The following is a 144,179-nucleotide window of genomic DNA, read 5'->3' on the forward strand; positions in this document are numbered from 1 at the left end:
ACTGATCATAGAATGCGTCTGTCCACAGACTCCATGGACCGTCTGACTTTTCTCAAAAATGAATCAGTCCTGGATTACCAGCAGTTCCAAAGCCCTTGATGCCGATGTCGCAGATTAAGTGTTTTTGGGATGCGGAATCTCTGCAGGACTTCTAGGCTGCCTAGTGTTGTGGGTGTTGATTTTATCTGGAAGAATGTTTTTGGTGTAGGTTTCATGGGCACAATCAACACCCAAAGACCAATTTTTCCACACTTGTTTGACAGGTGCATATCTTTGCAATTTTTGACAGCGAGGCCAATTCTTGCTTTCATCAAGAGCACCTCTATAGGGTTACAGTGTGAAGGTGCCACTGACCCCCAAAGAACATTTTTTTTGCACCCGTTACAGAAGTAGAAATCCAAAGTCTGTGGTAGAGACACCATAATTTATCCCAAAAAAATCTTGAATCTTGTTCCCAGTGCCCTACACTGTGGCCTCATCATACACACCGGCTCTCAAAGCTATTGCTTACAAAATAAAGAAAGCTTGCAGGGAAAGTGTCATTTCTTGATCATACATCACGGGACACAGGAGCTTCATTACATAGTGGGTTATATAGGCACCTCTGGTGATTGGACACTGGTTGACCCTAATTAAGGAGAATTCCTCCCCTATATAACCCCTCCCATCCGGGAGGCACCTCAGTTTTTTTCGCCAGTGTCTGGTCGATGGTCACGTAAAACTTAGCTCTATGCGGGTCCCGGCGAGGGCCGAAGGGCTACAACAAACCGGATCCATACCTCGGGCCGATATTTGACTCCCAAGATGGTATGGTACCCGGGCCTCGTCTGCCGAAGACACGAGGTTTTGCCTGTAAGTCCTCTCCATTGGAAGACTGGACTCTGGGACAACCAGACTTGGGGTACTGTTGACTCAGGGCGCCCGTAAGTTTCTGGCAGAGTTTTTTACAAGGCCCAGGTAGGAGGATCTTTTCGTAAGAACCCCAGATACGCCTGAAGGTTGGCTAACAATACCCGCCGTGATGGGTGAAGGCTGGAATTGGTCTGAACACAGCAATTCCTGCGGCGGGGAACAGGTATGGGAAGTCATCCTATATATTTAATATATGAATGGATTTCTTCATTGTGAGTAGTTGTATGTCTTACCTGGTTTCCACCACTAGATGGAGTAAGAGCAGCCTGATGCATACTTACATGCCTTTCAATACAAACACGCTCAGTGAAATGCCTGGTTCTCCAGCTACTCACGTCTCCTTGCAGTCCCTGCCACAATAAAGGTAAAAGAGGGGTCCCACGCAGATCAGGGGGTCCCAGGTCACTCCTTTTGGGTTCTCCTCCCCCCCCCGGATCCCGCGGTCCTCGTGCATGCGCGCGGGCGCGTGCACGCGCGCCGGGCGCGCTCCCGGCCTAATGGGGAAAGGGGGGGGTGTGGTTGCCAGCTGTGCACAATCAGGTGCTCTATGCTGTAATGCAGGCGCCAAAACGGCCGATTTAAAAGCCCAGAGCGTCAGGGGACTGTAAGGTGAGACACAGGAGCTGTGGGCTGTAAGCATCCGTGGGATTGGATCCAGGCAAACCCTAAGACACCTACTCGGCATCATATTGTGCAGTTAAGCTAATATTGATTTATTGTGAGACTTTAAGCACAAACAAGTGATTGCATTTTACATTAGTAACTCTGCTTTGTAGCTCAGTACTATGTCTCCTCGTAAGAGGGTTTCAGGGGCAGGTAACAAAAGCACTGGCAAATCACCGCCTAGGTCCAGGGGTTCCAAAAGTGCATGCAGATTACCATCCCCCTCTGCAAGAGTGGAGCCTGCATCTCAAGACGAGTCAGTGCCCCTTTCAGGCTTTGCAGCCTCTCCTAATGTCGCAGCCCCGGTCTATGTCACTGAGGACTCCCTGAGGGCTACATTGGAGAGTTTTGAAGGGAGGATAATGAATTTTATTTCTGCTTCCCTAAAAGATAGCAGAAAAAGGGGTAGATCCCCTCCCTCTGCTGAAATCCCTCTCTCAGACAGTTGCTCTGAAAATGAGGAGAGATCCCTATCTTTAGAAAGGGATCATGAGCAGTCGGATCAGTCAGAGGATGAGGAGCTAGTCCCCTCCTCCCAGGCACTCAGAAAGCAGGTGCAGTATTATACTGAATTGGTGCGTACCACATTCAGAATGCCGCCTGCTGAAGTCGCTACATCCTCTGTCTCTTCCCTGGGAGTCAGGAAAGCCCCACAGACTGCTTGTTCCTTCCCAATTCATCCTTTAATGGCTGACTTGATGTATGAGGACTGGGGACATCCCGATAAACTGTTTACTCCTCCCAAGAGGTTTTCTATGAATTATCCCGTGGAGGAAAGTTTCACCAAGAAATGGGGGGCCCCATCTGTTGATGCGGCTATCTCTTGTGTGAATAAAAACCTAACTTGTCCTTTGGATAATGCGCAGGTATTTAAGGATCCAGCTGACAAAAGGCTGGAAACCTTGTTAAAAGCCTCCTTTTCCATGGCCGGCGCTGTGGTGCAACCTACAGTCGCAGCCGTGGGGTTGTGTCAGTTCCTTAAGGAACAGGTCAAACAAATGTTTGAACTCCTCCCCAGCGAGGAAGTAGAGAAATATGCAGAGATGCCTCACATCTTATGTTTCATAATTGATGCGATTTTGGATTCTGTCCAACAAGCATCCCGTTTGTCCCTCATGTTGGTACACATGCGTAGGGCTCTATGGCTAAAAAATGAGATGTCATGCAAGAAGCATTTGGCTGGGTTCCCATTTAAAGGGGAACGTTTGTTTGGAGAAGAATTAGATAAATTCGTCCAAAATATCTCAGGAGGTAAATCTACACTCCTTCCAGTCAAGAAGAGTAAGCGTCCCTCATTCAGGCGTACTCTTTCTCCCGAAGCGTCAAGCTCTAAACAGTGGCGACGGCCTTCCCAGCCCTCCGCTGCTAGAAAGCCTCAGGGCCGAGCCCAGGGACAGAAGAAGACTTGGGGGCGGAAGCCTGCCAAGCAAACCTCCAAGACCTCCTTGTGAAGGGGCGCCCCCGCTCGGCCGAGTGGGGGGAAGGCTCCTGCGGTTTGCAGGCGCCTGGCGGGAGGAGATTCAGGACAAATGGGTGATCTCTTCGGTATCTCTGGGCTACAGGCTAGAATTTCAGAAGATTCCACCCTCTCGTTTTCTAAGGTCAAGGATCCCCAAAGATCCGATAGAGCGGAAATCGCTACTCCTGGCCTTAGATCAGTTACTATCCCAAGGAGTGATAGTAGAGGTGAGCCCGAAAGATCAGGGTTCAGGTTTTTATTAGAATCTCTTCACCGTCCCAAAACCAAACGGAAGTGTCAGACCTATCTTGGATCTGAGAGACTTGAACCAGTTTCTACACATCCAGACCTTCCGGATGCAGTCTATACGCACTGTGGTTTCCTCCCTGCAGGGAGGAGAATTCATGGCATCAATAGATATCAGAGATGCATATCTCCATGTGCCAATATTTCCCGCGCACCAGAAGTTCCTAAGGTTCGCGGTAGAGCAGCGCCATTTTCAATTTGTGGCCCTGCCATTCGGCCTAGCCACGGCCCCCCGAGTCTTCACGAAGATTCTAGACCCTCTCTTAGCAACTTTAAGAGTTCAGGGCATAGCCGTCATGGCCTACCTAGACGACTTGCTTCTCGTAGAGAGAACTATAACGAGCCTAAGTCGCAGCGTCACCAAAACGCTTGAACATCTGGGCCGCCTAGGTTGGATTATAAACCTAGAAAAGTCGTCTCTGCAACCGACCACCAGGTTGGATTACCTGGGTCTCATTATCGACACCGCTCAGGGCAGGGTGTTCCTTCCAGGGCCAAAGGCCTTGGCCATTGGAGATCTGGTGCGCCTAGTTCTGGGCAGAAGATCTCCCTCTATTCGCCTATGTATGAGACTATTGGGAAAGATGGTCGCCTCATTCGAGGCCGTCCCATTTGCCCAGTTCCACTCAAGGCCCCTGCAAAAATGCATCCTTGCGATTTGGAACAGGAAGCCCCAATTTCTGGATCTTCCTATGCGTTTATCCCCCCGGGCACGCAAGAGTCTTGCTTGGTGGTTACAAACCAGAAATTTGCTAAAAGGCAAAACCTTTCTTCCCCTCTCATGGAAGATTGTCACAACGGATGCCAGCCTGACAGGCTGGGGAGCCGTATTAGAGGGAACATGCTTGCAGGGAAAATGGTCTGCGACCGAAAGTCTGTTGCCCATAAATATCCTAGAGATTCGGGCAGTTTACATGGCACTCAGAGAGTGGTCTCACAGACTGCGAGGCTTCCCGGTTCGGATTCAGTCCGACAATGCCACCGCGGTGGCTTATATCAATCACCAGGGCGGTACCAGAAGTCTGGTGGCCCAAAACGAGGTGAATTGCATACTTGTCTGGGCAGAAGAGCATGTTCCGTGCCTCTCTGCAGTCTTCATCCCAGGAGTGGAGAATTGGCAGGCGGATTATCTCAGCCGCCAGCAGTTGTGCCCAGGAGAATGGGCTCTGCACCCCGATGTGTTTCGAGACATATGTTACAAATGGGGCACTCCAGACGTGGATCTTTTTGCGTCCAGATTCAACAGGAAACTGGACAACTTTGTGTCAAGGACAAGAGATGCACTTGCTCAGGGGTCAGACGCTCTGACGGTTCCCTGGAATCAGTACAATCTGATCTATGCCTTCCCCCCGAACCCGCTACTGTCACGGTTCCTGGGAAGGGTCAAGAGGGAGGCGAAGTCGGTCCTTCTAGTGGCCCCGGCTTGGCCCAGGCGACCATGGTTCGCAGAAATCATGAAGTTGGCAGTGGGCAGGCCATGGACCCTCCCTCTCCGGCCAGATCTGCTCTCGCAGGGCCCAATTTACCATCCTGCTTTACGCAGTCTGAATTTGACGGTCTGGCTGCTGAGACCCACATTTTGAGAGGCCGTGGTCTTTCGGGCCAGTCCTTTCCACTCTGGTCAATGCCAGAAAGCCGGCCTCCAGGCGTATCTATTACAAGATCTGGCGGGCATATGTTTCCTGGTGTGAACCCAGGAGATGGCATCCCAGAAGGTATGTCATTAACAGAATCTTGGCCTTTCTCCAATCAGGCCTTGAATTGAATTTGGCCATAAGCACCATCAAGGTGCAGATTTCGGCCCTGTCGGTCTTTTTTCAAAGACCGCTTGCATCACATTCCCTGGTACGGGCCTTTATCCAGGGGGCTATGCGGATGAGACCGCCAGTCAGACCTCCGGTATGCCCATGGGATCTGAATTTGGTTCTCTCGGCCTTAGTAGCCCAACCATTTGAACCTTTGCATCTTGCTTCGTTAGTCCTCTTGACAAAGAAGCTAGTCTTCCTAGTAGCCATATCTACGGCTAGAAGGGTATCTGAATTGGCAGCTCTTTCTTGTAAAGAGCCCTATTTAATTATCCATAAGGACCGGGTGGTTATGCGTCCCAATAGGTCCTTCCTACCTAAGGTGGTTTCAGGTTTTCATCTGAATCAAGATATAATCCTACCATCCTTTTTTCCAAATCCTCAGTCCATAGAGGAAGAGTCCTTACACACTTTAGATGTGGTTAGAGCAATCAGTCTTTATCTTCAAGCAACTGCTCAGATAAGAAAAACTGACTGTCTATTTATTCTGCCAGAAGGCCCTAGAAGGGGTCAGGCAGCGTCAAAGTCCACTCTCTCGAGATGGATCAGACAGGTTATTTCTCAGGCCTATAGCTTAAAGGGGAAGATTCCTCCTTTTCAGGTGAGAGCGCACTCTACTAGGGCTGTAAGTGCTTCTTGGGCAGTGCATCACCAGGCCTCCCTGGCTCAGATCTGTAAGGCTGCGACTTGGTCTTCAATCCACACATTCACCAGATTCTATCAGGTGGATGTCAGAGGGCAGGAGGATATCGCCTTTGGGCGCAGTGTACTGCAGGCTGCAGTTTAGGTCCTCAGGTCCCTGGCGGTCTAGATTCATGATCTGTGTCTCCCTCCCCTCAACCTGAGCATTGCTATGGGACATCCCACTATGTAATGAAGCTCCTGTGTCCCGTGATGTATGATCAAGAAAATGGGATTTTTATATACAGCTTACCTGTAAAATCCTTTTCTTGAGAGTACATCACGGGACACAGGGCTCCCGCCCCTCTTGGGTTTTACGTGGTTTTTATTGCTTTGCTACAAAACTGAGGTGCCTCCCGGATGGGAGGGGTTATATAGGGGAGGAATTCTCCTTAATTAGGGTCAACCAGTGTCCAATCACCAGAGGTGCCTATATAACCCACTATGTAATGAAGCTCCTGTGTCCCGTGATGTACTCTCAAGAAAAGGATTTTACAGGTAAGCTGTATATAAAAATCCCATTTTTTTGGGCTTTATAAGTGCAATTATTGCTGCAGCACCTTCTATACACAGTACAGATGTGCCACTTTACAGATGGACTAAGGGGACCCCCAGGCTCTATATTGAAAGGAATTTTTCATTTTTATGCTTTCATTTTAAGCATCAATAAATCACTGCTCATTTAAAAATAAAAAATTTTTACAAACTTTTTTTTTCATTGATACATATCCCCCAGAACAGTACCCAGACCCCCATAACCATTGTATGCCCAATTACTTGCATATAAGCCTTCAAAATGGGCACTTTTGATTTTTCATGTTCAGGTCCCATAGACTTCAGTGGGGTTTCTTATTTGGATCCGAGCGTTCCCGATGTCCGAAAGTTCTGGGGGTTGTTCCTTATACAAGCTGCTCGGGCTGGTCAGCTGACCATTTCACACGGACCATTCACATAAGTAGGAGTCCAGGCATGTCTGTGGCCTCAGAACCGCACACAAGGTAATTGAGTTTGACTCAGTACAACATTTCTCTGGGTTCGTTTTAGTTTTACATCACTGATCCTATTAATTAATACATTTATTTCACATGGGCTCATCTCCATACCCTTCCAGAGCAGTGTGTGGATTGTTAAGCAGACACCAGATTCACATGGTGGTGATCTGGTCTTCACCTGGCTGCTGTCTCTGGATGGGATTCCTCACCTCAGCCCCGGGGGGGAGATCATCATCCCTGTCCTCCGTCTTCCATTGGACACAGGTTGGTGGTCATCACCATTGGGCCGTATTGTAAGTTACACACCTTTTATTTTGAGAGATTGTTCTCCGCTTAAAGGATATCCCATATTTATAGATATTCATTTCAGAGCACTCCTGATGATTGGCGTGAGCCATGAAACGTGCGTCGGGTACACATCGATCTGATGCCCAGACAAGCTTGGCTCACCATGAGCAATCGATCGATCATGTTCATTGGATTTTCATGAATGGATGAGTGTTTTTATGTAACTGTAATGATAATTATGTTGTATTTTGTATAATAACTATATATTCATACAAGTGTATCATAGTACATTGTGTCCTGTATCACAGACTGACACTCTTTACAACGTGATTTGTAATTAATAAATCATTTTATGAATGATTTGAATAAGAAATCCATTCAGTGACCGGCCTCACACAACGTCCCCTTCCTTCCTCTTCTGTTGTTTCATACAAATCAGGGATGGAGGCGTCCCACTGCTACAATCAGGTTGTGTCCGTCACATTACTATACTCCTCCTAGTGTAATTACTGCCCCTCCTCATAGGGTAAGGGGAGACTCTGCCAGGGACCCTGATGTAAGGGGCACCTGGATGTGAGGGGGTTACTAAAACAGGGACTCTATTAGGGGGGCCCTGATGTAAGGGGGAGCCCTGAGGTAAGGAGGGACTCTGATCTCGGGACTCTGAGGTAAGGGGGGACTCTGATGGGGGTCTCTGATGGGGGCCCTGATATAAGGGGGAACTCTGATGGGGACCTGGATGTAGGGGGGGTTACTGAAGAAGGGACCCTATGAGGGGGACCCCAATATGGGGGACATTGATGAGGACTCTGATATAAGGAGAACATTGGGACCCTGATCAGGGGGGCTCTGATGTGCGGGTTTATTCATTCATGAATTTTTTCCGGCTGGTAATTTTTATACACAATTTGGACAGTTTGGAGGGTGTGCCCTAGGACAACCACATATTCCCGGCATCCTGTGACATCCTGTTGTGGATCTGGGACAGAAAGTGAAAGGAAATCTCCTTTGACCAGGGGCAGACTGACCATTCGGACACTCGGGCACTGCCCGAGGGCCCCATGCCACTAAGGGGCCCCATCAGGGTTGCCAGCCTCAATAAAACCAGGGACAGTATGTAAAAATCTGTGTTTTTAAAAAAATCCCAAGATTATAGCTGCCCCACCTCTCCAGTACCTTTTCAGTGTTTGTATTCTGTGTGTGTATACTCTGTGGCCCCATAATCTTCTATTGCCCGGGGGCCCCATAATCTTCTCCTATTGCCCGGGGGCCCCATGAGTTGTCAGTATGCCCCGGCCTGTTACCCCTCAGTATTCCATCATGATAACCACCCCAAACACACCTCCAAGACCACCACTGCCTTGCTAAAGAAGCTGAGGGTAAAGGTGATGGACTGGCCAAGCATGTCTCCAGACCTAAACCCTATTGATCATCTGTGGGACATCCTCAAATGGAAGGTGGAGGAGCGCAAGGTCTCCAACATCCACCAGCTCCATGATGTCATCATGGGGGAGGGGAAGAGGACTCCAGTGCCAACCTGTGAAGCTCTGGTGACCTCCATGCCCAAGAGGGTGAAGACAGAGCTGGTAAATAATGGCGGCCACACAAAATATTGACACTTTGGGCCCAATTTGGACATTTTCACTTAAGGGGTGTACTGACTTTTGTTGCCAGCAGTTTAGACATTAATGGCTGTGTGTTGAGTTATTTTGAGGGGACAGGAAATTTACACTGTTATACAAGCTGTACACTCACTACTTTACATTGTAGACAAGTGTCATTTCTTCAGTGTTGTCACATGAAAAGAGAGGAGAAAAGATTTACACAAATGTCACCGAGGGGTGTACTTACTTTTGTGAGGTACTGTATCTTGACAGATGATTAGATGATTGTTCAACCTGCACAATAGTGGGAGATGCCCCCCCCATCCCCCTCACCCCCCCGTGGATTGATGTATTCTTCTTGTGATGATATCTGATCACCTTCATTCCATTCTGTCCCTTGTGCTGTTATTTCCTGTTCTTTGTATAATCAGCATGGAAACATCTCACATTTATGTCAAAGAACATTCTGAACTCCGAGCAGATAGAAAAGACACAACGAACACCGATCTGTATTCATCAGATATAAATTTTATTATGTAATAAAAGAAATGTTAGTAAAGCGTTATAAGCCAGCGCATCATTTCCGGAAAGTCGGTCCCTGAAGAGCTTTGCAGATCAATGAAGAGCCAATCAGAGGATGGTATCGTCCTGGAGAGGGCGGAGTCACGGATCAAACTCCTGGTAGAAAAGGAAGAAGAAGGTTACCTACAGCGGACCTTCACCCAATAGGAGAAGTTATTTGCACCTGGCTCCTCCCCTTTCCTCCTACACAAATATATTTAACCCCTTTCCCTCTCACACCTATATATATTATTATTACAATTATTTCTTTTTCGCAATCCATACACAATGAAACACAACAAAACAAAACACACTTTTTTTTTTGAGCAGCGTTATTATAAAAATAAATATTGTTACTGAACAATAAATGTGTGAATTTTATTCTGTAATTTGTCCCGTTTAAATTGACACTAAAATTAGGATTCTGGTACAAAGTATCGCAAGTTATTTATAAATTAAATAAAATGTTTCTTTTTTATTTAATGTGCGTTTTTAGCCCAGGTTCACATTGATGCGGTGCGGGAAATGCAGCGACCCCTCCCCCCCCCGTGCTTTTCCTGCACCGCATCGCAATGTCCAAATAAAAGTTAACAACACCCCAAAAGCAGGTGACAAGCACAGTGCGTTTGTATGAAACGAATCACATGGGTATAAACGCCCACCGCGCCATCCGACTCCGGTGTGGCTAAAGAAAAAAGGGTGACTGCGCCTTTCTGATGCGGATGCGGTGCAATTTGAGCCATCACTGAATAGAATCGCATTTGATTTACACAGGAGTGTGGTGCGATTCACATGCGGTGCCCAGTGTGAACCTAGGCTTAAATGCAAAATGTGTAAACAAAAAAACCCCCAAAAAGTTTGAAAATGAACATTTAATAAAAAATAAAATAAAATAAATAAATCAGCAGGAAAATAATAGTTGAAAAGAGTAAAAATAAAAATAAAAAACTTGCTTTAACCAACATCCTTTGCAGATCTAAGTTCTTCCCTTTGATCTGCAGAGGAATGAGCAGAAAAATACAAAAGTAACAATATGTAACATTGTATGTTTGTATAATGGAGTCTGGAATTGTGTTGTTTATAAAGAGAGAGTCGGATGCTTTTTTATCAGCTAGATCTGCTGACACCTTCTCTGAGTATACAGTAATGCGGCTTTGATTAAACACATCCAACAATTGCTGTATACTGAGGGGGTCCCAGCAGCAGGAAAAAGAGACTGGACATGCTACATATGTCCTGTGTACAATAATGACATTTTCTGGGGCATGTGTAGCACGTCCAAAGTCTGTAACTAGTTTTAAAATATTTTTTCCTGACGTGTTTCTGACTTTCTGTGTCTAGCAGAGAATAGCTTGGTGCTCCTGGTGCCTTCCATGCGAGCGCAGATGTGCCCCGGGGGCTTCAGGACTAGTGATGGACGAACTTCCGACGGGACGTCTCGCGAATGCTAAACGCGAACGCGGCCGATAGTTCGCGAACCGTAACGTTCGCGGCGGGCCCCATTGACTTCAATGGGAGGCGAACTTTACAAACCTACAGGTCAAATTTGCAGCCACAAAATAATTACTAGCTGTGCAAACATAGTCCCACCACATGGCCAATGACATAACACATGTATGAGGTGAATTTGGGATCGACAACTACAAGCATTCTTTTTTTATATGGGAAATTGTTGTGACAATTCAGGACTGTGGAGCGCATGAAGGCAATGGAGGAGAGGGAAGGTCAGGGTAGGCAAAGAAGAGGGTGCAGGAGATGATCACCAGCAGCGTGACATACAGCAATGACACATGCACCGTGATAGAGTGATCTGACAACAGCACCGTGACATAAATCACTGACACCAGCACCGTGATAGAGAGCACTGACACCAGCACCGTGATAGAGAGCACTGACATCAGCAGCGTGACATAAAGCACTGACACCTGCACCGTGATATACAGCACTGACACCAGCACCGTGATAGAGAGCACTGACACCTGCACCGTAAGCAGCCCCAGGAGTAAGTCAGCATAGCACAGGGATGGTGGGAGCCCCTCATAATGAGCATAGCACAGGGATGGTGGGAGCCCCTCATAATATGCACAGCAGAGGTACAGCCCCAGGAGTAAGTCAGCATAGCACAGGGATGGTGGGAGCCCCTCATAATGAGCATAGCACAAGGATGGTGGGAGCCCCTCATAATATGCACAGCAGAGGTACAGCCCCAGGAGGAAGTCAGCATATCACAGGGATGGTGGGAGCCCCTCATAATGAGCATAGCACAGGGATGGTGGGAGCCCCTCATAATATGCACAGCAGAGGTACAGCCCTAGGAGGAAGTCAGCATAGCACAGGGATGGTGGGAGCCCCTCATAATAAGCAGCCCCAGGAGGAAGTCAAGTATGTGCAAGTATTTTATATGTGTATTACACAACTACATGGGCGTCCGCAGCAGGGGGCAAGGGTGGTCAAGTGCCCCCCCTGGAATCCCCAAGGTGTCTGCCGTAGCCATCGCCTTGCTGCATTTTTTTTCCATTTTTTTTTCCATTTTTTTTGTCCGCTGGTGGCTGCATCTTACGCCCTCTCCGACTCCTATGGATCATAGTACTGGATGGCTCTGTGTACTGCGGCCACTCTGTAACACAGTCCCGCCCCCACAGACCAGCTCGTGTGATAGTAAAGAGAATCAACGTTCCCCCTATCACACGAGCCGGTCTGGGGGGGCGGGGCCATGTTACAGAGCGGCCACAGTACACAAAGCCATCCAGCACTATGATCAAGAGAAGGAGATGCTGCAGGTACAGCCCACCCTATGTGCAACAGTGCCTGGATAGGAGGATGGGGGGGGGGCCCTGCCAATTCTCCTATCCAACTTATTTTACTGTCCCCAGTTCACCTTGTGCTCCCTGCCCCCCCCCAGTGCTCTCCTCCACCACACTCTCCTGCCCCCCCATTGCTCTCCTCCACCACCACACTCTCCTCCCCCACCAGTGCTCTCCTCCACCATCACACTCTCCTCCCCCACCAGTGCTCTCCTCCAACACCACACTCTCCTGCCCCCCCCCCAGTGCTCTCCTCCACCACCACACTCTCCTGCCCCCCCCCCCCCCCCAGTGCTCTCCTCCACCACCACACTCTCCTGCCCCCCGTGCTCTCCTCCAACACCACACTCTCCTGCCCCCCCAGTGCTCTCCTCCACCACCACACTCTCCTGCCCCCCCAGTGCTCTCCTCCACCACCACACTCTCCTGCCCCCCCCCAGTGCTCTCCTCCAACACCACACTCTCCTGCCCCCCAGTGCTCTCCTCCACCACAACACTCTCCTGCCCCCCAGTGCTTTCTCCACCACCACACTCTCCTGCCCCCCCCAGTGCTCTCCTCCACCACAACACTCTCCAGCCCCCCCCCAGTGCTCTCCTCCACCACCACACTCTCCTGCCCCCCCCCCCAGTGCTCTCCTCCACCACCATACTCTCCTGTCCCCCTCTCTCCTCCACCACACTCTCCTGCCCCCTCACAGTTTTCTCCTCCCCTGTTCTTGCTGCCCCCCAACTCTCCTGCTCTCCCCATCCTTCTCTAGCCACCATTCCAGTGCTCCCCCCTGTCCCTCCAGTGCTCTCCCCCTCAGTGCTCTCCCCCCTGTTCCCCCCGCCCAGTGCTCTCCACTCCCCCCGTTCCCCCCCACCACAGTGCTCTCCGCTCCCCCCAGTCCTCTCCCATCCATGCTCTCCCCCCTGTTCTCCCCCCGTGCTCTCCCCCTGTTCTTCCCCCCCCCCAGTGCTCTCCACCCCCTCCAGTGCTCTCCCCCCTGTTCTTTCTCCCTCCCTCTTCTTTCCACTCCCCCCAGTGCTTCCCCCCCAGTGCTCTTCAGCTCTCCCTATCACTCTCCAGCCCCCACCCCAGTGCTCTCCAGCCCCCCATTCTCCCCACCCCTGTTCTTTCTGCCCCCCTGGTACTCTCCAGCCCCCCCAGTGCTCTCCACCCCTGTTCTTTTTGGCTCCCCCCAGCACTCTCCACTCCCCACCCCTGTACTCTCCACTCCCCCTGCATTCTGCCCCCACCCATGTGCTCTCCAACCCTACCAGTGCTCTTCAACCCCCATAGTGCTCTCCAGTCCCCAGTGCTTTCCACCCTTGTTCTTTCTGGCCCCCACTGGTGCTCTCTACTCCCCTCTGCTCTTTGTACCCCCCCAGTACTCTCCAGCCCCCGTGCTCTCTACCCCTGTTTTTCTGCTCCCCCAGTGCTCTTCACCGCACCACACTCTCCTGCCCCCCCGTGCTCTCCTCCACCACCACCACCACACTCTCCTGCCCCCCTGCTCTGCAGCTCTCCCCATCCTTCTCTAGCCACAATCCCAGTGCTCTCCCCCGTTCCCCCCCAGTGCTCTCCCCCCTGTTCCCCCCCCTGTTCCCCCCCAGTGCTCTCCCCCCTGTTCCCCCCCAGTGCTCTCCACTCCCCGCAGTGCTCTCCCCCCACAGTGCTCTCCACTCCCCCCAGTCCTCTCCCCTCCATGCTCTCCCACCGTTCTCCTCCCCAGTGCTCTCCCCCCAGTGCTCTCCCTCCAGTTCTTTCCCTCCCAGTGCTCTCCACTCCCTCCAGTTCTCTCCCCCCCAGTGCTCTCCCCCCTGTCCCCCCCCCCAGTGCTCTCCCCCCTGTTTTTTCCCCGCTGTTCTTTCTCTCCCCCTGTACTCTCCACTCCCTCCAGTGCTCTCCCCCCCTGTTCTCCCCCCAGTGCTCCCCCGTGCTCTCCCCCCTGTTCTTTCCCCCCCAGTGCTCTTCAGCTCTCCCCATCACTCTCCAGCCCCCACCCCAGTGCTCTCCAGCCCCCCATTCTCCCCACCCCTGTCCTTTCTGCCCCCTGGTGCTCTCCAGCCCCCCCGAGTGCTCTCTACCCTCTGTGCTCTCCAACCCTACCAGTGCTCTCCACCCCCCATGGTGCTCTCCAGTCCCCCGTGCTTTCCACCCCTGTTCTTTCTGGCCCCCACTGGTGCTCTCCACTCCCCCTGCTCTTTGTACCCCCCAGTACTCTCACGCCCCCGTGCTCTCCACCCCTATTTTTCTGCCCCCCCAGTGCTCTTCACCGCCCCACACTCTTAGCCCCCCCAGTGCTCTCAGCCTACCGTGCTCTCTACCCCTGTTCTTATTGGCCCCCCGTGCTCTCAAGTTCCCCCCCAGCGCTCTCTGCTCCCCACCCCTGTGATCTCCACTCCCCCTCGCTTTTTGCCCCCACCCATGTGTTCTCCAACCCCGCCAGTACTCTCTACTCTCTAGTACGCTCCCCCTTCTCTCCAACTCCCACCCAGTGCTCTCCACTTCCCCAGGACCAGAGGACAGGCTGGCTGGGGTCGGAAAATGAGGATGGCTGAAGGTGCAGGTGGCCAGGGACCACTCCATCTCACAGCAGACAGATCCTCTGGAAGGAGCACCGTCCCCATCCAAAACAAGAACAGACCCTGCCTGCTGCTGCCCATCATGGATATCCTGCTGGCATGCAAGGTACCGTACCAAGCATCAACAACACACCTTCTCACAGACAGGGACTGCAGACTGGGACATGGGGCAAAGGAGGGGCTGCATTTGATGGACACAGTGAGGCTGCATTTGGTGGGCACAGTGAGGCTGCATTTGGTGGGCACAGTGAGGCTGCATTTGGTGGGCATAGTGAGGCTGCATTGGTGGGCACAGTGAGGCTGCATTTTATGGGCACTGGTGAGGCTGCATTGAGCTCTTGCATCAAGTCTGCAGTCTCTGACCATCTCCTGTAGCATATCTGCAGTCTCTGAGGGAGTCTGGAGAGGAGTCAAGAGTGGGAGCACTGGCAGGATGGGGGTCATGGGAAAAGTCAGACTTGTGTGGACTGTGGACAGGAGACTATAGGATAAAACCAGAGCCACCAAGCTGGAGCCGACTGACTGAGCCCTGCACAGTGCACCTGAGAGGAGGTCAGTGAAAGCACCGCCAGGCCAGTCGGGGGTCACTGATGTAAGGGGGGAGTGAATATGATAATGTAAGGGGCACTGATATAAAGGGTTTCCTCCTTATATTAGTAACCCATCCCCCTTACCTTAGAGTATTCTTTCTGCAGAAGGTGGTCCCCCCCCCACGTTCTGAGTTCCTGGGGTCCCCCTTGATGATTGATCACTTACCACTATTAACTGGTAAAATGTATGGTTTTCCCTTTCATGAACAAGAAAATAATGCCGTTATGCTGTTGGGCTGGTATAATAATGCTGGGAGGCTGGTATGAAATTTTTTCCAGGGCTGGTTTTTGAAAGCATGGGCGTCCGCAAGGTTACTCGGGTGGCTGCGTATCATGCCCATATAGCCTAGAGAATGTACTTCTTTTTACATTGCAATACATCTGTTTTTGCCATATTTTTATCTTGATGAAAACAGCCAATACAGTGACAGTATGAGATCAATATATGGCCGCAACAGATGTATTGCAATGTAAAAAAATGTACATTCTCTAGGCTATATGGGCCTGAAACACAGCCGCCAGAGTAACTTCCAATACAAAGTGAAGATGAATTATCTGTTATATAACACATATGTATTACCAGTGGAAAGATTTTCATGAGATTGTCGAAAAGGGGTGGAGCATGAGTGGCCTTAAAATTATGCCCCCCCTTGTAAAAAGTTCTGAGGACGCCCATGCACAACTATATACTGCACACCAAATAGTACACATATACCAGTCCTTAAGGACCTTTGTGGAACTAGTAGGTTGTGATTAGCAGACTGTACCTCACTCAACCCTATATACTGTAGTACACTATACCTTACCAGTCCTTATAAGGACCTTTGTGGAACTAGTAGGTTGTGATTAGCAGACTGTACCTCACTCAACCCTATATACTGTAGTACACTATACCTTACCAGTCCTTATAAGGACCTTTGTGGAACTAGTAGGTTGTGATTAGCAGACTGTACCTCAGTCCCTATACTCATAAAGGACTACTGCAGCAGAAGGGCAGAAGTCAGCAGTAGTGCACCTCAACCCTACGTATTGTGGACCTATACCAGTCCTTAAGGATTAGCAGACTGTACCTCACTCAACCCTATATACTGTAGTACACTATACCTTACCAGTCCTTATAAGGACCTTTGTGGAACTAGTAGGTTGTGATTAGCAGACTGTACCTCACTCAACCCTATATACTGTAGTATACTATACCTTACCAGTCCTTAGAAGGACCTTTGTGGAACTAGTAGGTTGTGATTAGCAGACTGTACCTCAGTCCCTATACTGATAAAGGTCTGCTGCAGAATAGGGCAGCAGTCAGCAGTAGTGCACCTCAACCCTATATATTGTGGACCTATACCAGTCCTTAAGGATTAGCAGACTATACCTCACTCAACCTTATATACTGTAGTACACTATACCTTACCAGTCCTTATAAGGACCTTTGTGGAACTAGTAGGTTGTGATTAGCAGACTGTACCTCAGTCCCTATACTCATAAAGGACTACTGCAGCAGAAGGGCAGAAGTCAGCAGTAGTGCACCTCAACGCTACGTATTGTGGACCTATACCAGTCCTTAAGGATTAGCAGACTGTACCTCACTCAACCCTATATACTCTAGTACGCTATACCTTACCAGTCCTTAGAAGGACCTTTGTGGAACTAGTGGGTTGTGATTAGCAGACTGTACCTCAGTCCATATACTGATAAAGGACTGCTGCAGAATAGGGCAGCAGTCAGCAGTAGTGCACCTCAACCCTATATATTGTGGACCTATACCAGTCCTTAAGGATTAGCAGACTGTACCTCAGTCCCTATACTGATAAAGGACTACTGCAGTATAGGGCAGCAGTCAGCAGTAGTGCACCTCAACCCTATATATTGTGGACCTATACCAGTCCTTAAGGATTAGCAGACTGTACCTCACTCAACCCTATATACTCTAGTACGCTATACCTTACCAGTCCTTAGAAGGACCTTTGTGGAACTAGTAGGTTGTGATTAGCAGACTGTATCTCAGTCCCTATACTCATAAAGGACCACTGCAGCAGAAGGGCAGCAGTCAAGTATTATATTCTTTCTATATTTGGAAGAAAGAATATTATACGTGTACAACCCTATTACCATACCAGTCCTGAAAAGGACTTTTGTGGACCTAATAGTAACAGCTACTGATTAAACTGACTGTCCCTCACTGCCACACACTGCTTCCTGTCTGTCCCTATTTAAACTGACAAAACACAGGCTGCTGCAACAATAACTTGAATAGCACTCAAAACTATATCCTGTACTACTACACCATACCAGTCCTGAAAAGGACTTTTGTGGACCTAATAGTAACAGCTAATGATTAAACTGACTGTCCCTCTCTGCAACACACAGCGTCCTATCTGTCCCTCTCTCAGCACTGACAAAAGACAATCTGCTGCAACAATGACTTGAATAGCAGTGCCTCAAACCTATATCCTGAACTACACCTATACCATACCAGTCCTTAAAAGAACTTTTATGGACCTAATAGCTAGCGATTTGGGTCACTGCAGTCTCTCCCTGCTCCACACAGCAACCTCTCCCTATAGTGACAGTAGAAAGAATGTAAAATGGCCGCCGTATCGGGTCTATTTATAAGTTAGGGGGAATGTCCAAGTGTCCATGTGCTGTAATGTCTCAATTGGCTGTCCTGTACCCCATGATGGATGTGTCATCATAGGTCAAAGTTCTTTTACACAGTAAACACGCAAGTCCACCAGGCGAACAGCGGCAATAGTCCGCCGATCGGGCGGACCGCGAACAGCCGAAATTCGCCGCAAACTGACCGCGGGGCGAACAGTTCGGCCATCCCTATTCAGGACCCGGTAGTGAAATGCGGCACATCTAGGCACACAGACATCGCAGGTATGGAGGCCCCGGGTCTCAGGTTGCTGTGCATCTACAGATGTTGCAGGTCTCTGACGGGTAGACATGTGCAGTTAATTTAGTTCCGAATTGAAATTCAGATACATTTTTAATTTTTTGGAAATTTGGATGTATCCGAATATCCAAATTACAATAGTATCGAAATGTAAACTAATCCGAAATAACGAAACAAAATTTCAGATGAAATTAGAATTCCAATAGCTCTCTAATCAAATCTGAATAGTTTTGAAATTGAATTTGAATAGTTTTCTAGTCAAATTCAAATTTGAAATCCTTTTTTCAAATTAAATTTGAATTTCCGAAGAGAATAGAATAGAATAGAAAATAAAGGAATAGAATAGAAAATTAAAGAAAAGTTTAAATAGAAAATAAAGGAATAGAATAGAAAATTAAAGAAAAGATTAAATAGAAAATAACGGAATAGAATAGAAAATAAAGTAATATAATATAATAAGAGTATACTATAACAGAACAGAATACAAAACAAAAGAATAGATAATAAAGGGATAGAATAGAAATAATAGAGTAGAGTAAAATAGAATAGAAAATAAAGGAATATAATAAAATAAAATAGAACGAATATAACCATCTTCTGAAATTCGGATTTTACATAAAATACATTTAAATGTGGATAGAATAAAAAAAATACAAAAATAAAATAGAAAATAATAGAATAGAAAAAAATAATAGAATGGAATTGAAAAAAGAATAGATTAGAATAAAATAGAAGGAATAGAATACATTCAAATTAGAAGAGAATGGAAAAAATAGAATAGAAAATAAAATAATAGAACAGAAAAAAATAGAATAGCATGAACAATAAAAAGGAATAGAATAGAGAGACTGTTAGAAAAGTTTTAAATGTTTATTGTGTGACTATATTGTGACAATATTCCTGAGACTGATTTTTAAAATGACTTCTGAACAGGTTGTTGTATTCACTTGCTGTATTGTTTTGTCTTAACTAACTCCATAGTAAGTTGTAGGATGACTAGGTTTAACTATATATGATAGCATAAGATTGTAAAGGAAACTGAATAGCCAAAATAAAGTACTAGTCTGTACCAGACACGCTATCTATGTTTCCTCAGCCAATAGAAGCATAGAGGTGGTATACTTGTAGGGTATAAGGAGGAGGGGGGAGGGACATTCTTTTGGGAGACACTTACTGCAGCTTTTGTCCTGTAAGCATGTCTCCCTTTTGTGGGCCACATCAGAAATAAATTGTCTTCTTCTCAATACATCTGGAGTTTTGACTGATCACACGAGAAGATTCCTAACATTTTTGGTCCTTCGCAAGCCGGAAACAACATGTTGGTTTTCAGATCAGACGGCCCCGAAAAAAACTTCGGTGAGTATTGGACTTTGAAGCTCACTGAACGATTAAAGTCCCCCCATTCAATGTTATTTGGTGAAAAGGGGGCGGGGCCTAAGATCTGAATTCCACTGTCTGTTTCTGAACTTAGTGTGATCCAGTCCAGGTGTTTGAGAGGTAAGATAATTTAAATTATTCTTAATTCTTTCTAAGAGTCTTTTCTTCTCTTTCTCTTTGATTCTGGTTTAATGTGTTGTAATTGCCGACATTGGTATTGATCGTATAATATCTAGATGATCCAGTGCTCGTAGACAGAGACACTTGGGGACGTTGTCTAAGGTAAAAAATTATGTCGCCCGCTGTCCGGACAAATAAGAAAAAGATTTGAGGTATACCGAACGTCAGAGGTTGATTGCCTGACTCTGTCGGAGGTTGAATGCCTGACTATTTAAGCGCTGTTTAGTTAAGTGATCTAAAAAGATGCAAAGGCTAACTTTCTTCTGTGTGTGTTTACTTTATCTTTGCTCATGTTTAACCTTTTTTCATTCTCTCTATAGTGTGGGGAGTGCTGATATTTTTACTCTTGTATTCCTATTGTTACCGTGGATCAGGTACAACAGTCTTTGTTCGTTTACATGTTTTGTGCTGCGTATTCCTAATGTGCCCTTAGAAGGAGATAAGAAATCATTCTTCATGTGCTCATGTTCTGTGTGTTTGTAAAAAAAAAAAAAAAGGTAGCACTGAACTCACTCTCCCCCTCCCCCTCCCCTCATGTAAACAGTGAGCTCTGTGCTTCAAATTCCTGCCTGAACGTATCTGTAAAAGTTAACCCTTGACCAGCTATGACAATACAGAAGGGTTATATTGTAAATATTGAAACTTAGCATAAAAGAAAAAAGGTTACACTGATAACACCAGGCTGCTTTATTATTTTAGCATGCCACGGTGTTACAGGAAGCACGCGGCAGAAATTGTTGATGGTTTGGAGGTAGATGGGAGACATGAAGGTGGATTGCACTGTGGAGTGAATAGAATGTTGTAGAATTATTATCAGGTGGCTTGATGAATGTGAGGAAAGAAAAGGCTGAGAATGTTTTCATTACTATGATGGTCAAGAAGCTGTTTCTCAGAAACAAGAAAATGCAGATTGCCTGACAGAGGTAGCAGAAGAGAGGGAGATGATGATAGGCGACTAGTAGGGCAGAATTAACCCTTTGAGCACACAGAGGTTAATTTGTGCATCTGTGGAAATATTAGGACTTTTGGTGGGAAAGAAAGTCTGAATAATAGTCTTAAAGTAAATATTTATATTGGATGAGTTATTTTTAGAATTGACAGACTTTCACCTGTGAAGTGTTAATGATACAATGCTGTTTATATTTGGGTACATTTATAAAGTTAAAAGTTCTGAATCAGAATACTAAATATTAATTAAAAAGAAAGAAAGTTCTATTTTGGGACCCCGTGGGTTTCACTTGGGACCAGAGAATAAGGGGAACAATACAAAAGGGGGTTCTTAAAGTTTTCTTAAATTTTGCTAAAATATTGGGGTCTGAGGAAATATATTCAGAGGTGTGTGTGTGTAATATATGTATTTGAATAAATGAAAGAATATTGTTTTTAACAACTCCAAGGTAAGGAAGGCGTTTGGTGGTTTGATCTGTGATCCTGTGCTCATTCATGTTAGATAAAAAGTATCCATTTTTTCCAGCCTTAATTTGAGTGCAGGTATGACACCCCCCATCCCCCTCCTTCTACACAACTGAAGAATGAGGCGCGTTCCTTTCTATGGGGTGGGTGTCTACTGATTACATGAATGAGTACAAAATGTAACCTTTAGAGGTATTTTAGAGCATTAAATGAAGGTATGAAATAATGTAGACTACACAGTCCTTAGAAACAAAGACAAATGATGTCCTTCCTGGGTATGACCCATTTTTGTAGAGCCTGGATTCCTGGGCATCCCATGCTGACTGCCCCATTGGTACAGGCAATACATGGGAGCCCAATGGCCCCCCCCAGGATTCCATAAAATGGAGTGAGGAAACAGAGGGCTTTTACTGACATAAAACAAGTCCTTTCTAGTTCATCAGTGCTAGCCTTACCAACCAATGACAAACCTTTCCAACAAACAGTAGACTCAAGGGAAGGTCACATGACATCAGTACTTACACAGTCACATGGCGGGCACCAGAGGCCGATTGCTTCGTACTCTACAAAATTAGACAGTGCAACTAGAGCACTTCCACCCTGTGTACAAGCACTGGTAGCTGCAGCGGTGTAGTGGTTAGCACTCTCACCTAGCAGTAAAAAGGGTCGCTGGTTCGAATCCCAACCACGACGCTACCTGCCTGGAGTTTGCTTGTTCTCCCTGTGCCTGCGTGGGTTTCCTCCAGGTGCTCTGGTTTCCTCCCGCACTCCGGGGACATGCAGGTGGGTTGATTGGCTTCCGCCCCGGGTTGGCCCTGGTATATGAATGGGGACCTTGGATTGTTGGATCCTTGAGGGTAGAGACCAATGTGAGTGTGCAATGTACAGGGGTAGGGGCTAGACACTCACTCAGGCTGAACTGGATGGACTGGTGTCTTTATTCAACCTTACTAACTATGAAAGGTACCACATGCAGTGTCTGTTATCCTCTTACAACAAAAGATATCACATTTGAGCCCAGCACGACACCTTTCCTGTATGACAATACTCTTGACACAACCTCACATAACAATACAGAGGTGTACTACATTAAACCCATCCACACTACTACCACTTCCTACTGATGGTCATAAAACATGACTGCTCTGCTGCCATCACTGAAAAGGTACTGCCACAAAGTGATCTGAAAGATGTACCGTTATCTAACCCTGACATGACACTTTTTGTTGATGGTTCTAGTAAGAAAAATCCAGATGGCACAAATGCAGCTGGATATGTAGTAGTGACACAGGATGAGATTTTGGAAGCGGGGCCACTACCAAAACACAAGTTGCAGAACTTGTAGCACTGACAAGAGCATGCATACTGTCAGAAGGAAAATCCGTAACCATATACACTGACAATCAATATGCCTTTTCAACAGTACATGTTTTTGCACAACAATGGAAAAACAGGGGGATGGTCACCTCCAGTGGTAAACCAATTTCACACACGGCCTTCATTCTAGAGTTCCTAGATGCAATACAGTTACCAAAAGATTTTATAATCGGCAAATGTCAAGCACACACAATATATACAGACCCCATCATAAAGGGAAATAAAAGGGCAGATGAAGCTGCCAAAATAGAGGCACAAGAAACACAAATAATGACAGAACGAGAAATCCATAGAGATAGATCATACAGTCCTTACTGATATGCAGCAGTATTGACACATGGAGTAACACATGTGTCATACAGGGGGGGTGACTGAGATGTTTATTTAAGGTATGTACAGTCTATGGCTTCACTAACTACTAAAAAAAACTTTTTTGCTGTCAATGCATTATATGTTCAAGACACAATGGCTCAGGGAGGCATAAGACCACAGAAAGGGAAGTTCCCCATACAGCAATATCCATTCCAACACATTTGCATGGATTTTATTGAATTACACGAATGTGAAAGGAAGAAATATTGTTTGGTAACCAGGCACCCTGACCAAATGGGTGGAGATATTCCCGACAGGAAGTGCAGATGCACAGACAGTGATAATGGACCTCATCTTGTAATTAAAAATATACATCTGACAGAAGTGATGAGAATTACAGGGAAATACCATTGTGCCTATCATCCCCAATCAGCTGGATTGGTGGAAAGACATAATGGCATTCTAAAAAGCAAACTGAGAAAAGCTATGGAAGAAATAGGTAAAAATAATTGGATGTATTGCCTACTAGCAGCTGTGACCAGTATGTATATCACACCCACAAAAGAAGATTTAAGCCCATTTGGAATGATAAGGCCAAATAAGATACCCTTACAATCAAATGAAACACCTAGTGAGCAGTCTGAGCACACGCCAGCAGAATACATGTCTAGTCTGAGCACACGCCAGCAGAATACATGTCTAGTCTGAGCACACGCCAGCAGAATACATGTCTAGTCTGAGCACACGCCAGCAGAATACATGTCTAGTCTGAGCACACGCCAGCAGAATACATGTCTAGTCTGAGCACACGCCAGCCAGGGGCGTAACTAGAAATCACAAGGCCCCATAACAAAATGTTGTATGGCCCCCCCCCCCAAAAAAAAAAAATTAACTAATGCCATTGAACAACAGATTACCACACCCATGTGGCACAGTACCCAGGCAACAGCTTATATTCATTTCGAACAACAAAGTATGCAGTATACTGTATGCAGCCCCTGAAGGACACACATTGCTGACCTCCATCAGTACAGTGCAGACCCCCCAGCATTACAGACACCCCTCAGTACAGACACGCCCCTACCTCAGTGCAGACCCCCCAGCAGTAAAGACACCCCTCTTAGTACAGACACCCCCCTACCTCAGTGCAGACCCCCCAGCAGTAAAGACACCCCTCTTAGTACAGACACCCCCCTACCTCAGTGCAGACCCCCCCCCCAGTGCAGACACCCCCCTCAGTGCAGGACCCCCCAGCAGTACAGACCCTTCTCAGTAGTACAGACCCCCCAGCAGTGCAGACACCCCCCTTAGTACAGATACCATGTGTGCCTAGAGGCGATTCAGTTCGCATTGTGCGCTATACAAGTATTTCATTCATTCATACCCCCCAAGTGCAGACCCCCATCAGTGCAGACACCCCACTTAGTACAGACACCCCCCCATTACAGACCCCCCCTCAGTGCAGGACCACCCAAGCAGTACAAATACCTCCCAGTGCAGACTCCCCCCTCAGTGCAGGACCCCCCTCAGTAGTGCAGACTCCCCCCTCAGTAGTACAGAGTCCCCCCTCAGTGCAGACACCCACCCTCAGTGCAGACTCCCCCCTCAGTAGTGCAGACTCCCCCTCAGTGAAGACCCCCCTCAGTAGTGCAGACACCCCTCCATTACAGACCCCCACTCAGTGCAGAACCCCCCAGCAGTGCAGACACCCCCTTATTACAGACACCCCCCAGCATTGCAGACACCACCTCAGTGCAGACACCCCCTCAGTGCAGACACCTCCCCCCCCTGAGTAGTGCAGACCCCCCCTGAGTAGTGCAGACGCCACCCTCAGTGCAGACACCCCTCAGTAGTGCAGACACCCCCCCATTACAGACCCCCCTCTGTGCAGGACCCCCCTCAGCGCAGGCACCCCCCAGCAGTGCAGGCTCCCCACTCAGTAGTGCAGACTCCCCACTCAGTAGTGCAGACTCTCCCCTCAGCGCAGACCGACCCCCCCCCCGTAGTGCAGACCCCCCTCAGTAGTGCAGACTCCCCAAGTAGTGCAGACCCCCCAAGTAGTGCAGGACCCCCCCTTAGTAATGCAGGCTCCCCCCACAGCGCAGACCCTCCCCCTCAGTAGTGCAGACCACCCCACAGTAATGTAGACTCCCCCCAACGTAATGCAGACCCCCCTCAGTAGTGTAGACCCCCTCAGTAGTGCAGACCCCCCTAGTAGTGCAGGACCCCCCCTCAGTAGTGCAGAACCCCCCCTCAGTAGTGCAGACCCCCCTCAGTAGTGTAGACCCCCCTCAGTGCAGGACCCCCCCCTCAGTAGTGCAGACCCCACTCAGTAGTGTAGACCCTCCTCAGTGCAGCAGACCCCCCCCTCAGTAGTGCAGCAGACCCCCCTCAGTGCAGCAGACCCCCCTCAGTAGTGCAGACCCCCCCTCAGTGCAGCAGACCCCCCTCAGTAGTGTAGACCCCCTCAGTGCAGCAGACCCCCCCTCAGTAGTGCAGCAGACCCCCCCTCAGTAGTGCAGACTCCCCCTCAGTAGTGCAGACTCCCCCTCAGTAGTGCAGACCCCCCCTCAGTAGTGTAGACCCCCCTCAGTAGTGTAGACCCCCCTCAGTAGTGCAGACCCCACTCAGTAGTGTAGACCCTCCTCAGTGCAGCAGACCCCCCCTCAGTAGTGCAGACCCCCTAGTAGTGCAAACCCCCCATCAGTAGTGCAGACCCCCCTCAGTGCAGCAGACCCCCCCTCAGTGCAGCAGACCCCCCCCTCAGTGCAGCAGACCCCCCCTAAGTAGTGTAGACCCCACTCAGTAGTGTAGACCCTCCTCAGTGCAGCAGACCCCCCTCAGTGCAGCAGACCCCCCTCAGTGCAGCAGACCCCCCTCAGTGCAGCAGACCCCCCTCAGTGCAGCAGACCCCCCCTCAGTGCAGCAGACTCCCCCTCAGTAGTGCAGACCCCCCTAGTAGTGCAGGACCCCCCTCAGTAATGCAGGCTCCCCCCACAGTAGTGCAGACTCCCCCCCTCAGCGCAGACCCCCCCCACAGTAATGTAGACCCGCCCCACAGTAATGTAGACCCCCCTCAGTGCAGACTCCCCTCAGTAGTGCAGACCCCCTCAGTGCAGGACCCCCCCCTCAGTAGTGAAGACCCCCCTCAGTACAGGACCCCCCCCTCAGTGCAGCAGACCCCCCTCAGTAGTGCAGACCCCCCTCAGTAGTGCAGACCCCCCTAGTAGTGCAGACCCCCTCAATGCAGCAGACCCCCCTCAGTAGTGCAGACTCCCCCTCAGTAGTGCAGACTCCCCCCTCAGTGCAGAAGACCCCCCCCTACATACATGAGAACAGCACTGATGCACAGTGCCGTGTGTGTCCCTCGAGCGTAGGCTCCTCCTCCTCTGTGGATGTAAACAGAGAGGAGGGGGAGGCGGCTGTGGTCCGTGCTGCTGTGTCCCTGTCTCGGCACGAGGTACTACAGAGAGCAGTGTTAGTGATGCGGGGGCGGCTGCCGCTACCCCAGCGTGTCACCCCTCTGGCGGGTGTCACCCGGAGCGGCCAGCACCCGTCTACTAACACCACTCACCAGGCCCCAACTCGGCTGCGGGCCCCATAGCGCCCGCGTGGGTCGCTATGGCGGTAGTTCCGCCACTGACGCCAGCAGAATACATGTCTAGGTTATTAATACAAAGACGTACTAATGATTTTGGTTCTGGTCTAGAAGGTCCAATTCAAGAAGATGAAAAGGTGCATGTGGGAGATTGGGGTCTCAATGAACAGCACTTCACATTTGGTGGGAATGTCCAGAGATAAAGCTACATTGGCAAGAGATTTTAGCCTACATTGAAATAATAACCGGAGAAAAAATACCATGCAGCCCGCTGAAATGTTTGTTCTATGGAGTAGAGGAAATAAGTAGTCATTTACAAACGAAAAATAATAAGGAAAAAGAAAAAGGAAAATGAACTCACTGGTAGTTTATTTGCTTAATGCGGCAAAAGCCTTGATAGCGGTAAATTGGACACAAGTTAATAAACCCAATATTAGAGAATGGGTGCAGAGAATTGAACATATTAATAATATGGAATATTTAGTCAAAATGGAGAACAACCAAATGAACAAATATTGGGCAGTATGGAAAAAATGGAGATCATTCAAAAGGACAGAAACTTACATCCAAGTATTAGTAGAATAAATAGAGGAGGAAGGGCCAACAAACATAGGGGGAGGTGGGGACGGGGGGGGTTAGGGTATATTTCGGGAAAACGGCGAGGAGGGAAGATAGGAAATAGAAGGATGGTAAGCAAGTGGGGTAATAGGCCACGGATCGTACTGTAAAGAATATTTGTTTCCTTCATATGTTTTCTTTTTATTGTATTTGTGGCCTGTTGGTTTCGTTTTATAATATTTTCCTTTTGATACTCTCCCTGCTTGTAATTTTTAAATGTAAAAATCAATAAAATTTAAATAATAAAAAAAAAAAATGGAAAACATCATTTTGAGGCTTCTGTTTTTCAAGAGAGGAGCTGCGGAGAAGGCAGCCGCCTAAGTGATGCATTTCAGAATTGCTGGGCTGTCAGCTTCAACATCTCATTGGCAGCTTCTGCATCATATGGTGGATGATTATCTAGGGGCAAAAACAGAGATGGAGAGCTTTCCAGTCGACGATCCACTGGGTTACTGGGTCATGAGAATAGACCACTGGCCAGAACATGCCCAGAATGCTACTGAACTGCTGGGCTGCCCTGCATCTAGCATGCTTTCTGAATGGGCATTCAGTGCTGCCGGAGGTTTTGTTACTTATCATAGAACGCGTCTGTCCACAGACTCCATGGACCGTCTGACTTTTCTCAAAAATGAATCAGTCCTGGATTACCAGCAGCTCCAAAGCCCCTGATGCCGATGTCGCAGATTAAGTGTTTTTGGGATGCGGAATCTCTGCAGGACTTCTAGGCTGCCTAGTGTTGTGGGTGTTGATTTTATCTGGAAGAATGTTTTTGGTGTAGGTTTCATGGGCACAATCAACACCCAAAGACCAATTTTTCCACACTTGTTTGACAGGTGCATATCTTTGCAATTTTTGACAGCGAGGCCAATTCTTGCTTTCATCAAGAACACCTCTATAGGGTTACAGTGTGAAGGTGCCACTGACCCCCAAAGAACATTTTTTTTGTACCCGTTACAGAAGTAGAAATCCAAAGTCTGTGGTAGAGACACCATAATTTATCCAAAAAATCTTGAATCTTGTTCCCAGTGCCCTACACTGTGGCCTCATCATACACACTGGCTCTCAAAGCTATTGCTTACAAAATAAAGAAAGCTTGCAGGGAAAGTGTCATTTTTTTGGGCTTTATAAATGCAATTATTGCTGCAGCACCTTCTATACACAGTACAGATGCACCACTTTACAGATGGACTAAGGGGACCCCCAGGCTCTATATTGAAAGGAATTTTTCATTTTTATGCTTTCATTTTAAGCATCAATAAATCACTGCTCATTTAAAAATAAAAAATTTTTGCAAACTTTTTTTTTCATTGATACATATCCCCCAGAACAGTACCCAGACCCCCATAACCATTGTATGCCCAATTACTTGCATATAAGCCTTCAAAATGGGCACTTTTGATTTTTCATGTTCGGGTCCCATAGACTTCAGTGGGGTTTCTTATTTGGATCCGAGCGTTCCCGATGTTCGAAAGTTCTGGGGGTTGTACCTTATACAAGCTGCTCGGGCTGGTCAGCTGACCATTTCACACGGACCATTCACATAAGTAGGAGTCCAGGCATGTCTGTGGCCTCAGAACCGCACACAAGGTAATTGAGTTTGACTCACTACAACATTTCTCTGGGTTCGTTTTAGTTTTACATCACTCATCCTATTAATTAATACATTTATTTCACATGGGCTCATCTCCATACCCTTCCAGAGCAGTGTGTGGATTGTTAAGCAGACACCAGATTCACATGGTGGTGATCTGGTCTTCACCTGGCTGCTGTCTCTGGATGGGATTCCTCACCTCAGCCCCGGGGGGGAGATCATCATCCCTGTCCCCCGTCTTCCATTGGACACAGGTTGGTGGTCATCACCATTGGGCTGTATTGTAAGTTACACACCTTTTATTTTGAGAGATTGTTCTCCGCTTAAAGGATATCCCATATTTATAGATATTCATTTCAGAGCACTCCTGATGATTGGCGTGAGCCATGAAACGTGCGTCGGGTACACATCGATCTGATGCCCAGACAAGCTCGGCTCACCATGAGCAATCGATCGATCATGTTCATTGGATTTTCATGAATGGATGAGTGTTTTTATGTAACTGTAATGATAATTATGTTGTATTTTGTATAATAACTATATATTCATACAAGTGTATCATAGTACATTGTGTCCTGTATCACAGACTGACACTCTTTACAACGTGATTTGTAATTAATAAATCATTTTATGAATGATTTGAATAAGAAATCCATTCAGTGACCGGCCTCACACAACGTCCCATTCCTTCCTCTTCTGTTGTTTCATACATGTCAGGGATGGAGGCGTCCCACTGCTACAATCAGGTTGTGTCCGTCACATAACTATACTCCTCCTAGTGTAATTACCGCCCCTCCTCATAGGGTAAGGGGAGACTCTGCCAGGGACCCTGATGTAAGGGGCACCTGGATGTGAGGGGGTTACTAAAACAGGGACTCTATTAGGGGGCCTTGATGTAAGGGGGAGCCCTGAGGTAAGGAGGGACTCTGATATGGGTACTCTGAGGTAAGGGGGACTCTGATGGGGGTCTCTGATGGGGGCCCTGATGTAAGGGGGAGCCCTGAGGTAAGGAGGGACTCTGATATGGGTACTCAGAGGTAAGGGGGGACTCTGATGGGGGTCTCTGATGGGGGCCCTGGTGTAAGGAGGAACTCTGATAGGGACCTGGATGTAGGGGGGGTTACTGAAGAAGGGACCCTATGAGGGGGACCCCCATATGGGGGACATTGATGAGGACTCTGATATAAGGAGAACGTTGGGACCCTGATCAGGGGGGCTCTGATGTGGACAATTTGGACATTTACACTTAGGGGTGTACTGACTTTTGTTGCCAGCGATTTAGACATTAACCACCTCACGCCCGCCCTATAGCCGAATGATGGCCGTAGAGCAGGCGCTTTCGTCCGGGTGGCCATCCCTGGATGTCCTAATGTTTACTTCCGTAATGCGCGCCGCCCGGGGGGCGCATCGTGGAAGTTCTGTGTTCGCCGTGTCCCCAGATCGCTGTAAACGGCCAATCAGAGTGGCCGTTTACAGCACGATCGGCGTGTCCAATGGGAGATGATCTCATATGTAAACATATGAGATCATCTCTCAGCGCCGCTCTCCCTCCTCACACAGACAGAGTGTGAGAGGGGAGAGATGAACGGCTGCAGCGGCAGCCGTTCTGCTTTGCTTTGATTAAAAAAAAAAAAGTTAAAAAAAAAGTGCCATCCTGCCCCAGTGCCATCCTGCCCCAGTGTTATCCGCCCCAGTGCCATCCACCCCAGTGCTACCTGCCCCCAGTGCCACCTGCCCCCAGTGCCATCCACCCCAGTGCTACCTGCCCCCAGTGCCACCTGTAGTCAGTGCCATTTGTCCCCAGTGCCATCTGTCATCAGTGCCACGTATAAGTGCCATCTGTCATCAGTGCCACATAGTGCCATCTGTCATCAGTGCCACGTATTAGTGCCATCTGTCATCAGTGCCACGTATCAGTGCCACCTGTCAGTGTCACGTGCCATCTGTTGTCAGTGTCACGTGTCATCAATTCCACTTATCAGTGCCATCTGTCATCAGTGTCACGTGTCATCGGTGCCATGTATTAGTGCCATCTGTCATCGGTGGCACGTATTAGTGCCACGTATCAGTGCCATCTGTCATCAGTGCCACGTATTAGTGCCACGTGTCATCAGTGCCACGTATAAGTGCCACGTGTCATCAGTGCCACATATTAGTGCCATCTGTCATCAGTGCCACATATTAGTGCCATCTGTCATCAGTGCCACGTGTCATCAATGCCACGTATAAGTGTCATCATTGCCACGTATCAGTGCCATCTGTCATCAGTGTCACGTGTCATTGTCCTGGTGCTTCAAAAGTGTAATAAATAGTCAACAAGTTAGATGTGTAATTTATGTTCCTAGAACACGTGATGGCGCTCCCTGCATGTTGGGCCTCTCTATGTGGCCAGGCTGGGAAAAAGTCCCACACATGTGGTATTGTAATACTCAGGAGGACTAGCAGAATTTTTTTGGGGGTGTCATTTGTGGTATACACATGCCATGTGAGAGAAATAACCTATCACAATGACAATTTTGTGGAGAAAAAAAAATGAAAAATCTTAATTTTGCAAAGAATTGTGGGAAAAAAATGACAACATCAAAAAGCTCACTATACCTCTTACTAAATACCTTGGAATGTCCACTTTCCAAAAAGGGGTCATTTGGGGGGTATTTGTACTTTCCTGACTTGTTCGGGTCACAAGAAGCGAGATAGGCCACCAGTACATCAGATGTGATCAATTTTGTGCGATTCGCACCACAGCTTGTAGACTCTCTAACTTTCACAAAGACCAAATAATATCCACTAATTTGGGTTATTTTTACCAAAGATATGTAGCAGTATAAATTGTGGCCAAAATTTATGAAGAAAAATTAATAATTTGCATAATTCTGTCACAGAAACAAAGAAATGTGCGTTTTTTTTTCAAAATTTTCGGTCTTTTTTCATTTATAGCGCAAAAAATAAAAACCCCAGAGGTGATCAAATACCACCAAAAGAAAGCTCTATTTGTGGGAAAAAAAGGACAAAAAAATCATATGGGTACAGTGTTGCATGACTGAGTAATTGTCATTCAAAGTGTGAGAGCACCGAAAGCTGAAAATTGGTCTGGGCAGGAAGGGTGTTTAAGTGCCCAGTAAGCAAGTGGTTAATGGCTGTGTGTTGAGTTATTTTGAGGGGACAGGAAATTTACACTGTTATACAAGCTGTACACTCACTACTTTACATTGTAGACAAGTGTCATTTCTTCAGTGTTGTCACATGAAAAGAGAGAAGAAAAGATTTACACACATGTGACTGAGGGGTGTACTTACTTTTGTGAGGTACTGTATCTTGACAGATGATTAGATGATTGTTCAACCTGCACAATTCTGTGTTGTGACAATTCAGGACTGTGGAGTGCATGAAGGCAATGGAGGAGAGGGAAGGTCAGGGTAGGCAAAGAAGAGGGTGCAGGAGATGATCACCAGCAGCGTGACATACAGCAATGACACATGCACCGTGATAGAGGCATCTGACAACAGCACCGTGATAGAGAGCACTGACATCAGCAGCGTGACATAAAGCACTGACACCAGCACCGTGATAGAGTCATCTGACACCAGCACCATGATAGAGAGCACTGACATCAGCAGCGTGACATAAAGCACTGACACCAGCACCGTGATATACAGCACTGACACCAGCACCGTGATATACAGCACTGACACCTGCACCGTAAGCAGCCCCAGGAGTAAGTCAGCATAGCACAGGGATGGTGGGAGCCCCTCCTAATGAGCATAGCACAGGGATGGTGGGAGCCCCTCATAATATGCACAGCAGAGGTACAGCCCCAGGAGGAAGTCAGCATAGCACAGGGAGGGGTGGGAGCCCCTCATAATAAGCAGCCCCAGGAGGAAGTCAAGTATGTGGAAGTATTTTATACGTGTATTACACAACTATATACTGCACATCAAATAGTACACCTATACCAGTCCTTAAGGAGCTTTGTGGAACTAGTAGGTTGTGATTAGCAGACTGTACCTCACTCAACCCTATATACTGTAGTACACTATACCTTACCAGTCCTTATAAGGACCTTTGTGGAACTAGTAAGTTGTGATTAGCAGACTGTACCTCAGTCCCTATGCTCATAAAGGACTACTGCAGCAGAAGGGCAGAAGTCAGCAATAGTGCACCTCAACCCTATATATTGTGGACCTATACCAGTCCTTAAGGATTAGCAGACTGTACCTCACTCAACCCTATATACTGTAGTACACTATACCTTACCAGTCCTTATAAGGACCTTTGTGGAACTAGTAAGTTGTGATTAGCAGACTGTACCTCAGTCACTATACTCATAAAGGACTACTGCAGCAGAAGGGCAGAAGTCAGCAGTAGTGCACCTCAACCCTATATATTGTGGACCTATACCAGTCCTTAAGGATTAGCAGATTGTACCTCACTCAACCCTATATACTCTAGTACGCTATACCTTACCAGTCCTTAGAAGGACCTTTGTGGAACTAGTAGGTTGTGATTAGCAGACTGTACCTCAGTCCCTATACTGATAAAGGACTGCTGCAGAATAGGGCAGCAGTCAGCAATAGTGCACCTCAACCCTATATATTGTGGACCTATACCAGTCCTTAAGGATTAGCAGACTGTTCCTCACTCAACCCTATATACTCTAGTACACTATACCTTACCAGTCCTTATATGGACCATTATGGAACTAGTAGGTTGTGATTAGAAGACTGTACCTCAGTCCCTATACTGATAAAGGACTGCTGCAGAATAGGGCAGCAGTCAGCAGTAGTGCATCTCAACCCTATATATTGTGGACCTATACCAGTCCTTAAGGATTAGCAGACTGTACCTCACTCAACCCTATATATTCTAGTACGCTATACCTTACCAGTCCTTAGAAGGACCTTTGTGGAACTAGTAGGTTGTGATTAGCAGACTGTACCTCACTCAACCCTATATACTCTAGTACGCTATACCTTACCAGTCCTTATAAGGACCTTTGTGGAACTAGTAGGTTGTGATTAGCAGACTGTACCTCAGTCCCTATACTGATAAAGGACTGCTGCAGAATAGGGCAGCAGTCAGCAGTAGTGTACCTCAGCCCTATATATTGTGGACCTATACCAGTCCTTAAGGATTAGCAGACTGTACCTCACTCAACCCTATATACTCTAGTACGCTATACCTTACCAGTCCTTAGAAGGACCTTTGTGGAACTAGTAGGTTGTGATTAGCAGACTGTACCTCACTCAACCCTATATACTCTAGTACGCTATACCTTACCAGTCCTTATAAGGACCTTTGTGGAACTAGTAGGTTGTGATTAGCAGACTGTACCTCAGTCCCTATACTGATAAAGGACTGCTGCAGAATAGGGCAGCAGTCAGCAGTAGTGCACCTCAGCCCTATATATTGTGGACCTATACCAGTCCTTAAGGATTAGCAGATTGTACCTCACTCAACCCTATATACTGTAGTACGCTATACCTTACCAGTCCTTAGACGTACCTTTGTGGAACTCGTAGGTTGTGATTAGCAGACTGTACCTCAGTCCCTTTACTCATAAAGGACTACTGCAGCAGAAGGGCAGCAGTCAAGTATAATATTCTTTCTATATTTGGAAGAAAGAATATTATACGTGTACAACCCTATTACCATACCAGTCCTGAAAAGAACCTTTGTGGACCTAATAGTAACAGCTACTGATTAAACTGACTGTCCCTAAATGCCACACACAGCTTCCTATCTGTCCCTGTTTAAACTGACAAAACACAGGCTGCTGCAACAATAACTTGAATAGCACTCAAAACTATATCCTGTACTACTACACCATACCAGTCCTGAAAAGGACTTTTGTGGACCTAATAGTAACAGCTAATGATTAAACTGACTGTCCCTCTCTGCAACACACAGCGTCCTATCTGTCCCTCTCTCAGCACTGACAAAAGACAATCTGCTGCAACAATGACTTGAATAGCAGTGCCTCAAACCTATATCCTGAACTACACCTATACCATACCAGTCCTTAAAATAACTTTTGTTGACCTAATAGCTAGCGATTTGGGTCACTGCAGTCTCTCCCTGCTCCACACAGCAACCTCTCCCTATAGTGACAGTAGAAAGAATGTAAAATGGCCGCTGGATCGGGTCTATTTATAAGTTAGGGGGAATGTTCAAGCGTCCATGTGCTGTAATGTCTCAATTGGCTGTCCTGTACCCCATGATGGATGTGTCATCATAGGTCAAAGTTTTTTTACACAGTAAACACGCAAGTCCACCAGGCGAACAGCGGCAATAGTCCGCCGATCGGGCGGACCGCGAACAGCCGAAATTCACCGCAAACCGCCCGCCGGGCGAACAATTCGGCCATCCCTATGCAGGACCCGGTAGTGAAATGCGGCACATCTAGGCACACAGACATCGCAGGTATGGAGGCCCCGGGTCTCAGGTTGCTGTGCATCTACAGATGTTGCAGGTCTCTGACGGGTAGACACGTGCAGTTCATTTAGTTCCGAATTGAAATTCAGATACATTTTTAGTTTTTTGGAAATTTGGATGTATCCGAATTTCCAAATTACAATAGTATCGAAATGTAAACTAATCCGAAATAACGAAACAAAATTTCAGATGAAATTAGAATTCCAATAGCTCTCTAATCAAATCTGAATAGTTTTGAAATTGAATTTGAATAGTTTTCTAGTCAAATTCAAATTTGAATCCTTTTTTCAAATTAAATTTGAATTTCCAAAGAGAATAGAATAGAATAGAAAATAAAGGAATAGAATAGAAAATTAAAGAAATGATTAAATAGAAAAAAAAGGAATAGAATAGAAAATTAAAGAAAAGATTAAATAGAAAATAAAGGAATAGAATAGAAAATAAAGTAATATAATATAATAAGAGTATACTATAACAGAACAGAATACAAAACAAAAGAATAGATAATAAAGGGATAGAATAGAAATAACAGAGTAGAGTAAAATAGAATAGAAAATAAAGGAATATAATAAAATAAAAATAGAACGAATATAACCATCTTCTGAAATTCGGATTTCACATAAAATACATTTAAATGTGGATAGAATAAAAAAAATACAAAAATAAAATAGAAAATAATAGAATAGAAAAAAATAATAGAATGGAATTGAAAAAAGAATAGATTAGAATAAAATAGAAGGAATAGAATACATTCAAATTAGAAGAGAATGGAAAAAATAGAATAGAAAATAAAATAATAGAATAGAAAAAAAATAGAATAGCATGAACAATAAAAAGGAATAGAATAGAGAGACTGTTAGAAAAGTTTTAAATGTTTAGAAAAACAATATTCCTGAGACTGATTTTTAAAATGACTTCTGAGCAGGTTGTTGTATTAACTTGCTGTATTGTTTTGTCTTAACTAACTCCATAGTAAGTTGTAGGATGACTAGGTTTAACTATATATGATAGCATAAGATTGTAAAGGAAACTGAATAGCCAAAATAAAGTACTAGTCTGTACCAGACACGCTATGTATGTTTCCTCAGCCAATAGAAGCATAGAGGTGGTATACTTGTAGGGTATAAGGAGGGGGAAGGACATTCTTTTGGGAGACACTTACTGCAGCTTTAGTCCTGTAAGCATGTCTCCCTTTTGTGGGCCACATCAGAAATAAATTGTCTTCTTCTCAATACATCTGGAGTTTTGACTGATCACACGAGAAGATTCCTAACATTTTTGGTCCTTCGCAGCCGGAAACAACATGTTGGTTTTCAGATCAGACGGCCCCGAAAAAAACTTCGGTGAGTATTGGACTTTGGAGCTCACTGAACGATTAAAGTCCCCCCATTCAATGTCATTGGTGAAACAGGGGCGGGGCCTAAGATCTGAATTCCACTGTCTGTTTCTGAACTTAGTGTGATCCAGTCCAGGTGTTTGAGAGGTAAGATCATTTAAATTATTCTTAATTCTCTCTAAGAGTCTTTTCTTCTCTTTCTCTTTGCTTCTGGTTTAATGTGTTGTAATTGCCGACATTGGTATTGATCGTATAATATCTAGATGATCCAGTGCTCGTAGACAGAGACACTTGGGGACGTTGTCTAAGGTAAAAAATTATGTCGCCCACTGTCCGGACAAATAAGAAAAAGATTTGAGGTATACCGAACGTCAGAGGTTGATTGCCTGACGCTGTCGGAGGTTGAATGCCCGACTATTTAAGCGCTGTTTAGTTAAGTGATCTAAAAAGATCGCAAGGATAACTTTCTTCTGTGTGTGTTTACTTTATCTTTGCTCATGTTTAACCTTTTTTCATTCTCTCTATAGTGTGGGGAGTGCTGATATTTTTACTCTTGTATTCCTATTGTTACCGTGGATCGGGTACAACAGTCTTTGTTCGTTTACATGTTTTGTGCTGCGTATTCCTAATGTGCCTTTAGAAGGAGATAAGAAATCATTCTTCACGTGCTCATGTTCTGTGTGTTTGTAAAAAAAAAAGGAACGTACTGAACTCACTATCCCCCTCCCCCTCCCCTCGTGTATGCAGTGAGATCTGTGCTTCAAATTCCTGTCTGAACGTATCTGTAAAAGTTAACCCTTGACCAGCTATGACAATACAGAAGGGTTATATTGTAAATATTGAAACTTAGCATAAAAGAAAAAAGGTTACACTGATAACACCAGGTTGCTTTATTATTTTAGCATGCCACGGTGTTACAGGAAGCACGCGGCAGAAATTGTTGATGGTTTGGAGGTAGATGGGAGACATGAAGGTGGATTGCACTGTGGAGTGAATAGAATGTTGTAGAATTATTATCAGGTGGCTTGATGAATGTGAGAAAAGAAGAGGCTGAGAATGTTTTCATTACTATGATGGTCAAGAAGCTGTTTCTTGGAAACAAGAAAATGCAGATTGCCTGACAGAGGTAGCAGAAGAGAGGGAGATGATGACGGGCGACTAGTAGGGCAGAATTAACCCTTTGAGCACACAGAGGTCAATTTGTGCATCTGTGGAAATATTAGGACTTTTGGTGGGAATGAAAGTCTGAATAATAGTCTTAAAGTAAATATTTATATTGGATGAGTTATTTTTAGAATTGACAGACTTTCACCTGTGAAGTGTTAATGATACAATGCTGTTTATATTTGGGTACATTTATAAAGTTAAAAGTTCTGAATCAGAATACTAAATATTAATTAAAAAGAAAGAAAGTTCTATTTTGGGACCCTGTGGGTTTCACTTGGGACCAGAGAATAAGGGGAACAATACAAAAGGGGGTTCAAGTTTTCTTAAATTTTGCTAAAATTTTGGGGTCTGAGGAAATATATTCAGAGGTGTGAGTGTGTGTAATATATGTATTTGAATAAATGAAAGAATATTGTTTTTAAAGAGGAAGTAAACCCTAATGAGTTTATTTCCTCTTTCATTCCCTGCAAAGGCAAAGCATAATGGACTACTATGCATCGCATCGCATCGCATCGCATAGTAGCCCATTATGTGTCACTTACCTGACACAGGAGCCAGCGATATCATCGCTGTCCCCTGTAGTCCGGCGCATCCATCTTCTCGGTGGGGTCTCGCAGCTCCGCCGCTGTCATTCGGCGGAGCCGCGATGACGTCACTCCCGCGCATGCCGACACGCGCGGCAGCTCCGTTGTTGGAAATGCCGCACTTAGTGCGCCTGCGCGCCGCTGTCTACGGTGCCTGTCTTCGGGCAAATATCTCGTAAACCGTATAGGTTTAGGAGATATTTCTTGGACCTACAGGTAAGCCTTAATCTAGGCTTACCTGTAGGTCAAAGTGGTTTGTAAGGGTTTACAACCACTTTAACAACTCCAAGGTAAGGAAGGCGTTTGGTAGTTTGATCTGTGATCCTGTGCTCATTCATGTTAGATAAAGAGTATCCATTTTTTCCAGCCCTAATTTGAGTGCAGGTATGACACCCCCCATCCCCCTCCTTCTACACAACTGAAGAATGAGGCGCGTTCCTTTCTATGGGGTGGGTGTCTACTGATTACATGAATGAGTACAAAATGTAACCTTTAGAGGTATTTTAGAGCATTAAATGAAGGTATGAAATAATGTAGACTACACAGTCCTTAGAAACAAAGACAAATGATGTCCTTCCTGGGTATGACACATTTTTGTAGAGCCTGGATTCCTGGGCATCCCATGCTGACTGCCCCATTGGTACAGGCAATACATGGGAGCCCAATGGCCCCCCAGGATGCCATAAAATGGAGTGAGGAAACAGACGGCTTTTACTGACATAAAACAAGTCCTTTCTAGTTCATCAGTGCTAGCCTTACCAATCAATGACAAACCTTTCCAACAAACAGTAGACTCAAGGGAAGGTCACATGACATCAGTACTTACACAGTCACATGGCGGGCACCAGAGGCCGATTGCTTCCTACTCTACAAAATTAGACAGTGCAACTAGAGCACTTCCACCCTGTGTACAGGCACTGGTAGCTGCAGCGGTGTAGTGGTTAGCACTCTCACCTAGCAGTAAAAAGGGTCGCTGGTTCGAATCCCAACCACGACGCTACCTGCCTGGAGTTTGCTTGTTCTCCCTGTGCCTGCGTGGGTTTCCTCCAGGTGCTCTGGATCCTCCCGCACTCCGGGGACATGCAGGTGGGTTGATTGGCTTCTGCCCCGGGTTGGCCCTGGTATATGAATGGGGACCTTGGATTGTTGGATCCTTGAGGGTAGAGACCAATGTGAGTGTGCAATGTACAGGGGTAGGGGCTAGACACTCACTCAGGCTGAACTGGATGGACTGGTGTATTTATTCAACCTTACTAACTATGAAAGGTACCACATGCAGTGTCTGTTATCCTGTTACAACAAAAGATATCACATTTGAGCCCAGCACGGCACCTTTCCTGTATGACAATACTCTTGACACAACCTCACATAACAATACAGAGGTGTACAACATTAAAACCCATCCACACTACTACCACTTCCTACTGATGGTCATAAAACATGACTGCTCTGCTGCCATCACTGAAAAGGTACTGCCACAAAGTGATCTGAAAGATATACCGTTATCTAACCCTGACATGACACTTTTTGTTGATGGTTCTAGTAAGAAAAATCCAGATGGCACAAATGCAGCTGGATATGTAGTAGTGACACAGGATGAGATTTTGGAAGCTGGGCCACTACCAAAACACAAGTTGCAGAACTTGTAGCACTGACAAGAGCATGCATACTGTCAGAAGGAAAATCCGTAACCATATACACTGACAGTCAATATGCCTTTTCAACAGTACATGTTTTTGCACAACAATGGAAAAACAGGGGGATGGTCACCTCCAGTGGTAAACCAATTTCACACACGGCCTTCATTCTAGAGTTCCTAGATGCAATACAGTTACCAAAAGATTTTATAATCGGCAAATGTCAAGCACACACAATATATACAGACCCCATCATAAAGGGACATAAAAGGGCAGATGAGGCTGCCAAAATAGCGGCACAAGAAACGCAAATAATGACAGAACGAGAAATCCATAGAGATAGATCATACAGTCCTTACTGATATGCAGCTGTATTGACACATGGAGTAACTCATGTGTCATACAGGGGGATGACTGAGATGTTTATTTAAGGTATGTACAGTCTATGGCTTCACTAACTACTAAAAAAAACTTTTGTGCTGTCAATGCATTATATGTTCAAGACACAATGCTCAGGGAGGCATAAGACCACAGAAAGGGAAGTTCCCCCATACAGCAATATCCATTCCAACACATTTGCATGGATTTTATTGAATTACACGAATGTGAAAGGAAGAAATATTGTTTGGTAACCAGGCACCCTGACCAAATGGGTGGAGATATTCCCGACAGGAAGTGCAGATGCACAGACAGTGATAATGGACCTCATCTTCTAATTAAAAATATACATCTGAGGGGGGGTGTGGCCAGCGCATGAGCTGAATGGAAGCTCTGTGAGAGAGCTCTGTGACACGAACGGGCATATTAGCGACAATTCACAGCGAATATCGGTAAAAAAATACGAACAGACAACGGAAGAGTTCCTGAATCCGAAGGTGATGTCAAAAAAGCGGAAAGACGAACGGAAAATGAAAAAACTAACCACATTCTCCTCTCAGTCAGCGGGTGGGAGAAAAAAAGATGGCACAGATCCTATCACAGCTGCTGTACCAGCAACAGCCTCCTCAGGGAGAGTGCAATACACTGACAGGCCTGATGCTGCTCTAGGAGAATCACCTCAGAAAACACATCTGGAATCTCCTCATGAGGAAGATTACCTCAGCCCTACATGTCGCAGCCCGGCTAAAACTCGTATCAAACTGGATTTCACAGGCCAGGAGGTAAGCTATAAAATACCTCATATTAGTCAAGATAACACAGTCATAACTCCTATAGCTTCACCTATAGCCGCATTCCCCACTAATAACCAGCCTATTCTGGACACCCAATTAAAAGAAATGCTATTAACTTTACATACTTCGCTTCATACGGATATTTTACAACTCACAAATCAATTCTCCAAAGCAGTGAACTCCTTAGGTGAAAGAGTACACACTATTGAGAACTCTATGGGAGACATGACCAATACTATTAATGATTTAATAGATGCTCATGAAGAAAATAAAGCTGAAAAAGAGTGGCTTAAATTTAAAATCGCAGATTTAGAAGACCGCTCAAGGAAGAACAATCTCAAAATCAGGGGTATCCCTGAAAATATACAGCAGTCTGATCTTAAAAAATATGCCACTGACTTATTCTCCAACTTGCTGCCAGCTATACCAGCCTTAGAGCTCACAATTGATCGTATCCATCGGATTCCGAAACCGTCATTTCTCCCTCCACAGATACCACGTGATGTACTACTTAGAGTACACTTCTACCATGTTAAAGAACAAATCCTATATAAAGTGCGACATCTAGGACAACTTCCACAACCATATAATACAATCCAGATTTATGCTGACTTGTCTAAACATACTCTAGATATGAGAAGACAACTTTCCACGATTACAAAAGCTCTGCGTAATCATAAAATTGAATACCGTTGGAAACAACCATCTAAACTACTGATACAGAAGAACGACACCTACCATACAATCACTTCTGTGGAACAAGGCATTAAGTTACTTCACGCATGGGGTATTATCCCCGAACCAACTCCACCTATCGGAGCTAAGAAGAATCTGGAGAAACTTACGCCACAATGGCATTAGCTTTCATTGACTAGATCCGGTCAAAATACAATCCTATCTATAGGAAACCGATCTATCAGCTTGCCCGCCGTGCCGTGCGATACTAAATCTTTGGAACAGCTGACCTTTGAACTAATTCCCCATTCTAATGTTGCAGTATACATTGAAATGTTTACCACTGCAAGTTAAGTTTAATGTTTGGTTATATTTTTGTTTGTGCTTTTACTTTTATTTTTTTCTTCACAGTATCCTATACACAACTCATAGCATTCAAAGGGACAGGTATGTTGTGAACCTACAAAATTTAAATCAAAACTTTTCAGTCACTAAATTTTTGGACATTCATAGTCATTTCAGACTACAGATTGTTCACATGGAAGTAGAATTTAAAGCTATTATCAGGCTAGTATGTACTTACTTTTTCCATCTTATTAATATCATTTTATGAGTATAAAGTTAATATTTTTAAATACTAATGGTCTTAACCATCCAGCAAAAAGAGCGTCGATGTGGCAAATGGCTAACACCCAGCGATGTCAAATATTGTGTATACAAGAAACCCATTTCAAAACAGGCGCTACTCCCACTTGCACCCATAAGAACTTTCCTCACATATTTACAGCATCAGGCCAACAGAAAAAAAGGGGAGTACTTATTGCCATACATCATTCAGTTAATTTTCAATTGCATGAATCTATTGTAGATACCAATGGACGATACCTCATATTAATATGTACCATTGATAATACACTTACTACATTGGTAAATGTGTATGCGCCTAATAAAAGGCAATCCCATTTTCTGAATGGCCTGATGAGAAAAATAGGTAAATGCCGAAAAGGTGCCTTAATAATTTGTGGAGACTTCAACACAATACATGAACAAGAACTAGACACTTCTAATCCCAAAACCAGAACCAACTGTGCACTTAAAATTTTTTTGAATAAAAGCGATCTCTATGATGTATGGAGATGCCATCATCCTGGAGATCGTGAATACACATATCATTCCCTGGTACATAATACCTATACTCGTATCGATTATATTTTTACGGATAAGTGGTTATTGCAGCGGGTGAGGGAGTCTGACATTGCACCCATCACTTGGACTGATCATGCCCCAATTAGTATGACTATTCTAGCTAAACACTCTCAAACGACCCATTTTCTATGGAGAACAAATGCATATCTTATCAAAATGCCTACCTATGCTACAGCTATACAAAACCAGATAACTGAATTCTTTAAATATAATGTGGGGTCGGTGTCAGACTCCGCCACCCTATGGGGTGCTCATAAAGCATTTAGTAGGGGAATCCTAATGCAACTGAATGCTCAATTCAGGAAAAATAAAACGAAACTCATTGAGAAACTTACTGCTGACATTAAAACATTAGATTCCCAAAACCAATCTCACCCATCACAACAACTGAAAACTAAACTACAAATATTACGACAGGAACTCAGAACGACTTTATTGGATACATTTGAAAAACATACTAGAAAACTTAAAGCTAAATATTACCATACTAGCAACAAAGCAGGAAAAAACATGGCACTTCGGATCAAAGGCAGATATTCCAAATCAAAGATTCCATATCTATACCACCCTATTACTAGGGAAAAATTGCAAGACCCCCAAGACATAGCGAATGCATTTAGCTGTTATTATAGCTCCCTTTACAATCTTAAAGATGATTCTCAAACTCCCACACCTACCCCAAAGATAATACATGATTTCTTAGATACTATTAGTCTCCCATCATTAACTACTCTGATCTTAACGTCCCATTTTCAGTGGAAGAAATTGCTAGAACTATAGACTCCCTGCCCAACAATAAATCTCCGGGCCCAGATGGAATGATAGGAGAATACTATAAATTACTTCGAGATATACTGGCTCCCCACTTATGCTCACTTTTTAACGAAGCGGCATCCAAATCAGAATTTCCGGCTGAGATGCTTCAGGCCTTGATCATAACACTGCCGAAACCAGGCAAAGATCCCAATGCTCCCCAAAATTTCAGACCGATTTCATTATTGAACATTGACATCAAAATATACGCCAAAGCAATAGCGAATCGACTGATGAACTACATACCAGACCTCATTCACAAAGATCAATCTGGCTTTACTAAAGGTCGACAATCTTCAGATGCAACAAGACGTCTGATTGATATTATACACTTCACTGAGAGACATCAAACGCCTTCTCTGCTCCTTTCTTTGGGATGCAGAGAAGGCGTTTGATAGGGTCCATTGGGGCTATTTACAGTCAGTGCTTTTAAAATTCGGCTTTCATGGAAATATTTTATCGGCAATTTTTGCACTGTATAAGGGCCCCTCAGCGAGAGTATACACAAATGATATGATGTCTAGGCCCTTTGGCATCTCGAATGGAACACGACAAGGTTGCCCCTTATCTCCTTTAATATTTAATTTAGCCATCGAACCTCTAGCAGAACGTATACGATCTGACACAAAACTATCTGGTATAAAAATTGGGCAAATAGATAATAAAATAAGTCTGTTCACAGATGACATAGTGCTTATAGTGTCTGATCCTATTTCATCTCTCCCGAATCTCCAAAATATACTAACGACATTTGGAGCAGCATCATATTATAAAATCAATGAAACTAAGTCCAATATTTTAGACCTAGGATTAGATAACACAACCAGGCAGTTATTGTCTAATAAATACCCCTACCACTGGAAAGACGAGGGGATTTCTTATTTAGGAATCACTCTCACTAACAAAACAAAACAGTTATTTAAAACAAACTTTTTACCATTTAAGAAACATTTTGAAACAGATCTGACAACACTTAGTAAATTCGAATTTACATGGGCTGGTCGCCTGGCAGCTTTCAAAATGATGACCTTACCAAAATTATTATATCAACTCAGGTCCCTTCCAATATGTATCCCTAAATACTACTTTAAATCCTTACAAAGCAGTTTGGGAAAATATCTATGGAATGGCAAAAAATCCCGTTGCGCATACCATATACTAATTAAACATAGAAATATAGGTGGTGCGACTGTACCTGATCTACAGGATTATTATGACGCAACTCTTTTGACCCAATTGCAAGAATGGTTCTTGCCTACTCCTAAAACTTTATGGGGACAAATTGAGAAAGACATCACACGACAGCCTAATATGCAATTCTGGTTACTTAGTAGGAAAATTAAGTCCACAATTACAGCTCAATACCCACCAACGGTGAAAGCGACGCTACACTCTTGGCAGAGAATCATCACATACAAATGGGATAAAACTCCAATCACAGTGTTAAACCCTCCTCTAACAATCATACCAACATTAATTCCTGGCGTACAAATACACGACTGGAATTTGGGTGGGGATATCAAACTTGGTTCCTTCTTCCAACAGGGCTCATTAAAGTCTTTTTCTCAGTTAAGTAATGAATTACAGCTTCCGAATTCTGAGCGATCTACATATATTCAAATAGAAAAGTGTCTGCTACACAATCCACAACTCAGAGCTTCAATCCCGGTTAAAATATGGTCTTTCCTCAATAACCATGCCACCTCACAGAAAGGAGTAGCTACAATATACCCAATTCTAGGGGAAAAAAACATACCCAGCAAACTACCTTCCTTCCTTAAATGGGAACAAGATTTGGGGCAAGACTTTTCAATTAAACAATGGATGGCTTCCCTACGAAGCATATATAGGGCCACTGCATGTGTTACACTATGGGAACTGGCACAAAAAATTGTTCAAAGACAATACCTGACTCCACATATCCTAGCAAAATTCAAGGGGAACTCGTCACCTAATTGCTGGAGAAATTGTACCCAATTGGGGACCCTATTTCATATTATGTGGGACTGCCCAAGCTTACATAACTACTGGCAGGCAATCTCCCATTTACTCACTTCCGTAACAGGTATTGTCCTTCAACTTTCACCAGAACTAGCCATTCTGAATATGAATTTACATACGATTCCCAAACAATATCGTAAAGTAGTAACACATATACTTTTAGCTGCGAGACTATCCATAACTAGAAAATGGAAAACTGACTCTCTTCCTACTATAACAGAAGTTATAGAATTAACCCAACTCCACCACTCCTACCAATTGTTATTTCCTACTGACAAATCCCTATATATTAAGGAACAACAACTATGGGAACCTTGGAGTACATGGTACAAAAATTATACTTCCACAATTTAGATAATGCTGATTCTTTAATCATATAGAAGAAAGAACTCCTGTGCGTTTTAATATTTGTTTTTTTTGGATGGCTTTAAAAATAATTTCATAGCAAAGTGACAAATATATCACATATTTGTTTATCTGAATTGAGCTGTGGCGTAAGAATAGATCTTTATTTTCCTTCATAAAAGATAACTACTGTGTTTAAATTTCCTTTAGGATGTTGGCCTAGGTACTCCAAGACACAGATAGATCCCCGTGAGGGGTGTCTTGGGGTCCAGAAGTGGCCATTATCCATATCGCTATTTATAAATCTTACAATAATTATATTACGGACTTTATTATACAAATTCTAAGAGACTTACTCTTGTTCGAGTCCCTTTATGACTATGAATATTAGATACTTAGGAATACTACTTTATTCTTTATTGTGGATTATTTGTTTCTATGCTATATTATGCTGAGAAAACCCTGTCACTACATTATACTGTGTTATGTTACTTTTATTACTATATATTATTATTTTTTTGTTTTGTAACCCTTGTTGTAACTAACTCTGCTAAAAATCTCAATAAAAACATTTGAAAAAAAAAAAAAAAATAAATAAATAAATAAATATACATCTGACAGAAGTGATGAGAATTAAAGGGAAATACCATTGTGCCTATCATCCCCAATCAGCTGGATTGGTAGAAAGACATAATGGCCTTCTAAAAAGCAAACTGAGAAAAGCTATGGAAGAAATAGGTAAAAATAATTGAATGTATTGCCTACTAGCAGCTGTGACCAGTATGTATATCACACCCACAAAGAAGATTTAAGCCCATTTGGAATGATAAGGCCATATAAGATACCCTTACAATCAAATGAAACACCTAGTGAGCAGTCTGAGCACACGCCAGCCAGGGGCGTAACTAGAAATCACAAAACCCCATAGCAAAATGTTGTATGGCCCCCCCCCAAAAAAAAAAAAATTAACTAATGCCATTGAACAACAGATTACCACACCCATGTGGCACAGTACCCAGGCAACAGCTTATATTCATTTCGAACAACAAAGTATGCAGTATACTGTATGCAGCCCCTGAAGGACACACATTGCTGACCTCCATCAGTACAGTGCAGACCCCCCAGCATTACAGACACCCCTCAGTACAGACACGCCCCTACCTCAGTGCAGACCCCCCAGCAGTACAGACATCCCCTACCTCAGTGCAGACCCCCCAGCAGTAAAGACACCCCTCTTAGTACAGACACCCCCCTACCTCAGTGCAGACCCCCCCCAGTGCAGACACCCCCCTCAGTGCAGGACCCCCCAGCAGTACAGACCCCTCTCAGTAGTACAGACCCCCCAGCAGTGCAGACACCCCCCTTAGTACAGATACCATGTGTGCCTAGAGGCGATTCAGTTCGCATTGTGCGCTATACAAGTATTTCATTCATTCATACCCCCCAAGTGCAGACCCCCATCAGTGCAGACACCCCACTTAGTACAGACACCCCCCATTACAGACCCCCCCTCAGTGCAGGACCACCCCAGCAGTACAAATACCTCCCAGTGCAGACTCCCCCCTCAGTGCAGGACCCCCCTCAGTAGTGCAGACTCCCCCCTCAGTAGTACAGAGTCCCCCCTCAGTGCAGACACCCACCCTCAGTGCAGACTCCCCCCTCAGTAGTGCAGACTCCCCCTCAGTGAAGACCCCCCTCAGTAGTGCAGACACCCCTCCATTACAGACCCCCACTCAGTGCAGAACCCCCCAGCAGTACAGACACCCCCTTATTACAGACAGCATTGCAGACACCCCCTCAGTGCAGACACCCCCCCCCCCCGAGTAGTGCAGACCCCCCCTGAGTAGTGCAGATGCCCCCCTCAGTGCAGACACCCCTCAGTAGTGCAGACACCCCCCCATTACAGACCCCCCTCTGTGCAGGACCCCCCTCAGCACAGGCACCCCCCAGCAGTGCAGGCTCCCCACTCAGTAGTGCAGACTCCCCACTCAGTAGTGCAGACTCTCCCCTCAGCGCAGACCGACCCCCCCGTAGTGCAGACCCCCCTCAGTAGTGCAGACTCCCCAAGTAGTGCAGACCCCCCAAGTAGTGCAGGACCCCCCCTTAGTAATGCAGGCTTCCCCCACAGCGCAGACCCTCCCCCTCAGTAGTGCAGACCACCCCACAGTAATGTAGACTCCCCCCAACGTAATGCAGACCCCCCTTAGTAGTGTATGTAGACCCCCTCAGTAGTGCAGACCCCCCTAGTAGTGCAGGACCCCCCCTCAGTAGTGCAGGACCCCCCCTCAGTAGTGCAGACCCCCCTCAGTAGTGTAGACCCCCCTCAGTGCAGGACCCCCCCCCTCAGTAGTGCAGACCCCACTCAGTAGTGTAGACCCTCCTCAGTGCAGCAGACCCCCCCCCTCAGTAGTGCAGCAGACCCCCCCTCAGTAGTGCAGACTCCCCCTCAGTAGTGCAGACTCCCCCTCAGTAGTGCAGACTCCCCCTCAGTAGTGCAGACCCCCCCTCAGTAGTGTAGACCCCCCTCAGTGCAGGACCCCCCCCTCAGTAGTGCAGACCCCACTCAGTAGTGTAGACCCTCCTCAGTGCAGCAGACCCCCCCCTCAGTAGTGCAGCAGACCCCCCCTCAGTAGTGCAGCAGACCCCCCCTCAGTAGTGCAGACTCCCCCTCAGTAGTGCAGACCCCCCTCAGACCCCCCTCAGTGCAGCAGACCCCCCCCCTCAGTGCAGCAGACCCCCCCTCAGTAGTGTAGACCCCACTCAGTAGTGTAGACCCTCCTCAGTGCAGCAGACCCCCCTCAGTGCAGCAGACCCCCCCTCAGTGCAGCAGACCCCCCCTCAGTGCAGCAGACTCCCCCTCAGTAGTGCAGACCCCCCTAGTAGTGCAGGACCCCCCTCAGTAATGCAGGCTCCCCCCACAGTAGTGCAGACTCCCCCCCTCAGCGCAGACCCCCCCCCCACAGTAATGTAGACCCGCCCCACAGTAATGTAGACCCCCCTCAGTGCAGACTCCCCTCAGTAGTGCAGACCCCCTCAGTGCAGGACCCCCCCCTCAGTAGTGAAGACCCCCCTCAGTACAGGACCCCCCCCCTCAGTGCAGCAGACCCCCCTCAGTAGTGCAGACCCCCCTAGTAGTGCAGACCCCCTCAATGCAGCAGACCCCCCTCAGTAGTGCAGACTCCCCCTCAGTAGTGCAGACTCCCCCCTCAGTGCAGCAGACCCCCCCCTACATACCTGAGAACAGCACTGATGCACAGTGCCGTGTGTGTCCCTCGAGCGTAGGCTCCTCCTCCTCTGTGGATGTAAACAGAGAGGAGGGGGAGGCGGCTGTGGTCCATGCTGCTGTGTCCCTGTCTTGGCACGAGGTACTACAGAGAGCAGTGTTAGTGATGCGGGGGCGGCTGCCGCTACCCCAGCGTGTCACCCCTCCGGCGGGTGTCACCCGGAGCGGCCAGCACCCGTCTACTAACACCACTCACCAGGCCCCAACTCGGCTGCGGGCCCCATAGCGCCCGCGTGGGTCGCTATGGCGGTAGTTCCGCCACTGACGCCAGCAGAATACATGTCTAGGTTATTAATACAAAGACGTACTAATGATTTTGGTTCTGGTCTAGAAGGTCCAATTCAAGAAGATGAAAAGGTGCATGTGGGAGATTGGGGTCTCAATGAACAGCACTTCACATTTGGTGGGAATGTCCAGAGATAAAGCTACATTGGCAAGAGATTTTAGCCTACATTGAAATAATAACCGGAGAAAAAATACCATGCAGCCCGCTGAAATGTTTGTTCTATGGAGTAGAGGAAATAAGTAGTCATTTACAAACGAAAAATAATAAGGAAAAAAGAAAAATGAACTCACTGGTAGTTTATTTGCTTAATGCGGCAAAAGCCTTGATAGCGGTAAATTGGACACAAGTTAATAAACCCAATATTAGAGAATGGGTGCAGAGAATTGAACATATTAATAATATGGAATATTTAGTCAAAATGGAGGACAACCAAATGAACAAATATTGGGCAGTATGGAAAAAATGGAGATCATTCAAAAGGACAGAAACTTACATCCAAGTATTAGTAGAATAAATAGAGGAGGAAGGGCCAACAAACATAGGGGGAGGTGGGGACGGGGGGGGTTAGGGTATATTTCGGGAAAACGGCGAGGAGGGAAGATAGGAAATAGAAGGATGGTAAGCAAGTGGGGTAATAGGCCACGGATCGTACTGTAAAGAATATTTGTTTCCTTCATATGTTTTCTTTTTATTGTATTTGTGGTCTGTTGGTTTCGTTTTATAATATTTTCCTTTTTGATACTCTCCCTGCTTGTAATTTTTAAATGTAAAAATCAATAAAATTTAAATAATAAAAAAAAAAAAAAAGGAAAACATCATTTTGAGGCTTCTGTTTTTTAAGAGAGGAGCTGTGGAGAAGGCAGCCGCCTAAGTGATGCATTTCAGAATTGCTGGGCTGTCAGCTTCCACATCTCATTGGCAGCTTCTGCATCACATGGTGGATGATTATCTAGGGGCAAAAACAGAGATGGAGAGCTTTCCAGTCGACAATCCACTGGGTTACTGGGTCATGAGAATAGACCACTGGCCAGAACAGGCCCAGAATGCTACTGAACTGCTGGGCTGCCCTGCATCCAGCATGCTTTCTGAATGGGCATTCAGTGCTGCCGGAGGTTTTGTTACTTATCATAGAACGCGTCTGTCCACAGACTCCATGGACCGTCTGACTTTTCTCAAAAATGAATCAGTCCTGGATTACCAGCAGCTCCAAAGCCCCTGATGCCGATGTCGCAGATTAAGTGTTTTTGGGATGCGGAATCTCTGCAGGACTTCTAGGCTGCCTAGTGTTGTGGGTGTTGATTTTATCTGGAAGAATGTTTTTGGTGTAGGTTTCATGGGCACAATCAACACCCAAAGACCAATTTTTCCACACGTGTTTGACAGGTGCATATCTTTGCAATTTTTGACAGCGAGGCCAATTCTTGCTTTCATCAAGAACACCTCTATAGGGTTACAGTGTGAAGGTGCCACTGACCTCCAAAGAACATTTTTTTTGCACCCGTTACAGAAGTAGAAATCCAAAGTCTGTGGTAGAGACACCATAATTTATCCAAAAAATCTCGAATCTTGTTCCCAGTGCCCTACACTGTGGCCTCATCATACACACTGGCTCTCAAAGCTATTGCTTACAAAATAAAGAAAGCTTGCAGGGAAAGTGTCATTTTTTGGGCTTTATAAATGCAATTATTGCTGCAGCACCTTCTATACACAGTACAGATGCACCACTTTACAGATGGACTAAGGGGACCCCCAGGCTCTATATTGAAAGTAATTTTTCATGTTTATGCTTTCATTTTAAGCATCAATAAATCACTGCTCATTTAAAACTAAAAAATTTTTACAAACTTTTTTTTTCATTGATACATATCCCCCAGAACAGTACCCAGACCCCCATAACCATTGTATGCCCAATTACTTGCATATAAGCCTTCAAAATGGGCACTTTTGATTTTTCATGTTCGGGTCCCATAGACTTCAGTGGGGTTTCTTATTTGGATCTGAGCGTTCCCGATGTTCGAAAGTTCTGGGGGTTGTTCCTTATACAAGCTGCTCGGGCTGGTCAGCTGACCATTTCACACGGACCATTCACATAAGTAGGAGTCCAGGCATGTCTGTGGCCTCAGAACCGCACACAAGGTAATTGAGTTTGACTCACTACAACATTTCTCTGGGTTCGTTTTAGTTTTACATCACTCATCCTATTAAGTAATACATTTATTTCACATGGGCTCATCTCCATACCCTTCCAGAGCAGTGTGTGGATTGTTAAGCAGACACCAGATTCACATGGTGGTGATCTGGTCTTCACCTGGCTGCTGTCTCTGGATGGGATTCCTCACCTCAGCCCCGGGGGGGGGGGAGATCATCATCCCTGTCCCCCGTCTTCCATTGGACACAGGTTGGTGGTCATCACCATTGGGCCGTATTGTTAGTTACACACCTTTTATTTTGAGAGATTGTTCTCCGCTTAAAGGATATCCCATATTTATAGATATTCATTTCAGAGCACTCCTGATGATTGGCGTGAGCCATGAAACGTGCGTCGGGTACACATCGATCTGATGCCCAGACAAGCTCGGCTCACCATGAGCAATCGATCGATCATGTTCATTGGATTTTCATGAATGGATGAGTGTTTTTATGTAACTGTAATGATAATCATGTTGTATTTTGTATAATAACTATATATTCATACAAGTGTATCATTGTACATTGTGTCCTGTATCACAGACTGACACTCTTTACAACGTGATTTGTTATTAATAAATCATTTTATGAATGATTTGAATAAGAAATCCATTCAGTGACCGGCCTCACACAACGTCCCATTCCTTCCTCTTCTGTTGTTTCATACAAATCAGGGATGGAGGCGTCCCACTGCTACAATCAGGTTGTGTCCGTCACATTACTATACTCCTCGTAGTGTAACTATTGCCCCTCCTCATAGTGTAAGGGGAGACTCTGCCAGGGACCCTGATGTAAGGGGCACCTGGATGTGAGGGGGTTACTAAAACAGGGACTCTATTAGGGGGGCCCTGATGTAAGGGGGAGCCCTGAGGTAAGGAGGGACTCTGATATCGGGACTCTGTGGTAAGGGGGGACTCTGATGGGGGTCTCTGATGGGGGCCCTGATGTAAGGGGGAACTCTGATGGGGACCTGGATGTAGGGGGGGGTTACTGAAGAAGGGACCCTATGAGGGGGACCCCAATATGGGGGACAATGATGAGGACTCTGATATAAGGAGAACATTGGGACCCTGATCAGGGGGGCTCTGATGTGCGGGTTTATTCATTCATGAATTTTTTCCGGCTGGTAATTTTTATACACAATTTGGACATCACTGAACGGTTTGGAGGGCGTGCCCTAGGACAACCACATATTCCCGGCATCCTGTGACATCCTGTTGTGGATCTGGGACAGAAAGTGAAAGGACCAGGGGCAGACTGACCATTCGGACACTCGGGCACTGCCCGAGGGCCCCATGCCACTAAGGGGCCCCATCAGGGTTGCCAGCCTCAATAAAACCAGGGACAGTATGTAAAAATCTGTGTTTTTTTAAAAATCCCAAGATTATAGCTGCCCCACCTCTCCAGTACCTTTTCAGTGTTTGTATACTGTGTGGCCCCATAATCTCCTATTGCCCGGGGGCCCCATAATCTTCTCCTATTGCCCGGGGGCCCCATGAGTTGTCAGTATGCCCCGGCCTGTTACCCCTCAGTATTCCATCATGATAACCACCCCAAACACACCTCCAACACCACCACTGCCTTGCTAAAGAAGCTGAGGGTAAAGGTGATGGACTGGCCAAGCATGTCTCCAGACCTAAACCCTATTGATCATCTGTGGGACATCCTCAAACGGAAGGTGGAGGAGGGGAAGGTCTCCAACATCCACCAGCTCCATGATGTCATCATGGGGGAGGGAAAGAGGACTCCAGTGACAACCTGTGAAGCTCTGGTGACCTCCATGCCCAAGAGGGTTAAGACAGAGCTGGTAAATAATGGCGGCCACACAAAATATTCACACTTTGGGCCCAATTTGGACATTTACACTTAGGGGTGTACTGACTTTTGTTGCCAGCGGTTTAGACCTAAATGGCTGTGTGTTGAGTTATTTTGAGGGGACAGGAAATTTACACTGTTATACAAGCTGTACACTCACTACTTTACATTGTAGACAAGTGTCATTTCTTCAGTGTTGTCACATGAAAAGATTTACACAAATGTCACCGAGGGGTGTACTTACTTTTGTGAGGTACTGTACCTTGACAGATGATTAGATGATTGTTCAACCTGCACAATAGCGGGAGATGCCCCCCCCCCCCCCCCCCCCCGTGGATTGATGTATTCTTCATGTGATGATATCTGATCACCTTCATTCCATTCTGTCCCTTGTGCTGATATTTCCTGTTCTTTGTATAATCAGCATGGAAACATCTCACATTTATGTCAAAGAACATTCTGAACTCCGAGCAGATAGAAAAGACACAACGAACGCCGATCTGTATTCATCAGATATAAATTTTATTATGTAATAAAAGAAATGTTAGTAAAGAGTTATAAGCCAGCGCGTCATTTCCGGAAAGTCGGTCCCTGAAGAGCTTTGCAGATCTATGAAGAGCCAATCAGAGGATGGTAGAGTCCTGGAGAGGGCGGAGTCACGGCTTCAACTTCTGGTAGAAAAGGAAGAAGAAGAAGGTTACCTACAGCGGACCTTCACCCAATAGGAGAAGTTATTTGCACCTGGCTCCTCCCCTTTCCTTATACACAATTATATTTAACCCCTCCCCCTCTCACACCTATATATATTATTATTACAATTATTTCTTTTTCGCAATCCATACACAATGAAACGCAACAAAATAAAACAAAACACACTTTTCTTTTTTTTTTTGAGCAGCGTTATTATAAAAATAAATATTGTTACTAAACAATAAATGTGTGAATTTTATTCTGTAATTTGTCCCGTTTAAATTGACACTAAAATTAGGATTCTGGTACAAAGTATCGCAAGTTATTTATAAATTAAATAAAAGGTTTCTTTTTTTTTTTTTAAATGTGCGTTTTTTTTGTGTGTGTTTTTAGCCCAGGTTCACATTGATGCGGTGCCGGAAATGCAGTGAACCCTCCCCCCCCCCCCCCCCGTGCTTTTCCTGCATCGCATCGCACTGTCCAATTAAAAGTTAACAACACCCCAAAAGCAGGTGACAAGCACAGTGCGTTTGTATGAAACGAATCACATGGGTATAAACGCCCACCACGCCATCCGACTCCGGTGTGGCTAAAGAAAAAAGGGTGACTGCACCTTTCTGATGCGGATGCGATGCAATTTCAGCCATCACTGAATAGAATCGCATTTGATTTACACAGGAGTGTGGTGCGATTCACATGCGGTGCCCAGTGTGAACCTAGGCTTAAATGCAAAATGTGTAAAAATATTAACAAAAAAAAAAACCCCCAAAAAGTTTGAAAATGAACAGTTAATAAAAAATAAAATAAAATAAATAAATCAGCAGGAAAATAATAGTTGAAAAGAGTAAAAAATAAATAAAAAACTTGCTTTAACCAACATCCTTTGCAGATCTAAGTTCTTCCCTTTGATCTGCAGAGGAATGAGCAGAAAGATATAAAAGTAACAATATGTAACATTGTATGTTTGTATAATGGAGTCTGGAATTGTGTTGTTTATAAAGAGAGAGTCGGATGCCTTTTTTATCAGCTAGATCTGCTGACACCTTCTCTGAGTATACAATAATGCGGCTTTGATTAAACACATCCAACAATTGCTGTATACTGAGGGGGTCCCAGCAGCAGGAAAAAGAGACTGGACATGCTACATATGTCCTGTGTACAATAATGACACTTTCTGGGGCATGTGTAGCACGTCCAAAGTCTGTAACTAGTTAAAAAATATTTTTTTTTGTACGTGTTTCTGACTTTCTGTGTCTAGCAGAGAATAGCTTTGTGCTCCTGGTGCCTTCCATGCGAGCGCAGATGTGCCACGGGGGCTTCAGGACCCGGCAGGGAAATGCGGCACATCTGGGCACACAGACATCGCGGGTATGGAGGTCCCGGGTCTCAGGTTGCTGTACATCTACAGATGTTGCGGGTCTCTGACGGGTAGACATGTGCAGTTAGTTTCGTTTCCAAATTGAAATTCAGATACATTTTTAGCTTTTTGGAAATTTGGATGTATCCGAATTTCCAAATTACAATAGTATCGAAATTTAAACTAATCCGAAATAACGAAACAAATTAGAATTCCAATAGCTCTCTAATCAAATCTGAATAGTTTTCAAATTTAATTTGAATAGTTTTCTAGTCAAATTCTAATTTGAATCCTTTTTTTCAAATTAAATTTGAATTTCCGAAGAGAATAGAATAGAATAGAAAATAAAAGGACTAGAAAATTAAAGAAAAGATTAAATAGAAAATAAAGGAATAGAATAGAAAATTAAAGAAAAGATTAAATAGAAAATAAAGGAATAGAATAGAAAATAAAATAATATAATATAATAAGAGTAAAACAAAACAGAATACAAAACAAAAGAATAGAAAAAAATAGAATAGATAATAAAGGGATAGAATAGAAATAACAGAGTAGAGTAAAATAGAATAGAAATTAAAGGAATATAATAGAATAAAATAGAAAGAATATAACCATCTTCTGAAATTCGGATTTCACATAAAATACATTTAAATGTGGATACAATAAAAAAAAAAAGACAAAAAAAAAATAGAAAAGAATAGAATAGAAAAAAATAATAGAATGGAATTGAAAAAAGAATAGATTAGACTAAAATAGAAGGAATAGAATACATTCAAATTAGAATAGAATAGAAACAATAGAAAATAAAATAAAATAATAGAATAGAAAAAAAATAGAATAGCATGAACAATAAAAAGGAATAGAATAGAGAGACTATAACAATAGAACCGTTTTCCAAAATTCTAATAAATTTGAATAGGATAGGAAAGAATAGAATATAATTAAAAAAACATAATATAAAAAACAATAGAACAGAATGTAATAGAATATAACCATCTTCCAAAATTTAAATTTTGAATGGGATTTGATTTGAATTTTCAAATACGGTGTAGAGAGATAGAACAGGGCTCCGTTCAGTGCTATTAGACAGTTAGTGTGCTATACTGTGTTATTCTGATTCCATTGTGAGTGTAGAATATTAGTTAATTGTGAATCTAGGGATAATTCAGTGTGACCATTCATCTTTACATTAGTGCACATGTAGGGATAGTTCAGTCATTGTGAGTGTAGTGACTGTTTAACACAGTATATTTTATTGTGTTACTGAAAGCTTAATACCATATAGTTCTGTGCGTTACTGCAAGTTTAATGCCCTATAGTTCTGTGCGTTACTGCAAGTTTAATGCCATATAGTTCTGTGCGTTACTGCAAGTTTAATGCCCTATAGTTCTGTGCGTTACTGCAAGTTTAACGCTGCATAGGTCTGTGCATTACTGCAAGTTTAACACTGTATAGATCCGTGCGTTACTGCAAGTTTAACGCCACTTCACCCCCGGAAGATTTTACCATCACATTGTGGAGCTGTTATCTCCCGGGCCCACTTACAGCTTAGCTGTCTGGGCCTTTTTAGTACATGTGCAGCCAATCGCACTGTTGCTATTTGCAAACTTTGTCTCAAGCGCATTAAGCGTGGCAAAAACCCCAACCATTTAGGTACCACATGCTCGACAAGGCATTTAACCTCCCACTACTCAGCCCATTGGCAAGAGCAACTAAAAGCCCCACAAAAGGGGTACAAATCTGTCCCTTCTCCTTACTCACCTCAGTCTGCCGCCGCTATACCTCAAGACCTCTCAGCATCCTCCACTGACAGGGATAATGGTATAGCGCAGGGTGTCCCAGGTCCTTGCAGCACATCTGCCAGCAGCACACCACCAGCTGTAGACTATAGCTGGCAAATTTCTCTGCCCCATCTGCTGCAGCAGAACAAAAAAATACAGTCCCTGCCACCCACATGCGCAAGCTTGTCAAAGCTGCTGGCTCTACCACTTCTGCCTTTCCACCTGGTGGATTTTGCCCCGTTATGAATTTGCAGAATGTGCTGTACCACAATGGCAGGTTCGCAATTCGCTATTTCTTTTCATGTGTAGCGCTGCTATTTTCACCTATTAATGCTTTATAATGTAAGTCTATGAGCAGTGTTATAAGTTAGTATTTGACTCCACCTAGCGGCCAATACAGGAAATGGACTCTAGCTATTTTCTTTTCCTATAGCACTAGAAAGATAACAGGAAGTGACTGTTGTTTATATTTTTTGCTATGACCTACCTACCCAGAATGCCAGGTGACCTACTCATTATCACCCTGTACTGAACTGCATACTGGGTAGGCTATAAAAGGACCCGCGCAGCCATTTTCTCTCTCTTTCTGGACGCATGGCCTGCCTGTAAGGACCTGTGAGGAGGTCTCCAGAGAGCGCAGCCTACAGCCACTGCGGAGCGGAACAATTAAAGACTTTGCCTGTCATCTGATCGCTGGAAGGACTGAGTGACCGGATCGGGAAGGATCCAGAGACACCTGTCGGAGCCATCAGAGGGACCATCGGTTCATCTTGCAGAGTGGAGCGGTGTGACGGAGCCGGCCGGCTAGAAGCAAGACCGAGTGTACGGGAGCAGAGCTGTTCCATTCTTCAGACCCAGTTTGGTGAGAGGGCTGCTGGCCAAATTTCATTACGCACTTGCATACACCTAGACTGTAACACAGTGTTGCTGGGACCTGTAGTCCCACAGAGGAGGATCTAATAAAGACTGAGTTTAAGCAGGCCTCAAGCCCACACTTCACTATACTATTGGCACTGTGTTAACCAGAACTGAACTAGACTGGAGGCAATTACAGGTGTACCACACTACAGGAACAGTTCCAATATTCATCTCGCATTAACCCTTGCTTGTTTCCACTGTTGGATTACAAATGTTATAACACAAATAGCTAGCATAAGAAAGAATATCAAAGACTGTATATCTCATTGCAAGGCCTTGCATCTTATTAAAGTAGGGGGAGCTCCCTAGTGGTTGTGTTGTACTATATTTATCACTTTGCATTTCTGTAGTCACTGGAGTGTGCTGGAAGTGGGAAGGTGCCCAGAGTCAGGCATAGTCACTCTGATGGAGGTAGGGGGGAAAACACCGCGCTATATTAAACTAAAGAAAGAGTGAAAACCAGCTGCCAACACTTCAAACAAAGCTCAAAAATATAAAACAACAAATAGTGTAGCGCTAATTTAAATATTGATATATTCACAAGGGAAAATATCTGTGTATAGACAATCATGTAGGCTGAAAAAAAAAAACAGTGGATAAAGTCCTCTATAATATAACTAATACACGTAAATTGTGATAAGAAATTTTCTTCAGAAAAGATAGACGTTTCACTGATCAGGTGTAACCAGATGTATCAACTTGTCTGAAGTGATCTAGAAGGTAGGTGGAATACTCTTACCAGACGGGGTGGACTCGCCAGTCTTACGACAGTTGAGTCAAAAACGCTTGGGGTCTACACATGGGACCGGATGATGGATTGGAAGTAGTCAAACCGGATTCTCGGAAGGCTCCAAACGGTGAAAAAGCCGTGGGGGGCGTCTCTCAGGATGTTCCTCAAGTTGTCCGGATCGGGTGCGACCCAATTGTATTTCGGGCCCCGGATGCCGGAGAGGTTCACAAGAATGGTAATGAAGAAAAAAAGAAAGCTCCAAATGGTGCAGGTCAAAAAAATAACCATCAGGTATTTATTTAAAAAGTCATGAATTATGACAAGTGATCACAAGAAGGACAAAATAAAAGCAATGTGGGGTGCTAGATGCGAGGCCGACGCGTTTCGACAAAGAGTGTCTTCAACAGGGGCATGCCATTCTTGTGAACCTCTCCTGCATCCGGGGCCCGAAATCCAATTGGGTCGCACCCGATCCGGACAACTTGAAGGAACATCCTGAGAGACGCCCCCCACGGCTTTTTCACCGTTTGGAGCCTTCCGAGAATCCGGTTTGACTACTTCCAATCCATCATCCGGTCCCATGTGTAGACCCCAAGCGTTTTTGACTCAACTGTCGTAAGACTGGCGAGTCCACCCCGTCTGGTAAGAGTATTCCACCTACCTTCTAGATCACTTCAGACAAGTTGATACATCTGGTTACACCTGATCAGTGAAACGTCTATCTCTTCTGAAGAAAATTTCTGATCACAATTCACGTGTATTAGTTATATTATAGAGGACTTTATCCACTGTTTTTTTCAGCATACATGATTGTCTATACACAGATATTTTCCCTTGTGAATATATCAATATTTAAATTAGCGCTACACTATTTGTTGTTTTATAGTCACTCTGAGCACTAGTCCCAATTGGAGACACGCTCTCAGGGCTTATTCAAGACAAACTTATTTGTACAAACTGTTGTGAGTATTCACTGTACTGTTGCACTGCGTTGGTGAAGCAATGCAGTTGCTGTAATCACTGTCATACTTGTTCTAGTGAAACCTTTAAGCCTACGATACATATATATATTTTTTTCAGTAAACATATTCTGTTATTTACTTATAAACAGTGAGTTTGTGTTATTACAAAAAAAATGGAACCCGAAGTGTCAGAGGTAAGGGTAGCTCCAGGTGTCTGGGATGGCCAGTGGGAAAATGAACAACTTTGCAACTCCCAAGGGAGTAGTGCACTACGCGTGTAAGGCCAATCCATCTCTCTACCATCACATTTAAGGCAATGTTGTGACATCTTCTGGTAAGGCAGTCAGCCGCAAAGTCCAAACAGAAGAAAAACAGCGCCAACCTAAGTGCAGTATTTTAGATCACAGATATTTATTTGTAAAGTAGTACACTCACTCTCTATCGGAATGGTTCAGGCACATCTCGTTTTACGTGTAAGAGAAGGTTCTGGGGGACATCACAGGGCTCCCGGGGAGAAGTGGTCCTCTTTTTGCTGTAATTTTCCGTCCGGTGGTGCCGGTGGTTCCCAGCGTCTCACGGCCCGGTATCGCAGCGTCAGGGAGGTCCGCTCGTTGGTCGTATGGGGTCGCGCTGTGATGACGTCAATGCACGCGTTCGGAGCATGCATGCTCCTTCCTCAGGCATCCGCAAAGTCCACATTACTGCTGACACGTGGTCCACCAAGCATGGGCAAGGACAATATATTTTGTTCACAGCACACTGGGTAACTGCTTGCAACTCGGAAAGGATGCAGGACAGGGCTGTTTTGTATCTTGTTGTGCCCCCATGTCTCCATACAGCTGGTGATGATGCCAGATTCATCAGCTCTACCCCCTTCTCCTCCATGCCCTCCTCTGCTGAATTATCCTATGATCCTCAAGTACCCCCTAAGACCCGTTCGAAGGGATATTCAATGAGTCAGGATAAAAGGTTCCATGCAGTGCATCAGCTGGTGTGTCTAGGGGAAAGGCACCATGCGAGAGCAGAGATTCTTGCAGCTCTGCAGGGACAGGCCCAGACATGCCATGCCAGCTGGAGCCAGGAATGGTGGTGTGTGATAACGGCACAAACCTCAGGTCCGCCCTTAGACAGGGAAGTTTAACACATGTGCCATGCTTCAATTTGGTGGTGTAGCATTTTCTAAATAGGTACCCAGGGTTGGAAGATCTGCTGAAGCAGGCCAGAAGAGTCTGTAGCCATTTTAGGAGGAGGGCACAACCAGTGCTCAGTTGGCTGAAATTCAGTGGGAATTCCACCTGACAGTAAACCGCCTGATTTGTGACATGCCCACCAGGTGGAACTCGATTTTTGCAATGTTGCAGTGGCTGCACATGCAGCAGAGGACTCTCAATGAGAACCTGTGTGAGTATGACGCAATGACAGGCTCAGGTTGGCTCAGCGCTTTTTTCCCCCACGCCAATAGCTGCTCATAAAAGATGGATGCACTGTACTGTCACTATTTGAGGAGGCCACAATGATGGTGAGCCGTGACAATGCATGCATCAGTGACGCAATCCCTGTTGTGCTCCTGCTGGAGCAGATTCTGCACGGCATTATGGACATGGCACTCGAGGCAGAGCAGCGGGACGAAGAGGAGGACTTCCTTTCTTTTCAAGGTCCACTTTGCAGACACCATTATTCCTATGCCACAGAAGACACATGAGGAGAGAGAGAAGGAGGAGGAAGAGGAGGATTCTGGCAGTTTCAGAGGCATTGAAGCAGAGGAAGACATACATCAAACAGTAAGAGATGGTTTTCCATCCGCAGAACCTTTGGGAGTAGTACGTGGCTGGGAGGAGGCAATTCCAGATACTATAATTCTCAGTGACCCCAAGAAGCCTGCTTCTCATACCTCTGCAAATTTGTGGTGCATGGGCTCCCTCTTGCGTCAAAGCCTGCGAAAGAACCCAAGAATACAAGAATAGGTGGTGTAAAGGAAAAGGATCACTATAGGTTGGCAACCCTCCTTGACCACCTTTATGAGGGGAAAGTCTCAGAACTCATCCCGTCTCCACAGAGAGTGCAGAAGATGAAATCTTGAGGACACCTTAAAGAGAAGTTTATCAAACGCTTTTTCTGACTTTGGTAGGTTACAGTGTCATGGAAAACATTATTTTTGAGGCTTCCGTTGGTCAAGAGAGGAGCGGTGGAGAAGGCAGCCGCCTAAGTGATGCATTTCAGAATTTTTGTTAGTCCTCCCCGCCCAGGGCTGTCCCATCAGCAGTGTCTGCATCACATGGTGGATGATTATCTAGGGGCAAAAACAGAGATGGAGAGCTTTCCAGTCGACGATCCACTGGGTTACTGGATCATGAGAATAGACCACTGGCCAGAACATGCCCAGTATGCTATTGAGTTGCTGGGCTGCCCTGCTTCCAGCATGCTTTCTGAATGGGCATTCAGTGCTGCTACTGATCATAGAACGTGTCTGTCCACAGACTCCATGGACCGTCCTACTTTTATCAAAATGAATCGGTCCTGGATTACCAGCAGCTCCAAAGCCCCTGATGCCGATGTCGCAGAATAAGTGTTTTTGGGATGTGGGACCTCTGCAGGACTTCTAGGCTGCCTAGTGTTGTGGGTGTTGATTTTATCTGGAAGAATGTTTTTGGTGTAGGTTTCATGGGCACAATCAACACCCAAAGACCAATTTTTCCACACTTGTTTGACAGGTGGATATCTTTGCAATTTTTGACAGCAAGGCCAATTCTTGCTTTCATCAAGAACACCTCTATAGGGTTACAGTGTGAAGGCGCCACCAACACCCAAAGAGAAAATATGTGTAAAAATATACTAAAGCGCTGATGTGAATAAATATTAAAATATGTGAGAAATAAATATTAAAAAGATAACTAAATAATATAGCTGCAATTATATATGTGAACTGGTACACAAAAATAAAATGTTTTAAATGAATAATTGCACTAATATTAACCTACTAATATTGCACAGTGTACCACCAAATTCAGTGAATAATTATGAACATATAGTAAACCATACAAAATATAAGAAATATATATGAAATTCCTTCTGTGTACTGGTAATAATAAAGTAAACCTTTGCCACCAGTAAAAAAAATATCTCATTCCACTGTGTACAAACCAAAATCTCTGCCGATAAATTCACATAAGTGGGACTAGATAATGAAGACTTAATGAGTCTTCTGAGCAACAGATGGTTCATTCAGAGATTGCACCGCTGAGTCCCATGCATGAACGTGCAACTTTCAGCAGGCTTCCATAACATGAGGAACAAGGAACCAACCAGACCATTGCGCAGATAATATAACAAAGCGATCCCTATTTAGTTAGGGGGGACCGCACTCATGCTTCCCCCCCCAGGATAGATCGCATGTGAAATGATCAGTTGCATGCAGCATAACGCTGGGATCTCCTCATACGCCGACAGTGCGCACACAACACCGCTGGTAACGTCACAGGCTCCTCCTCCCGACTAGTTTCATCACTAGACACGTGACTTTTTCAAGGGTGATCATGTGACGGACCTGATCGATCCTTATAGTGTGCATGCCGGTTGCCATAGTGACCAGGGAGTTCAATGCATCATCGTACCATTCTATGCGTTCTGCATTTCATTTCAAAAGCAACATAATATACAGAGTTACAATTTATTACACTTAAAATCCTGACAATATAACAAATGTTAAAACTTTAAAAAGAATGTCGTTTAAAGTGGTTGTAAACCCTTACAGACCAGGGCCATCTTTAATATTGATTGAACCCGGGGCAAACATTTTCTTGGGGCCCCCCTCCCTCATGCAATTTCGCTCTCCACCTCTGAGACATATAATAAATAGCAGCTAGACTTAAAATCAGTTTACTGTATCAGATCAGGCAGCGATTGAGATTGGTTGCCAGAGGTTACAGCATATCATTACTGCTTACTGGCTGGTTGCTAGAGGCTACAGTACACATTAAGGCTCACTGATTAGTTGCTAGCGGTTACAGCACATGATTTCTGCTTGTTGATTGGTTGCTAGAGATTACTGTACAGTAATCTAGCAACTGGTTGCTATAGGTTACAGTACATATTCTCACTGCAGGGGGGCATGATATATATGAATATCACCTTTATTTACATATCAATGACGCCAGCTTCAGCAATTTACATATGAATTCTGCTGCTATTTACATATGAATGACAGTTATTTACATGTAAACACAGGGTCTGCAGGTGAGTCACCTGTACTGGTTGACGCATTAGTAGCAGCACTTCACACTGAGATATTGGGACACAGCACAGGACCAAAACTTCAAGGGACAAGGGAATTTAAACTGGAATGGTTGGCAAGTATGAGGCAGCTGCTTTGGGCCCCACAACAATGACAGGGCCCAGGGCAGCTGCCCCTTTTGCCCTGCCTGTAGGTCCATGAAATATCTCCTAAACCTACACGGTTTAGGAGATATTTCCAAAAAGGCAGGCACTGCTGACTGAGCATGCCGCTGCTAACGGCGATATGCTGCTAGTGGCGGCTCCCGTGTGCATGTGCGGGAGTGACATCATCGCTGCTCTGGCCAATCACAGCGCCGGAGCAGCGATACCCGGAAGAAGATGGACGCTTTGTGCTACAGGGGACAGCGGGGACTTCGCTGGCTCCTGTGTCAGGTAAGTGACACATAATGGGCTACTATGCGATGCGATGCGATGCATAGTAGTCCATTATGCTTTACCTTTGCAGGGAGACAAAGAGGAAGTAAACCTATAAGGGTTTACTTCCTCTTTAAACCTACAATGATTGGCTTGACGTAGACTACATAATACACATTTAACCTGGGATCTCCCTCTGGTGGTGAAAGTTAAAATTACAACCCAAAAACAACCTCTACTCCAGAAACAAAAAAGGTTTATTTTAAAGGTGTTTGGCATTTTGGTTTACAGCACAATTATTTTTGTTATAACTCAGAATTTTATAGGCAGCTGAACGGCATTGGAATGGGAGCCAAGTACGCTCCAAGCGTAGCTAACATATTTATGGCCGAATGGGAGGAAGAGGCAATATATCTAAACACTCCCCCACAATTAATAATGTACCGAAGATTTATAGATGACTGTATAATATTATGGAATGAGGATGAGGACATCTTGATAGAATTCCTAAATAAATTGAATAATAATCAAAAAAAAAAAAAAACCCATCAAGCTTCACCTATGAAATTAGTAATACATCTATACATTTTTTGGATCTGGATATACAATTAACCAACAATGGACTGATAACAAAAACCTTTTTTTTTAAACCAGTTGAGAGGAACAGCTACCTACCTGTGGATAGCTGTCATTTTGATCCTTGGCTGATAAATATTCCAAAAGGGCAACTGATACGCTTAAAGCGGGAGTCCACCGGGACTCCGCGTTTTTTTTTTTTTTTTTTAAAAGCCAGCAGCTACAAATACTGCAGCTGCTGACTTTTAAATAGTGACACTTACCTGTCCAGCGCGCCCGCGATGTCGGCACCCGAAGCCAATTGCTCGCTCGGCTGCCGGGTCCCGCCGCCATCTTGGGTATGGGAATCAGGAAATGGAGCCTTTCGGCTTCATTTCCCGGTTCCCTACTGCGCATGCGCGAGCCGCGCGGCGCAATCCGGACGGTCCCCGCTGCCTCTGGGAGCTGTGTGTTTCCCAGCAGGCAGCGGGGCACTTGCTGAAGGGGGCGGGCGCTTGCGGAACGGGGGCGTAACCTACGCTCGTTCCGCAGAGAGCTAGCCCGGAAGTGGGTGCAGTTACCTGGATTATCCAGGTAACTGCACCCCCCTCCCCCCTGAAAGGTGCCGATTGTGGCGCCGGAGAGGGGGGGATTCCGATGAGCGGAGGTCCATTTTAGGGTGGACCTCCGCTTTAAGAAGAAACTGCACTGTTTTTTGGAACAGCCAAATATTGTTGGAAAAAAGTTTGTCCAATGAGCACTTCATAGAAGAAGAAATTAAAGCGGTGTTTCACTGTCTCAAACTTTTTTTTTTTTTTTTTGGCAAAATGCCAATCATTAATCTAATTAAATATGTCACTCACTTGTGCCGTTTTAAAAGACTTCCACACCTCAGTTTTCTCCGCAAAAAACGAAACAAAAAAACGTATAAAATCTCATGCTGCTGGTTGTCATTTTGCCGGTGGGCATGTGAAGCACACAGGCATCCTCTTCCGGGACACTGTGCTGCTGATGGACCAGCATGCACCGCCCCGTTCTATTGCCGATCTCGCGCATGCGCAGTTACTTCGAATTAGAGCGCCGTCAAAAGGATAGGTTGCCATCACAACGGGCGGCTTCGTAGGAAGTCCCGCCCCATTGTGATGGCAACGGAGCGCCGAAATCACGCGATAACTCGCGCCAGGCGGCCGCACAGACTCCTGGGAACAATCACAAAAGCTCCCAGGAGTCAGTGCGGATAGAGGAAATGAGGTTTTAGCCGCACTATCCCCGCCCATATCCGCAGTCCCCACATCCAGGAAGTGGACAGACTGATCAGCATAACAAAGGTACAGTAAAAAAAAAAAAAAGGGTCCATTTTTTAAATTAGAACATCCACATAATCATCATGAGCTATTGTCTTAAAATCGGGTGGAGCTCCGCTTAAAGGAGGTATCAGATCTCTCAAGGGATGTACTAACTGAAGATAAACAAATGCAGTATCAAGAGATTCCAATGATCATGGATTATAATATCCAGCATCGGCAGATTGAGCGAATATTTAAGAAGCACCGGTCACTTCTTCTAGCTGACCAACAGCTACGGAGTATTTGGCCAGAAAAAAAACACGATTTGTTTATAGGAGGGCATCCACTTTAAGAGATAATAGCAAAAAATGACCTGGACCCCCCCCCCCCCCCCCCACAAAAAAAAAAAAATCACAGGAATATACTTTTCTTCAATGAAAGGGCTTCTTCCCATGGAAGAAATGCTATGCATGTAAAAATACCAAGCAAAACGGTGAAAAACGCATAAATTTTAAATCTACCAGTAATAATAAAGAATATCAAATGAAAGATTTTGTGTCATGCAGAACTGAGGGGGGTGGTGTATGTATTACAATGCCCATGCTCATTACAGTATGTGGGAAGAACGAAACGCCCGGTGTGGAAACACATTTGGGAACGCATAGAAAATAGCAATAAAAAAAAAAAAGGTTTTCCCAAAGCCCAGCGTGTCACGCTGCTTTATGTCATGATAATAGCCCAGCTTTGCTCAAAATTTTGGGCTATTGAAAAATATAAACCACACTGGCGGGGTAGCAATAGGGTGAGAGAATTAGGTAAAAATGAATCAAAATTGATTTTTTTGAAATGTGTACTCTCACGCCTATGGGTTTAAACATAGATTTTGATTTAAACTGTTTTATATCAGATTTTTAATATATATATATTTTTTTTATTTTTTCTACCCCCAACATTGTAAACGCATATTTCCCTCGCCTATTCTGGAGTAGAGGTTGTTTTCTGGGTTGTAATTTTAACTTTTCACCACCGGAGGGAGTTCCGTGTTAAATGTGTATTAATATGTAGTCTACGTCAAGCCAGTCATTGTAGGTTTAAAGGGGTTGTAAAGGTAAATTTTTTATTTTCTACATAGGTTCCTTTAAGCTAGTGTATTGTTGGTTCACTTACCTTTTCCTTTGATTTCCCTTCTAAATGTTTTTTTGCTTTGTCTGAATATCTCACTTCCTGTTTCTCCTCAGTAAACTTCTCACCATCATCCGAGCTGGTGGTTAGTCAGCCAGAACAGCTTACTGAACAGCTTACTGAGGAGGAACAGGAAGTGAGAAATTTAGACAAAGAAAACAAAGAAAAAAAACATTTAGAAGGGAAATTGAAGGAAAAGATAAGTGAACCAACAATGCACTAGCTTAAAGGAACCTATGTAGAAAATAAAAAAAAATACCTTTACAACCCCTTTAAACTACATTCTTTTTAAAACGATTAAACTTTCAACATTTATTATATTGTCAGGATTTTAAGTGTAATAAAATGTAACTCTGTATATTATGTTGCTTTTGAAATGAAATGCAGAACGCATAGAATGGTACGATGATGCATTGAACTCCCTGGTCACTATGGCAAACCGGCATGCACACTATAAGGATCGATCAGGTCCGTCACATGATCACCCTTGAAAAAGTCAAGTGTCGAAACTAGTCGGGAGGAGGAGCCTGTGACGTTACCAGCGGTGTTGTGTGCGCACTGTCGGCGTATGAAGAGATCCCAGCGTTATGCTGCATGCAACTGATCATTTCCTATGCGATCTATCCTGGGGGGGGAAGCGTGAGTGCGGACCACCCTAACTAAATAGGGATCACTTTGTTATATTATCTGCGCAATGGTCTGGTTGGTTCCTTGTTCCTCATGTTATGGAAGCCTGCTGAAAGTTGCACGTTCATGCATGGGACTCAGCGGTGCAATCTCTGAATGAACCATCTGTTGCTCAGAAGACTCATTAAGGCTTCATTATCTAGTCCCACTTATGTGAATTTATCGGCAGAGGCTTTGGTTTGTACACAGTGGAATGTGACATTTTTTTTTTTTTACTTGTGACAAAGGTTTACTTTATTGTTACCATTACACAGATGGAATTTCATATATGTCTTATATTTTGTACGGTTTACTATATGTTCATAATTATTCACTTAATTTGGTGGTACACTGTTCAATATTAGTAGGTTAAAGTGGTGTTGCCACCAAAAAATTAAAAGTAATTAAAATTCATAAAAAAAAAAAAATTGACAAAAAAAAAATTTTTTTACTCACCTCTAAATACCGGTTGCTAGGGGGTCCCTCGTAATCTGCCTTCCTCATTGCCCAGGCTGGTGACATCACTTCCCCTCGCGCCGCACACATTCACCTGGGACCTGTCATGTGTCCCAGGTGACTGTACGGCGTATCACGGCGCCCTGCGCCGCTCGCGCATGCGCAGTGGGTGCCCGGCTGTGAAGCCACAGCCGGGTGCCCACAGTATGCATGACGGCGCCGCGAGCGGAGCGGGGAGCGAGGGGGGAGTGGGGCTTCGTTCCCCCGCATCGCTGGACCCTGGGGCAGGTAAGTGTCCGATTATTAAAAGCCAGCAGCTGCAGTATTTGTAGCTGCTGACTTTAAATTTTTTTTTTTTTAGGGGGTACCCCACTTTAATATTAGCACAATTATTCATTTAAAACAACACCCAAAGAACAATTTTTTTTTTTTGCACCCGTTACAGAAGTAGAAATCCAAAGTCTGTGGTAGAGACACCATCATTTTATCCAAAAAAAATCTCCAATCTTCTTCCCAGTGCCCTACACTGTGGCCTCATCATACACACCGGCTCTCCAAGATATTGCTTACAGGGAAAATGTCATTTTTTTTATTTTTGGGGCTTTATAAATGCAATTATTGCTGCAGCACCTTCCATACACAGTACAGATGCACCACTTTACAGATGGACTAAGGCAGGGGTGTCCAAACTTTTTTCAAAGAGGGCCAGATTTGATGAAGTGAACATGCTCGAGGGCCGACCATTTTGCTTGACATTCTTTAAACCATTAAAATTCAGTCTAAGTGTGTTCATCCGAGCACTAATACACGGCCCAACAAGAATTCTCTTGCCTTTGTGCTGTGTGTGGGGAACAGATGAGCTTGGGTGTGTTATTTGGATATACCGTATTTAATCGGCTTATACCACACACCTTAACTTTAAAAAGGAAGTCTCAGGAAAAAAAAATAAAAAATCTTACATTTTAAATAAAGACATGTGAAGCAAAATAAGGGTCAGTGCCCATCTGCAGCCCCCAGTGTATTGCCATGAATTCAGCCCCCAGCGTATTGCCATGAGTGCAGCCCCCAGCGTATTGCCATGAGTGCAGCCCCCAGCGTATTGCCATGAGTGCAGCCCCCAGCGTATTGCCATGAGTGCAGCCCCCAGCGTATTGCCATGAGTGCAGCCCCCAGCGTATTGCCATGAGTGCAGCCCCCAGCGTATTGCCATGAGTGCAGCCCCCAGCGTATTGCCATGAGTGCAGCCCCCAGCGTATTGCCATGAGTGCAGCCCCCAGCGTATTGCCATGAGTGCAGCCCCCAGCGTATTGCCATGAGTGCAGCCCCCAGCGTATTGCCATGAATGCAGCCCACACATTGCCATGAATGCAGCCCACACATTGCCATGAATGCAGCCCACACATTGCCATGAATGCAGCCCACACATTGCCATGAATGCAGCCCACACATTGCCATGAATGCAGCCCCCACATTGCCAGGAATGCAGCCCCCACATTGCCATGAATGCAGCCCCCACATTGCCATGAATGTAGCCCCCACATTGCCATGAATGTAGCCCCCACATTGCTATGAATGCAGCCCACACATTGCCATGAATGCAGCCCCCATATTGCCATGAATGCAGCCCACACATTGCCATGAATGCAGCCCACACATTGCCATGAATGCAGCCCCCACATTGCCAGGAATGCAGCCCCCACATTGCCATGAATGCAGCCCCCACATTGCCATGAATGTAGCCCCCACATTGCCATGAATGTAGCCCCCACATTGCTATGAATGCAGCCCACACATTGCCATGAATGCAGCCCACACATTGCCATGAATGCAGCCCCCACATTGCCAGGAATGCAGCCCCCACATTGCCATGAATGCAGCCCACACATTGCCATGAATGTAGCCCCCACATTGCTATGAATGCAGCCCCCACATTGCCATGAATGTAGCCCCCACATTGCTATGAATGCAGCCCACACATTGCCATGAATGCAGCCCCCATATTGCCATGAATGCAGCCCCCATATTGCCATGAATGCAGCCCCCATATTGCCATGAATGCAGCCCTCACATTTCCATGAATGCAGCCCCCCATATTGCCATGAATGCAGCCCACACATTTCCATGAATGCAGACTCACCATTGCCATCAGTGCAGCCTGATTCATGTCCCTCTGCAGCGTTGGAGGAGACAGGGAGGGGGGCGGGACGAGCACCGACAGACATACAGGAGAAACTCCTGTTTCTATGACGGCCTCTTTAATTGAAAGTCCCGCCTCCTGTGATGGACAAAACGGTTGTCCAATGGCAGCACAGGACGGGACTTCCTTTTACACAGGACGCTGTCCTGTATCCAGTCCACGGCACTCGTCCTGCCCCCTCCATGGCAGCTGAGCCAGCATATCTATCTTTTGTGGCCCCCGGCGATCGGGGATTCGTTGGGGGCCACAAAAGATAGATATGTGAACATGACCAGACGGGCCGTCCGAAACCGGAACGCGGGCCGCGATTGGCCCGCGGGCCGGACTTTGGACATGCCTGGACTAAGGGGACCCCCAGGCTCTATATTGAAAGGAATTTTTATATTTTCATTTTAAGCATCAATAAATCACTGCTGATTTAAAAATGACATTTTTTACAAACTTTTTTTTTTTCATTGATACATGTCCCCCAGGACAGTACCCAGACCCCCATAACCATTGTATGCCCAATGACTTTAAACGAAATAGGAAAATATTGCGCTAATCAAAAATGTGAAAAAAAAAGCAGCTACATACGAACATAACTAAATTCATAAATAAAAATAAACAATAAATGTAACGCTATGAAAGTGACAAGTATTAAAAAGAGAATCAATGAAGTCCTAATACTAAGTGAATACAAAGAGTCCTTAGAGTCCACATAGGACATGAAATATAATGTTTCACACGACGTAAAAGCTGCAAAGTGATCTTGAGGACATCTCAAAGCAGTGAATTCTAGGTAAAGAAGAACAAGATGGGTACTCTTACCCAAAACCATGAGGTCATACGGGCATAAAGAAATGGACGGATCCCCACAAGTCTAGCAGCCGTTGAAATTACTGTAGGTCTTCCGGTCGAAGGAGGAATGGTCTGTCTGTATCATCCACAGGGTTCCAATTTCTCCAAAGTTCCAGTAGAATGGACGGAAAAAATTCAACTCCAACCAAAAGCCAGGATAATAAGCAAGGCCAAACTCGTATAGAGGATCACATGAGGGACAAAAAAAGAAAAACAGCTTCCCATAGTGGTAGTCATGTTCCCTGTATTGCCTTCTTTCATGTGATCATGTTTTTATTTTAAAGGAATATCATTTTTTTTATCCTGTATTCGCTGATTTTATGCCAATAAACAGCCATCTTGTTATTTTTCATCTACACTAAACTAAATCTTTTTACAAACTTTTTTTTTTTTTTTTTTCATTGATACATGTCCCTCAGGACAGTACCCGGACCCCCATAACCATTGTATGCCCAATTACTTGCATATAAGCCTTCAAAATCGTCACTTTTGCTTTTTCATGTTCGGGTCCCACAGACTTTAATGGGGTTCCTTATTCGGATCCGAACGTTCCCGATGTTCGAAAAAGTTCTGGTGCGAACCAGGGACAGGGGGCCGTTCCTTACCGGGGATACAAGCTGCTCGGGGCTGGTCAGCTGACCATTTCACACGGACCATTCACATAAGTAGGAGTCCAGGCATGTCTGTGGCCTCAGAACCGCACACAAGGTAATGGAGTTTGACTCACTACAACATTTCTTTGGGTTCGTTTTAGTTTTACATCATTCAGTCCACCATTACGTGGCGGTTTTGCTTTTGGTTCTATCTTTTATGGGTACATTTTATACATAATTTCCCTGGCTGTAGTTTTTTTTTTTTTTTTTTTTAGCTAACACACTTCATATCACTCCACCATTCATCTCTTCACAGGCCTAGGCTCATCCTATTAATGAATACATTTATTTCACATGGGCTCATCTCCATACCCTTCCAGAGCAGTGTGTGGATTGTTAAGCAGACACCAGATTCACATGGTGGTGATCTGGTCTTCACCTGGCTGCTGTCTCTGGATGGGATTCCTCACCTCAGCCCCGGGGGGGAGATCATCATCCCTATCCCCCGTCTTCCATTGCACACAGGTTGGGGGTCATCACCATTGGGCTGTATTGTAAGTTACACACCTTTTATTTTGAGAGATTGTTCTCCGCTTAAAGGATATCCCATATTTATAGATATTCATTTCAGAGCACTCCTGATGATTGGCGTGAGCCATGAAACGTGCGTCGGGTACACATCGATCTGATGCCCAGACAAGCTCGGCTCACCATGAGCAATCGATCGATCATGTTCATTGGATTTTCATGAATGGATGAGTGTTTTTATGTAACTGTAATGATAATTATGTTGTATTTTGTATAATAACTATATATTCATACAAGTGTATCATAGTACATTGTGTCCTGTATCACAGACTGACACTCTTTACAACGTGATTTGTAATTAATGAATCATTTTATGAATGATTTGAATAAGAAATCCACTCAGTGACCGGCCTCACACAACGTCCCCTTCCTTCCTCTTCTGTTGTTTAACCACTTTCAGCCCCCCGGACCATTTTGCTGGTGAAAGACCAGACCACTTTTTGTGATTCGGAGCTGCGTCGCTTTAACCGACAATTGCGCGGTTGTGCGATGTGGCTCCCAAACAAAACTGACTTTTTTTTTTTTTCCCCCCACAAATAGAGCTTTCTTTTGGTGGTATTTGATCACCTCTGCGGTTTTTATTTTTTGCGCTATAAACAAAAATAGAGCGAGAATTTTGAAAAAAAAACGCATTATTTTAACTTTTTGTTATAATAAATATCCCCCAAAAATATATAAAAAAACATTTTTCTCAAGTCATCTTCCAGGACGGCACACCTGAGAGATGAGAGGCTCCTCCCTACAGGAAACACAATCAATCGACAGCTGTTTTAAGTCCCCACCCTTCCCCTTGATCCTCAGTTTTTGATTGTGTTTCTCCCTACACAGCGAAACTGTTTGTTTTTTTCCAAATGACCCGAAGCCTGGGGCTGGTGGTCTCCCCCTGGGAGCCGGACCACAAGCCTGGGAAGCCTCTGGGTCTGGTAGGATATTCTTGTCCTTCCTGGGGGGTTCCCCTATCTTTTCCTCAGGGCGGGCAGCAGAAATTGGAAGAGCCCCCCTGAGAGCTGAAGGACCCTGAGTACAGTGGTGTACCCAGAACTTCAGGGGCCATTATCCTGTCTCCCCCTCCTTACCTGTACAGGTGGCTGTTCAGACGGGGGTGCTGGCCATCGGTTCTTTCCAGGGGGATCTTGTCCCCGACTCCTGGGTCCCCGGTAGCTCGCGTGGGCTGCCGGAGAGGGCGTGGCAACAAGCACCCGCGTCATTTTCAAACTTCGGGAAAATGGCGGTGGTGTTCTTACCCAGGAGGGAAGACTGAGAGTCAGTAGGAGCAGGCGCCCACATCCTCCTTTCTCTAGAGCGAGGAGGCACCAGTTTACTACGGTGTATGTCTGCCTTAACCACCTCAGATATGAAGATGGGAATGAGGAATGGAAGGCATTGCCCCCCCCCATGTATATAGACTGACTGACTGGTACAGTGCAGGACACAGCCTAACCTAGCACCTCCCTATGGGGACAGCAGTTGGGGGGGGGGGGAGCACTTTGGCGGCTATCCTCCTTGCGTGTGGACCATAAGGATGGAAAAGCAAGCCCGCTGGCTGTGGCAAAAAGAGGAAGACGACAACGGTGAGTACTTTCCTTTCCTTTTGCCGTGGGAAATTAGCTGCAAAATCCCCAATTCCAGCCAGAGGGTTCCTGGGCATTTGAGATCTCACCTGGGGTCTGGATTCAAATAGCCCTTAAGCTTCTGCTAAAAACCCCAGCCGCAGCTCCCTCTTACATCAGAGAAGCTGTATGGTGGACAGGTGGTGCAGAGGAACGAGTGTGCCTAAATCACCTCAGATGGGAAAGAGGTAGGTAGGCCATTGCTCCCCCTTCCCCGTGTATATACTGACTGGTGCAGTGCAGAACCTGGGGTCGGGATACAAATAGCGCAGACGCCACTGCTAAAACCACCAGCCACAGCTCCCTCTTACAGCAGAGACACTGTGGTTATCGCAGCAGTAGGTTGCCAGCCTCTCCCTACATGCCCAGTTGTGGTACATTTAGTAGGGATGAATATAACGTACAGAGGGGACCTGGTAGATACAAAGTTACTTACAGGCCAGGTATACCACTGAACAAGTTATTAATTGGGCAGTGGTTGGTGGATTCAGAAGCTCCCCTGGTCAGCAGGTGCACTAGGTTACCGGCCCTATTAGCCCAGCTGCTAGGAATCTGAAGTTGCTTCACAATGTTTAAAAGCTGACCTAACATTCAAGGAGGGGCAGAGACCAAGCTACTGTGTGGCACAGTAGGGGTTCCCTTGTCACAGATCCTCCTTTTGGGGCTATAGTTAACTTTCATAAGCTCCAACCTCCCACTCCACCTTTACACTGTGTTTATATTATAGTGTAGGAGGTAAGAAGAAACTTTTTTTATTGGTTTGGGCTACAATCCACGCAGTGGCAGATCTAAAGGCGATTCATCATAGATCGCTCCCTACATCCTTTTAATTGAGGATTTTCTGTGCAAACCTATGCAAGAGCTACATAATTGATTGCTTGAAGCCTGCAAGTAGCTATTTACCTCCCAGGCTAAACTGGTAACCACCTCTTCTAGGGAGGTCTTAAATTGGTCTCTAGGGCTGGGCTCATTGAGACTTTAGTTGCTAATCAGCCCCACCTGGATATGTGCTGGCTAGCGTTTGCTCAGTCTATGGAGGTAAGGTAGGACAATAACTACTACTAATAGTAGGGTGTCCAACCATTTTAGGATCTGTTCCTTCTCTGGTGGTGAAGGTTTAGTATCTACAGCCCAGGCTATGCCTATGAAATAAATTGCCTGTTGGTTATTTCATAAAGGGATAGACCATGACTCCTCATTGGCTGCACACCAGTAGACCTCAGTAGTGAAGGTTTGTCCTTGCTGGGATGTTTTTGTGGCACAGCAGAAATACACATTGAGATTTGTGACATCTCTGCTTAATAAGGACTATATTGCTGTACATCAGAAATGCACTGCACTGAATCTTGTTTTCTGTCCTTTATATACTAAAGGTACTGCTTTGTTTGGCTACAGATCAGAAAAATACAACAGTGAAGGTGGTCTGTACTTTCTGGTTTTGTGCTGCACAGCAGAAATGCACATCATTGAGTCTGGTGACATCTCTGCTCATAATGGTTATATTGCTGCACATCAGACATACACAAGATTGAGGTCTGTCTGTGGGGCTTTGTGTCCTGTATTACTGCCTTGTTGGTTACTTATCAGAAAGGCAGCAGTGAAGTCTGATGGTCCTGATTTGCGTGGCGCTGTGCTGATTCAGACAGTGCTATTAACCGCAATGGCTGCCGAGTTTAAACATGCGATTTGACATGTTGAGTCGCATGACAAATCATTTCAATATGGATGTGCTATCTCTATTCATAGTGTTTTATTGTTGCACATCAGATTTATACAGCATTAAGGTCTGTGAGGTTTTGTGTCCTGTATTACTGCCTTATCAGAAAGGCAGCAGTGAAAATTAATGGTTCGAATTTGTTGGGCTACTTAGTAGAAATACAAATTGAACCCCTGCTAGGTGTAGTACATATACTGCCTTTGGTAATCCGTGTAGCACCACAAAGTGGTGTTGTGCTGATTTTAGCCATGCGATTTGACATGTTGAGTCGCAAGGCCAAATCGCTTCAATATGGATGTGCTATCTCTATTCAGAATTGTTATATTGTTGCACATCAGACATATACAAGATTGAAGGTTGTCTGTCCTTTTATGTCTTGCATATACTGCCTTATTGGCTGCATATCAGAAAGGACACAGCAGTGAAGATTACTTGTCTTTTTCTGATTTTGTTTTTGCTGCTCAGCTGAGAGACACATTGAGGATGGTGGCCTCTCTGCTCAGTATTGGTATATTACTACACATCAGACATACACAAAGATTTAATGTCTGTGTCCTGTATGTCCTATATTTACTGCCTTATCGTTTGTATATCAGGCTAAGCAGTGTTTCTCATGGATCTACCTTTCTGCATCTTAGGGATACACAGCAGGGGTTTGTTGGCTGCAATCCTCCAGGGAGTCACAGCATTGGGGACCCCTTACTTGTTCGACCTGAAAATTGCTATTTGTTTTTTTTTTTTTTCCCTGAGACCTGTGTAATCTTGAGGTCTGTGGATCCAGGAATCAGGGACTGCTGGTGTCGCACAGACACAAATGGTACCCATTGGAAGCCATAGTATATGACTTCTCATGCGTCTTGCAGTCCCAAGTCGCAGGTTGGGTCGCACGGGTGTGGGAACCCTAAACTTATCTGTCCCTTCTGATTGAGGTTTTGCTACACAGCAGGAATACTCATCATGACGTTATTGTTTTATTTTGCAGCAGACCAGAAAGATTGCAGCTGTAAAGGCTGTCTGTCTTTTTCCTCAGTGTCTGCTTTTATGTTGTTGCACAGCAGAAATACTCAAGATTGAAGCTTGCTGGTGCTTTCTGTTTCAGAAAAACACAATGCTGCAGGTTGCTTGTGTCCTTTCTCAGTGTTGGTTCTATCTGAACTACACTACAGAAGTGCATGACAGAAAGGATTGTCTTGTGTTCCATATTTTTCCCTGTGGCATAGCAAAAATGCACAACACGGGAGTTGGTGTTCATATTAATCTTATAACTGTGGTGGTTTGTCAGAAATACACAACATAGAAGTTTGGGTCTTTCTGTCTTTATAGCCTTGTTTTGCTGTACATAGGTAAAGCACAACAGTAAAGGGGGTTCCTGTCCTTTCCGTATTTATATATCAGTTATGACCTAGCTAGCTGCACTAAAGAAATACGCAGCATTTAGGGTTTGCTTGAGTCTTGATGTTTTTACGTCTTGGCAGCACATCAGAAAACCAGACTATGAGGACTGTTTGTCTACGTTGAGGTTCAGATTTGGGTCTCTTCCCATATTTGATATATTGGTTTAGCTAGTCACACTCAGGCACACAACATTGTTGTCTATGCTTGTGTCCTTTCTGTCTAAATCTATTGTGCCGTGCCCACAATCTATGATCATTTTATTTGTGATATTATTAATGCATGTATCACCTTTTTGTATTTCAGCCTTCTTTTCCATGGAGGCCAGGAGTTCGGGCTGCAGCTGCCACATGTCAGAAAACCTTGACCACTTGCATTCAGGGATGCCAGAACCATTTCCTAGGGTTGAAGCCCTGTAGGGTTATGGGACACTGGAGGAAGGGGATAATGAATCGCCCTGTTTAGTAAGAACTTGGAGAGTTCTGTTCAGAGGAGTATTAGGGCCTAAGGATGAAGTATAAAGATGTATACCCGATCGAATAGGTTTCGGCTCGGTGCATGGCCTTCATTTTGCCCTTTTAGCAAAACTAGACATAGCAATATGGGTAGTCTACTCCTGCTAGGGACTTTAATCTCCTGAAGAAGGCTCTCAGGCGTAAGTAAGGACATAGATTGGGCGTGCCTTAAACCCAGGGTTCAAGCTTCTGTTAATCTATTTCCCTTAAGTAGGATTCCCTTTAGTCTTTTGCTGACATAAAGATAAAAAGGAAGCAGTTTTATTTCCCTCAACAGGATAGTGTTAAGACAGGCCCTCTTATTGATTAATGTAGTGTCCTTGTCTTACACAGGTCTCTTATTTATCTTTTTAGTGGTTCTAAGTAGCACCTACAGGCATAATAGGCCATGGTTGTTAGATGTGTGAGATAGGCAACATTGCTAACCTACAAGTTTAACATGTTTTCTGATTCCATTTTTAAGAGCCCATTTCACCTAGATACTGCATCTGAAGCGGAAAAGGCAGGAACATCTGTGGAGCAGACCTGCAGATCAGCCGCATAATCCAGCTAACATGCCTTCATCAAGCATATGAGCGTATGGAGTGGAGGTAAAGCTCACTGCAGAGCCAAGGTTCGCCAAGAGGGTTTTGCAGTGGCCCCACCCTAAGGTAGGCCTGAGGTACTTGTTTATCCTCTCAGGTGTGCCGTCCTGGAAGATGACTTGAGAAAAGTACCAGTTACTTACCGGTAACTGTCTTTCTGGGAAATCTTCCAGGACGGCAGGCCTACTTCCCGCCCGTTGGAGGAGGGAAAATTCTAGAACACTAGAAGGTGAGTACCTATGAGGAATGATTTCCCTTGTGAACCTGGTTCAGGAGTTACTTCTCTACAAACTGAGGATCAAGGGGAAGGGTGGGGACTTAAAACAGCTGTCGATTGATTGTGTTTCCTGTAGGGAGGAGCCTCTCATCTCTCAGGTGTGCCGTCCTGGAAGATTTCCCAGAAAGACAGTTACCGGTAAGTAACTGGTACTTTTTTTCCCCTCAGTTTAGGCCGATACGTATTCTTCTACATATTTCTGTTAAAAAAAAAGAAAAAAAAAAAAAAAAAAATCGCTCAAATTTCTGTTAGACTTTTATCATTTAAGTTGGCCTTCCTCCTGGCTATCACTACGGCCAGAAGGGTGGGTGATATACAGGCCCTTTCGATTAAAGAGCCGTTTTTGCGTATCCTAGAGGATAGGGTAATCCTCACTCAGGATCCTCTTTATTTGCCAAAAGTGGCTTCTTTATTCCACAGAACACAAGAGATTATTCTCCTGTCTTTTTGCCAGAATCCCAAGAATAAGGAAGAGGAAAGGTTCCATTTCTTAGATGTCAGGCGTTGTCTCCTAGTATACCTGGAAAGGGTGAGAGACTTTAGGAGGTCCAGTCACTTATTGATCGCCTTCTCAGGGAAGAGAAGGGGTCTACAAGCTTCTAAGACAACGATAGCTAGATGGGTCAGACAAACCATATCTATTGCTTATAGGCAGGCAGGTAAACCAGTACCAACCCGCCTTAAGGCGCATTCAACCAGATCCCTGGCGACCTCCTGGGCAGAGAGGGCAGGCGCCTCAATCGACCAGATCTGCAGAGCAGCAACATGGACGAGCCATAGAACATTTCTGAGGCACTACAGAGTGGAGCTGTTGTCCCCTCAGGATTTGGCATTAGGCAGGAAGGTCCTACAAGCGGTTGTCCTGCCCTAAAGGTAGAGGCCTGAACTTCTTGCTTCAAAAACACAGAAAAGTTTCCCCAGGGGTTTTTTTAGCAGCAGAGAGTTGGTGTGAGAATAGTTGTAAAAATAATATAGAGATATAGTTACCAATGGGTGTATGAAGACATGAGGACGTGTCGCATGAACCGGCATTGCAGGATTATAGCCATCCATGTTCCCCTCGCGCCCTCTGGGTGGGTGCATAGTCCACTGAGCTTACAGTTATGGGACCCAGAGAGGAGGATGGGGGGTAAAACACCTGCAGATGGACATGCATACATTTTCACCTCACCCACCACATCTCCACACCCTATCCCTCACCCACCACATCTCCACACCCTATCCCTCACCCACCACATCTCCACACCCTATCCCTCACCCACCACATCTCCACACCCTATCCCTCACCCACCACATCTCCACACCCTATCCCTCACCCACCACATCTCCACACCCTATCCCTCACCCACCACATCTCCACACCCTATCCCTCACCCACCACATGTCCACACCCTATCCCTCACCCACCACATCTCCACACCCTATCCCTCACCCACCACATGTCCACACCCTATCCCTCACCCACCACATCTCCACACCCTATCCCTCACCCACCACATCTCCACACCCTATCCCTCACCCACCACATCTCCACACCCTATCCCTCACCCACCACATGTCCACACCCTATCCCTCACCCACCACATCTCCACACCCTATCCCTCACCCACCACATCTCCACACCCTATCCCTCACCCACCACATCTCCACACCCTATCCCTCACCCACCACATCTCCACACCCTATCCCTCACCCACCACATCTCCACACCCTATCCCTCACCCACCACATCTCCACACCCTATCCCTCACCCACCACATGTCCACACCCTATCCCTCACCCACCACATCTCCACACCCTATCCCTCACCCACCACATCTCCACACCCTATCCCTCACCCACCACATCTCCACACCCTATCCCTCACCCACCACATGTCCACACCCTATCCCTCACCCACCACATCTCCACACCCTATCCCTCACCCACCACATCTCCACACCCTATCCCTCACCCACCACATCTCCACACCCTATCCCTCACCCACCACATCTCCACACCCTATCCCTCACCCACCACATCTCCACACCCTATCCCTCACCCACCACATCTCCACACCCTATCCCTCACCCACCACATGTCCACACCCTATCCCTCACCCACCACATCTCCACACCCTATCCCTCACCCACCACATCTCCACACCCTATCCCTCACCCACCACATGTCCACACCCTATCCCTCACCCACCACATCTCCACACCCTATCCCTCACCCACCACATCTCCACACCCTATCCCTCACCCACCACATGTCCACACCCTATCCCTCACCCACCACATCTCCACACCCTATCCCTCACCCACCACATCTCCACACCCTATCCCTCACCCACCACATGTCCACACCCTATACTTCACCCACCACATCTCCACACCCTATCCCTCACCCACCACATCTCCACACCCTATCCCTCACCCACCACATCTCCACACCCTATCCCTCACCCACCACATGTCCACACCCTATACTTCACCCACCACATCTCCACACCCTATCCCTCACCCACCACATCTCCACACCCTATCCCTCACCCACCACATGTCCACACCCTATACTTCACCCACCACATCTCCACACCCTATCCCTCACCCACCACATCTCCACACCCTATCCCTCACCCACCACATGTCCACACCCTATACTTCACCCACCACATCTCCACACCCTATCCCTCACCCACCACATCTCCACACCCTATCCCTCACCCACCACATCTCCACACCCTATCCCTCACCCACCACATCTCCACACCCTATCCCTCACCCACCACATGTCCACACCCTATCCCTCACCCACCACATCTCCACACCCTATCCCTCACCCACCACATCTCCACACCCTATCCCTCACCCACCACATGTCCACACCCTATCCCTCACCCACCACATCTCCACACCCTATCCCTCACCCACCACATCTCCACACCCTATCCCTCACCCACCACATCTCCACACCCTATCCCTCACCCACCACATCTCCACACCCTATCCCTCACCCACCACATCTCCACACCCTATCCCTCACCCACCACATCTCCACACCCTATCCCTCACCCACCACATGTCCACACCCTATCCCTCACCCACCACATCTCCACACCCTATCCCTCACCCACCACATCTCCACACCCTATCCCTCACCCACCACATGTCCACACCCTATCCCTCACCCACCACATCTCCACACCCTATCCCTCACCCACCACATCTCCACACCCTATCCCTCACCCACCACATGTCCACACCCTATCCCTCACCCACCACATCTCCACACCCTATCCCTCACCCACCACATGTCCACACCCTATACTTCACCCACCACATCTCCACACCCTATCCCTCACCCACCACATCTCCACACCCTATCCCTCACCCACCACATCTCCACACCCTATCCCTCACCCACCACATGTCCACACCCTATACTTCACCCACCACATCTCCACACCCTATCCCTCACCCACCACATCTCCACACCCTATCCCTCACCCACCACATGTCCACACCCTATACTTCACCCACCACATCTCCACACCCTATCCCTCACCCACCACATCTCCACACCCTATCCCTCACCCACCACATGTCCACACCCTATACTTCACCCACCACATCTCCACACCCTATCCCTCACCCACCACATCTCCACACCCTATCCCTCACCCACCACATCTCCACACCCTATCCCTCACCCACCACATCTCCACACCCTATCCCTCACCCACCACATGTCCACACCCTATCCCTCACCCACCACATCTCCACACCCTATCCCTCACCCACCACATCTCCACACCCTATCCCTCACCCACCACATCTCCACACCCTATCCCTCACCCACCACATCTCCACACCCTATCCCTCACCCACCACATCTCCACACCCTATACTTCACCCACCACATCTCCACACCCTATCCCTCACCCACCACATCTCCACACCCTATCCCTCACCCACCACATCTCCACACCCTATCCCTCACCCACCACATCTCCACACCCTATCCCTCACCCACCACATCTCCACACCCTATCCCTCACCCACCACATCTCCACACCCTATCCCTCACCCACCACATGTCCACACCCTATACTTCACCCACCACATGTCCACACCCTATACTTCACCCACCACATCTCCACACCCTATCCCTCACCCACCACATCTCCACACCCTATCCCTCACCCACCACATCTCCACACCCTATCCCTCACCCACCACATCTCCACACCCTATCCCTCACCCACCACATCTCCACACCCTATCCCTCACCCACCACATCTCCACACCCTATCCCTCACCCACCACATGTCCACACCCTATCCCTCACCCACCACATCTCCACACCCTATCCCTCACCCACCACATCTCCACACCCTATCCCTCACCCACCACATCTCCACACCCTATCCCTCACCCACCACATCTCCACACCCTATCCCTCACCCACCACATCTCCACACCCTATACTTCACCCACCACATCTCCACACCCTATCCCTCACCCACCACATCTCCACACCCTATCCCTCACCCACCACATCTCCACACCCTATCCCTCACCCACCACATCTCCACACCCTATCCCTCACCCACCACATCTCCACACCCTATCCCTCACCCACCACATCTCCACACCCTATCCCTCACCCACCACATCTCCACACCCTATCCCTCACCCACCACATCTCCACACCCTATCCCTCACCCACCACATCTCCACACCCTATCCCTCACCCACCACATCTCCACACCCTATCCCTCACCCACCACATCTCCACACCCTATCCCTCACCCACCACATGTCCACACCCTATACTTCACCCACCACATCTCCACACCCTATCCCTCACCCACCACATCTCCACACCCTATCCCTCACCCACCACATGTCCACACCCTATACTTCACCCACCACATCTCCACACCCTATCCCTCACCCACCACATCTCCACACCCTATCCCTCACCCACCACATGTCCACACCCTATACTTCACCCACCACATCTCCACACCCTATCCCTCACCCACCACATCTCCACACCCTATCCCTCACCCACCACATCTCCACACCCTATCCCTCACCCACCACATCTCCACACCCTATCCCTCACCCACCACATGTCCACACCCTATCCCTCACCCACCACATCTCCACACCCTATCCCTCACCCACCACATCTCCACACCCTATCCCTCACCCACCACATCTCCACACCCTATCCCTCACCCACCACTAGTGATGGCCGAACGGTTCGCCCGGCGGTCGTTTCGCGGCGAATTTCCGACTTTCGCCGTCCGCGGGTTCGAACGCCTTTTTCCGTCGTTCGCCCCGGCGGACTTACGTGTTTAATGTATACAAGAACTTTAACCTTTCGTGACACGTTTATCATGTGTTACAGGACAACCAATTGAGACATGACAGCTCATGGACACTTGGACATTCCCCCTAACCTATAAATACACCCGATCCGGTGGCCATTTTACATTCTTTCTTCTGTCACTGTAGGGAAAGGATCCTGTGTGGAGTAGGGACAGAGAAAACGCTAGCTATTTGGTACACAAAAGTTCTTTTCAGGACTGGTATAGGTGTTAGGTCAGCAGCCTGAGTTTCTTTTGTCAGTTTAGATAAAGGGACAGAGCGCTGTATGCTGCTATTTTAGGGACAGCTCAGCCAGATTAGTCTTTCTTCATCATCATCATCATCATCATCATTAGCTGTTACTATCAGGTCCACAAAAGAGCTGTTCCAGCTAATCGTTCCAGCCTACTCTTTTTTGCCAATTTGTATAGGGACAGGCAGGAAGCAGTGTGTCAGGCAGTGAGGATAATTTTAAAGACTTGCTGTTACTATTAGTTCCACAAAGGTTCTTTTCAGGACTGGTATCAGTGGTACAGTAATAGGCTTGTACACGTATAATATTCTTTCTTCCAAATATAGAAAGAATATTATACTTGACTGCTGCCCTTCTGCTGCAGTCTGCTAATCATTCACAACTCACTTGTTCCACAAAGCTCTTTATCAGGACTGGTAACTTGGTCTGTCTAGGGTGCTACGGTACATAGGCTTGGGTGCGGTACAGTCTGCTGTTCTGTAAGGACCGCTATCGGTCCACAATACATAGGGTTGCCGTGCACTACTGCTGACCGCTGCCCTATACTGCAGCAGTCCTTCAGCGGTATAGGGACTGACGCACAGTCTGCTAAACACTAATACACAACCTGCTTGGTCCACAAAAGTTCTTATAAGGACTGGTAACTTGGTATAGGGTGCTACGGTACATAGGCCTGAGTGCAGTACAGTCTGCTGTTCTGTAAGGACCGCTATCGGTCCACATAACATAGGGTTGCCGTGCACTACTGCTGACCGCTGCCCTATACTGCAGCAGTCCTTCATTGGTATAGGGACTGACGTACAGTCTGCTAATCACTAACACACAACCTGCTTGGTCCACAAAAGTTCTTATAAGGACTGGTAACTTGGTATAGGGTGCTACGGTACATAGGCCTGAGTGCAGTACAGTCTGCTGTTCTGTAAGGACCGCTATCGGTCCACAATACATAGGGTTGCCGTGCACTACTGCTGACCGCTGCCCTATACTGCAGCAGTCCTTCATTGGTATAGGGACTGACGTACAGTCTGCTAATCACTAACACACAACCTGCTTGGTCCACAAAAGTTCTTATAAGGACTGGTAACTTGGTATAGGGTGCTACGGTACATAGGCCTGAGTGCGTTACAGTCTGCTGTTCTGTAAGGACCGCTATCGGTCCACAATACATAGGGTTGCCGTGCACTACTGCTGACCGCTGCCCTATACTGCAGCAGTCCTTCAGCGGTATAGGGACTGACGCACAGTCTGCTAAACACTAACACACAACCTGCTTGGTCCACAAAAGTTTTTATAAGGACTGGTAACTTGGTATAGGGTGCTACGGTACATAGGCCTGAGTGCAGTACAGTCTGCTGTTCTGTAAGGACCGCTATCGGTCCACAATACATAGGGTTGCCGTGCACTACTGCTGACCGCTGCCCTATACTGCAGCAGTCCTTCATTGGTATAGGGACTGACGTACAGTCTGCTAATCACTAACACACAACCTGCTTGGTCCACAAAAGTTCTTATAAGGACTGGTAACTTGGTATAGGGTGCTACGGTACATAGGCCTGAGTGCGTTACAGTCTGCTGTTCTGTAAGGACCGCTATCGGTCCACAATACATAGGGTTGCCGTGCACTACTGCTGACCGCTGCCCTATACTGCAGCAGTCCTTCATTGGTATAGGGACTGACGTACAGTCTGCTAATCACTAACACACAACCTGCTTGGTCCACAAAAGTTCTTATAAGGACTGGTAACTTGGTATAGGGTGCTACGGTACATAGGCCTGAGTGCGTTACAGTCTGCTGTTCTGTAAGGACCGCTATCGGTCCACAATACATAGGGTTGCCGTGCACTACTGCTGACCGCTGCCCTATACTGCAGCAGTCCTTCAGCGGTATAGGGACTGACGCACAGTCTGCTAAACACTAACACACAACCTGCTTGGTCCACAAAAGTTTTTATAAGGACTGGTAACTTGGTATAGGGTGCTACGGTACATAGGCCTGAGTGCAGTACAGTCTGCTGTTCTGTAAGGACCGCTATCGGTCCACAATACATAGGGTTGCCGTGCACTACTGCTGACCGCTGCCCTATACTGCAGCAGTCCTTCATTGGTATAGGGACTGACGTACAGTCTGCTAATCACTAACACACAACCTGCTTGGTCCACAAAAGTTCTTATAAGGACTGGTAACTTGGTATAGGGTGCTACGGTACATAGGCCTGAGTGCGTTACAGTCTGCTGTTCTGTAAGGACCGCTATCGGTCCACAATACATAGGGTTGCCGTGCACTACTGCTGACCGCTGCCCTATACTGCAGCAGTCCTTCATTGGTATAGGGACTGACGTACAGTCTGCTAATCACTAACACACAACCTGCTTGTTCCACAAAAGTTCTTATAAGGACTGGTAACTTGGTATAGGGTGCTACGGTACATAGGCTTGAGTGCGGTACAGTCTGCTGTTCTGTAAGGACCGCTATCGGTCCACAATAGATAGGGTTGACGTGCACCACTGCTGACCGCTGCCCTATACTGCAGCAGTCCTTCAGCGGTATAGGGACTGACGTACAGTCTGCTAATCACTAACACACAACCTGCTTGTTCCACAAAAGTTCTTATAAGGACTGGTAACTTGGTATAGGGTGCTACGGTACATAGGCTTGAGTGCGGTACAGTCTGCTGTTCTGTAAGGACCGCTATCGGTCCACAATAGATAGGGTTGACGTGCACCACTGCTGACCGCTGCCCTATACTGCAGCAGTCCTTCAGCGGTATAGGGACTGACGTACAGTCTGCTAAACACTAATACACAACCTGCTTGGTCCACAAAAGTTCTTATAAGGACTGGTAACTTGGTATAGGGTGCTACGGTACATAGGCTTGAGTGCGGTACAGTCTGCTGTTCTGTAAGGACCGCTATCGGTCCACAATAGATAGGGTTGACGTGCACCACTGCTGACCGCTGCCCTATACTGCAGCAGTCCTTCAGCGGTATAGGGACTGACGTACAGTCTGCTAAACACTAATACACAACCTGCTTGGTCCACAAAAGTTCTTATAAGGACTGGTAACTTGGTATAGGGTGCTACGGTACATAGGCTTGAGTGCGGTACAGTCTGCTGTTCTGTAAGGACCGCTATCGGTCCACAATAGATAGGGTTGACGTGCACCACTGCTGACCGCTGCCCTATACTGCAGCAGTCCTTCAGCGGTATAGGGACTGACGTACAGTCTGCTAAACACTAATACACAACCTGCTTGGTCCACAAAAGTTCTTATAAGGACTGGTAACTTGGTATAGGGTGCTACGGTACATAGGCTTGAGTGCGGTACAGTCTGCTGTTCTGTAAGGACCGCTATCGGTCCACAATAGATAGGGTTGACGTGCACCACTGCTGACCGCTGCCCTATACTGCAGCAGTCCTTCAGCGGTATAGGGACTGACGTACAGTCTGCTAAACACTAATACACAACCTGCTTGGTCCACAAAAGTTCTTATAAGGACTGGTAACTTGGTATAGGGTGCTACGGTACATAGGCTTGAGTGCGGTACAGTCTGCTGTTCTGTAAGGACCGCTATCGGTCCACAATAGATAGGGTTGACGTGCACCACTGCTGACCGCTGCCCTATACTGCAGCAGTCCTTCAGCGGTATAGGGACTGACGTACAGTCTGCTAAACACTAATACACAACCTGCTTGGTCCACAAAAGTTCTTATAAGGACTGGTAACTTGGTATAGGGTGCTACGGTACATAGGCTTGAGTGCGGTACAGTCTGCTGTTCTGTAAGGACCGCTATCGGTCCACAATAGATAGGGTTGACGTGCACCACTGCTGACCGCTGCCCTATACTGCAGCAGTCCTTCAGCGGTATAGGGACTGACGTACAGTCTGCTAAACACTAATACACAACCTGCTTGGTCCACAAAAGTTCTTATAAGGACTGGTAACTTGGTATAGGGTGCTACGGTACATAGGCTTGAGTGCGGTACAGTCTGCTGTTCTGTAAGGACCGCTATAGGTCCACAATAGATAGGGTTGACGTGCACCACTGCTGACCGCTCACCTATACTGCAGCAGTCCTTCAGCGGTATAGGGACTAAGAGTTTTGTCACAGGGTCATTTAAAAAATGACATGCAGAGGAAGAGGCAGGCCCTTCCGCAGGGGTGGTAGGGGTAGGGCAGGAGCAACAGGCTTGAGCCAAAGTGGGAAGTTGCAGAAGGTGCGTTCAATTACTTTAAAGGATGCACCAGACTTGGTTGAGTGGCTCGCTCAGCCTTACTCTTCTGCACCCTCCTCATCCTCTCGATCTGCACCCTCTTCTTCACTCTCTGCTATGTGCACCCCCAAAGACACTACCACCAACAACACGACCACCACCACCACCACCACATACCTTCCGCTTGAGTCACTGGAATTATTTTCCGATCCATATCAAGAGGACATTTCTGATGCGCAGCCACTCTTGGTATTGGATCAGGAAGAGGAGGTAGCAACAAGCGCTACTCAGCAGTCTGACGCCAGTACCCAGATCAGCCCAAGGAGGAGGTTGGTCCCCGGTGTTGCTGCCTACTCTACTTATAGCGGTGGGGAAGGTGACGTTGATGATGACGTGTCTAGTGATGTCACGTGGGTGCCCACAAGAGAGGAAGAGGAGGGGAGTTCAGAGGGAGATATGGACCAGCAGATAGGGAGGAGAAGCAGCAATGACTTACATTGCACAGCAGGGACAAAGCAGACTGCAAATGTATCAGGAGCGAGTCATCGACCATGTACGGTCACATCTGGCGCTCCCAGGACACCGGCACATGGCTCCGCAGTGTGGGCTTTTTTTAACGTGTCCGCTGCTGACAATAGCGTTGCCATCTGCAATCTTTGCAGTCAACGCGTTAGTCGCGGTAAGCCCAATACTCACCTAGGGACGACCGCCTTAAGAAGGCACATGAGCAGCCATCACCGAGCCCAGTGGGAGCAACGGAACACACAAAGCCACACTGCAGGCTCTCACCGTCCAGCCTCGTCTTCTACTTCTCCTTCTCCTCTCTCCTCACAATTGTCCTCCACTCCACCTTCCATCACGCCAAGCTCACATTTTTCTGCAAAAAGGCAGGCTTCCGTGGGCCTAATGTTTGAGCGTAAAAAAATGATGACGCCGGATAACCCTCTTGCCCAACGGTTGGCGGCTGGCTTGTCAGAACTCATAGCCCGCCAACTACTGCCATATAAACTGGTGGACTCGGAGGCCTTTCGCAAATTTGTGGCCATTGGAACACCACAATGGAAGGTCCCAGGAAGGAAGTATTTCTCAGAGAAGGGCATCCCAGAGCTATATGGCCATGTTCAGCGGCAAGTGAATGTATCTCTGGCACACAGTGTCGGTGCCAAGATACATCTGACCACAGACACGTGGTCTAGCAAACACGGGCAGGGAAGGTATATCAGTTTTACTGCCCACTGGGTGAACCTTCTGACGGCCGTCAAGCATGTAACCCGTGGCACCCGTGTAGATTTGGTTTTACCGCCACGGATTGCATGCAGGCCTGACTCTTCTTCTCCTCCTCCTACTCCATCCTCCTCCCTCTCCTCCTCAGCTGCCTCCTCCTTTTCCGCTGCTAGCGTCTCTTCCACTGCACCGCCCAAGCTCCCCAGAACCTATTCCACATGCCAGGTGAGACGTTGCCATGCCGTGCTGCGTCTGTTGTGCCTGGAAGCAAAGAGCCACACTGGCCCGGCACTCCTTTCAGCTTTGCGTTCACAGGCAGATGAGTGGCTAACACCGCTCAATTTGACAGTTGGTAAAGTGGTGTGTGACAACGGTGCCAATCTGCTTAGCGCATTGAAACAGGGCAAAATCACGCACGTGCCGTGCATGGCACACGTCTTAAACTTGGTCGTGCAGCGATTCCTTGTCAAATACCCTGGGGTCCAGGACATCTTGCGGCAGGCAAGGAAAATCTCGGCCCATTTCAGAAGATCTTACACGGCCATGGCTCGCCTTGCTGACATTCAGCGGCGACACCATCTGCCGGTCAGACGTCTTATTTGCGATTGCCCGACGCGATGGAACTCAACCTTCTATATGCTTGATAGGCTGCTCCAGCAGAAACGTGCAGTTAACGTCTACCTGTATGAACTCTGCGAAAGAAACGGTTCTGGGGAGCTGGGTTTTTTTTCACCGCGCCAGTGGCTGCTCATGCGCGACACATGCAGACTTCTGCGGCCATTTGAGGAGATCACCAAACTGGTCAGTCGCAGCCATGGCGCCATCAGTGACATGGTACCTTATGCCTTCTTTCTGGAGCGTGCATTGCGTCGTGTCATTGATCAGGCTGTGGAGGAGCAGGAGCGGGAAGATGAGGAAGTCGCAATGCTGGATGAATTCCCAGGGGGGGCTACTCTATCTGAGACAAGTCAACAACAGGAGTCTGATGAGGAGTCAGAGGAGGATGGTGCCGGGGCGGATGAGCAGGAGCAAGAAGAGCATGCTTTAAACCTTTCTGGGATCCCTGTTGTGCGAGGATGGGGAGAGGAGAATGAAGAGGACGACATTATCCTGGATGATGAGCAGGAGCCAGGCCACCACACCGCTTCCACTTTAGTGCAAATGGGGGCCTTCATGCTCCAGTGTTTTAATAGGGACCCCCGTATAAAAAGCATGAGGGTCAAGGACCAGTACTGGGTGGCAACGTACTTAGACCCCCGGTACAAACACAAAATGGCGGAAATGTTACCGCCGTCGCAGAGGGCTGTCAGAATGCAGCACTTCCAGGCCTTGCTTCGAGAAATGCTGCATTCTGCTTTTGCGTGCGCTGGCAGAGGAGCAATTCCCACTCCCAGAGAAGGATTTGCGGGTACCAATCCAACAGCGCCTGCAAGAAGAGGCCGGTTTGAAGATGTGTTGGTGACTTCGGATATGAGGTCATTCTTTCAGCCGACCCATCGACAGGTGTCATCCGGATCCAGCATCAGGGAACGCCTAGACCGTCAGGTGTCCGACTACATTGGGTTAACGGCCGATGTGGACGCTCTGAGGAGTGATGAACCCCTAGACTACTGGGTGGGCAGGCTTGACCTCTGGCCAGAGCTTGCCCAATTTGCAATCGAACTGTTGGCTTGCCCCTCATCCAGTGTCCTGTCCGAAAGGACGTTCAGCGCAGCAGGGGGGATTGTGACCGATAAGCGTACTCGCCTAGCTCACCACAGTGTTAACTACCTCACATTTCTAAAAATGAATGAGGCATGGATCTCGGAGGAATTCAACACATGTGATCAGTAGACCATGTATATGTCTATAAACAATTTTTGGAATCAAGCACACAGACCTTCTTAATTCATTTGGCTCACTTCCCTGACCCAAAAAAGCACACCGTACTATATGCCCCTACCCTCCTCTTTGAAGAGGTTGAGCGGTGTCATATTTCTACTGGGGCTGCTTATTATGAGGGGTTCCCACCATCCCTGTGCTGTGCTGACTTCCTCCTGGGTGTTCTTATTATGAGGGGCTCCCACCATCCCTGTGCTGTGCTGACTTCCTCCTGGGGGTTCTTATTATGAGGGGATCACACCATCCCTGTGCTGTGCTGACTTCCTCCTGGGGCTGCTTACGGTGCTGCTGTCAGCGCTGTATGTCACGGAGCTGCTGTCAGCGCTGTATGTCACGGAGCTGCTGTCAGCGCTGTATGTCACGGAGCTGCTGTCAGCGCTGTATGTCACGGAGCTGCTGTCAGCGCTGTATGTCACGGAGCTGCTGTCAGCGCTGTATGTCACGGAGCTGCTGTCAGCGCTGTATGTCACGGAGCTGCTGTCAGCGCTGTATGTCACGGAGCTGCTGTCAGCGCTGTATGTCACGGAGCTGCTGTCAGCGCTGTATGTCACGGTGCTGCTGTCAGCGCTGTATGTCACGGTGCTGCTGTCAGCGCTGTATGTCACGGAGCTGCTGTCAGCGCTGTATGTCACGGAGCTGCTGTCAGTGCTGTATGTCACGGAGCTGCTGTCAGCGCTGTATGTCACGGAGCTGCTGTCAGCGCTGTATGTCACGGAGCTGCTGTCAGCGCTGTATGTCACGGTGCTGCTGTCAGCGCTGTATGTCACGGAGCTGCTGTCAGCGCTGTATGTCACGGAGCTGCTGTCAGCGCTGTATGTCACGGAGCTGCTGTCAGCGCTGTATGTCACGGAGCTGCTGTCAGCGCTGTATGTCACGGAGCTGCTGTCAGCGCTGTATGTCACGGTGCTGATGTCAGTGCTCTGTATTACGGTGCTGCTGTCAGTGCTCTGTATCTCCTGCACCCTCTTGTTTGCCTACCCTGGTCCCTGACCTTCCCTCTCCTCCATTGCCTTCATTAGCTCCATAGTCCTGAATTGTCAGAACAATTTCCCAAATAAAAAAAAAAATGCTTGTAGTTATCGATCCCAAATTCACCTCATACATGTATTATGCTATTGTCCAGGTGGTGGGACTACGTGCTACCCCCTAATAATTACCCCGTGGCCGCAAATTCGACCTAAAGGTTTGCGAAATTCGCCTCCCATTGAAGTCAATGGAGCCCGCGGCGAACGGTCGTTTCGCGAACGTTTGTGTCCGTTCGCGTTTCGCGTTCGCGAAACGTCCCGTCGGAAGTTCGTCCATCACTACCCACCACATCTCCACACCCTATCCCTCACCCACCACATCTCCACACCCTATACTTCACCCACCACATCTCCACACCCTATCCCTCACCCACCACATCTCCACACCCTATCCCTCACCCACCACATCTCCACACCCTATCCCTCACCCACCACATCTCCACACCCTATCCCTCACCCACCACATCTCCACACCCTATCCCTCACCCACCACATCTCCACACCCTATCCCTCACCCACCACATGTCCACACCCTATCCCTCACCCACCACATCTCCACACCCTATCCCTCACCCACCACATCTCCACACCCTATCCCTCACCCACCACATCTCCACACCCTATCCCTCACCCACCACATCTCCACACCCTATCCCTCACCCACCACATCTCCACACCCTATCCCTCACCCACCACATCTCCACACCCTATCCCTCACCCATCTTTTCTTACTGTCAGCTAATCCCTCTTACAAGTAATATAACTAATGAAGAAACTACGCCATGTTATATATAACTAGTTTAATTTCTTTACAATATGAATTCATTAATTACCAAGTAATTAGTCTATAACTGCCTAGCACTTCTATATGCTCCCTCTAATATTCAATGATGACCTACAAAAAGTTTTTTGCATGTCCATCTGCAGGTGTTTTACCCCCCCATCCTCCTCTCTGGGTCCCATAACGTGGCCCCCTGTAAGCTCAGTGGACTATGCACCCACCCAGAGGGCGCGAGGGGAACATGTGGCAGCGATGGGATCACTGGATGGCTATAATCCTGCAATGCCGGTTCATGCGACACGTCCTCATGTCCTCATACACCCTTTGGTAACTATATCTCTATATGCATGGAGACATATTTTTGCTTAAAGCGGGAGTCCACCGGGACTCTGCGTTTTTTTTTTTTTTTTTTTTTTTTTAAAAGCCAGCAGCTACAAATACTGCAGCTGCTGACTTTTAAAATAGTGACACTTACCTGTCCAGCGCGCCCGCGATGTCGGCACCCGAAGCCGATCGCTCGCTCGGCTGCCGGGTCCCGCCGCCATCTTGGGTATGGGAATCCGGAAATGGAGCCTTTCGGCTTCGTTTCCCGGTTCCCTACTGCGCATGCGCGAGCCGCGCGGCGCAATCCGGACGGTCCCCGCTGCCTCTGGGAGCTGTGTGTTTCCCAGCAGGCAGCGGGGCACTTGCTGAAGGGGGCGGGCGCTTGCGGAACGGGGGCGTAACGTACGCCCCGTTCCGCAGAGAGCTAGCCCGGAAGTGGGTGCAGTTACCTGGATTATCCCCTCCCCCCTGAAAGGTGCCGATTGTGGCGCTGGAGGGGGGGGGGGGGGATTCCGATGAGCGGAAGGTCCATTTTAGGGTGGACCTCCGCTTTAATTTGAAATATTATACTTGTATATATTTTTATATTGTCCAAAGTCTTTAATTAGATATTTTGACATTTCCCCTAGAATATAAATCCCCCTGAAGAGACCGGAAATCGCAAGGGTCGAAATGCATCGGGGTTTTTCATGTGGATACATATGTTACGAATACAATTGGCAAACCATGCTTGTACATAGAGTCTTTTGCTATGAGTGATGTTCCATGTTTGTATTTGTCGCACTACCTATATGGATGATGTATTATTGTTCATTTGGAATTACTATTGTCTGTCAAATAATTATTTTTTTACAACTATTCTCACACCAACTCTCTGCTGCTAAAAACCCCCTGGGGAAACTTTTCTGTGTTTTTGTTGTATACTTATGGGTTATGCAGCTTTGGGGCTCCCTTATTGTGTTATTTTTTTCCTTTTTACATAAACTTCTTGCTTATCGTCTCAGGTGTGCCGTCCTGGAAGATGATTGGAGAAAATGACCAGTTACACTTACCGGTAACGGCTTTTCTAGGAAAATCTTCCAGGACGGCAGGCCTACTTCCCTACCCTTGTCTTGTTGGTGTGGTGTATTCACTCCTCACAGAATGTTCCCTCTGACACCGGTGTGGGCTTTTCTTTACCATAACTGAGGGTCTGAGGGAAGGGTGGGAACTTTTAAACTTGTTGTTGATTGTGTGTCCTGTCAGGTGGACCAGTCATCTCTCAGGTGTGCCGTCCTGAAAGATTTCCTAGAAAACCTGTTACCGGTAAGTGTAACTGGTCATTTTTTACTAGTAATGGCGGCAATCAGCGTTTTTTATTTTATTTATTTTTTATTTTTGTGACTGCGATATTACGGCGGACACATCGGACATTTTTTACACATTTTTGGGACCATTGTCATTTATACAGCAATCAGTGCTATACAAATGCAGTGATTCCTGTGTAAATGACACTGGCAGTGAAGGGGGTTAACCAGTGGGTGGCAGTGTAGGGGTTAAGTGTTCCCAGGGGTGTGTTACTAACTGTGGGGGGGGGGGATGGGCTTTCATTTTAGTGAACACTGATCTCTGCTCCAATCACATGGAGCAGAGATCAGCGTCACTAGTTGCTAGGCAGAACGGGGAGATGCTGTTTACAACGGCATTTCTCCATTCGTCCGTCCCGTGAGACGATCGCGGGTATGCCCGCGGCGATCGAGTCTGTGGGCCCCGCGACTCACGGGGGGTCCCCGATCAGCACGCTGGCGATGGCAGGGCGGCATTGAAGATTGGACGTACCTGTACGCCAATATGCCTGCCCGTGCCATTCTGCCGACGTACATCAGCGTAAGCTGGTCGGGAACCGGTTAATACATATCAGGGATGGAGGTGTTCCACTGCTACAATCAGGTTGTGTCCATCACATAACTATACTCCTCCTAGTGTAATTACTGCCCCTCCTCATAGGGTAAGGGGAGACTCTGCCAGGGACCCTGGAGCGGGGGGGGGTGGGTATTCTGATGGGGACCTGGTTGTGGGGGGGGGGGGGTTTACGGAAGAGGGGACCCTATGAGGGGATTCCTTATTATGAGGGACTCTGATGAGGACTCTGATGTTGGGGGGGGGGGGGTTTGTGCAGAAGTTATTTCCTGGTGCGGGTTTATTAATTTATAAAATTGCATATTTTTTTTTTTTTACGGCTGGTAATTCTTGGTAAATACACAATTTGGACGTCACTGAACGGTTTGGAGGGTGTGTCCTACGACAACCGCATATTCCCGACATCCTGTGACTTCCTGTTGGGGATCTGGGACAGGAAGTGAAGGAAATCTCCTGCCAGGGGTCACCCCACCCCCCTCAGTGTTGTACAGGAAGTAGTAGGTAGGGGTGTATAAAGGGGTCAGTCTAGTAGACAATGAAATATCACTCTGAGGTGGAGGGCAGAATTTCCTGATGTACCCCCCCCCCCCCACCACACATAGAACCCCCGATTACCTGATCATCGGCGATGATGTCAATTGAATGAACTTCCTATATGCCATTCCTGGACAGTGCTGTGGAGAGGGAAGAGAGGATCAGTATTAGTAAAGTGACGGATCTGTCAGAAGATGGCGGCAGACGACCCACAGACATGACGGGTCTATTTATAGAAAATGTGTACAGATATTCGTCCTGAGAGACTTCATGTACATTCGTTCTGGGAGAATTAACCAACGATTGATGGCAATAAGATGAGTTATAAGCCCCAGTTAAATAAGAATTCAAACAAAACTTAAATACAAGAACCGTCATCCTAATCAATCGTTTTTGAAAGAATAAAACGGAGGTTATCGGGTCACAAAGGCCGTCGCTGCAACTGCAGCTAATGCGACCAAATCTACACAGTCAGTGGAATTTTTGTGGACTATCTCGGGACTTATTAACACAGGAAATCAAAAAGTAAATTAAAAAGTAATTTTTTTTTTTTTAATAATACTCAAGAAAAAGGGATTATACATAAAATGTACAAAAACAATTTACAATCGAACATTATAAAAAAACATCCACCACAACTGTACAATAACTGTCGGGTTTTCCCCGTAAAGTTTATGCTGAAGGGGGGGTGTGGCAATATTCCTCTACCGGTTTCGCGGTCAAGAACGGCTTCTTCAGGAGGGAGATCTGTGGAATAGGTAAATAAAGAAAAGGTAGAGTAGAAAAACCACAATATATATAACGTGGGCGATTGCTTGCACAGGGGGGTACGTATACACTTTGAGCCGATCGGATGCATACTGGTAGCATTTGATGGGGCACAGTAGAAATGCGTTTGGCACAGTGGTGGCACTTTATGGGTGCAGTGGCTGCAATTGATGTTCTTCTTTTCAGCTTGTTTGCGCCCCCCCCCCCCCAAAAAAAAAATTGAGCACCGGCCTCCACTGCTCAAGCGTCACCCCCCCACTTCTCTGCTGGGTCCCTAGCTTGGCATGCCAGATACTTCTCAAGCTTCAGCCCTGGTAACCGGCTCGGTCCCGGGCTTGACGCACAAGGCTGCTCTGCAGGCGTCACCTCCGCTGGTTGGGTCCCTGACTTGATCACCGCCTGAAGTTTCCCGATTCTCCACCGTGCCCGTTCACTGAGAATTCTGCTCCGGTACTTGCTTCAGTTACTCACTGTGGTCCCCGGTAATAAGGTAGTCGGTCCCTTTTAGTGGCGACACCTTCCCCTCTACCTCCCGACCACGACAGGTTCTGCAGCCGGCAGGACCGTCACTTCTGGTTGGACTGCAAGCCCCAATCCCAACCCTGCGCTGCCCTCCTGCTTCTGGATAGGCCCTCAGACAGCCTGGCAGCCAGATGTTCCTGGGATAGGCCCAATCTCCGGCTTGGCAGCCCGGGGTGTATGACACACATCCACCCAGACAGCCGCCCAGGTGACGCAGAACACCGATCGCCTGACTCCACCACCAATATATAGGTTCTTCCAGCAGGCCAAGAGATTCAAGAAAACCCCAGCCCATTGGCTGAGATACCACCATATACCCATAACCTGACCTTGGGTTGCCCTTCTCATATCTAGTACCACCAGGTACCCGACCAACTAGTGGTAGAAGAGAAAAGTACAACAAGGTCAAACTTTGATAGAGATCCATTGATTTCTCCCCATCGACCAAGATAGCTACTCCTGGCGAGTAAATTTGTGAGGAGCTCCCTGCCTAAACTACGGGGTGCTACATCGTCATCACCAATCAATGGGACCATCATCATCGTCATTCAATGGGACCACCATCATCGTCAATCAATGGGACCACCATCATCGTCAATCAATGGGACCACCATCATCGTCAATCAATGGGACCACCATCATCGTCATTCAATGGGACCACCATCATCGTCATTCAATGGGACCACCATCATCGTCATTCAGTGGGACCACCATCATCGTCATTCAATGGGACCACCATCATCGTCGTCAATCAATGGGACCACCATCATCATCGTCAATCAATGGGACCACCATCATCGTCATTCAATGGGACCACCATCATCGTCATTCAATGGGACCACCATCATCGTCAATCAATGGGACCACCATCATCGTCAATCAATGGGACCACCATCATCGTCATTCAATGGGACCACCATCATCGTCAATCAATGGGACCACCATCATCGTCAATCAATGGGACCACCATCATCGTCATTCAATGGGACCACCATCATCGTCATTCAATGGGACCACCATCATCGTCATTCAATGGGACCACCATCATCGTCATTCAATGGGACCACCATCATCGTCATTCAATGGGACCACCATCATCGTCATTCAATGGGACCACCATCATCGTCATTCAATGGGACCACCATCATCGTCATTCAATGGGACCACCATCATCGTCAATCAATGGGACCACCATCATCATCGTCATCATCATCATAACCAGGATGATAAGGATCCTGATCCCATAGACTTATGATGATCCCATAGACCAGTGATGGCGAACCTTGGCACCCCAGATGTTTTGGAACTACATTTCCCATGATGCACCACTACACTGCAGAGTGCCTGAGCATCATGGGAAATGTAGTTCTAAAACAGCTGGGGTGCCAAGGTTCGCCACCACTGCCATAGACTGATGGTGGGGATGATGATGCTCCCATAGTGTATGGGATCATTATCACCTATCAATGGGATTATTATTCTGTGGCTCATCTATCTACTCAGAATCTGGTAAAACTGGCCATAGATAGAGCTTGTGTGTGTGTGTGTTGTGTTTTTTTTTTTTTTGATCAGCGGGCTGACAACGGGACTCCTCCAATACCAGAATACACCGATCAGCTCTGCAGCCAATTGGCTACAATCGTTGATGGAGGGAAGATCAGTCCCGTTTGGGAGGAGCTGATCACTAGATTGACTAGTAATGGCCATAGATGGATCGTAACTTGTCCTTGCTGAATGCCGATCCATCAATGGTCATCTTATCACACTGTTATCAGCGCTGACTATTCACAATCTATTAGCGCTCGTTCCATCTGCAGGTGAGGGGCGGCGCCCGCTGATTTATGTCATTTATATCCCGAAAAATGTTCGTCCCAAAGAGCAAACGATATTTCCCCCCAATCCTCACACCCGCTGGATCCCTCGTACACAACGAATGTACATGGAGTAGTGCTGGGCGAATAGTTCTGGAAATTATTTTATAAATAGACCCCAAAGTGTCCCCTCCATTCCCGTACCTTGCAAAGGACCCTTGTTGACAATCTGCAGCACGGGAGTGGTTTCAGGTTCCTCTCGCTGGATTCTGCTGCGACTGTCAGATCTCCGGAATCCATCGACTTCTACCGAATAAAACACAGATTTATCATTGGGTGATAACAAGGAGCGGGCAGGAACGGCTTTTCTTCTACAATGGGAATCTCCTTCCCCTCCCCCCAGATATATCATTATCTCTTATCCAATGGTGTTCCTGTCACCTGAGCGGCACAGTGATCCCCGCCCACACATGGGCGGGTCTGATGACAGGACGGGAGGGCTCGGGGGTCATTGGGAGTAATGGCCAAGATGCTAAGACCCCGCCTCCAGTTTGGCTCCTGTACCCGCCTCCAGGGGGTGCAATGGACCCATTGAGGGGAATTTACTAAGACCGGAGAAGCCAAAATCGGCTGTGCATGGCAACCAAGCGGCTTCTAGCTTTCACTTTCACTATTGCGGTGTGGGGAACCACATGTGATCCAGACGTGAATCGCACCTCATTCCTGTTCAAATCACGTGCGATTCTTTTGCGGTGCGATTTGAGCCCATTCCTCTTGTATGGCTAAAATCGCAGCGCACCCGCAGCAAAGGTGCAGGCACGTGAATCAGTACTCAAAGCTTAACCCATTGATTACCGGGACCCCCCCCCCCCTCCTGCCCAGGCCAATTTTCAGCTTTCTTCACTGTCTCTTTGAATGACAATTGTGCGGTCGTGCTACACTGTACCCAAACAAACCAAAACGTTTTCTTTAGACCAATAGAGATTTCTGTTGGTATTTAATCACCGCTAGGGTTTTTTTTTTTTTTTTTTTTGCTAAAAAATACCGAAAATCTTTAAGAAGAAAAAAATAAAATATTTTCATACTTTGTTATAAAAGTTTGAAAATGGGTAATTTTTTCTCCGTCACTGATAAATGGCACTGACAGGCGGCACTGTTGGGTAGTGATGAGGTGACACTGGCGGGCACGGATTAGCAGGCACTGGCGGGCACGGATTAGCAGGCACTGGCGGGCACGGATTAGCAGGCACTGGCGGGCACGGATTAGCAGGCACTGGCGGGCACGGATTAGCAGGCACTGGTGTGCACAGATTAGCAGGCACTGGTGGGCACTGATTAGCAGGCACTGGCGGGCACGGTTTAGCAGGCACTGGCGGGCACAGATTAGCAGGCACTGGTGTGCACAGATTAGCAGGCACTGGTGTGCACAGATTAGCAGGCACTGGTGTGCACAGATTAGCAGGCACTGGTGTGCACAGATTAGCAGGCACTGGCGGGCACGGATTAGCAGGCACTGGTGTGCACAGATTAGCAGGCACTGGTGGGCACAGATTAGCAGGCACTGGCGGGCACGGATTAGCAGGCACTGGTGGGCACGGATTAGCAGGCACTGGTGTGCACAGATTAGCAGGCACTGGTGTGCACAGATTAGCAGGCACTGGCGGGCACTGATTAGCAGGCACTGGCGGGCACTGATTGGCGGGCACTGATTAGCAGGCACTGGTGGGCACTGATTGGCGGGCACTGATTAGCAGGCACTGGCGGGCACTGATTAGCAGGCACTGATTAGCGGGGACAGATTAGCGGGCGCTGGCGGGGACAGATTAGCAGGCACTGGCCAGCACAGATTAGCGGGCACAGATTAGCGGGCACTGGCGGGGGCAGATTAGCAGGCACTGGCGGGCACAGATTAGCGGGCACAGATTAGCAGGCACTGGCGGGCACTGATTAGCAGGCACTGGCGGGCACTGATTAGCAGGCACTGGCGGGCACTGATTAGCAGGCACAGATTAGCAGGCACTGGCGGGCACAGATTAGGATCGCTGTCCCTGTAACGCAAGCTGGTTACCGGTTTTCTTCTGTTCTCCTCGCACTGATAGAGGATAAAATAGCCGATAACCGGCTTCTGTTTACTTCCATAATCAGCCGTCATTGGCTGACAGTTGCTCATGTGGTAAAGGGCCACTGTGATTGGCCCTTTACCCGTTCTGTGATCAGCTGAGATCACAGAGCATGCCGATCACGGGGGGGACATCAATGGACGCCCTCCCGGCACTGAAAGCTGGTGATGTAGCCGTATTTCGGCCATAGCGCAGGTGGAGAGCGGGTAACCGAATAAGCAGAAGCCAGAAGCTGATTGGTTAGTAAGCAGAGCGGCTCCAGATTCTGTGCGCTCCGGTCTTAGTAAATCCCCCATTGCTGATCTTTAGGTTTTGGTGCACAGCTGGCAGTGTACAGCCCGGCGCTCCCATCCCCCTCTAGTCACTTGCTGACCACGTCTTTCCTGAACCAAGTTTTTAATTTTTAGTATTTTTATACATTTTTTGCTAGAAAATGACTTGGAACCACCTGACTTTTCACCTTTTATCTTTCACGCCCCTCCCCCCCCCCCCCCCCCCCTCTTCTTCCATCTCTTCTTTATCTAATCTTCCTCAATCATTATTGGTTTTATATCCCGAGCGATCCCCCGTGTATGTTTCCGATTGGATTACACTCCTCAACTAGGGTTGCCGCCTGACCTGATAGCCAATCCCGATCATTCTTGTACCCATAAAATAGGCTTAGAATGCTGTGCTGGAATTAAGACTCTCCCAGACAGGCATAAACCTCAGCACAATAACTCCTCCAAGAAATCTGATTTGTGGACTGAATGGGGGGGGGGGGGGAAACGGATTCCTCTATCCACACAAATTAGGGGGATGGGGGTATTCCCGCCCTCCTCAGGGGGGAGGGGGGCCGGAGGATCTGACCATTTCTGATTAGCGCTCTATGTGGTGAATCAACTGATTGGGGGTGGGGGGGGGGTAGTAGAGCGTTCCTTCTGCCTGGGACAGTTAGCCACAGTTCAGTGTGAATAAATGTGTCGTGCAGTCTGAAACCCGGACTGTCCTGTGGTTGAAAACCCGGACTGTCCTGGGGTTGAAAACCCGGACTGTCCTGGGGTTGAAAACCCGGACTGTCCTGGGGTTGAAAACCCGGACTGTCCTGGGGTTGAAAACCCGGACTGTCCTGGGGTTGAAAACCCGGACTGTCCTGGGGTTGAAAACCCGGACTGTCCTGGGGTTGAAAACCCGGACTGTCCTGGGGTTGAAAACCCGGACTGTCCTGGGGTTGAAAACCCGGACTGTCCTGGGGTTGAAAACCCGGACTGTCCTGGGGTTGAAAACCCGGACTGTCCTGGGGTTGAAAACCCGGACTGTCCCGGGGTTGAAAACCCGGACTGTCCCGGGGTTGAAAACCCGGACTGTCCCGGGGTTGAAAACCCGGACTGTCCCGGGGTTGAAAACCCGGACTGTCAGGTCGAAATCCTGGCCAGGTGGCAACCCTATCCTCAACCATAATCTACGAATGTTGATGGTCAGAACTGTTGTGTGGAGGGGTAGTTGGCCTCGCAGCCCATGACACTGACACACCTCCCAACTTTTTTATTTTTTTTTTATTTTTATTTTTCCCCACTACTACTCCTTTTTTGTTCTGTCTTTTGGCATTTACAGATGCAGCAATTTAGAAATTGGATGAAAGGTTTAGCTCTGGGGAAACAGTTTTTGATGGATAAAAAGGGCATTTTATATACAACTATATAGATCAGACAGAAATGAGGAGGACAGAAGGAGATCCCTCGAAATCCGGGACAGTCCCTCAAAATCCGGGGCAGTCCCTCGAAATCCGGGGCAGTCCCTCGAAATCCGGGGCAGTCCCTCGAAATCCGGGGCAGTCCCTCGAAATCCGGGGCAGTCCCTCGAAATCCGGGGCAGTCCCTCGAAATCTGGGGCAGTCCCTCGAAATCTGGGGCAGTCCCTCGAAATCTGGGGCAGTCCCTCGAAATCTGGGGCAGTCCCTCGAAATCCGGGGCAGTCCCTCGAAATCCGGGACAGTTGGGAGCAATGCCGTTTCATCCCAGTAGGGGTGTCCGGCGAGGAGGCCAACTTCGTTTCCTCACTTCAAACATAACAATCAACGTCTAACGGTTTGAATAATCCAAACCTCTTCAATTTACGGGTGTAAAATATTCAACGTTTTAAATTCCTGTATAACAGAAGGATCTAATACTTATGTATACTTTGTTACAATTTCACTTTTGATTGTTTGTTTTTTTGTTTTTTTAATATAACATTTTTCATGAGTAAGAACAATCAGAATCTGCTGTAATCATATACACAAGACAATGTCTGTGGCCCCTCCCCCCTTCCATTCACAATTAACCCTTCAATCTCCCAACATTATCAAACCCCTCCAGAGGTAGAAACCTTACATTCAATGTGTATGACAATAGCAACTTACCCCCAACTGCATGTACATAATACCCCGGGGGGGGGGTACCAAGCACCAAAAGCTTCTGGATACGTCCGGTCGTCCAGTCCGGCGCCGAACGCTCTGATCCCGATGATCACAGCGCGTCACTCGCACTCCGGCTGCTCCATTCAGTAACCATCTTGCATTATTTTCAACAAATTCAAGGCTCCCTGTGATTGGAGGAGGGGGTGGCTGAAAATCACAATCTCCCCTCCTCCAATCACAGAACGCCTTGCCTTCATTGAAAATAATCCAAGATGTTTTACTGAACAGAAGAGCTGGAGTGCGAGTGACACCCAGCGAGTCTCAGAGCGCTCCGCACCGGACGTTTACAACTGACTGCACTCTGTACGGGGAGGGGGGGGAGGGGTACATAGCGCCGCAGTCTAGACACACGGGACGCACTCGATTAGTGCGCATGTATGGGTCATACAATCGGATTTAAAGGCCTGGAGAAGACGGCTTACACCCACCAGAGTCAGCCAATGACGGCACACAGGAGGATCTGCTGGAAAACCATATCAGAAGTCGGCTCCCTCTAGTGGCCATAATGCAGTATTTTTCTTAAAATTCCTCAAATAGGAAAATGCCCCATTTTGGCCGCTAGATGGAGCTGAGAATGATAGGAAATACACATAGTAGACGGATTATGTGTGATGGCCGTGCAAATGCTTGAGGCGTTCACACAAACACGTAACATTGTTATTGTTGTCAGGGAATTGATACACACTATATTACCAAAAGTATTGGTACGTCTGCCTTTACACGCACATAACCTTTAATGACATCCCAGTCTTAGACCGGAGGGTTCAATATTGAGTCAGCCGTTTGCAGCTATAACAGCTTCACCTCTTCTAGGGGAGGGTGTCTATGGGGAATGTTTGACTCTTCTTCCAGAAGAGCGTTTGTGAGGTCAGGCACTGATGTTGGACAAGAAGGCCTGGCTCACAGCCTCCGCTCTGCTTCATCCCAAAGGTGTTCTATCGGGTTGAGGTCAGGACTCTGTGCAGGTCAGTCAAATTCCTCCACCCCAAACTCCCTCATCCATGTCTTTTATGGACAGAATGGTCAAACATTCCCCATAGACACCCTCCTAAACCTTGTGGACGGCCTTCCCAGAAGAGGTGAGGCTGTTATAGCTGCAAAGGGCCAACTCAATATTGAACCCTCCGGACTAAGACTGGGGGGGGTCATTAAAGTTCATGTGCGTGTCAAGGCAGGCGTCCCAATACTTTTGGCAATATAGTGTATATGGACATTTCTAGTTGTGTCTATAGGGGGGTCTTATGATCCTGGATGTGTGGAGCCCTCACACCGTACACCCCCCCCCCCCTCCCCCCCAGAAACTTACCTCTCCTCCATCCTGCTGCTTCTTTCCGGTCACCGTCCGATCGCCATTAGATGGGGTCACCAGCAGAACGCAGACCACGAGAACCCCCAAGATCAGCAGAGTCCTCATCACTGACCTTCACCCCGATCCTCACTACAGCAACACGACAGAAAGACGTCCGATGTGTGACCCCCACCCTCCGTATACCTCTCAGTGCTGAGAGAACTTCTTATATACCACCTTCCCCCTCCCCTCCCCCCTTCCTGAGAATGGGACTGGCCGGCTGCGGATCCAACAAGCATAAAGATGAGGCAACACATCCTTCCCTATTCCACCGCAACATCCTCATCTTCTGTTTGTTTGTTTGTTTTTGTTTTACCTGAAAATTTCAAAATTTCAGCCGTGAGTTATCGGGCAATAGTAAGCTGTTTCCGAAAAAAAAAATATATATATATATATAGGAAGGAATGCTTTGCATAGCATGAAAACCTTCTTTTTTTTTTTTTAAATAATTTTATTAAAGGTAAACATACAAGTGTACACTCGCATTATCCGCATATCACAATGGCCATAAAAGTAAACAAGAGCCGTCTGGGCCCCACAACTACCACCCGTAGCTTTTCCGGGGACTGGCGGTGATGTCAGAACGTCGCTCCTCCCTGCGCGTTTCGTCGCTCCAAAGACGTGGTCACAACGTTAATGTTATTTACCACCTAAGGCCACTTATGGGTAAGCCAGAAACATAGGATATTTTTTCAATTGAACACTCAACCATCTCAAACATCCAACCTCGCTGTCTGTGTTGCAGGTACGTCTGCGCTCCCTTTGCCTCTGTCTCACATTTTTAGTCTGTGTGATTTTTTTCCATGGGATGGTGTGGGGGGGGGGGGGGGCCGTTTCCTACGCCTTGGACAGATTACCACCTGAAAACTGCCCCGCCTATAGGTTGTTTTATTTTATTTTATTTTATTTTATTTTTTTCCCATTGAACAAAAGTTTTTTTTTTTTTTATTGAACAAATATGCATACACGTTGAGTAATATATATTACAGAGATATCCACATATTTTAAGGAGGGTATACAATGTGTAATACATTATTGGGAAACTCTTGTGTGTTTGGCATTGTCACTTGGTACAGAATAAATAATATATACAACATTCTCCCAAGATCGGTGTGATTGTGTGTGTGTGTGTGTGTGTGTGTGTGTGTGTGTGTGTGTGTGTATGTATATATATATATATATAAAAAGGCCAGTATGGTGGCCTGGAATTATGGGAGGAGCCCGGTGGGGTATATAACCAGCCCGTTCGCCTGTCTTCCTTGTCGGTTCCGGTGCGCGATATCTGATACGTCAGAGATCAAGGGCCGACTGTTCGAGACCATTCGCAGTGAGTTGTGTTCGTGAGTTCCCGTGTTTGTTAGTCCCGATCGCGTCCGTGTCGTCAATTGTCTCGTCTTTCTAAAGCGTTCGCGTGTTTTCGTCTGAGTGTCGCATACTCAAAGAAATTTCCGTTGTCATACAACACATCTGGGCCGGCTGTCGCAGGTAGGGCTTCGGCACCCATTTCATTTCATGTTTTCTATGTCACTTAATCACGTTATCCTGAACTCACGAACCTCTCACTTTACATTTCACGAATGTTTTTACTTACCTCATGTCACTACTCCTTTTTTTTTTTTTTTTTTCCTTTCGAAGAGAAATCGTTATCACCTATTCGTGACATATCGGTCATGCCACATTTGGCACTTCATATCGTAGGCTTACATTTCTAGTCGAAACGACTCCCCCCCCCAATCATTTCTAAAATATTTAAATCGTTCGAGTCACTTCGAAAACACAACCGGCTGGTCGTCATGTCAAAATCAAGCAGTCCGGTTCAAATTGATTTCGAATCGTCTCGTATCGTTACGAGTCGTCTCAAACCTTGTCGGGTCATTTCAAATCATTTCGTATCGTTTCATATAAATTGAATCATTTCAAACTTTCGTTTTTGAATCATTTCGATCATTTTATAGCATTTCGAATCGGTTCAATCAGTGTCATGTCATTTTCGAATCATTTCAAATAATGTCACGTCCTTTTTCCGAAATCATTTCAAAACATTTCATATCATTCGTTCGTTTCTGTCACTTACCGCGCTCCGGTTCGAATCCTGTCGCATCCCCGATTGCACCGATTCGCTCTGAATTGCCCCAGGTTTCAGCCTCATTTCGATACATGCTCCAGAGACGGAGTCACTCGCAGGTTCAGGCACAGTCCCTGATTCCAGTCTTTGTCATGGCATATCATTTCTGTCACTTATTACGCTCCGATTCGAATCCGGTCGCATTCATTGATGCACCGATTCGTTCCGGTGTGCCCAGCTGTCCACGCCTCATTTCAGTACATGCTCCAGAGACGGATTCTTTGTTACAACCATCAGTCCAGTCGTTGATTCTTGTCTCTGTCATGGCAGGTCATTTTTGTCACCTATCACGCTCCGATTCAAATCCGGTCGCATTCATTGATGCACCGATTCGTTCCGGTGTGCCCAGCTGTCCACGCCTCATTTCAGTACATGCTCCAGAGACGGATTCTTTGTTACAACCATCAGTCCAGTCGTTGATTCTTGTCTCTGTCATGGCAGGTCATTTTTGTCACCTATCACGCTCCGATTCGAATCCTGATGTATTTATTTAATGCACCGATTCGTTCCGGTGTGCCCAGCTGTTTACGCCTCATTTCTGTACATGCTCCAAAGACGGGATTCATTTTTCATTTCATGGGCTCACCCTCTGATTTTTGTCTTTGTCATGAGTATCATTTCATCTCACCTATCACGCTCCGGTACGAATAGTCACACCTGTGTACCAGATTCGTCCCGGCGTGCCCTAGGACAGGCCTCATTTCAGTACATGCTCCAGAAACCGTTTCGTGCTCGGTCGCAAGATTGCGGCATGACGATCCGGATCTCTGGCATGGCAGATTCACTCATTTCACTGTCACGTACCGCTTCCTGGTTTGAATCCAGTTGTTTTTTCAATGTTTTGATTCCGGCCAGGGGGCCTTGCTCATCGGCCTCTTTTCACTAAAGTTGCCCCAAAATTCAATACATGCTCCAGAGTTCGGTTCGCTGTCAGTTGCATCTGCGACGCGACCAAATCACATCTCTGTCATGGTAGGCGTTTCATTCAAAAAGCAACATTTCATTTGCTTGTTTTGTCTCATTTCATTTATTTTCATTTTCATTTCTAAATCTCACCTCCGTAAAGTCACTATTTAGCTAGCCGTCTCTGTTTAGGTGTTGAACTCTCAAACAAACTTCACCTTCATGTCCTCAGGTCAGTCGAGTTTTCAGTAGGTCCACCCTGCACCTGGTCGGACGGTGCCTCCTTGGGTTCCGCTTAGAAGAAACCCAAACCCGAGGACAAGTAGGCTCACCTAGGCCTGGATTACGCCACCATGTCCCGGGCCGGCAGTGAGGATCTCACAGCCCCATTATCTCCGTCTCTAGTCTCAGAGAGTGGCAGCCAGCGGTCCCCCCAGAGCATGGACCATTCCCAGACTGACAGCTGAGCTGAGGCGCAGAGGTGTACCCTTTCCGGCAACAGCCAGAAAGGCCGAGCTTTTCAGGCTCCTCTTTCCTCCCCCAGCTGTGGCAGAGGCTAGCACCCAGCAGGCCTCCCTGGGCTCTATAGCCTCTTCAATTTCGCAGCTACATACCCTGGTATCTTCCCTGACGACCTCAATGTCCAGAGGTCCAGAATCGGGTGGCCCTCCTTGAGACCCGCCCGCCCGTTTCTCCTCCAGTACCAGCAGCCCAGGCAGTGACTAGCCCACTCGCAGGTATCACCGGGTGTACGTCAGTTGTGTACCCTTCTCATCTGGTATCGGCTAGCATCAGGAAGGACATCCTACAGGGCAAGGACATCAATCTGGCTTCTCTACTCATCTCCATCCACGAGCTTGCGGAGAACAAGGCTTATACATGGGGGGACGTGTCAGTGGTCCTCAAAGCCAAAGACCCCAGGCTGGACAGAAAGCTTTCGGTCACCGAGTTTACCTTGGCCTTCGGCATGTTGAGGGATATCATCTGCTCAGCCTCCCCCAACAGGAGGGAGGAGCTGGATCGCTACCTCCATGTAATAGTAGATCTAGGTTACAAATACGGCGGTTTTTCGTTTTACGACTACCACCGCTCCTTCTCCGCTAAAGCGGCCGCCAGGCTCTTCCAATTCCAGACGCCTACTGACTGGAGCGTCATGGATACCGAGCTATTTTGCCGCCACTTCGCGGGTCTACGGTCTCCCCTCTGTGCGATTTGCCAGTCGGCTACTCATACCGCGACCTGGTGCGCTAACTCAGTGACAGCCCGGCCCTCAGACAATCCTTCTGCCTCAGGTACTGCTCAGGGCCCACAGGCGCCGGCACGCCTGCCGCAGATAGATAAATTTGGGCGCCCGGTCAAGACCTTGGGAGGTGCAGCAATCTGCAACAACTACAATAGCGGGTCATGCAATTTTAGTCAATGCAGGCTGCTCCACATATGCACTCTATGTCATAGGGCTCATCCCAGGCTTATGTGCGAGGTCAAACAGTTTAAGAAATCTTGACTGAGCCGGGTCGACGTCTCATGGCTCAGCATCTACCTTACAGCTCATCCCACTCCCTCACTGTCTGTCTACCTTGTTCAGGGCTTCACTCAAGGCTTTCACACTGGACTTATCTCTCTCCCTCACCTCACGCACGAATGCCGGAACCTGCGGTCAGCAGCTATGGATGAACAAGCCATTGACCAACTCCTACAGACAGAGTTAGACCAGAACTTTATCATAGGCCCTTTCACACAGCCCCCATTCAATACCTGGAGAGTCAGCCCTATTGGGCTTGTCAAGGGCAAGTTCTCAAACTCAGATTGGTGTACGATTTGTCAGCGCCTCATTCCTCTTCTGTCCCCAGTCTTAATTCCCTCATCCCCTCCGAGGAGTTCTCCCTTAAGTATGCATCCGTAGACACAGCCATGCAGGCCATTCTCAAAACAGGCACGGGCACCTGGCTCTCCAAGGCCGACATCTCGGATGCTTTCAAGCTCCTTCCCATCCATCCATCTCTCTGGTGCTGGCATGGCATCAAGTGGAGGGAGCTGTACTATTTTGCCACCAAACTGACATTCGGGTCCAAAAGCAGCCCCTGGCTCTTTGACACCTTCGCGCAGTCACTCACGTGGATCTTGCTGCACGTAGCCCGGTGTCGGGGAGTCATACACTATCTGGATGACTTCCTGCTGATCGAGCCACCCGGCTCACCGCCAGAAGATCTGGATAAGTTAAGGGTGGTCTTCAGTAACCTCAACGTCCCCATTGCCGAGCACAAGGTGGATGGTCCAACGCAGTCCATCACCTTTCTCGGGGTTAACCTAGACACCAACACCATGCAGGCCAGCCTCCCCCCGGATAAACTGGCCCGCATCAGGACGGTCCTGAGGGACTTCACCCGCGCCAGAACTTGCACCAAAAGCTACAATCCCTACTCGGCATGTTGAATTTCACCATGCGCATCATCCCTCAGGGTCGCGCCTTTGTATCACGCATATTGGTCTTACTGTCCCTCTCACAGGACCCGGAGCAAGTCCTCAGCCTGGATCCCGCGGCGATAGCGGACCTCGCTATGTGGGAGGAATTCCTATCGTCTTGGAATGGCGTGTCCCTGTTCATTCCCTCCGTGTCTTCCCTTTCACCCCAGGTGGTAACCGACGCAGCGGCCTCCACAGGCTTTGCGGCAATTTTTGGCACCTCTGGCTCACAGCTCCCTGGCCTCCCCAGATACTGGCGATACCTGGCTTCGCCGAGACATCCTCCCTGTTTGAATTGTACCCCATCGTAGCTGCAGCACACACATGGGGCCGAAGTTGGTCGGGTCAAACTGTGACCTTTTCAACAGATAATTTAGCCACTGCAGAGGTCATTAATAAAGGCAGGTCCAAGTCTCTAGCGATGATGTCCTTCCTACGTCGGCTGGTCCAGCTCTCGTTATTATTTCAGTTCAACATCCACTGTTCCTTTATCCCCGGTAAATTCAATCAGGCAGCGGACGCCCTCTCCCGCTTTAACTTTGTCTCATTTTTCGATCAGGTGCCCGGAGCCGGACCAACATCAGCAGCTGTCCCGGACTGGTCTCAGCTGACCCTGGATTAGCCCCTCACCTCCTAGCGGCAACCCAGCTCATCGATCTCTCCCTCTCACGTAATACCCTCAAGGCCTATCAATCGGCCTGGAGGGCCTTTAACCACTTTATGGCACGTCACAGCACAGAGACGTCCCGTGTCAAGCAAGTCCTAGGCTTCATTTCCTACTGCCACTCGGAAATGGCATTATCCTATAATACGATCCGGCTATATCTGGCCGGTGTACAACATTTCACGTCCCTCCAGAACCCTACCGAACCTTCCTTATTCTCTTACCACGCCGTTCGGGCTATCAAGCGCGGCATCCAGAAGCGCCAGCCAGTGGCCAGTACCAGACGGCTGCCTATCACAGGAGACATTTTTAGAAACATACAAAGATGTCACCGCTCCAAGTCAAAACCACTGACAGGCTGCTAGCTCTCCAAATGGGGGTCCAGGTGCAGGCTGATTGCATAAGCCAAATGTGTAGAAACAGAACGAAACTCTGGATAGCCGCACTCCGGATTGTGTAAAAATTAGATGCCTTTTTTTTCTTCAAAATGCAAGTGCAAAACTTCATTGAACAAAACGTCACAGCAAAAAGGGAACAAAAAAGGATTTTTTGAATAAAATAGCTAACGCGTTTCACGCTACAAACAGCGCTTACTCATAGCTAGCTTATGTTCTGAATAACAAACAAATATATACTGTTCATGTATAAGCACACCACAGTGACATCAGAGGTAAAACCATGACAGCTGATAAGGCTATCATCATAGATTCTCCACACATGCATTCCACACCCAGTTGTTGGTTGGTGAAAATAACTGGGAAAGGAAAAAAGGGGAAAAAAAGGTGAACATGTCTGTGTGTTGAAACGTGATTAGATGAAAAGTATAAATATGTAAAAAAAATATATATATATATATACATATAGAGGTGAAAATAACAAAGTGTGAAAAGAAAAAGAAAAATGTATATATGTATATAGGCATGTATAAATGTGTGTATATATATATATTGGTGTAAAGGTGATAATAATACATATAATTGTGCACTAGTGCAGAATAACCTTTTAATGCATAGATAAAGAATATGAATAAATGTCATAAGATTCAAAGTAAAACAGTATTGAATGTTTATATGTATGTAAATAAACTCAAATATTTAGAGAATGAACTGTGTTATAACAGTGACAGGGATGAACCTGCACTAAACAAAATCACATCAGATCAATGGCCATATTTATGTGAACTGTTGGTGAAAAAAGAAAGGAATAATAATGAAAGAACCAATATGAAACCATACAATTGATGGACTTATTTCGATGACAAGTAGTACGCATGCCTGGAAAATCCAAGATTCAGAAGCAGATCACAATTGCCAAATATTTCTAAAGTTGTACATACACCAACCAATCTCGTGTTTTTATCGATGTGTAAATGAATATAAATACACCAATCAATGCATAAAATAAAGTATGTACCTGCAACTACCACTATAAAAACACACAAGTATACAAATATAACATGTAAAATAGTTGAATAAAAACAGAAACAAAAAAGAAAAACAAAAAACCTTTTAGAACCCTCACGGACACTAGAATAAGCCGAGACGCCTCAATCAAGTGCCTAAAACAGTAAATGCACCCAAATGAGGCATATGCTTTAGGCAATCAACCATCTACTTGAATATTCCATAGATATTACAATTAATGGGCAAGAAAAGGAACAAACATTTTAACCCCTTCCCTCCTAAACTATAATTAACTTGCGTTGTTCACACGGGTCGCCCATATAAAAACACCAATACAGCGACGTGCAGAAATGTCTGTAATACAATAAATGCAACTAGTGTACAGACACCAACTGTTCTACATAGAATAGGGATATGTAGTATGTAATCGCAGTGTATATAAAGTCACTTAGACATTTTTATATAGGTTGTGTAATATGAAAAGGAAATATCTCACTATAATGCTGTGAAACTTCTCCTTTTCTTTGAAGACCAATGACCTGAGTGAATAGTATAAGAGAGTCTATGATGGAATAGAAGCAAGGATGCAATGGCTATAACGGGTGATTGAACATGATCAATTCCGCATAAGATAAAATGGTGATATATATAACCACAATATGTATAAGCTCATGTGAACACGGTTTGTGGACTATATATATATGCAGAAGGGATCACGCTACAATACTGTGAGATCTCTTGATTTCTATTTCTTATTTTTATTATTATTTATTTATTAACCTAATGTAAATGACACCCCTCTAGATTATGTAAAGTGAAAAAATATATAAAGATTTACTTGTTAAAAGACTATAGTCACGGAAAAAGAATATTTCCAGATCTGTACAATGGTTAAATGTGAAATGTGCTGTGTATAAACCGCATCAATAAATTGCATAAACCGCAAAGTGTGTAATGCGGTATATACAAAATCCCCAATATCTGGGTTATATCAGTAAACCACATACCGTATATACTCGAGTATAAGCCGAGATTTTCAGCCTCTTTTTTGAGGCTGAAAGTGCCCCCCTCGGCTTATACTCGAGTCATCGCTGTCTGCCCGCTCGATCAGCGTGTCGAGCAGACAGACAGCGGCCATTCTATTCAAAAGCCGCGCCTCCGGCTCCGCCTTCGCCTGTGATAGGCGGAACACTGAATTTCCCAGCAGCCTGTGTTCCGCCTATCACGGACATCGTATCATCCTCGTACTACGGACGAGGATGATACGACGTCTGTGATAGGCGGAACACAGGCTGCTGGGAAATTCAGTGTTCCGCCTATCACAGGCGAAGGCGGCGGCGCAGCTTTTGAACTTTACAATGGCCGCCGACGAAGAGGGCACGGGACGGCACGGCACGGGACGGGACGGGGGCAAGGCAAGGCACGACACGGGACGGATGCAAGGAGGCAAGGCACGGCACGGGACGGAGGCAAGGAGGCAAGGCACGGGACGGAGGCTCGGGACAAAGGTAGGCTGGACACACACACACACACACACACACACACACACACACACACACACACACACACACACACACACACACACACACACACACACACACACGGATGGATGGATGGATGGAGACACACACACACAGGGATGGATGGATGGATGGATGGAGACACACACACACAGGGATGGATGGATGGATGGATGGAGACACACACACACAGGGATGGATGGATGGATGGACACACACACACACAGGGATGGATGGACGGACACACAGGGATGGACGGACACACAGGGATGGACGGACACACAGGGATGGACGGACACACAGGGATGGACGGACACACACACAGGGATGGACAGGCATGTCTCACCCTCGGCTTATACACGAGTCAATAAGTTTGCCAGTTTTTTTGGGGGTAAATTGGGGGCCTCGGCTTATATTCGGGTCGGCCTATACTCGAGTATATACGGTACATGTAAAACAGTAAGGCCGCGTACACACGGGCGGACTGTTCGCCCAACCTTGTCCGCTGAACAGTGTTTGGGCGGACAGTCCGCTCGTGTGTGGGGCTTTCAGCGGACAGTTTCAGCGGACAGTTGGACGAACAAGGTTTTTTGGAAATTCCGAAAAACTGTCCGCTGAAACCTTGTTTGAGCGAACAGTCCGCCCGTGTGTAGGCTTGTTCGACAAACTAAGTTCCGCGCATGCTCAGAAAGGATTTACACGTCGGAAAGTTGCATTGCAGTGTATAGGACGTCGAAGTTTTCGATCCGTCGTACGTGTCGAAGCGTCATCGCGCACGGTTTCAGCAAACTGTTCGTCCGTCGTGTGTGGGCATGTCCGTCCATGCTAAGTTTGAGCGGACTGTCCGCCGAAACTGTTGGACGGACAAAGTTGGGCGAACAGTCCGCCCGTGTGTACGCGGCCTAAGTGTGTCCCATATCTGTGAGACTATACCCATATAATATATACTGTATCTGAAAATATCTATATATATGGGTGACATTCACAAACTAGACAAACCCCCCTCTATAATCTTAGTAAATATGGGGAAGAAATGTCAATTACCACCCACTTGGTGTGTCTGACTAGCGCACACATGTATAATTTTAGACATTCACATGGATGTTATCATTTTGATCCCATGTGACAAGCTTGTAGAGGGTGTTATTGTGAATGAACCTATGACTATTATAACGTTAGATTTTGGGATGGCTGAAAAAGCTGATGGAAAATAAGAAACGGAACTGGAACACTAGTATATCATAAGAGGTAACATTAAATTGGGGTAATCTTAATCCTGAAGGGGAATTGCAGTGTTTCAAAAGATTTCTCAATCATAATAATATGAAACATCCCAATCAAAGTTTAACCGTGTCGGAATTCTGGTTTCTAAAAAGAATATCCAGAAAACCTCACGTTTACAGAGTATGAGAAATCTGTCACCTCCTCGCTTGGGGGGTCACCACCTTCTCAATCCCCTGTATAAATAGATTGGAGACATCCTTCTGATGTACAATGTTCCAGTGTCTAGCCACATTAGTGGATTTGTTCTTTTCAATGTCATATAAATGATCATATAAGTGATCTTTAAGTCTGCGTGTGGTGCGTCCTACATATTGTATATGGCAAAGATTGCATGTGATGACATAAATTAAATACTTAGTGTTGCAATTCATGAAAGATATAATGTCAGCAATTTTATTATTAACACAAGAAGTAATCTGTGTACCTCTCATGATATGGCAACAGTAAGCACAACCTGTTCCACCGCATTTAAAGTTACCTGTAAATCTTAACCAATGTTGGTCGGATTTGCTACTTGTAAATAAACTGGGGGATAAGGTATGTCCTAAAGTAGGTGCTCTACGAGAAACCGTTTTTATACCTCTGGAAAGGATTTGATTGTATGCAAAATCGCTAAATAAAATAGGGAGATATTTAGTCACTATTTTCCTCACGTCATTAAATTCTGAACTATAAGATGTGGAGAACACAGGGATGTTTGTCCCTAAAGAAGAAAATTTGCTTTTATTGCTATTTCTACTGGAGGAACGTTTATTTTGTAACAAAGTATCTCTTGGGATGGTACTAGCTGAAACCAGGGCTTTTTGTATATTGGCGGGTGTATATCCTCTTTCCTTGAATCTATTGGCCATCTCTTTGGCTTCCAGCTGAAACATTTCTGGGGTGCTGCATAAACGCCTCAACCTCAAAAATTGTCCATATGGTATCCCTCTGATAGTATGACCAGGATGGGCTGAGTCTGCTCTTAAAAGTGTGTTACCTGCGATTGATTTTCTATGTAGACCAGAGACTATGTTTTCTTCTGAACCAGTCAGATTGACATCTAAAAATTCTATGGTGCTTATTCTCATGACTCCAGTAAATTGTAAATTTTAAATTGTTGTCATTGAAATAGGTAAGCCAATTTTCCAAACTGGCACACTCATCAGATGAAATAAATAACAGATCGTCTATGAAGCGCCCAAAAAATATGGTATCTTTGCGGCGGGGGCTATCGTGTCCAAAGATGCGGGACCTCTCCCACCAACCCATGTACAGGTTGGCTAATGAGGGCGAAAATTTCGCTCCCATGGAGGCCCCCGCATCTCTGGAGGTAATAGGCCCCATCAAACATAAAGAAATTATGTGTAAGTAAATATTCTAAAGATGACAATATAAATTCTTGAAGTGTTATGCCCCGTACACACGAGCGGACTTTTCGACATCCAAACTCCGACGGACCGAGTCCGTCAGACTATCCGATCGTGTGTGGGCTGCAACGGACTTTTGATTCGCCAAAGTCTGACGGACTTTAGAAATGAAGCATGCTTTAAATTTTCCCGTCGGAACTCCGCCGGACCCGGTCCCCTTCGAAAAATTTGCTCGTGTGTATGCTACTCCGACGGACTAATACCGACGCTAGGGCAGCTATTGGCTACTGTCTATGAACTTCCTACGTCGAATCCAGTCGTACGTCATCACGTTCGACTCCGTCGGAGTTTGGTGTGATGGTGTGTGGTCAAGTCCGTTCGGTCGAAAAATCCGCCAGAACTCCGTCGGAACTCTGGCGGAACTCTGGCGGAACTCCTTTGGAGGTCTGTCAGACTTAATCCCTCTCGTGTGTACGGGGCATTAGAGAAAACCTCCCAGATGTTTGTAAAAAGTGAGCTACTGCTCTTAAACCCAGTTGGTGTGAAATGCTGGAATACAGACTGGTAACATCACAGCTGATCCATCTGTATGTAGAGTGCCACTTTAGATTCTGTAATTTACTCAGCAAATCACCAGTATCTCTGAGATATCCAGGTAAACTTAGGACTAAAGGCTGGAGTAAATTATCCACCCACTCTCCTAATCGTTCGTTAAGAGAGCCTATTCCTGCCACTATCGGTCGACCCACAAGGGGATTTAACCCCTTGTGGACCTTAGGAAGATAGTGAAAAATAGGCATGACTGGATTCTCAGGAATAAAAGAGATTTTGTCATTTTCAGACAGAAGACCAGCCCTGACAGCTCTATTCAACAAATTAGAAAGTTCAAGTTTAAAGGAGGCAGTGGGGTTAGATCGCAGTAATTGATAAGTGTTGGTATCTGAAAGTTGACGCAGTGCTTCTGCTTTATAATCACATGAATTCAGGACCACCACACTGCCTCCCTTATCCGCATTCTTGATAACTATGTTTTTATCTGTTGACAATGATTTGAAAGCATTTCTTTCAGCATTTGTTAAATTGTCAAGAAATGTTTTTTTTATGACAAGTGCGAGCAAGGCGGGTCAAGTCTCTCTCCACCATTTTTTTGGAATAAATCCAGATCCTTGCCCCTTGACTCGATAGGGTAAAAATTGGATCTAGTCTTGAATGACATTTTTAGGGAAACATCGATAGGGTCAAGGGGGAAGGAATCCGATTCCATAGCAAGATCCTGTAAATCTAATAATGCACAAGTATCACAAAACTTGACAGGTGAAGGAAGATCAGGAGACTCACCCCGCTCGCAGGTGTCAAAGGAAACCTCAGCTTCAATGTCTGTGGGAGAAATGTCCAAGAAATGTTTCTTGAGTGTTAAAGCTCGTGAAAACCTATTAACATCTAAAATAGTTCCAAACAAATCAAAGTGTCTATTGGGGCAAAAACCAAGTCCTCTTGATAATAAATGACATTCCTCTTTCAATAAAATTCTCTCTGAAACATTGATAACGTTTAGGGCTATCTTCTGGTTCTCGTCCGTGGCATGTGCTGAGTGTCCTTCACGACTTCTGTGTTTCTTGCCCCCTCTCCGGACTTTTTTATGGATGATTTTTTTTCTTTTTGGTTTGACTGGATCTTTGAGGGTTTCCCGGTGACCGATCTGTAGTAGATTTGATTGAACCTGATGGTTCTGTAGAACTTGTGAGGTGTTCTGGAGAAGAATCTGACATGGTATACGCAAGGGTATCCTCTCCCAGGTCACTGTCATGATCTGAGAAACTGACTTGTTTAATTGGATTCCTCCGAGAACGTCCAGGAAAAAATCGTGGCTTCTTCCAAACATAGACTTTTTTATTTTCATAGTCTGTTTTATCACGAGCCATTTTCCCTCTTTTACTGTCGATCACCGATTTTTCCATTTTATCCAATTTGCTGTTAAAGCGGGATTCCGCTCTTTTTTTTTTTTTTTTTCTTACCTGTGTTACAGGTGGGCGACTGCTACCTTCGCTTAGCATTCACGTCCGGCGTTTTTTTGATCCCCGGCACGACGATTCTTTTCCTCGGGATGACTTTTAAAAAAGTGCTCTGGCATTTTCCATTTTAAGTGTGGGCGTCTGAAGCCCACGGGCATTTACTTCCTGTATATCGATGACGCTCGGCTCCCAGCATGCTCCGCTCCATCTCGCACATGCTCAGTGTGCAATGGTGGTAATGGCAGATACAGCTGCCTGCCCACTTTAAAAATGGCAAATTCAGACACGCCCTTGTCACGTGACCGGCATCCTAACGAAATCTCACGAGATTTCGCAATTTCATTGTCCCCCCATGGATTCTTGGGAAATTTCCCAGGGACCATTGCGAGGACGATAACCACGCCTACTCCCACGGGAGGACAACCAGGAAGTCAGCAGAAACATCTGAAATAAAAGGTAAGTAAAGAATATTTTTTTTTTTTTTCAGGGTTCATTTAGGTAAGTATTCTATCTTGTGATTTTAATAATATGAAGTTTAATTTTTAGGTACCAAACCGCTTTAATGAAGACTTTAGTGTCATCTAAACAAAAAGAAATAGAAGTGCTACAAACAGAGATAACCTCCGTTCAAACAGACCTAGCAAGGATGCAAACTCACCCTGACTTTTTGAATTTAGACAGCCGACTTAAAGCGGTTTGGTACCTAAAAATTAAACTTCATATTATTAAAATCACAAGATAGAATACTTACCTAAATGAACCCTGAAAAAAAAAAAAAAATATTCTTTACTTACCTTTTATTTCAGATGTTTCTGCTGACTTCCTGGTTGTCCTCCCGTGGGAGTAGGCGTGGTTATCGTCCTCGCAATGGTCCCTGGGAAATTTCCCAAGAATCCATGGGGGGGGGACAATGAAATTGCGAAATCTCGTGAGATTTCGTTAGGATGCTGGTCACGTGACAAGGGCGTGTCTGAATTTGCCATTTTTAAAGTGGGCAGGCAGCTGTATCTGCCATTACCACCATTGCACACTGAGCATGTGCGAGATGGAGCGGAGCATGCTGGGAGCCGAGCGTCATCGATATACAGGAAGTAAATGCCCGTGGGCTTCAGACGCCCACACTTAAAATGGAAAATGCCAGAGCACTTTTTTAAAAGTCATCCCGAGGAAAAGAATCGTCGCGCCGGGGGTCAAAAAAACGCCGGACGTGAATGCTAAGCGAAGGTAGCAGTCGCCCACCTGTAACACAGGTAAGAAAAAAAAAAAAAAAAAAAGAGCGGAATCCCGCTTTAAGGTGAAGGAGCAAATATCAAGTGCTTCAGTCCATTCCTTCTTCATGTCATCATTGAATAGTTCTGAGGATGGAAACTTTTTAATACGCAGTCCACGTGGAATGTGTGCTATAGAAATATATTCTGTCAGAAAACGAATGTCCCAATAAACTCTGATCTCTTTGGCCATCAGATGCTCAAGTTTCCTGAATTGACGTATTAAAGGCACACTATCATCGTCCAAAGATTGTACCGTGTGTGTCTGTGATGTTCGTCGTAATGGATTATTGGACAGCGCCGTGAGGGTTCTACTGAATGTTCCCTCTGCTGTGGTTGTTGGGATGATGGTCGGATCCATGTTCAGGATCGTTCAGGCAGAATTTCTCAACCCCACTGGTAAAATAGATCGGAGAGATAAACGAAGCTGTAAATACCTGTGTATAGGTAAACAGAAGTGGATGTTCTGAGCTGGTGATATTTAGAAGATGCAAAAAGATCCAGAAAGTCGACAAAACAAACAAAGATGTCACCGCTTCAAATCAAAACCACTGACAGGCTGCTAGCTCTCCAAATGGGGTTCCAGGTGCAGGCTGATTGCACAAGCCAAATGTGTAGAAACAGAACGAAACTCTGGATAGCCGCACTCCGGATTGTGTAAAAATTAGATGCCTTTTTTTTCTTCAAAATGCAAGTGCAAAACTTCATTGAACAAAACGTCACAGCAAAAAGGGAACAAAAAAGGATTTTTTGAATAAAATAGCTAACGCGTTTCACGCTACAAACAGCGCTTACTCATAGCTAGCTTATGTTCTGAATAACAAACAAATATATACTGTTCATGTATAAGCACACCACAGTGAAATCAGAGGTAAAACCATGACAGCTGATAAGGCTATCATCATAGATTCTCCACACATGCATTCCACACCCAGTTGTTGGTTGGTGAAAATAACTGGGAAAGGAAAAAAGGGGAAAAAAAGGTGAACATGTCTGTGTGTTGAAACGTGATTAGATGAAAAGTATAAATATGTAAAAAATATATATACATATAGAGGTGAAAATAACAAAGTGTGAAAATAAAAAGAAAAATGTATATATGTATATAGGCGTGTATAAATGTGTGTATATATATATATTGGTGTAAAGGTGATGATAATACATATAATTGTGCACTAGTGCAGAATAACCTTTAAATGCATAGATAAAGAATATGAATAAATGTCATAAGATTCAAAGTAAAACAGTATTGAATGTTTATATGTATGTAAATAAACTCAAATATTTAGAGAATGAACTGTGTTATAACAGTGACAGGGATGAACCTGCACTAAACAAAATCACATCAGATCAATGGCCATATTTATGTGAACTGTTGGTGAAAAAAGAAAAGGATAATAATGAAAGAACCAATATGGAACCATACAATTGATGGACTTATTTCGATGACAAGTAGTACGCATGCATGGAAAATCCAAGATTCAGAAGCAGATCACAATTGCCAAATATTTCTAAAGTTGTACATACACCAACCAATCTCGTGTTTTTATCGATGTGTAAATGAATGTAAATACACCAATCCCAGTTATTTTCACCAACCAACAACTGGGTGTGGAATGCATGTGTGGAGAATCTATGATGATAGCCTTATCAGCTGTCATGGCTTTACCTCTGATTTCACTGTGGTGTGCTTATACATGAACAGTATATATTTGTTTGTTATTCAGAACATAAGCTAGCTATGAGTAAGCGCTGTTTGTAGCGTGAAACGCGTTAGCTATTTTATTCAAAAATCCTTTTTTTGTTCCCTTTTTGCTGTGACGTTTTGTTCAATGAAGTTTTGCACTTGCATTTTGAAGAAATAAAAGGCATCTAATTTTTACACAATCCGGAGTGCGGCTATCCAGAGTTTCGTTCTGTTTCTACACATTTTTAGAAACGTGTCGGATATCCTGGCCACATCACCTTTTCGGTCTCCGCCTTAGTGTCATCTTACAAGCAGCCATACATCTGGCCTTCTACGGCTTCTTACGGCCAAGCGAGTTTACTTGTAACAGCCCCACATGCACGCATGCTGTGCAAACGCCACCTGGTCCGTTACGAAGACCATTTTCATTTTACACTTAGCAGTCTCCAAAACGCAGCAGCTTGGCTCGGGTACGGACATACATTTCTATACGACCAACAACCGCTGGTGCCCGGTCGCCACTCTCACCCGCTTGTTGACCCTTCTGGCCGATCAACCAGAAACTAGCCCGCTTCTGCCATTTCAAACTAAAACCTCTGAACGCTGCCCGGTTTATGGAACATCTCAGGATACTCCTGGGCATCCTTCAGCTCAATCCTACTCACTACTCCGGACATTCATTCCGTATCGGGGCAGCTTCAACAGCCTCCCGCCAAGGGGTCCCGGACCATGTCATCAAGAAGTTGGGCAGATGGAAGTCCACCTGTTTTTTGCCCGCTACATACCCAATCCACAAGTGGAGATGGCCCAGGCCTTTGTCGAGCTCACCCAGTAACAAACTTGAAACAATAAAGTACAACCCCTACCTGAATGTTTTGCCCCCTTATTTTGGTATACCGTACGTTAGACCAGGGCACACTTTCAGGTCCATTTCAAGGAAGAGAGTTTATGTTAACCTTGTTTGTCATCCTTATCCGTATCGGTCAGAGGGCTCTGAACCATATATATATATATATATATATATATATATATATATATATATATATATATATATATATAAATAAAGTTTTTTTTTTTTTTGAGTCACAAATCAAATATGGAAAAACAGGATAAAAAAGGCTAACGCGTTTTATGCCTCGTTCTGACGCTTGTTCATTGCTTTTTATCCTGTGACTGCATTTGGATTTTATCGACCAATGAAAAGATGCCATTTCTCTGACGTGCGGCCATCCAGGAACTTCTTCTTTTTATTTTCCACCCCCCCTAACCCTATCATGGCAATCATTAACCACTATCAGCCCCGGACCATTTTGCTGGCCAAAGACCAGACCACTTTTTGCGTTTTGCCACTGCGTCGTTTTAACTGACAATTGCGCAGTCGTGCGCCGTGGCTCCCAAACAAAATGGGTGTCCTTCTTCTTCTTTTTTTTTTTTTTTTTTTTTCTCACAAATAGAGCTTTCTTTTGGTGGTATTTGATCACATTCTGGGGTTTTTATTTTTTGCGCTATAAACAAAAATAGAGCGACAATTTTGAAACAATTGCAATATTTTTTTACTTTTTGCTATAATAAATATCCCCAAAAAATATCAAAAAAAAAATAAATAAATACATTTTTTTTCCTCAGTTTAGGCCGATACGTATTCTTCTACATATTTTTGGTAAAAAAAAAAATCGCAATAAGCGATTATTGATTGGTTTGGTTGTTTTATAGCATTTTTATTAATTTTATTTTTTTACTCATAATGGCGGCGATCAGCGATTTTTTTTTTTTTTTTTTTTTTTTTATTGTGATTGCGACATTATGGCGGACACATCGGACATTTTTGACACATTTTTGAGACCATTGTCATTTATACAGCAATCAGTGCTATTTAAATGCAGTGATTCCTGTGTAAATGACACTGGCAGTGAAGGAGTTAACCACTAGGGGGCAGTGTAGGGGTTATGTATGATGTTATGTGTGTGTTTTTTTTTTTTTTATTGTAGGGGGCGTGGCCTGGCATGTGACGTCACTGATCATCCTTCCCTATAAAAAGGGAACAGACGATCGGTGACAGGCTCAGTAGGAAGCATGGGGAGAGGTTTGTTTACACAGACCTCTCCTCGTTCTTCAGCTCTGCGATCGGGTCCGCTGGTCCCGCGGTCACGGCACTCAGGACCGGGTCGGGAGCGCGCCGCCGTCGTGGCACTTAAAACGCAACGTACAGGAACGTGCTTGTGTCCAGCTCTGTCAGTTTTCTCCGGGTTTTGCTAGCTCCGGATGGGATTCTGTAGTTTGGAGATCCCTGAGAGTCATGGGTGGGACGGGATCTCCAACCCTGTGTCCGGGTCTTGAGGATAGCGAGCGGGGTGTGTGTGCCCAGCTGCACACAGCCCATATAATGAGGTGAGAGTAGAGGGTGGAGGATGGTGGAGTGTGAGCAGCTTGCTGCTGCTGTTTGAAGACACCTGTCTTTGGAGAGTGGTCTGCCCTGTGGGAGACTGTAGCCCGTGTAAGGGGGGATTCTTTGCTCAGGGACTGGGAAAGGCTGGATAGCCTTGAGAGTCGGGAAGACTATGGAAGCCAGTGAGTCCAGGGGGCTGGAAAGAATCGATAAGTCTGTTGGGAGCAAGCAGAGGAACTGCTGACAAGAGAGAGAGCCAGGTGGCTTGGTATGTTTTCATTTATGTGTGCTGAATGAAGTTAAACCCCTGCGAGGGATTCCTGGATGAACTGTTCTGTTTTCCCTTTAATAAACGTGGGCTACCAGGCCCTTATCTAGAAATGCCCGTCTGATGTGGACTCACTGCACAAAAAAAATGCATCTAACCACTTGAGCTAAACACCCCAATGTCACAAGTGGTGGAGAATGCGGGCATGTAGACGGTGGAATCCGGGTCCTTGCTCCATGGTGAGTCGCATCAGGAACTACTGCTAGCTGTGTGTGGCAGCCAGGTGAACAGCATTTCGCATAGGTTTATTTGATGTACTGTGTTGCATGCAGGTTGTGTACCTGTGAAGGAAGAATCAAACATCCCTTTTTTATTTTATTTTTTTATTTTTATTTTTTTCCTTCTTCCTCTGCTGAGAACTGTTACAAGCTGCTGTGTGCAAGACCGCAAGGATGGGACGGTCAAAGCAAAAAAAGGAAGCAATCCTTGCTAAAGCCAGGGAGTGGCTATTGTGGCTAGAGGGTATTTCACCACATTCCCCGGCCACACCAGAGAATTTGTCTGAGTGTGGCACCGCTATCACCCTGGGTAAATTGATCATGTCACCCCCAGTTAAAGGGGAAGTGAAAGAGGATGTTGTTCCTGGCAGCCTGAGCCCAAAGGTGCCACAGCATGAGGCAAGGAGGCCTCTGCGCTGCATGCGTTGTAGTGAGTGGGGACATGCTGTTGCCCCTTGTCACAGGAATGTTCGTGGGATAACCAAGCGGGAGGGAGGTTGATGAATTCTGTAACTCCTCTACTATTGATTGTGATCAGCTGTGTCCTCAGAAATGGTATCCCATGGCAGCGAGTGAGAGCCAGTCATGGAGGAGATGCCAAGACGTGAGCTCAGCGTGGCCTGAGAAGATGTTTCCACCTTGGAGGACCAGTCAAAAGGGGCCAGTGATGTGTGAGACGGTGAATGAATGGTTCAAGCGGAATCGCAAAGAGTCGGGCGCAGTGCAAGGGGCTGAGATCTTGGCCTCTGACTATATGCAACTCATGCTGCCTACAGAGGAGGTGGGGGACTTCCTTGTAAGATTTGAAAAAGTTGCTGTAAAGAGAAAATGGCCTAGGGACCGGTGGCCAAAATTGTTGCAAACCTTATTACGGATGGAGTTCCGGTCAGTTTACCATTTGATGGATGGGGACCAAGATGACTACCGCAAGTTTAAAGAGGAAATCCTTCTTAGAGGAGAGTTCCATCGCATCATGGGCCACCAGCAATGCTCCAGGATGGGAGAAGCATCACCTGAAGACCTAGGAATTGGAAATCCAGAGAAACGTAAGGTTTTCTTTCATGGCCGCTTAGAGAAGGTGGTCAGCCCAGAAAGGAGAGCACATCAGCCTGAATCCTGCCTGAGGTATAGCCAACCAGATTTGGAGTGCAAGTCTGCAGTTACCCCTAGCAACCAGGATCTTGTGTTACCTACAGGGGGCGTCAGTGGGTCCAGAAAGGCTGCAGTGTTGCTCCATGGCCACATGGGGGAGTCAGCCTGTGAAGACACCACACCTGTGAGACAACGCACTCAAATGAAGGCTATGACACCAGCTGCAGGAACTCGTAAGACTGTTTCAGTTTATGATGCTGAACCCAGTGAAGTGGGAGTATGTCCAGTGGGGAGATCCGCAGTACAAATGGACATAGACTTGCTGCAGTGTGCTACCCAAAGCAGTGGGGAGGCGCGGCGTAAAGCCCAACTAGACGCAGGACTAAAGACTGAAAAGGACATGGGGACTCTGCACGTGCCTGCTAGGGATGGCCGAGCGGTTCGCCCGGCGGTCGTTTCGCGGCGAATTTTGGCTGTTCGCTGTCCGCCCGATCGGCGGACTATTGACGCCGTTCGCCCGGCGGACTTCCGCGTTTACTGTGTAAAAGAACTTTGACCTATGATGACACATCCATCATGGGGTACAGGACAGCCAAATGAGACATTACAGCACATGGACACTTGGATATTCCCCCTAACTTATAAATAGACCCGATCCGGCGGCCATTTTACATTCTTTCTTCTGTCACTATAGGGAGAGGTTGCTGTGTGGAGCAGGGAGAGATTGCAGTGACCCAAATCGCTAGCTATTTGGTACACAAGTTCTTTTCAGGACTGGTATCATGGTATAGGTGTTAGGTGTAGTTCAGGATATAGGTTTGAAGCACTGCTGTGCTAGTGATTGTTGCAGCAGCCTGAGTGTCTTTTGTCAGTGTAGAGAAAGGGACAGGACGGTGTGTGCTGCAGGGACAGTCAGTTTAATCATTAGCTGTTACTATTATGCCGCGTACACACGAGCGGACTGAACTCCGAAGGAGTTTCCAACGGAGTTCCCCTGGAGTTCCAACAGAGTTCCGTGGAAACGGACTTGCCTACACACGATCACAACAAAGTCCGCCCGTCTGGTACGCGGTGACGTACACCAGGTCTGACGAGACTATAAAACGGAAGTTCAATACCAACTGCGCCACCCTTTGGGCTCATTCTGCTAATTTCGTGTTTACCTCGTGTTAGCAGAAGTTTGGTGAGAGACGATTCGCTGTTTTCAGACTCGTATTTTTCAGAATGTTTAACTGCTTTTCAGTTTGTGCTTGTGAGTAGGGATGAGCCGAACACCCCCCGGTTCGGTTCGCACCAGAACTTTCGAACGGACCCCAAATTCGAACGAACGTTAGAACCCCATTGAAGTCTATGGGACTCGAACGTTCGAAATTAAAAGTGCTAATTTTAATGGCTAATATGCAAGATACTGTCCTAAAAAGGGTTTGGGGACCTGGCTCCTGCCCCAGGGGACATGGGTCAATGCCTAAAATGTTTTTAAAAATGGCCGTTTTGGCGGGAGCACTGATTTTAATGACGATTAAAGTGAAAAAAAAAGTGAAATATTCCTTTAAATATGGTGCCTGGGGGGTGTCTGTAGTATGCCTGTGAAGTGCCACGTGTTTCCCGTGTTTAGAACAGTCCCTGCACAAAATGACATTAACCGGAAATAACACCATTTAAAACTGCTTGTGGTTTTAATGTTATATCTGGTTCCTGCAATATGGTTGAAAATCATTAAGAAAAATGGCATGGGTAGCCCTCCCTGCCCATTACCAGCCCCTTTGGGTCTTGAACGGATATTAAGGGGAACCCCGTACCCATATTAAAAAAGGAAATGCGTGTGGCCCCCAGGCCCTATATACTCAGAACAGCAGTATACAGGCGGTGCAAACAAGACAGGGACTGTGTAGGTTTGTTGTGTTAAGTTGAATCTGTTTGTAATTTTCAACATCCCACCCTATATCAGCTAAATCAAATCCCATTGTGTGCTGACGTGGGGCTGCCCAGTAAAACAGAAAATTGTTACCAATACTTACTGTAATTTTCCTTTCCTGGCCTGCCCTCATGTCAGCACAATCTTTTTCCCCTCCCTACAAGCCTGTCATCCGCTTGTTAATGTAACAAGGGCGGGGGAGGGGGGGAGCTCCCTTTTATCAGCTAAGAGAAGGCGGTACTGAGAGACTGGAGGAAAGGGTTAACCCATTGTGTGCTGACGTGAGGGCAGGCCAGGAAAGGAAAATTACAGTAAGTATTTGTAACAATTTTCCGTTATTCTTGCTTGATACAACGTTGCAAGAAGCAGTTGCAAATGTTTACCTGTTCATTTGCTGATATAGATATATATGCAGCTGCACAACAGGATCATAGTAAATTATTCAGAAGTAATGTAAAAATTACATTTGACCTGTTTTTGATGGGAATATTTCTCATGTGGTTTATGGGAGGAATATCATGTTAACTCCCGACAATGAACATATTTAATCCATTACTGATAATAATATGCATAGAATTATTTTTCTACATAGGAATTATGGGTGGAATAGTGTTTATAAATATACATAGGAACCTATTTAACCTATTTCTGATAAGAAAATGCATATAATTATTTTTCTACATGGGGATTATGAATGGAATATCGTAGTTAAACATACATAGTAACATATTAAACCAATTTCTGATAAGAATAAGCATATAATCATTTTTCTACATGGGGATTATTGGTGGAATAGTGTTTATAAATATACATAGGAACCTATTTAACCGATTTCTGCTAATAATATGCATAAAATTATTTTTCTAAATGGGGATTATGGGTGGAATATTGTTTATAAATATACATAGGAACCTATTTAACCCATTTCTGATAAGAATATGCATATAATTATTTTTCTACATGGGGATTATGAGTGGAATATTGTTTATAAACATACATAGCAACATATTAAACCTATTTCTGATAAGAATAGACATATAATTATTTTGCTACATGGGGATTATGGGTGAAATATTGTTTAAAATTATACATAGGACTATTTAACCCATTTCTGATAAGAATATGCATATCATTTTTTTGTACATGGGGATTGTGGGTGGAATATTGTTTATAAATATACATAGGAACCTATTTAACCAATTTCTGATACGAATATGCATATAATTATTTTTCTACATGGGGATTATGGATGGAATATTGTTTATAATTATACATAGGACTATTTAACCCATTTCTGATAAGAATATGCATATCATTTTTTTTGTACATGGGGATTATGGGTGGAATATTGTTTAGAAATATACATAACAACATATTAAACCTATTTCTGTTAAGAATATGCATATAATCAGAAACAGTTTAACCACCTCAGTACAGTGCAGTTACACCCCCTTCCTGACCAGACCAATTTTCAGCTTTCAGCGCTCTCACACTTTGAATGACAATTACTCAGTCATCCAACACAGTATCCATATGAAACTTGCGTCCTTTTTTCCACACAAATAGAGCTTTCTTTTAGTGGCATTTAATCACTAGTGGGTTTTTTATTTTTTGTGCTATAAATAAAATAAAACGTAAATTTTGTGAAAAAAATGCCTTTTTCTTCGTTTCTGTCATAAATTTTTGCTAATTAGTCATTTTTCTTCATAAATTTTGGCCAAAATTTATACTGCTACATATCTTTGGTAAAAATAACCCACATTAGTGTATATTATTTGGTCTTTGTGAAAGTTATAGAGTCTACAATCTATGGTGCCAATCACTGAAAATTCATCACTTCTGATCAGGCCTTCAGTACATCAGGTGTATCTCATTTCTTGAGACTCTAACTAGTCAGGAAAGTACAAATACCCCCCAAATGACCCCTTTTTACAAAGTAGACATCCCAAGGTATTAAGTAAGTAGCATGGTGAGTTTTTTTAAGTTGTCATTTTTTCCCACAATTCTTTGCAAAATGAAGATTTTTTATTTTTTTTTATTTTTTTTTACTAAATTGTCATATTATCAGGTTATTTCTCACACACAGCATATGTATACAACAAATTACCCCCCAAAATACATTCTGCTACTCTTCCCGAGTACGGCGATACCACATGTGTGAGACTTTTACACAGCCTGGCCACATACAGAGCACCAACATCGATGTAGTACCTTCAGACGTTCTACGAGCAAAAATGACGCATCTCATTTCTCAACCACCTATTACACTTTTGAAGGCCCTGGTGCACCAGGACAATGGAATTTCCCATAAAATCACCCCATTTTGGAAAGCTAACACCCCAACGTATAATCTGTGAGGCATAATGAGTCTTTTGATTGGTTAATTTTTTTCCAGAAGTTTTTGGAATATGTGGAAAAAAATTAAAACGCATTTTTTTTTACACAAAATTGTCAATTTATAAGATATTTCTAACACATAGCATGTATATAGCAAAAATTACACCCCAAAATACATTCTGCTACTCTTCCCGAGTACGGCGATACCACGTGTGTGAGACTTTTACACAGCCTGGCCACATACAGAGCACTAACATTGATGTAGTACCTTCAGACGTTCTATGAGCAAAAATTACGCATCTCATTTCTCAACCACCTATTACACTTTTGAAGGCCCTGGAGTACCAGCACAATGGAACTTCCCATAAAATTACCCCATTTTGGAAAGCAAACACCCCAACGTATAATCTGTGAGGCATAATGAGTCTTTTGAACGGTTCATTTTTTTCCAGAAGTTTTTGGAATATGTGGAAAAAAATTAAAACGCATTTTTTTTTTACACAAAATTGTCAATTTATAAGATATTTCTAACACATAGCATGTATATAGCAAAAATTACACCCCAAAATACATTCTGCTACTCCTCCCGAGTATGGCGATACCACATGTGTAGGACTTTTACACAGCCTGGCCACATAGATGGGCCAAACATTGAAGTAGTACGTTCAGGCGTTCTAGGAGCATAAATGACACATCTCATTTCATTCCTACCTATCACACTTTTGAAGGTCCTGGAGCACCAGGACAGTGAAATAACCCACAAAATGACCCCATTTTGGAAAGTAAACACCCCAACGTATATTCTATGAGACATGGGCTGCAAATAGGTACTCGGGTACTCTGATGGGCTGGAGATAGGTACTCGGGTACTCAGGTGGACTGTGACAGGTACTCGGGTACTCAGATGGACTGGAACAGGTACTCGGGTACTCTGATGCCATGGTGACAGGTACTCGGGTACTCTGATGGCCTGGTGACAGGTACTCGGGTACTCTGATGGCCTGGTGACAGGTACTCGAGTACCCTGATGGCCTGGTGACAGGTACTCGGGTACTCTGATGGCCTGGTGACAGGTACTCGAGTACTCTGATGGCCTGGTGACAGGTACTCGGGTACTCTGATGGCCTGGTGACAGGTACTCGGGTACTCTGATGGCCTGGTGACAGGTACTCGGGTACTCTGATGGCCTGGTGACAGGTACTCGGGTACTCTGATGGCCTGGTGACAGGTACTCTGATGGTTTGGTGACTGGTATTTGGGTACTCTGAAGGGCGGTGACAGGTACTCAGATGAACTGTGACAGGTACTCGGGTACTCAGATGGGCTGTGACAGGTACTCGGTACTCTAATGGACTGTGACAGGTACTCGGTACTCTAATGGACTGTGACAGGTACTCGGTACTCTAATGGACTGTGACAGGTACTCGGTACTCTAATGGACTGTGACAGGTACTCGGGTACCCTGATGGGCCGTGACAGGTACTCGGGTATCCTGATGGGCCGTGACAGGTACTCGGGTACCCTGATGGGCCGTGACAGGTACTCGGGTACTCTGATGTGCCGTGACAAGTACTCGGGTACTCTGATGTGCCGTGACAGGTACTCGGGTACTCTGATGTGCCGTGACAGGTACTCGGGTACTCTGATGTGCCGTGACAGGTACTCGGGTACTCTGATGTGCCGTGACAGGTACTTGGGTACTCTGATGTGCCGTGACAGGTACTCGGGTACTCTGATGGGCCGGGACAGGTACTCGGGTACTCAGATGAACTGTGACAGGTACTCGGGTACTCAGATGGGCTGGGACAGGTACTCGGGTACTCTGATGGGCTGGGACAGGTACTCGGGTACTCTGATGGGCTGGGACAGGTACTCGGGTACTCTGATGGGCTGGGACAGGTACTCGGGTACTCTGATGGGCTGGGACAGGTACTCGGGTACTCTGATGGGCTGGGACAGGTACTCAAATACTCTGACGGACTGTGACAGGTACTCTGATGGACTGTGATTGACAGGTACTATGAGGGGTGGTGACAGGTCCTCTTTATTGGGGGGGGGGGGGGGCAATCAGTATGTTTGGTGTACACTGTATGCGGTAACGAGATGTTACCGCAATCTCCTCCTCACACACGATCGGTGTGTGAGGAGGAGAACCCGGTAACATCCCGTTACCGCGGTTTGTTTACATTTTAGTGATCGGCTGTGAAAGGATCACAGCCGATCACGTGGGTAAACAGCCAGCCAATGGCTGTTTACCAGTGTCGGTGACGAGCAGTGTTCCCGGGGAACACGCCGCCACCGACGTGCACGCGCAGCGCGCTCGCGATCGCGCGCATGCGCCGTGCACGTAGGGGGTGTGACCATCTGTGATCGGCCGTGACTTCATCACGGCCGATCACGTGGTAAACAGCCATAACGAATGGCTGTTCACCCCCTTCGGTGGCGAGCGGTGTCTCCGTGACACGCCGCCACCGAAGAAACAGGGATGCGCGCGCACGATCGCGCGCATCCCTGTTTAAACGGGAGGCCGTCATATGACGGCCTCCCGCCACAATAGCTGCGCCGCCTGGCCGTCATTTGACGGCCGGCGGTCAGCAACTAGTTAAATATGTTACTTGGAATGTGTAATCATGATATTCCACCCATAATACCAATGTAAACAAATAACTATGTGCATATTTGTTTCAGAAATAGATTAAATATGTTTCTTGTTAGGTGTAAACATGATATTCCGTCCATAATCCCCCTACAAAACAATAACAATACCCATATTCCTATGAGAAACAGGTCAAATGTATTACATAGAATGTGTAGCTATGATATTCCGCCCCATAATCCCCATGAAGAACAATATTTATACTCATATTCCTATCAGAAATAGGTTAACCACTTAAGGACCAAGCCTCTTTCTGAGATTTGTTGTTTGTTTTTGTTTTTTTGCTAAATAACCACCAAACATTATATATTGGTTATTTTTTTTCGAACACCCTAGAGAATAAAATGGAGGTGGTTGCAATACTTTCTGTCTTACTGAATTGTGCGGACTCGGAGGGAAGGGCCCTGGCTGGGGTTCAGGGGGGCCCTTCATGGTTTCTTGCATCGGGGCCATGAAGGTTCTAGTTACGCCACTGCCTCTCAGATCTCGTATGCTGCACTTAAACGTATAAAGAGGAACTTCTATGCTTTTCATCTGGTCGACGTATGGAGGGTCCTGAACCCAAACCAGAGAGATTACACAATTTACGGTCTTTGTGGAGATTGAAATATTAGACCAAATACACAAACAATGGCAGTGGAAACTGAATGACACCCTGCTACAGACCCCCAAGGTGGTACAGGAGGTAGCTAGTGAGTTGAGGAGCTTTTTTTTCCTCAAATACGATATCGGGCAGCAGCCCCATGGTGGTCTGGGAGGCCCACAAGTGTACGATCAGGGGAATCCTGATTAAACGTGGTACCCGTATAAAGAGGGTGAGGGCCCAGCAGATTGTAGACTTCATTGACAAAATTAGGGGAGTTGGAGGCCAAGCATAAGCAATCCCTGGCCGCTAGAGTGCTGACAGAACTCACAGCATTGCGAGACCAGTTGGCATCCCTTGCCATGTTTAGGGCGAAGGCTGCGATTGCGAAATGCAAACGTGTCTTCTATGAGCACAGAAACAAGTGTGGCAAACTATTAGCATGGGCCCTGCGATCTCAACGGGCTCAAGCTTGTATTCCTGAACTCAGAACAGAGGGGTGCTCCAAGATCCACACAACTGAAGAAAAAGCAGACCAGTTCTGCAAATACTACACCTCACTATATAACTTGCCACGTACCCATGGCGATAGAGAGAAGTCCCTAGAAAGAGAAGCTATAAGGGAATATATCCAAAAGTCGGGCCTCCCCCTGCTCCCTGACGAAGCTCTGGGGGTGTTGGACGAGCTGCTTACGGGAGAAGAGGTGTCACTGGCCATATCCAGAATGCAAAAAGGTAAGGCCCCGGGACTGGACGGGTACTCATTATCATACTATAAAACCTTCGGTGACATTCTGATGCCTCACTTCCTGGCAGGTTATAATGAAGCGGGGGACGGAGCTACCCCCCCCCAGTGGACTCCTTGAGAGCCTAAATTTCTGTCATACCCAAGGAGGAGAAGGACCCCTTATTGTGCCAGAATTATAGACCAATCTCCCTCCTAAACATAGACCTGAAGATTTTTACCAAAGTTCTGTCAATGCAACTGTCGGGCATGGATGTCATCATTAATTCACTCAGACCAGGTCGGGTTTGTGACCTCAAGAGAGGCAGGAGATAACACCATTAAAGCTGTAAATCTCATCCATGCCGCCAAAACAAAAGGTATCCCGCTCCTCGTACTCTTGACCAACTCTGAAAAGTCATTCGATAGGGTGCACTGGCCATTCCTACACGAGACCCTTCGCCACATAGGACTGGGACAGAGAATGCTGAGTTGGGTGCAGGTCATATATTCCATTTTTAAATAAAAAATAAATAAATCAAACGTGCTAATTTTAAAGGCTAATGTGCAAGTTATTGCCATCAAAAGTGTTTGTGGACCTGGTTCCTGCCCCAGGGGACATGTATCAATGCAAAAAAGTAATTTAAAACTGCTCATTTAGGAAAACGACATGGGTTACCCCTCCCCCCAACCCATTACCAGGCTCTTTGGGTCTGGTATGGATATTAAAGGGAACCCCGCACCCAAAAAAAAAGGCATGGGGTCCCCCAGGTCCTATATACACTGAACAGCAGTATATATACTATACGGTCTGCCCTATATAATAGGTGTTGGTGGTACCAGAACACTGCAACCCCCTCACAGATACTCTTGTTGAGCGCAAGAATGGGCCCTGCTGTGAAATATTAGATCAATAATTGTAAATATATGCCCCTATATAAACAGGGGCTGAAAAATTGGGCCTTAGGCAGTGGTGGTGGTGCCCTAAACCAAAACTATTCTTATAAGCTAGCATCATCAAGATTGAGGAGGAATAGGATAGTCATTCAGTATAGGCAGCCTTCAAGAGATCCTACATCCATATAACATTAAATTGGTTACATCAGCAACAGTTGCTTGATAGCTGCTGATACAAGACTGATTAATTTTTTATGAATGTGAGCCTATCAACGGAGTCTGTGGACAGGTACACTCTATGATCTGTTACAAACCCTCTAGCAGTATTACATATTGAGCAAGCTCTGGGCAGTGGTCCATCCTCAAGATCCAGTAACCCAGTGGATGCTCTGTTGGAAAAGTCTTCAGGTCTGCTCTTGCCCCTAGATATTCCTGCACCATGTAATGCAGATGCCGGCAATGAATGCTTAAACCGATCAGACGGTGGCGCTGAAGACTGAAAAATTGTCTGAAGGCATCAGTCAGCCGGCCAGCTTCTCCACCTCTCTTTGTCTGACTGAAGAAACCCTCAGCAACATGTTGTCCAGCACCAGAAAATTGTAACTTCCCAGGGTCTGGAAATGCATTGCACAAACCTTTCTTCAAGGGCTCCTGAAGATGTCCCATCTTCTGCTCTCTCTGCGAAAGCAGGATGAGTTCTGCAACCTTACTCTTGTTAACGTGGATCAAGAAGGGTTGCCAGACAGTAAATCCCTCTCCTTGATACCCTGAATCCTAGGGTACTTTTGCAGGCTTTGCAGAATCAGGGAGGCCATGCAGTGTAAGTTTGCAGAGGCATTCAATTCTGAGTCCTCTGGGTCACTAAGGATCACATAATCCGTAACAACCTCCTCCCAGCCACGCACAACTCCTTAGGTTTCTGGGGATTGAAAAAAATCCCTTGAAGACTGCTGCTGAGTGTTGACCTCCATGTCCATGCTGACCCAATCCTCCTCCTCTTCTTCTTCCTGTGTGTTTGGTGGGCCCGCAGAAATACTATCTGGATAAAGGGGGCCTGGAAAGGTAAGGAAGTCCTCCTCTTCTTCCCGCTGTTCTGCCTCAAGTGCCATGTCCATTATTCCACGCAGCATGTGCTCCAACAGGAAGACAAGAGGGACACTATTACTGATGCATGCATTGTCACTGCTCACCATCCTCGTGGCCTCCTCAAATGGTGACAGGACAGTGCATGCATCCTTGATCAGTAGCCACTGGCGGGGTGAAAAAAAGCCAAGCTCCCCTTACCCTGTCCTGGTGCCATACTCACACAGGTACTCATTGATGGCCCTCTGCTACATGTGTAGCCGATGCAGTATTGCCAGCTTTTGAGCTCCTCCTGGTGGGAATGTCACAAATGAGGTGGTTGGTGGGCAGGTTGCATTCCCTTTTTAAATGAATAATTTGTATAGCGCTCAAAGCGAACTGAATTGCATCGAGGTGCTGTGCTGAGCTTTGTTGTCCAGCTTCTAGAAGAGGAAGGTCTTGAGTTTTTTCCTGAAGACCTGGAGGTTTCCTTCCAAGCGGATGTTGGTTGGTAGAGCGTTCCATAGCCATGGTCCTTGGACAGCGAATCTCCGTTCCCCCTTAGATTTTTACTGAGATTTGGGAACGAGGAGGAGGTTTTGGTTAGAGGATCGAAGACTGCGGTTGGGTGTGTAGTGTTTTATTTCTCGAATAGGTATTGAGGAGCGTCTCCATGCATGCATTTGTGGGTGAGGCAGAGGGTCTTGAATGTGATTCGATTCTTTACGGTTAGCCAATGTAGGCTCCTCAGGGAAGGAGAGATGGATTCCCAGGGTTTTTTCCCTGTTATCAGCCTTGCCGCCGTGTTTTGGATAAGTTGTAAGCGCGTAAGTTGATATTGGGGTAATCCTATGTAAAGGGAGTTTGCATAATCAAGCCATGAATTAATGACTGTTCCAACTACCACTGCTTTGTCCTTCTGTGGGATGAACGGGATTAGTCTACGTAGCTGGCGGAGCAGATGGTGAGAGCCACTGACTACTGCTCCTATTTGGGCATCCATAGACATTTGTGAGTCAAAGATGACCCTGAGACTCTTTGCCTTGGTCTTTGGGATGACGGACTGTCCAAAAATGGTGGGGGGTGTCCATGGGATCTTGGTTTTGGACTTATGGTTTGCATGGAGGATGAGAAGCTCTGTTTTTGATTTGTTGAGTTTGAGGGAGTTGGTGGTCATCCAGTCTTCTATCAGAGAGAGGCAATTTTCTAATTGCTGATGTTGGTCTTTTTTGTTCAATGATACGAAAGTAAAGTTGCGTGTCGTCAGCATACGAGTGGAAGCTGAGGTCCGATGATCTGATGATTTTGAGGAGTGGGCGGATGTATATGTTGAAGAGCACTGGCGACAAGGGCGATCCTTGGGGGACTCCGCAGGAGACTGAGACTGCCTTGGTTTCAGAGGTGAATTCTCCTAGTTTCACTGTCTGTGACCTATTTTCTAGGAAGGATGAGAACCATTGAAGATCTGAGCCTGTGACTCCTGCTACTTCTGTGAGGCGGATGAGTAGAGTATTGGGGTCCACTGTATCAAATGCTGCACTGAGGTCCAACAGTACCAGGACACATGATTCTCCATCAGCCAGCCAAGCATTGGCATTGTATGACTGGCAGAAATGACCATAGACTTTTCTGGCCTGCCTCAGGAGATCCTGTAAGCCTGGGTACCTGCTCAAGAACCGCTGCACCACCAAATTCAGGACGTGAGCCGAACATGGATCAAGTGTCCCTGTCGGAGGGTGGAGGGTGGCATCTTTTTTGCCTGAGTGCTTGCATAGCCCCTTGAATGCCTATGGAGCATAAGAGGAGGGGGTGGAGGAGAGAGCTGTGGCATAATCACCACTAGCATTTTGGAGGTGTGGTTGCGGAACACGCTCCAACAATACTGAACCCTGTCCTGCATCCTTCCCAGCTACCAGCAGAGTTACCCAGTGCACTGTGAAAGAAAGGTAACGTCCCTGTCCATGCCTGCTGGACCATGAGTCAGCGGTAATATGCACGTTACTGCTGACCGCCCTGTCCAACGAGGCCAAAACATTGCCTTCCACATGTCGGTGGAGAGCTGGAATGGCCTTTCATGAAAAGAAATTTGCATTTTGGAACACATTTCACAAATTCACGAAAGAGGGCAGAGACTACCAGCTGAAAAGGCAGCAGTTGTAGTTCTAGCAATTTGGCCAAACTAGCATTCAGATGCTGAGCATGTGGATGATTTTTTTTCTATGGTTTAGCAACTGCAGTAGGGAAATGGTCCTGCTTAAAATCAGATGGTGGTGTACTGCTAGCAGATTGGCTGCAAGTACTTGGGGCACCTATTGCTATACCTTCATTCCTCTCAGTGCGGGTTTTTAAGAGGACTGGAGGTATAGTGGGGTTGGAGATCCTAGATGAGGTGCAAGGAGAAGTCCGTCTTTTTCTTTGATGTGGGTCTTTCAAGTGCTGTTGCCAATGGACTGCATGGGAGGTCTTCATATATCTGGTCAAGCATGTGGTGCCCAAGCGGCTGCTGTTTTGGCCACTCTTGATCAGCTTCAGACATAGGTTGCAAACAGCAATGGTGCGATCTGCTGCACATGTCAAAAAAGGCCCACACCAAAGAACTTTTCAAAATCAGCAGGGAGTCAGCAGTGCTCTGCACCTGCAGAGCTCTGCGGTGTGATGCAATAGGGTCGCTGCCCTTAAGCTGCCCCCTGGAGGGCATCCTGTCTCATTAGAGATGTGCCTTCTCTTCCTCCTCCTCTCTTCTATTAGGCGCTCAAGTAGAGTCAGTGACCTTATCATCCCTTCTCTCCTCGTCACGGAAGCAAACTTGGCAGTATGCTACAGCTGGGGGAACATGACTGTCAGTTTCTTATCCTTCTTGGGCACCTCCTCTCTCTAGGCTCACATTACTCCCTTCCTCAACCTGGGTACCAACATCGGAGCCTTCAAATCGCTGCACATCCTCCAGCAGCATATACTCGACACTGTGGTCCTATAGTTCAGGGGACTCCTCCATGCATGATGGTGGGGCTACAGAAGGAGTGACTGTGGACAAGGAGCCGGTGGAATAGGCCGATTTGGCAGCTGCTTCGAAAGGCAAACGACTCTGAGCCTGGGTGACAGAGGATGAGGAGGATGAGGACGGCTTTGTTATCCACTCCACCAACTCTTCTGCATGTTCTGGCTCAATAACGTGGCCCACAGCAGAAAAATAGGACAAGCGTGCCCTACGGCCACGTGCAGAGGATGCACCATGTCCACGACCAGCACTGTAGAATGTAGACACAGAGCCTGCTTGCCCTTATTCATATCATAAATCGGTTTAATATGTTCATTGTCAGGAGTTAACACGATATTCCTCTCGCAAAACCCCATGAGAAATAATTATCCTACCCATATTCCCATAAAAAAACAGGTCAAATATAATTTTTACATTACTTCTGAATAATTTACTATGACCCTGTATATATAATCAGCAAGTGAACAGTTAAACATTAGCAACTGCTTCTTGCAACAATGTATCAAGGACTGCAGGAAAGAATAACATATTTTGAGAAACAACAGAGTCCTTACCATATATATGTGTACAAAGTACACTGACATCTAGTGAGAGTTCTGAGTATTGCAGCCAATAATCCAATCATCCCATCATCCCATCATCCCAATATTCAGTTTAGTGCGTCCCCAAATTATGTCAGTTAGAGCAACCTGACACGTTTTGTTTTATTTTATTTTTATAAAATGTTCCTCTGTTTAACCCCTTCTTAACCTTTTTATTTTACTCTAGTCAGCCTTAATTAACTCCTTATGCCACACGATCGGACTTACAAGCGGACTTGGTCCGGCGGACCAGAGTTCGTCGGACAATTTGATCGTGTGTGGGCTCCAGCTGACTTTTCCTTTCGAAATGTCCGGCGGACCTAGAAATAAGACCGGCTTCAAATTTATCGCTGGCCTAGGCTTTTAGCGGACAATCCATTCGTCTGTGTGCTAGTCTGGCAGACTAAAACCGACGCTAGGGCAGCTACTGGCTATGAACGTCCTTATTCTATGTCATCACGTTCGAATCCGCCGGACTTTTGGAGTGATCGTTAGTGATGGACGAACTTCCAATGGGACGAACCACGAACGCGGCCAAAAGTTCGCGAACCGCAAAGTTCGCAGTGGGCCCCATTGACTTAAATGGCAGGCGAACCTTAAAAACCTCCAGGTCATATTTTCAGCCACAAAATACTTACTAGCTGTGCACACATAGTCCCACAACATGGACACTGACATAACACATGTATGAAGTAAATATATATTTTACACCTATACCAGTCCTTAAAAGGACCTTTGTGGACCTAGTAGCTAGTGATTTGCAGACTGTCCCTCAGTCCCTACACTGATAAAGGACTGCTGCAGAATCGGGCAGCAGTCAAGTATAATATTCTTTCTATATTTGGAAGAAAGTATATTATATGCGTACAACCCTATATACCAGTGATGGCGAACCTTGGCACCCCAGATGTTTTGGAACTACATTTCCCATGATGCTCATGCACTCTGCAATGTAGTTGAGCATCATGGGAAATGTAGTTCCAAAACATCTGGGGTGCCAAGGTTCGCCATCACTGCTATATACTGTACACCTATACCAGTCCCTAAACGGACCTTTGTGGACCTAGTAGCTAGTGATTTGCAGACTGTCCCTCAGTCCCTACACTGATAAAAGACAGCTGCAGAATCGGCAGCAATCAGCAGCACAGCAGTCAGCAGCAGTGCACCACAACCCTATATATTGTACACCTATACCAGTCCTTAAAAGGACCTTTGTGGACCTAGTAGCTAGTGATTTGCAGACTGTCCCTCAGTCCCTACACTGATAAGACAGCTGCAGAATCGGCAGCAATCAGCAGCACAGCAGTCAGCAGCAGTGCACCAAAACCCTATATATTGTACACCTATACCAGTCCTTAAAAGGACCTTTGTGGACCTAGTAGCAAGTGATTTGCAGACTGTCCCTCAGTCCCTACACTGATAAGACAGCTGCAGAATCGGTCAGCAATCAGCAGCACAGCAGTCAGCAGCAGTGCACCACAACCCTATATATTGTACACCTACACCAGTCCTTAAAAGGACCTTTGTGGATATAGTAGCTACTGATTTGCAGACTGTCCCTCAGTCCCTACACTGATAAAAGACAGCTGCAGAATCGGGCAGCAGTCAAGTATAATATTATTTCTATATTTGGAAGAAAGTATATTATATGCGTACAACCCTATATACTGTACACCTATACCAGTCCTTAAAAGGACCTTTGTGGACCTAGTAGCTAGTGATTTGCAGACTGTCCCTCAGTCCCTACACTGATAAAAGACTGCTGCAGAATCGGTCAGCAGTGCACTCAGCAATCACCAGCACAGCCGTTAGCAGCAGTGCACCAGCACCCTATATACTGTACACCTATACCAGTCCTTAAAAGGACCTTTGTGGACCTAATAGTAATAGCTAGTGATTAAACTGACTGTCCCTGCTCCACACTGAGTGTCCTGTCCCTACACTGACATAAGACAGAATGTAAAATGGCCGCCAGATCAGATCTATTTATAAGGTAGGGGGAGTATCCAAGTGTCCATGTGCTGAAATGTCTCAATTGGCTGTCCTGTACCCCATGATGGATGTGTCATCATAGGTCAAAGTTCTTTCACAATGTAAACGCATATGTCCACCGGGACGAACAGCGCCAGAAGTCCGCCAGGTTTGGCGAATCGCGAACACGCAAAATTCGCCGCGAACCGACCGCCCTGGGCAAAACCGCAAGGCCATCTCTAGTGATCGTGTGCGGCCAAGTCCGTTCGTTTGAAAGTCTGGGGGACCTCAGCTTCAAAGTCCGTCGGATTGTCCGCAGGACCGAGTCTGTAGAAAAGTCCGGTCGTGTGTACGCGGCATTAGTCTTCTTTTCTCTTCAACTATTATTTCCCTGCTGATATTCTTGTTTGTTTCTATTTTGTTAACTATTCATTTTTAAACTTTTTTTTTTTTGTGTGTTAATATTTTTACACATTTCCCATTTTTAAAACATGCAAAATTGAGGAAGAATTTTATTTAATTTGTAAATAACTTTGCGGGGCTTTGTACCAGAATCCCAATTTTGGTGTAATTTTAAACAAATTACAGAATAAAATGCGCACATCTTATCTGTGGTAACTCTATTTGTTTTTAAACAAACGCTGCTCAAAAAATAAAAGACGTGTTTTGTTTAGTTTTGCTACGTTTTATTGTGTAAGAATTGCAAAAAAAAACAAAAAAAAAACACAGAATTGTTGCAAGACAATATTATGAAATGAAAGTCTTGTTTCTCACTAAAAAAACAATATACAAAATATTACCAAAAGTATTGTGACATCTGCCTTTACACGCACATGAACTTGACATGACATCCCAGTCTTATGCCCTGTACACACGGTACACACGGTTGGAATTTCTGACGGAAAAAGTCCGATAGAGCCCACACACAATCGGAAAATCTGATGGTGTGTGGGCTCTATCGGACTTTTTCCCTCAGAAATTCCGACGGAAAAAGATTTGAGAGCAGGATCTCAAATTTTCCGGCAAAAAAATCAGATCGGACTATTTCCGATCGTTTGTAGAGAATTAAGAACGGACAAAGTGCCACGCATGCCACGCATGCTCAGATCAAATTAGGAGACCAAAGCTATTGGCTACTATCCTCAACATAGTCCCGTCGTAACGAACGAACGTCACCGACAACTTTGTCCTGAACGTCTGTATGCAACACCAGTTTCGGATAAAATCCGTCGGAAAAAAATCAGAGCGATTTTGTGAACGGAATGTCCGACCGTGCGTACAAGGCATTAGTCCGTAGGGTTCAGTATTGAGTTGGCTCCGCCCTTTGCAGCTATAACAGCTTCACCTCTTCTGGGAAGGCCGTCCACAAAGATTAGGAGGGTGTCTATGGGGAATGTTTGACCATTCTTCCAGAAGTGCATTTGTGAGGTGTTTGGAGGTCAGGGATGGCTCGCATCGAATTCATCCCAAAGGTGTTCTATCAGGTTGAGGTCAGGACGCTGTGCAGGCCAGTCAAGTTCCTCCACCCCAAACTCTCTCCTCCATGTCTTTATAGATCTTGCATTGTGCACTGGTCCAAATCATTTGGTGGAGGGGGGATTATGGCATGGGGGTTGTTTTTCAGGGGTTGGGCTTGGCAGAGGCGGATCCAGGGGGGGGGGGGGGCAACGGGTCAATTGCCCCCTCCGAGAATACCGCCAGCTGATGACAGCACGGCCGGTTCCGCGGTTGCAATCGCGGCCGGTTCCGTGGGTACCAGCGCGACCGGTTCCGCGGGTGGCAGCGCAGCCGGTTCCGCGGGTGCCAGCGCGACCGGTTCTGCGGGTACCCGCGCTGAGTGGATGGGTGAGGGGGGGGGCAGCTGGGCGGCTTAGAAGGGCTGCTGGCCAATCAGGAAGCCAGCAGGCAGGGGAGCAGGGAGATGACATCATCTCTCACTGCCCTGCATCCCTCCAGTTCCGCCCTCACTGTGCAGGAAGCTGTGTGCAGCAGAGAGATTACATCATCTCTCTGCTGCCTATCTTCACTCTGGACTCAACAAAAGACCACCTTAGCAGAAAAGTGACACAGTAGGTGACAATACGCAATGTGTGGCAGGCTACGTGGCAAGTGGCAATCCGCAATGTGTGGCAGACTACGTGGCAAGTGGCAATCCGCAATGTGTGGCAGACT

General features: G+C 46.2%; 1 protein-coding gene across 2 annotated transcripts; it reads right to left on the reverse strand.

Annotated features, from left to right (window-relative positions):
• Positions 1 to 9,218: 9,218 nt before the first annotated feature.
• Positions 9,219 to 105,745, reverse strand: LOC143997801 (uncharacterized). 2 transcript variants are annotated; one of them, XM_077493607.1, is made up of 4 exons: positions 105,540 to 105,745; positions 99,881 to 99,982; positions 96,657 to 96,715; positions 9,219 to 9,388 (listed from the first exon to the last, which is right to left on the reverse strand). In XM_077493607.1, exons 1-4 carry the CDS (start codon positions 105,645 to 105,647, stop codon positions 9,262 to 9,264), a joined length of 396 nt encoding a protein of 131 aa, XP_077349733.1. In that variant the 5' UTR covers positions 105,648 to 105,745; the 3' UTR covers positions 9,219 to 9,261. The 2 variants fall into 2 exon arrangements, with proteins under 2 accessions (XP_077349733.1, XP_077349734.1); XM_077493608.1 differs by lacking the exon at positions 9,219 to 9,388 and adding an exon at positions 54,036 to 54,205 and having other exon boundaries at positions 105,540 to 105,742.
• Positions 105,746 to 144,179: the final 38,434 nt, after the last annotated feature.

Source organism: Lithobates pipiens, unplaced genomic scaffold (genome assembly GCF_037356315.1).
Source record: "Lithobates pipiens isolate NorthernLeopardFrog02 unplaced genomic scaffold, aLitPip1_a1.2 Scaffold_19, whole genome shotgun sequence".
Lineage (NCBI taxonomy): Eukaryota > Metazoa > Chordata > Amphibia > Anura > Ranidae > Lithobates > Lithobates pipiens.

Bases quoted from the DNA above. Each gene is read 5' to 3' on its own strand.
- LOC143997801 (XM_077493607.1), bottom strand. From the start codon at position 105,647: ATGAGGACTCTGCTGATCTTGGGGGTTCTCGTGGTCTGCGTTCTGCTG. The intron at 99,983-105,539 runs GTAAGTTTCTGG...TTTATTCGGTAG, and splicing joins AGCAGCAGGATGGAGGAGAG to AAGTCGATGGATTCCGGAGA. The intron at 9,389-96,656 runs GTAATCGGGGGT...CTTTTCTACCAG, and splicing joins ACATCATCGCCGATGATCAG to GAGTTTGATCCGTGACTCCG.